General features: G+C 36.4%; 2 protein-coding genes across 2 annotated transcripts; both read right to left on the bottom strand.

The window, feature by feature from the left end:
- Positions 1-34927: 34927 nt before the first annotated feature.
- Positions 34928-35287, bottom strand: LOC149559708 (uncharacterized). The gene has a single exon (XM_089827466.1). The coding sequence runs from the start codon at positions 35285-35287 to the stop codon at positions 34928-34930; it is 360 nt and encodes a 119-aa protein (XP_089683592.1).
- Positions 35288-39419: 4132 nt separating this feature from the next.
- On the bottom strand, positions 39420-136736 carry LOC149559707 (uncharacterized). The gene is made up of 9 exons (XM_089824256.1): positions 134979-136736; positions 122785-122908; positions 122558-122636; positions 121548-121670; positions 79427-79504; positions 66632-66735; positions 40318-40405; positions 40126-40224; positions 39420-39939 (listed from the first exon to the last, which is right to left on the bottom strand). The coding sequence occupies exons 1-9, from the start codon at positions 136489-136491 to the stop codon at positions 39847-39849; spliced, it is 2301 nt and encodes a 766-aa protein (XP_089680382.1). The 5' UTR covers positions 136492-136736; the 3' UTR covers positions 39420-39846.
- Positions 136737-144179: the final 7443 nt, after the last annotated feature.

Raw genomic sequence — 144179 nt, 5'->3', positions numbered from 1 at the left:
ATTTTTCTATCACCAATGTTACCTCCCCAATCTACATCAGTGTAGGCTTTTAGTTCAAATTTTTCACTCCTCTTCTAGTACAAGCCAAAGTCATCAGTTCCTTTCAGGTATCTCAGTATTCTCTTTACTACCATTAAGTGATTTTCTCTTGGATTTGCAAAAAATCTTGCCACTATTCCAATGGCTAATACAATTTTTGGTCTACTATGTACGACATATTGCAACTTTCCAATCATTGACCTATACAATGTCTAATTCACTTCAGTAGACTCATCATTCTTGGATAGCTTATGTCCAGTTACCATTGGTTTGATGACTAGTTTTGAGTCTTCTAACCCAAATGTTTTGAGTACCTCCTTTATGTATTTGGATTGGGTCAAAAATATTCCATGCTTCAATTGATGTACTTGTAATCCAACAAAGAATTTTATTTCTCCAAACATTGACATCTAAAATTCATGCTTTATTTGATCAGCAAAATCTTTGCAAAGAATATCTTTTCCTCCAAATATTATATCATCAACAAAGATTTTTGATATCAAAATGCCTTTACCTTTTTCAGCTTTGATGTACAAGTTGTTGTTGTCATCTGTTTTCTCAAATCCTATCTTCACAAGATATTTGTGCAGTCTCTCATAGCATGCTCTAGGTTCTTGCTTCAATCCATAAATTGCTTTGTGTAGTTTGCAGACCATGTCCTTGTTCTTCTCATCAACAAATCCCTTTGGTTTTTCTATGTAGACTTCTTCTTCCAATGTACCATTTAGAAAAGCAAACTTAATGTCCATTTGGTACACTTTGAAACCTTTATATGCAACATATGCAAGTAATGTTCTTACTCCTTCCATTCTTGCAACAAGAGAAAATGTCTCTCCATAATCAAGTCCTTCTTCTTATGCATAGCCTTTGCAAACTAGTCTGGCTTTGTTTCTTTTTACCTCACCATTCTCATCAAAGTTTTCTTCTAAGCACCCATTTGGTACCAATCACATTCTTATCAGCTAGTCTAGGAAATCATGTTTTGTTCTTCTCAATCTGATCTATCTCTTCTTCCATGGCTTTATACTAGTCATCATCTTGTAGTGCATCTTTCACTATTTTAGGTTCAACCTTACTCAAAAAACATGATTCATTACTGAGCCTATTCCTTGTCATTGTTCTAGCATCCTTGTCACTTAATGATTTGATCTGTAGGGTGATGTCTTCTCACATACTTGGCTAATCTTAGTTTTGTCCTTCTTTCCATGTTTGATCCTTTAGCTTCAAAGTCATTTTTTTCTTCCTCATTTGGAATTTTATCATTCCTTTCATGTATACTATTTTTAAAATTAGAATGTGCATTTTCTACATTCTTTAGCTCAGCTTCTGAATGTAGCTTAGCACTCACTAGTTGAGATTTGGCAGATACAGAAATTTTTTGTTGATTCCCAACTTGATTTGTAGCATTGTCTTCAATATTCATTCCTTCATAGAAATATACAAATGATCTATAATCCTCAGATTTCTTGGACTCATCAACTTGAACTTTTGCATGCTCATCAAACTTTACATTTGCACTCTCCACAATCTTGTTAGTGGTAGTGTTCAAACACTTATATGCTTTACTTCTAGTAGAGTATCCAAGGAATATGTCTTCATCACTCTTTGCATCAAACTTACCTTTTCTAGTATCTTTGAGAATATAGAATTTACAACCAAATACTTTGAAATGTTTAACATTAGGTGAATGACCATACCACAATTCAAAAGGTGTTGTAGTTGTATTGTTCTTGACTTGAACTCTATTCAATGTGTAGACTATAGTACTTGCAGCTTCTCTCTAGTACTTTAGTGCAACATTTTTCTCCATCATCAAGGTTCTATCATAGTCAATCACTAACCTATTTCTTATTTCAACAATACCATTCTGTGGTGGAGTTCTTGGTGCTAATGTCTGTCTTTTGATACCTTTGTCATTGCAAAATATTTCAAATTATTTTGATGTGAACTCACCTCCTCTATCTGGCCTTAGGCACTTCAGGTTCTTTCTTGTTTCCTTCTCAACTCTAGCCAAATACCACTTAAACATTTGAAATGCATCAGATCTTTGCTTTAAAAACATAGCAATCATCATCTTGGAATAGTCATCCACAAATAGCATTATGTATATGTCTCCTAGGTAGCTTTGCACTTTTGTTGGACCACATAAGTCTATATGGACTAACTCTAGTACTTCATTGGAAGTGTATGTTTTACTTTTGAAACTAGATGTAGTCATCTTCCCTAGTTGACATTATTTGCACATTGTGTTTTCAAGTTTCTTCAACTTGGGCAACCCTCTAACTTTGTTCTTTTTTCTGATGCTAATTAGATTATCAAAATTAACATGACAAAGCACAAGACATGTTGCATCTTCCATATCTAGCTAAAATAGATTACTTCTAGTTTGTTCATCTTTTCCTATTAGCTTTCCATCAGTGTCATAGATCTTGGTAGTTTGGTTTCTAAATTCAACTTTGCAACCTACATTGTCTAACTATGATACACTCAACACGTTGTAGTTCAATCCTTCAACATAGTATACATTATCACGTAAAATTTTCTCTATGAGCTTAATAGAGCATTTTCCTTTGATTTGACATGGTGCACCATTACCAAATTTAACACTATTTCCATCATATTGAGTAAAGGTAATGAACTTACTTTTATCTCCTATCATGTGATATAAGCATCCATTGTCTATGATCCACTTGTCATTTTTGTTCACACAGGTAACCAATGTTGTTGCTTCATCTTCATCTTTGTCTGATTCATCTTTCATGGCTGCATAGACTACTTCATCATCATTTTTATCAGAATCTTCTTCAACAACATAGCATATTTTTCCTTTCTCCTTGTATTCTTTGCTATCATCTTCCCTTTTTTTCCTATACTTGTTTCCTTCTTTGTAGTTCTTCTTCTGTGGACATCTTGCAGCAATATGACCTACTTCATTACAATTGAAACATATTATAGGGAGCTTACCTTTGAATTTGCCTTTACCTCTATGGAATCTCCTTACCAGTAGTGCTTCTAATTGTTCCACATCATCCCCATTTGCGCTGCTATCATTGGATGCATGTTTTCCTTTTCTTCTCTTCTTGTTTGATGCTTCCTCCTGGGTGTTTTTTATTGTCATCTTAGCCTTACAAAGAAGATTCAAGGTTTTTAGGTCTGTACTTGTCAAAATTGGATAGCTCAAATGTAGTAAGTCTTCTCACTATTCCTTCAAAGGTTAGTGTGTTTCCTTGTACACACATTAGCTCTTGGATGGATGAAACTCTAATAGCATAGATAGGAAGTAGAGTTCTTAAGTATTTGTTGATGACAATTTCTTCTTCCAATTGACCAGCTAGACTTCTTATTGCAATTACCACTTCTTTCATTCTTGTGGCATATTGAGAAGCATTTTCACCTTCCTCCATTTTCATGTCATTAAATTTTCCTCTTAGTTTTTCTCTCTTTACGCTCTAGACATTCTGATCTCCTCCATAGATATTTGATAAGGCTTTCCACATTTTTAATGAAGTGTCACAATTTATGATGTCATCATATTCTGCATAATTGAGTGCAAAGGCAATCTCCAACATTGCTTGATTGTGCTCCTTTTTATTCAAATCATCTGTAGTAAGAGGTCCTTCTGGATTTACATGTTCTATTCCAATTGAGGTTTGTGCATAGTCACCTATCGATTCAGGGTGCAATTTCATTAGACTCTACCATGCAATAAAGTTCTCTTTGTTGAGGTTGGGAACTTCTCTCTTGGACATCTTGATCTTCCTACTTTTAGTACCTTGAAACTAAATCAACAAATGGCTATGATACCAATTGTTATAAATGCTTTAGAATAACTAGTTGGGGGGGGGGGGGGGGGGGGGGGGGGGGTGGGGAGGTGAATCAATTATTGAAGGTCCAAATGCCATTTTCAAACTTTTCACTAGGTATAGTGAGCCCATTCAACTATTCATTCATCCAAGCTTTTACTTTTCTAATCAGCAAGTTACTGTAAATCAACAGGCAACCATAACACCTAAGAAATCAACAAATGACACAAATATTTATGTGAAGACTCAATTTGGAAAAAACCACCAGTAACATGCTACTCAATTCTCACTCTTCTGAAGTGATGCCCTATAAAAGGTCTGCCCTGTTAAAGGTTTACAACACACTATTAAATGTGACCTTGTTAGAGGATTTAACCACCCTATTAGAAGTGGGCCTAGTTAGAGGACTTTAGAACATTCCCTTGGAATGCCACAATATTAAAGGATTTACAAATGGTTGTTAAGCCAACCTAAGTCCATAGGATTTTCTAGATCTCATACAATTTCTAGAGAGTATTAGAAAATCTTGACCTGACTACAACATAAAACTTATCTTGTAGATCTTAGATCACTTCTCAGCTCATACCCTTGCCTAGCCTTCAATCTTTGCAATTTATATAGCTTGCCCTCCTTTCAAGCTTAGTCTCCTTGAGTCTCCTTTCTCAATGTACCAGTGCAATCATCTCTTCATGACCACTTACAGAATTAGAGCCTATGTGCTCTTCCTTCTCTAGATGTCTTCTCCTTGACACCCTTTCAACCACTTCGTAGATTTTTCACTTCAGTAGCAATAGTATCAGTAGCTCTTTGCTTCTTGGTCTATGATTTCTTAAATAGAAGTCTTGGAGTTCTTTTCCTACTCGATTCTTCCATTCTTTAATTTCAATTTGCATGGATTAGGTAGGATTCATTGCATCTAACCCATATTCTATTTCCTCTAGAAACTTCTTGAATAATCCTTTAAAATTCACCCAAAAATAGTTTACATAGAATTCTATGCCACCAACTCATTATCGTTATCTTCCAACTCATTCACAAAATTCAATGTAACCACTATGTCGGCTTAGATTTGGCAAATCTTTGCCATTTGAAATAATGCAGTAGATCAGCACTATTGAAATACTGGTGCTTGGCACATACTGTGTTACTCGGCACCCATTGTATTTTTCTTGATGCTCGGCACCTGAAGATCACTTGGCACTAACTAAGAAATTTTTGATGCTCAACACCTAAAGGCCACTCGGCACATTCTAGAATTTCCTGTTACTCGGCTCCAACTAAAAAAATTTCAACTTCAACTAACTTGCTCGGTACCCACTAAAGATCTTAGTTTAAGCTTTGTAGTCAACCTTGTCACAACTTCTTTCTCCAAAGTTTATAAGTGTGACCAACCTTTGTATCTTTGAGTACATTATGAATACATCTTTTAACCAATTTCTTAACTAATCCTTGCACTTCATTACAACATAATAACTCAACCTTTCCCTTAGGTGCTCTTGTTACATCTTGTTGATCAAATCATCTCCATCAATCAACTAAGTGATAGTACCTAGATCTTATAAGAAAATTTCATTCCTACAAATAGTAGGTTTCACATCAATGAAAAAACAATGATTGAAAACATCAAACTTCTTTCTTTGCAACAATCTCCCTCTTTGATGTTCAACAACAATGAGCTTTTCAATCAAATTTTCAACACATCAAGCACATGAATGTAAGACCAAAACATCAAGCACATAAAAATTTGAAGGTTACTGCTACAACTATAAGAAGTATGGACATAGAACATATGAGTGCAGATCAAAGCCTAACTGGTCATCAAATAAGCAAGCTAAGGTAAATCATACATATAGACCCTACAATTGGGATGATAATACAATGTATAGTTGTCACTATTTTCAAGAGTATGGACATGTTGCTGAAAATAGCATTAGAACATATTTTAAAAGTGACTACAATAGATGGTTGAGTCAAACTACATGTTTTAGTTATTTGAAGATTGGTCACATTAGCAAAAATTGTCCAACAAGATTTAAAGCACCTAGCAGTGAATTCAATAAAGGAAAAGGAAAGGTTGATGTTGAAGAAGCCAAAGTGTAGATGAACAAGACATGGAACAAAAAGAAATATGGTAGCACATCAAGTTCAAATGGGATCACTTCATCCAATGGATCAGGTGATCACACCATCCCCAACTAGGCAATCAAGAGGTATGTGTCGGACTGATATTTAAAAGTTCAATTATACTTCAGTTCCAAGAATTTGGTTATGAAAATATTATATATGCATGAAGTAAGATGAAAATTAGTGGTTAGAACTTAGAAGAAATCTATAAGTTTTCATGTTACTGTTGAGCATGAAAAGTTTCATTCTTACTATCGAGTGAAAGCTTACTTGTTGATGAGCTATCAAAGGTGATGGTGTTGGCTGATCTTGTTCTGGTTGTCAAGCTTGGTAGGAATTACACAAAAACTAAGTGAGTAAAAATTTTTGTTGGAGCCAAGATTACAGTTGTGTAAGCACTGGGCATTTATTGAGAAGTTTCAAGGGCTATGGCCATTTTTTGATTCATTTGCAATCACTTGAGACTGAAAAGAGCACAAAGAGCATAAGGCCAATTGGATAAATTGATTCGAGCATTTTCATACTAAATTAAATTGCTACTCAACACTAGACATCATATTTTCTAAGGTATTTATCATGTGTCGAGCTAAACTATTTGAATTTATGCAAACCCTAGATAGTTGTTATGGTGTCTAGCTCTTATATTTTTGTGGTTGAGGAAGGAAAGGGAGTTTTAAATGGTTAATTGATTAGTAATGAGATTAAACAACCACATTTCCAAGTAATTCCTAACATTGCATATAAAGGAGACCTGTCTGGTGCGTTATCTATGATACCACCACAAGTTTTAATGATACAAGATGTAAGATATTGCTACACTTGTAAGGTTGGAAGTATAGGAGACATGGAAATTAGAGACTTGTATGGAAAATTGTGTGAAATGGAGTGCTAAAAGAGGGGGGGTGGGAATTGTAGAGAGAAAAGGGTTGACTCATGCCCTAGATTTTCCTAATGTATTCAAGATAGAGTGAATTAAGATAGTTCTCAATAGAATACATGACAACTCTATATGGATAGAAGATGACCCTATCAAGATAACAAAGAGAATTATTCAAAGGGTAACAGGGTATCCTACACTAGACAGAAAAAAAAGGCTATGAGGAGTGATGCAAAAGAGGCAATTGAAAAGAATACAAGGGCGGTGTGGAACAAGAGAGGGATGACCATAGATACAATCATTGATCCCTAATTGCATTTGCAGTCAAATTCATTACACATAAGTTATTTCAATCTAGCAGATTGAATAGTGTACCAAGTATAGATGTGGATTTAGACTAAAATATAGTAAAGAAAAACCATTTTTATGACCATGCTGAGTTACAACTACAGCAGTTATCAGAAAACTTGGGAGCCATAAGAAAGACAAAAAGTGCACAATGAAATTTTGGTTCAATACTTGTTTGTATATTTTTCTATGTGCAAAATACTTTTCCCTCATTTCAAAAAGTTGCTTGGAAGACTAACAGGTCTATTGCAATGCAGATTGGAGAATACATAGAGCAACTTGGAGATGATTTTGAGACAATAATGACAAGTTATTTCAAAGACTTTGAGATGTCAATGAAACAAAGATAGAGGATACTAGTATTAGTAACATTTCAATGATGTTTTTTTTCTAGTTGATGTTGATTTCACTTATGGTCAAGTTGATGTTCCAAGGGTGAGATGGCTCAGACCATTGCTTTATAAACTTAATATAGATGAGGCATTTGCAGCCATCACTTCTTTATTGGTAGAGGAAGTAGATAAGAATGCTACTGCATTTGGAAATTATGATGTAGCCATGTCTAAAATCACAATGGACTTGAAGACACCTTCTATGATGAGGAAAAAGAACAAGATTGTGAAAAAGCTCAAGGAACAATTTGGTATAGAGGTAGAAGGATATGAAGAAGAAGAGGATGATAAAGATGATGAAGAAGATACACCTACCCAAGCACAACTTGCTCTCACATAGGCTCAAGGTGAGGACCAAGGAGGAGAAGCAAAATTTAATGAAGATGTCGAGGGAGAAGAATCCAATGAAGCAACTATTGCTAAAAAAAAAAAAAAAAAAAAAAAAAAGAAGCCAGCAGCAAGAAAACCCAAGAAATTTATGTAACCTTTACAAAAAAAAGCCTACAATTCCTATCACTAGGGATAGCACAAGAGCTACTACAAAGAAGACTCGGGAAGCTAGGAAGCCTAAAGGAAAGAGAGCTAGTATGGCTACTAAGGAAAATGAATCTGAGCAAAGATAAAGGAAGAAATATATAGCTCCAGCTGAATCAAATGAGGAGAGGACTAAGTCAAATTACAACAACCAATTCAAAGTGGTAAGTCAAAGTTCATCTTCTAATTCGAACAACTTGTGTGATAATATCAAGAATAATATTGATTTATTAGGGTTCAAGCATGTTGAATTTCATAAACTTGAGAAGATGGAAATGATTAAAGTAGAAGAATTTGTGTATTCCATGATAGCAACTTTTAAGAAAATTCCAATTGATATTGCCAACTCTTTACCCAAAATTCTATCTGATAGAGTTGAGAAAAGGTGGCAATACTATCTCTCAACTAAAATAAATATCAAAGAGACTACTCTAACAAGAGTGATGCCAGACTTGGGCAAGTCTTCCATGACAAAGACCATTAATAAGTATAAAGGGATATTTTCTCCAAAATACAGAGCCTTTAAAATTTTATAGAATAATATTGAAGATGTTGTCGAAAAGACCACCTAGCTATGGAAAGTGATATATGGGGTAACAATAGATGAGTCAAATAAATAGAAACCTGTGGAAGTAGGTGAAGAAAAATTTGAACAAGAGAAAGTTGAGGTAACAAAAGATGAATCTATAAGGGAAAGAAATGAGGGAGGTACTATAAATGAAGTAGATATAGAGGCTACAACAAAGGAAGAGAAACAACAAGATCAGAATGTACTAGAGGTACATATGTCAAGTGCCAATCCACCTCATGTGGACAAAGAGGATCAATAAATAGAAATAGTAAAGATCAAGAATGTCTCTAACAACTCCACTCAAAACATCAATCCCTTAACAAAAGAGGATATGAAGAAGATATTGTTTGATTCGACCACCAAGGAAAAACTATGCAACCATCCTATATTGGTGATTGTGGATGAGATTGAGAAGGTAAAATTGGCATCTACAAGGGAGAAAACTCAAGAATTATCCTATGGCCCCCCTCAATCTATAGAAGTTAAATCTACCATACCTATGGTAGTGTATCAAAGGAAGGACACAATATCCTCACACGTTAGCACATTGGTGCAAAATGTTTCGGTGCATGCAGTTTCAACAGATGAGAAAGATGGGACACTAGTCCAAACATGTCAGGAAGCCATTATTGCACCTACAACACAAGCACAAGGTTATATAGAGATCATAGAAAATTATAAGGATAGGAATGATAATTTAGTCTTGACTATGAAATCAGAGGAAGTGGCCAGATATTGCTACTCCTATTCCTAGTCAAGCACTTCATTAGTCAAGTGTAGAAGCTACACCATTGCAATCATCAAGGCCTACTCCTAACACTTCTAAGGTTGATGAGGTCACATCTTATGGTGATATCAACTTAGTTGAGGTGATTGAATTTCCAAAGTTTGATCTTACATCAAGAAAGAAACACCAAGAACTTCTCAAAAAGGAGCATGCGTAAAAACAAGCACTCCATGACATCAAGGACATATTTCTTGATGCATTCATCCTACCTACACCTAGTGAAGCCAAGCCAATCATTGAGCAATTAGAAAATAATGTGGAGAAGATCAATGATGAAAACTTAGACACAAATGTCAAATTGTTAGAATGGTCTAAGAAGAAATTTATTGCCAAGGTCATTGAAAAGATGTCAAGTGTTATTTCACTTAGTTAGGTTGAGTTAGCAACCAAAATTGATGGTGTGAAAAAAGAGTTGGAGAACATTTTCTCACCAAGTTGTGTGATGTACCCCTATTCACACAAGAAGTGGAGAGACACATTGACCACCTGGAGGGAAATTTGAAGAAAATAGGTACCATCCTACAAAAATCTCTTGGTCAAAGATAGTCTCATTTTAGACAATTTTTGTTAGCACAAGGTTAGCTAGCAGCATTAAAAGCTCAAGGTGCTAACAGTCGGGCTACATTGATCAGCATCTAGTCCATGTTGACCCCTCACATGGAGGTGTTACATAAGGAACTCCCCTTTGCAGAAAAATTAATGAAGAAAGATTCTCATCTTCCTACTCATGAAGGCATAGTTAACCTTGCTGTCAAGATAGCTATTCAATTCAAATCTCTAGAGGTAGCATGTAACAACTAGGATGGAGCACTAAAGCTCATAATGGAGGTCCATAAATCATTCTTGGAAAGACACACTATCCATGTACCACCCATGACAGAAGTGTCAAAAAAAGGGAATATGAGATAAAAGGGAAGAATGTGTAAGTTTTGGGAGAGACCAAACAAAGGGGGAGTCAAACAAAGCCAGCATAGTAGTACAGAAAATATACTTAGTAGAAGTATTCAAATTCAAAAAAGAACAATCAACTCAAGGAGAGTTATAGAATTTTGAGGTATGACTAATAAGTCACAAGTTTTTCAAAATTTTGAAGTTTTGAGATTTTGTATGTAATTCGAGTACTGAATAGAGATTATATGAGTTATGCTCATAAGTTAAGGATATTCATGCATGACCAAGTGTTTTTTCACTCATGTCAAAGGGGGAGATTGTTAATCTCGTATTGGTTTTGACATATGAGTGATAATACACTTAATTCATTTACAATATAGAACTTAGTTCATGCCGAACAAGTACTATATGTCGAGCATAAGTTGTTAGATAGTATATGTCGACTAAAATATACAGTATGTGTCGAGTAACTAGTAAGTTTCGAGTCACTCAAGTGTTGAGCAGACAGTTGATGCAAAATAATTCAGATGCTGAGTGATCAATGGATTCTAAGTCATCCAAAGGCTAACTTACAATAGTAAAGATGTAGTGGATGTTGATCATCAAAGACTTCAAGTGCTGAGTAAAATAGTTTTGGACATAATTTTTTGTAATGGCACAAACCTCTATGTAAACTATTTTTAAGCTGACTTAAGGATTGGCTTTTTATTCTAAATAATAAAGACGAATCTATATTGAGGATCCCTATGCAATACATGCAACCAATTAGTGAAAGGGATGGATTATGTGAAAAAATGGGTGAATCACAATCATTGATTCATACCTAACCCTAAGTCACCTAGGTTTTCTCAAGGAAGGAAAACCCTAAACATTGTATATGTGGAGAGAGAAGTTTTCATGCAAAGACAAAGCATTCATGGTGGCTAAAAAATTTTGAATTGAGTTATACATTATAGAATTAGTTAAAGGAGAATAGAGGAAAGAAGTTAGAGGACAAAAATAACATATTTGATCAGAGAGGATCATTGATACATACAAAGAGGTGATCTATTATCTAGCAGCAAAATGCTAACCATGGGATCATTGTTGACACATTCCAATAGGTGAATCAATTAAATCTCTTAATAGAGTAGTCCTAATAGGTTGTTGTAAATCCTTTAACAGGGTGCTTACCTCATTGTAAGTTTAAGTCATTTAATCAAGCACACTTTTAGCAGGGTGTTGAAATCCTTTAATAAGGTAAGATCTAACAATATTGTAAGCCTTTAATAGGGAAAAACTTTCACAGGGTAGATCATAGTTTATGATCAAACATTGTAACCTTCATTAGATACAATTTACAACTACAGTAGTGAAGATTTGTGGGTGTCATCCCCACCCTATTTTTACCTTCTCATTGGATGGTTTCTAGGGAACCAAATATCTTGTTTCATATGTGTTGAATGTCATTTGCTTTCATGCTATAGATGAATATGTTTAGCTAGCTATTTTAGTTTGCATGAAAATTGTGATATGGATGTGTGGTGAATGATTTTATGGTTAATGTTTTGAAGGACTGATTCAGCGCCCCCCCCCCCCCCCTCAGATTTTACTTTTCCTATTTTATTTCCAATAACCTCAACTTTCTTGTTGATGCAAGCACAATCTCGCTACACTAAAACTAGGGGATCTAATTGCATAGTCATCTTGACCTCTATGTCTTTGATGCATAGGTTGGGTTCCCACATTTCAATCTGATATAGATCATATTCATGTCTTCATAGGTCATCCTAGTGATGGTTTTATGATCTTACGATGTCCCTAATAAGGCTTGATGATAAGAAAATACCAATAAACAAGACCTACACTTTCAACCTTTGCATCATGTAGCTTGCATTTTAGGGTTCATTCTTAGGAGTAGTCTTGCATTTTGAGTGTCAAGAGAACCTCCTTCCTCTTTTATGGACTTATAGTCAATTGTGTTCATCTTCACTTTCTTCTCAATCATATCTTTTCATTTTATTGATCTTTCACGTCGCCTCTTTTCTATCTTGTCATCACAAGGAGTTAATATTTTCATCACATCTATCTAACCTATTTTGACTTAATTTTCAAACTCCTCAAATTTGAGTGAAACTTGCACCCTTACCTAATTTTGACATTCTAGATCCATTTTCAGGATCAAAATCAAAATTTGAGTTCATCTTTCTTGTCAAATTGGCCTTTTAAAATTTTCTCTTCCTCCACATAGTTGATTGTTCTTTTGAGGCATTATCTCATCTTTTTGTATGTGTTTGACCTAATTTTATTGCTCTATCATTCTTGATCAACTTAATTAAATTGGGTCATGTTTTATCATTCTAGTGGTCATTTATATCCATCATTTAATCTATTATCGTGGACTTAATTCTTTATTGATTTCATCAAATCTATCTATTTGGGTTTTTGCATCTCCTCTATTATCATTTTGATTTCAATCCAGAGGGGGCAAACATATCTATTTCTTGATCCTTGTCCTTGTCTTGGGGTAGGATCTTTGCTCAGTTATCACTTTCACATCATCGTTCTTTGATGTAATGTGTTCCCAGATCGATCACACATTACTCAAAGATGAGAAAATGTAATCACCCAAAAATGGTCCAGTAAATTAAAAGACTCCTTTTTCTCTCTTAAATTCATTTTAATGCTAGATCATAAATCACTTTTCTTAATCAAGTCTATTTATTTGATTATAACCTATGGTTTGACCACTTTATCCTAAAATTATTATTTAATTAAAATAATTTTCTCCATTTTAAATAAATAAAAATCCCCACTTCCCACTTATCCTAAGTGTGCACACATATATCATTATTACTATTTTAAAAATAAAAGAAAAAGGCATTTATGTCTAAATATGAATGCACAATTTTCTTTCTGAGAGGAATCTTTTGTTTTTTTTTTTTAAATAACTTTAATTCTTCACCACACATTTCTTTCCCACTCAAAATTCATCTATTGATTGTGACTGGTGGAGATTCTTGTGTGCATGGATCACTCAAGATTCATTCTCCTCCCTTGATTATTCCTCTTTGGCCTCTTAATCTCAATCATCCATTTTTCTTTTAAAAGGAGGTTCTCTCCCTATTCTAATTTCATAAGAATAATAATATCAGTGAAGGAGTTGGAGCTATTATCATTTTGTCAGTTTGAAGCCTTGGTACTTTGGAGTCTCATTGCATTCTTGGAATACTTGGAGCTTGCCCTCATCTTGCATCTTGGATCTTTTTCATCATGACTAGGCTGTCATATATCCATCTTGCATTTGAATTCCCTAATTAGCTTTTTTCCTTCATTGCATTGCATTGCACTTTTACTTTCACCATAGCTAAGGTTTGCATCTCATTTAGCTTAGATCTTGCATTTCATTTAAATCTTCCATTCTATGGTGCACCTTTCAAAGGTTTCTTAATTGGGTTCATTTGAGAGGAATTATCATATTTTTATTTTCTTTCTTCATCCTTGCATGTCACAGATAGGAAGCTATAACCTACCTCTTGGGATGCTCTTCACCATGGGTATTCTCAAGTATAATGGTTTATAGAAGTGTGTCCACATTTTTCACACACACATTAAACATAGGGAATTTTACTCCATCGTCATCTTAACCATTATTTGATGCATAGGTTGGGTTCCCACATCCCTATCCAATATAGATCATATTCATATCATCATAGTTTAAATTTTTAGAAAGTAAAGTCCACCAAGATAAATGAGAGGGGAGGTGAATCAGTTATTAGATGAAGATAACTTTTATCAATCTTATTAAACCTTAATTATGTGGATAGTATAATTAGAAACCATAAGAAGATACACATAAACAATAACACTAGAAATGTTGACTAGGGAAACCATTGATCAGAGGGAAAACCTTGATGGGGATGATGACCATAAAATGATGTACTAATATAAAAGTTCATTATAAGAGGATGGTCACTATTAGGATCCAACTGAATACATTCAATACATATTAGTCCCTGTTATGAGAATTTGAATCCATGTTAGGATATTTCGACCTTATTAGGAGTTGTGCCAACCTTGCCAAGATTTGTAGAAGACAAATGGACCCACTGTACAAACAGCTTCAGGGGCAAGACCACCGAACTCATTGTCCAATTGGTCTTTGTATTATTCCTTGTAGAATAATAGAATGTAGAATAACTTTAACTCTTTCTATATCCTCTTGACTAGACTAAACCTCTTCTAATCTCAATACTAGATCATCAACTCCCATCACACTAATACCTTTGATCTCTTATTCACATTAACCAATATTTATGAATCCAACACAATTCAATTGCTTCTCACATTCATCTCAAGGAAAATAACCTTCCTTTATACCATATCATCAAAATAATTCTTTGATTTTGCCTCGAGGATTTCCCAAATAATTATAAGAGGACCTCATTAAGATAATACATTTCATTACAACTTTTCACAAATATAAAACATTGTCAACTCACAATAAATAAAACTTCTCACATGTGTGACCTCTAACCTTGCACACTCGCCATTTTCATCATTGGACTGCCTATGGTCACTGTCTAAATTTTCTCATCAAGATCATATCATTGTTAAGAGATACAATCCAAATATTAGAAACTACTTCTCAAGTTCTATGTCTTCACATTGTCCTATGTAATTCTTGAATAATTCTCAATGTCCTTTATTCTCTACATGCGCACTTGTCCACGATATTCATACACAACGTAGAATATGTCTTCTACTGTACTTGACCTCATAATTAATGCATAGTCCATAAAATCTCATTCTCTATTTGCTACTCTGTTAGTCTTTATAGAAACAATTACCATGTTGACATCAATGACAAGCACAGTCATGAATGAAACATGTCAATCTACTCAACTGCTCTAGCATTGCTTAGGATACTCACCCAAAGGAATACCATCAAAATTTATGCTAACAATATTCCCATTTGGGATTGATGGAAACATAGATGAAAAATATCTAATTCCATGAATACCAAATAAAACTATATTTCTACTACTCTCTTCTTTTCAAATCCTATTCTTTTCAATCAAATTTAAAACTCACAGGAACAAATCTCCATCTATGCTTTCTCATTCTTACATGGATGGCATCAATTGTTGACACTTCTCCCCCATTGATATACTTCAATGGCATCAATTTCCTTTAATATATCTCTCAACATACACTCTCACTCATTCATAGGATATTTTTTCATGTGATCTCTCCCCCATTGCCATCAATGGCAAAGGCATCATTATGTCAATCAACTTCTCAAATTATTCAACTAGTTCAAGTGTCCAAAGATAATATATCATACCAAATACCAAGAGTCCCTAATGACTCTTCTTAACCATAGAGACTTCCCCATATAGGAAGCATTAGCATTCAATCCAAATAACAATAGTGCTATGTACCACTAGGTTGATGCACTCTTTACATCATCTATTTAGAAGTAGGTAGGGGCATAACCCAAAGCATACCTTGAAAATACTCAAATTTATCCTTAGGAAAAGGCTTTGTAAAAATATTGGAATCTTCTCTTTTGTATTAACATACTCCAATCTAATTTACTTGTGTGCAACTTTCTCTCTCAAAAAATGATACTTAATCTATATATGCTTAGTCTTAGAATGTAACAGGGATTCTTAGACATACTTGTGTTATCACAATGTATGATAACACATTTTGAAAACTCTATTCCAATATCATTTAGCATATGCTTCTTCCACATTGATTTGATTACAATGTTTTTCTACTACTACATACTTTGCTTCTATTGCACTTTGTGAGATACAGTCTTGTTTCTTTCTTAATCAAGAAACCAGTCTTCCTCTGAGGAAAAATTCCCCACCACTTGTACCCTTTCTATCATCCATATTGCCTACCTAGTCTGCATTAGTATATGCACATATACTAAAGTCATTTGATCTATCGTACCACAACAAAAAATTAGGTGTACCCTTCAAATATCTAAAAATTCTTTTTGCTGTTGCATAGTGTGATTTCTTAGGGTCTTCTTGAAATCTTGCTACTATACCAATACTATTTTCTCTATCTATTCTACTGTGAGTCAGATTTGCAAACCTCTAATCATGGATATGTACTTATTTTTCTCAACTGTAGGTGTCTCCTCTTTGCTAGATAACTTGTGACCAGTTATCATGGGTGTACCAATAAGCTTACAACTTTCCAAGCCAAATATATTCAACAAATATTTTAAATACTTAACCTATTATAGGAAAACACCATCACTATTTTGCATAATCTGTAGACCTAAAAAATATTTCATCTCACCAATCATACTTATCTCAAATTCATTCTTCATTTCATCAACAAATTTTTCAATTGCTTCATCATTACCTCCAAAGATTATTTTATCCATGCCATGCCCAATCTTACAGGGCCAAAAGCACAACTAAAAAAAAAAAAGTTGACAACATTTAAATTATAAATTAGAGTTTTCAAACAACGTGATGATTAGTTTAGAAAGTTATACTAGAATTAGGTTAAGATCATCTTAAAGGTATAAATGATACAATTTAGTGTGCAAGTATCGAACTTACTAATTTCCACTTATAAGTACAACTTGGTAACGATAGGTTAATCATTTGTTCTTCCATGCTTGTCAGTTAGTGCTCGTATCCACAATTATACCTTATAGTTGGAATTGGGAAACATTATAGGTGACTTAAAATCTATAACTTATGGCAGGATATGTTTAGTTACATATTTAAACCTTATCAAGTCTATTAATAACATAGTTAATGTATATGTACGAACATGACATTCTTGGCCTATATACATTTTTCATTATACGATGTGAAACATTATGCCTATTCGCAAAATCTTCATTCATTACATCTCAATACAAAGAGCCTAAGTACAATTCCTAGATAGAAATGACTAGACACCACTAGTATTTAGACTTATTGCAAGTGTCATGGTAGACTTTATACTGTCTATTTCTAAGACTTCTCATGACCTTCACTCGACACTTCACAGAACACCTAACATATCTTCTAGTCTACCGACCAATAACAGTTCTGACTTAAATTAGTGAATCCTCCAATTAATTAACTAAACAATAAATCTATAACACATTTCCTATATAATTTTCTTAACTGCATAATACCTCTACACTTTATATACAATCTTAAATATGAGCACTTCCTAACGAACTTGTAATCCCTTAACCATATCTAATACTACCTCTCTACCTGAAGTCGATTACCAATAATCTTTTACTAACTTATGCAATTTGTATAATTCAACTTATAATATAATTTAAACTCCATTCCACAAATCTGCCTACTCAATTAGGTTCTTCTACTATTATAAACTATGATGAAACTAGTATTATCTTTCCCTAAGCACTACTTGACAACTCCATAACAATCTACCCTTATTTCCATTAATCATAACCTAGCATTTTAATTACAATTAATTCTTAATCAAAACTATCGCTTCCATTTATCACTAATCTTAACTGATAATAACTAGGCTCTTATAATATTCTTACCCTTCACTTATCCTCTATCACTTAACAACTTATTAATACCTCTAAACCCTATGTCCTCACCCTAACAATATCCACTAAACCCATTCCTAACACTCCAATAATTACTAGCCCTTGATTAACTAATAATCCTAATGCATAATATTTTTGTCAATTTACATCTTAAACTAGCTACTAACATTAACCAACCTACACGTTAACTAACTAACTAAAGTAATACTTACAAACATTAAATCTATCTCATTTAAAATTCCCCTAAGTCCCTTCTTAAACCATGCTCAAACTTTTAACCATTTTCTACTTACTTTTTAAACAACCTATTAACATCTACAATGCTAACATCCAACTAACTAATATCTACTAACCTATACTTAACTCCCTTAGCCCCCACCCCTTGGCATAAATTCAAATACATGTCTTTGACCTTTATTTTAAAATCCCCTTACCAAGCGCTCATAACCTTTTCATGACCTTTTAAAACACTTTTCTTACCTTTATGTACATGCCCCCCAAGATATGGCCCCCACTTTATCCCAACCGACCAATTCCCTTTCCTAAGGTGGGCGGCTTTTAAAGTGCAATGGAGGGAAAGTACTCCTAACTTATGTCAGGTTTGGCTAGTGCCAAAAGCACTCATGAGCTTGGAAGGGCATGGGGAGGGGAGATGGGAAGGTGGGACCCCTTCCCTCCCTCTTCCCCATACAAATTTTCTTTTTTTTTGCACAAGTAATGGTTGCCTAGACTTTATAGGTCAGCAAACTTCGTAATTCTTTTTTTTTTTGTTTATTATTTTATTGTTTTATGTCTCGATCAACTACCTGATCAACCCTTACTTGGGGATTGCCTCCTTAATCTTTCCTGACTACCTATTTAAAGTTATAGTGAATTGTACTTAAAGTGATTTTCTTGGAGTATTTTATTATGCTATGTCATTCTTGTTACCTAGATATTCTATTATTTATTTTTCATTTAGAAAATACCTTGGCATATTCCCTGATTATTATATTGGTTTGTATTGACTGGGTATTATTTCCACTTCCTCCATACAAATTCCAGTGAATAAAATGTGCACCTACAGCAAGTTTATACATTAAATCTTATATATTTTATGTCATCTATTTATTGTTCTATTTCTATAGTCCAAGGTATTCATAATATGTTATTGTAATCATAAATTAGGAGTTACTCATTATGTTATGTATAGTCTAGATTGATGAATTCATTCAACAGTTGGACATTAGACTCAATGCAAATATCTATACATTTCATGACAATATAATATATAATACTATCTAATTGTTCTTATCTAATACTTATGAAGTTTGAGACCATTTACTCGAGAACTAATAATGCATTCTTTTGAGAAGGATTAAGTTTGAATATGCATATACAACTATTACACAATAGAACTAAAATGATAATAAAGTTCAATGATGATAATCTTCCCACCATTATAGTTCATGATATCAAATCCTTTTCGCAAACCTACATAAACATGGAGGAGATCAAGAACTTTAGAATAAGAAATTGTATTTCCCAACACCATCACATACTTCTTACAATAACTTCCAAGATACACCAAAAGGTGGTGAATCACCATAACAGAATTACACGAATGGGTAGACCTTATACAACACACAGATGTTTCACAATCCCTCTATTGTCAATTGAATAAGAACAACACAATACTCTTACACAACACAAATAGAAACACATAACAAAATGGAGTTTGTATCTCCATCATCAACTCATTTGCAACAGTATTTTCTCCCCTTATGCAATGAAATCTTCATGACTTCCAAGTATCCAAGAGCATCAAATAACCTGTAATTTCAAAGAAAAATAAAGAACCATGGAGGCTCACCTCCCAACCTAGGCCTCAAGGAGGCCACCCACTGAGCTAGGGGAAACAAGGCTCAAATAGGATACATTCAATCAAGCATCATAAACAAGAACCAACATAAATATAATATTTTCACAACTCATTTACAACCCCAACCAAGGTTTGCACAATGATTCACCAATGGAATCATAAACATTGGGTGAAGATGGGCTCTCCAAAGAGGAGAATGTCATATCCTTATGCATTAACCATCTTGCAATTGCAATATACCCAACAAGGCTTCCAAGAAACACATGTCATCCAAGACTATCAATAATCACATGCCTCAACAAGGCTATCCATACATGCTCCTTTCACATATCCTCACTTATACCTCCCATAGAACAATAGAAAGGCATATGGCTTTCAATGAAGCTCATACTCCATGAAAACTATCCCCTCACCAAGAGAGGGATTTCTCAACTTCGATGTAAAGCCCAACTAACCCCTTCACCCCAAGACTTCTCTTCCCTCCCAAGGGTGAGTGAAGCCTTCACACCCAACTCAACATTCAATCCACCACAACAATTCAAGAAATAAAACCAAGGAAAATAGATTCAACAAACACACTCACATACACTAACATTTTCAACATGCACCATATGCAACACATAAATCCTACAAGAACACTCTTACAATTTCCATCCTTCAACTTTCAAGAGATGAGAGAAAACATGGCATGAAGCACTAACCTCCTTCCAAGTGAATGGTTATGAAAATGTTGTTGAAGAGCTTTCCTTCCTTGGCTTCCAAGTTTCCTCCTCCAACCCTAAGTGTCTCTACAATTAGAGAGTGGGTGAACAACCACTAATTTGGCACAAGATCCCTAAAAAAGAACTCCACTTCATTCCCACCTACCCCTCTTACACCCTTGTACCTTTCTACCAATAAGAACTTAGCCAAGTGGAGAGATGAGGAAAGAAGTCATGTGACACTTTGATTTTCGAATTAGCTTGAAAATGACTAGTTTAGAGGGTCTCCTAAGTCCCCTAGACTAACTTATGGTTATATTTAGAGCCCCAACCTATACTATTACCATGTGGGTGACTTATTTTCACAAAAATAACACTTGGGAATCACTTTTAGGCTCTCTAAAGTTCCTACCAAGTTTGAATTTTAATTCCAACAAGATGGTGATTCCTCCTAACACTCTCCAAGGTGGGTTAACTTAATTTCATAATGGGATTAAGTTTAGGTTAAGTGACTTCATGCCCAAAAACCCTCTATGACATGTCATTTACATATAGACAACACAAGTGTCAAATGACACACACATTAAAATACTTTACACATCACGATGACATGTCTCTAATTGATCATGATCTTTAAATTTATTACACTCATACACAAACATATTACAAAATAAACACAATACAACAAGGTTTTGAATCTTCCAAAGATTCACCTTGGCTTTGCCGTGTTTACATAGGTTTGAACCTTGTTTCTCCGAATAATTTTCATGGTTCAACTTTCCTGCATACTCAACTTAACATCAGTAGCCCAATTAAATAATATAGAAATACATGCAGATAAGTGTAGAATAATCCAATATCACTTAATTCGCATTAACATATTCAATTAACTCCATCTGATCATTTCCATAAAATATTCAAAACATTGCAATATCAAAATATGTGTATCAACATTTATCTTTCTTATCATAATGAATTACCATTCTAAACACTATCACAATACTTGTCTATCATAACCATGAAACACTAAAGTCATATCTTTAAATCATTTAAGAAATTAAATTGATCCTAGTATATGTCTTAAGTGGAAAGCACTAAAATGCAAACATGTAACTAGTATCCTTTCAATCAAGTTTAACATAACAACATTCCTAGCAATACCGTTTTATTACATTATGAGGGGTGTGTGTGCGTTCTAGGGTTAATTCCTCAAGCCATTGGAATATTTTTTTCAAAATTATGTCGTCATGATTTAAAACCAATCTACGAATGCAACCATTTATGTTTTGGTGTCATTATAATATACAATCGTTGTTATTTCTCACGAGAGTAAATGTTACTTCATCTTTCCTAACTGTCTTGTAGATCATAACTTGAATTCCTTGACCAAATTTCTAGCTAGAACATCTTGAGTCTCATTTTCATGTGATCTTATCTATTCAACCTAATGTTTTTGAATGGGTATTAAACTTATAATAATGAAAATCTGCATCAATCTCTAATAGGATCTCATAAATAATTATTAGTCATGAAAATGTCAATCATGACCTAATTTAACTCCTAATCACATTCATTCCTTATGATTTATAATAGGGCAAAAGTGTGGGCCTTACACTCCACAAATAACAAAATAATCAACAAGTCATCTTCAATTTCTTTCAAATATAAATTACTATTTGTAGTACCTTTAGCGAATCCCAATTTTCCAAATACTTGTCTAACCTCGCATATTAGGTTCTAGGTGCTTGCTTTAGTTCATACAAAATTTTCTTCAATTTGCATACCATGTCTCTTGTTGTCAAAGGAAATCCTTTAGGATGCTCAATTTAGACTTCTTCTTCAAGTTCTCCATTCAAAAATGTTGACTTCACATCCATCTAATACACTTTGAACTTCTTACTTGTTGTGTAAGCCAAGAACATTCTTGTCATCATTCAGATTAGCTTGCATCTTCATTGTATGCATATTTGATGATCATGGAGACTAGCGTTCTTACTTTTCCTCTTTGAATCTCTCATTTTATGGTGTACTTGCATGGGCACAAACTAGTTCGAACTAAGGGTCTCCATTACAAACCCTTGCACTCCATGAATAGAGAGCTATGAATCACCATTTGAGATCTCATTCTTGAAAAATCTTAGATATAATGACTCATAGAAATGTGTCAACATTTTAGCACACACCTCTAGTATTGAAGAAGGCCGTATTTCATTCCTAAAACATTTGGTCTAATTTTGTGTCTTATTATGCCTTAAGGAGGTGTTCTAGACTTTGAATTTGATCTAGTCTAGATAGTGTGTGATGCGGGAGCACCTCGACCCTAGCACATTATGATGAATTTTGTAATGTTGAAATGTTTGAGTCCTTTTTGGATTCATGGCACCATGTGAAGAAATGGTGAAATTGTACTAAAATGTATTAAAAATACTTGAAAGGTATTTAAAATCAAGAAAGATAGATTTGCACAGGGCAAATATAAGGTGGTTTCAATAACTACCTAGGATCTCTTTAAAAGAGAGAAATATGTAACCGAAAAGAGAAGGTAGAGAGATTACGAAGGAGAACTCACAAAGAGAGCACAAAAGAATAGTGAAGAGAATCGGCTCTCTGGCCTTTTAGCCAGAGAGCCATGCATGTGTTATGCATTTGTAATTAAGGTCTTTTGAAGTTAAATAAGATTGTGTTTTCTCAGACTTCTCTATTTTATTATTGTCTTCGCTTATGCTATTAATGGTTACGATTCTCTCTTTTGCTAATAGAAACTTTACAGCCCATTATAATGCATCGAATCAGACTATACTCTATCATCTAAGGATATTAGATGTGCTGTTGTTATCCATTTTCTTGTTATTGTAAAGAGAGGACTCGATGGCATCTACTATTAGCCGAGACTTCTACATGGATATCGTGGGAAAAGAAAAGGTTGCAACCATTAATGGTCAATAGACCTGATGATGGAGAGTCGGGCATAGTCATAGCACAAGGTGGAGGGTTTGAATCTTGTTGTGACAGAGATGAATGGCCGATGGGAAGTGGCCTCAGTCAGTAGAATCCTGTGCATGCTAGAAACCCGATAAAAAGGAAAGGTGGTCGCTTATATGCAGAAGACGGCATGGTAGAAAAGAAAGAATCTTGGTATGTTCATGGGTAAGCAATGCAGTCGCATGGGTGTCCAAAGAAACCTGATACAATGGGTGCTAGTTTGTAGAGTTTGTGGGTGTTAGATATGGAGAAAGAATGAAAGTGGGGAATTTGAGAGCATCAGTAGGCCTGTTACATCAGTGTGGGTATTGGGAATCACATTGTGGAGCCCTAGGTTGTATTGTTGGAGAGTGGCTTGGTGTACTCCTAAGTAACATATTTTTATATAATCAAGGGACTCTACTCCACCCCCTCTTTGTTATCTAACAGTTGCACTATCTATCTATCTATTGAACATTGAAAGGAACATCATTGAGATTCAGAGAAGTATAACTAATTATATCTTTGAAAGACTTGACGTGAGAAGACAAAGAGCATTAGAAGAATATCAAAGAATAAGGGAGACAACTTTACATGATCTATGTGATTTGATTACATATAATGAAATGCATAGATAATTGAATAAGGCCAAGGACAAGATTAGGTCTAAAATGAGAATCATTAAATTGATGGTAACAAAGTATAGAGAGGATCTCTCAGGTGTCAATGGACATTGACTACAAGGGTGTACTTGCACTTGCACCACAAGAAAAAGGAATTTTCATTAAAGAGCATATTATTGTACCTATTAAGAAAGGTAAAGATGCAACTAACAACGTTAATCAATTCTTTCAATGGCCAAAATTATCTATTACTAGAGTTATTATTGCTTTGTATGCATTCAACAAAGAGATAGATAAGAATGCCTTCATGGAAATTTCATTTCCAATGAAGAAAACAGAGAGGTAATGCTTAAAGCACGAGACATGGTTGGGGGAGAAGATGAAGAGCAGGCAAAGGAGAAAAAAAAAGGAAAAGACATTATGACTAAAGTAGAGATAAGGGGAGTGACTAATGAAGGTAAGCATTTAGTGATCACACTTGATGGTGCAAATAAGGATATTGAATAGTTGGAGCCCCATTTTCTAAAGGTTAATGTGTCTAGTAGTGATCCTACCAATTAGGGTAAGGTACTAGAGAGAAAAGAGAAAATGGAAATTCTATTAGAGACTCATATTGCTTCAAACAAGACATCATTGTTGGCAAGTGATCCGAGAAAAGCGATCGCTAATGTGGAGAAGAAAGATTTAAAAACTTTTGATGAAAGTCAAATGATGAATATCGCAATGATGGCCTTTGTCAAGGCTAAAGAAATATCTGAGAAAAAGATGGAGAAGGAAATAATGCTAAGTAGAGAAGTAGAGAGCATGAGAAAATTATTACCTATCCCTTACACCTTTTAGAGTAGGGAAGTTGTAAACAATTTGAAGAAATTTTTAGATGAGTTTGATATGCATTTTCGGTCACTAGAAAAAGAAGTTGGGACTAAGGAAAGAAGAGAATGCAAGGTAGAAAGATTTAGTAAGTTGTATGCTTTTATCACAAGCAATACCAAACCAGTTGATGAGCAAATTAGAGATGTTAAAGATTATATCTTTGAAGGTAGGAAGATACATATTCATTGTATGAGATCACAAAACTATGTAGAAGACATTGAAAAACTTAGTAATGAGGAAGAGGAGAGCTTGGATAAGCTAGCTAAAATGTTATGAAACCTTTGGCCAAGAAGTTATAGATCTTGATAATGAATTAAGAAAACTAATGAACAAGTGTACTATAGAATGATAATGTAGAGCTATGGAGTCTCCTCACTCCTAACCTTGAAATAATGCAGAAGGAAATATAATTACCAACACAGAAAATTTATGCAATTTAAATCCTACATGTCTTGAGACGGTAGAGATAGTTTTTTATGCATAATGTGAAAAAATACAAGCCCCAAGGACTCCGAAGAAGTCATGGGGTATAAGTTTCAAGCATTGAAAGTCAATTTTATAGATATTTTAAGGCTTGTGTAAAGTAGGTATGACTAGATGCAAAATTTTAACTCATTGTATATATACTTCAAAGTTTTAGCATCTTGCATTTTCCATTTTTGAAAGTGGGAGAGATAGAAGTGAAAAATGATGCTTAAGAAAATATACAAAGATGTGTACAAATTATAATGTAAGGGGAGTATTGATTTTCAATTTAGAATTGGATGCTCAATCATTTTTCACTAAGTCTTGTCCCTAATGCCAAAGAGGGCAATTGTTGGCAAGTGAGTGATACATGAGTGATTGGATTTTGTCATTGACAGCAACATAACTCAGTTGCATGACCGCTTGTGATGACAATCATTTTTTTATGGAATGAATGTGAAAAGTGTAGAAGTCCAAGAATGGAACACAATACACAATTGGACAATTTTGGTCGGCAGTGGCAACAAAAATATCAGATGAAGCCACAATTTTGAGAATACAATATATGCAATATATATGAGCTATTGATATGGTCGCTTGAGTTAATATGAAGTACAACATATCTTTTGGTGTAGCAAACTAGAACAAGTCCAGTGTGACAAAGTTCCATAATACTTTTAGTAATTAGATATTTTGACTTAGCAATTTGAATTGCCTAGTCAATCCAATTGCTTAGCAATAATGGGACAACATACAAAGACTTAACTCTTGGATAGAGTGGTTCATTTTTGTATTTTAGCAATAAATGGACACATTTTGTAAAGGGTTAGATAAGATGACTTGATTAATCACTTATAAGGATACAAAGGAAAGACTTATTGGCATGCAAGCATGTGTGCATATATTGTGATGATGTATTGATGTAATGTGTGAACCTTGACGCTAAATTACAAATGAGACCATATGTGAGTTACGGGTGGAATAATCAAGCATTTTTTTTTTGCAAAAAGAGGGGTAAAAATTTATTAAGACAGAAAGGAATACAACAAGGAGAGCTCAACAAGGAGCTCGATCTTGAGCAACAAGATCATCAAATTCTTGCACCATCTCAAAGGACAGTTGCCCCCTATCCCTAATATTCCAACCCGGATCATGACTAGAAGCCCATTTGGCTAAACAATTAGCAGGTCTATTCCATTCTCGCGGAATATACTTGAACCTAATGAACTGAAAAGAGGAAGATAAGAAAAGAATCTGCTTAACAACATTGGCCAGCTGCCAACTAACATCCTCAAGCTCTTGTGAAGAAAGCATGTTCACCACCACCTGGGAATCAGACTCACAAATAATCTTACTCCATCCCCACAAGCAACACTATTCCACAACATATAAAATAGCCTGAGCTTCCATGAGATTGTTAGTATAATCACCCTTATGAATTGAGAAGAAAAATTTAACATTCCCAGAACTACAACAAGCCACTCCGCCAATACCAGCTGGACCAGGATTCCCACGAGAAGAACCATCAGTGTTAATTTTCAGAACTCCACAGGGAGGAGAAGTCCAGTGCCCATCCCGGTTAACCCGACCCTTCCTCTAATGGTGAAGCTGCCTGGACATAGAAGGAAACCTATGAGCCGCAACCCCATCCTGCAGATGAAAATTGAGGCGATTACAGATAGCAAGATCAATCGGATTCATACCCCCATCAAGCTCACACTTCACAAGAATAGTTTCCTGGAGAGAATGTGATATTTTCCACCAAAGATGCAAAACACCAAGCCGAACATCTTGGAATATGCGACGATTCCTCTCCAACCAGATATGCCAAAGCATGAAAGATGGGCCAGCAATCCAAGCAGCATGGAGAGAAGAAGACTTGGAGGGAGCACTACCCAAGTGAGCCCAGAACTCAGGCAAAGAGGAAGCATGCCAACAAGAGCAACCCCAAGCGCTCCACCAAAGGTGCCATATCTTAGTAGAATAGGAGCAATGGAAGAATAGATGGGAGACAGACTCCTCTCCATTACCACACAAAACACAATAAGAGGGGCCCTGAAATCCACGTTTACAAAGATTATCCCAGGTAAGACAACGGTTGTGAGCCACTAGCCACATGAAAAAATTGCACTTGGACCAAGAAACTTTATTCCAGACTTGCTTCCACCAAGGGACCTCAGCATCCCCAAATAATTGGCTAGTTATCTCCTGATACCCAGCAGAGACATGATATTTACCAGACAAGGTACCGCCCCAAGCCAATACATATGGACCAAGCAAAGAGGAACACTCTCTAGATGCCAAAATTTGACAAAGCTCCTGACGATCCATGTCTGTACCTCCAGGAGGCCAATCAGAGGAATGCTTCCATCTATAACCAACAACAGGTCCCGATTGATAAGGAGTCTTGTAATGAGCCACTTTATCCCATCCAGCGGCATGAAAAGAGTCACAAAGAGGCTGAAAATGAGGGTATATGGATAAAATGGAAGGGAATCCATCCCAAGCATCAAACCAAAACAAAGCCTGAGAACCTCCTTTACATATCCAGAACAGACCCCTCTTCACCAACATCGCACCTGTCTTCAAATTATGCCAAACCATTGAGCCACGACCTTCAAGAGGAAGTGCAGAAACAGAGCAAGGATCAACACCATGAAAATATTTATGAGTGATAATACGAGCCCAAAGTTGATGCTGTCCAGAGCACCATCGCCAATAAAGTTTAGCAGCCAAAGCTTGTCTACTCAATAGAGCAGAACGAAGACCAAGACCACCCTCCTTTTTAGGCCTAGAAACAGTTGCCCAATTAACCAAGCTCCATTTAGTACTACGCAAATTACCACTCCAAAGGAATTGTTGAGAAAGAGCATCAAACTCCTTGAGAAAGTAAATAGGTGCAGCATGAACCGTGCTTCTATAAGTAGGAAGAGCTTGGATAACAGCTTGAAGAAGAGTAACCCGGGCAGCAGTAGAAAGCCATCTATGAGTCCAATGATTTACCTTATCCTAAAGCTTGGTAATCAAATTTTGCCAGAAGAGACGTGGCTGCCTGGAAACAGCAATAGGAATGCCAAGATAAGTCAAAGGAAGTGAACCTATCTGAAACCGTAGGATACCAACAATCCTATGTTGAATAGAATTAGGAGTGTTAAAAAAGTAAATGAAAGATTTGTGCTCATTAACTTTCTGGCCTGAAGCTGCCAAATAAACGTCCAAAGCATGTCGAAAGGCTTCAGCTTCCTTGATCCTAGCAAGACCGGCAAGAGCAGAATCATCAACAAATTGAAGATGGGAAAGAGAAGGTAAGCCATTACCCCACCGCCAGCCTTGAATAGAATTCTGGGACACCTGATGCTTAATGAATCTGCCCAAGCCTTCAGCCATGATGATGAATAGATATGGGGAGAGAGGGTCACCCTGGCGGAGGCCTCTAGAAGCACCAAATAGTTGTGAAGGCTGACCATTAATAAGAATAGAAAAAGAGGCAGAAGTAACGCAACTCATAATCCAACTCACCCAGTCAGAGCTAAATCCAAAAGAAAGAAGAATACTCCTTAGGAAGCTCCATTTAACTCTATCGTAGGCCTTAGCCATATCCAGCCTAACAAACATGGCTCTCTCCCTTGAAGTAGCCATAGAGTGAATAGCCTCAGTAGCAATAACCACCCCATCCAAAATTTGTCTTCCAGTAACAAAACCACCTTGTTCTTCTGAGATAATAATGGGAAGCCACCTTTTCAGTCTCTCAGCAATCAGCTTAGTAGTAACTTTGTAGACCACATTACATAAGGCAATTGGTCTAAAAAACTCCAATTGATTAGCACCCTCTCTCTTAGGAATAAAAGTCAAGAATGTAGAGTTCAAAGCTCGAAGCATCTGCTTGCTAGCATAGGATTCTTTAACCACCTCCAACAAATCATGATTAATGATGTCCCAAAATTCCTGAATGAATTCAACTGGAAAACCATCAGGACCAGGAGCCTTCCCCTTAGACATGCCAAAGACCACCGCCTCCAGCTCTTCCAAAGAGATAGGACGCATGAGATAATCATTCATTTCCTGAGTGATAAGGGAAGGAATACAGGACAAAATAATATTTTCTTCATTATCAGCAGGAGGAGAGTCCTCAGAGAAGAGGGTAGAGAAGTACGAAATAGCCTCCTGGAACAAAGCTGGCAAGGAATTCAGTTGGATACCTTGAGAATTAACCAAAGAAGAGATAGTGCTCTGGTTCCGGCGAGATTGCACTATTTTATGGAAAAAGGCAATGTTTCGATCACCTTCCTGGAGCCAATCAACTCGAGCCTTTTGCTTCCAAAAAATTTCCTCTCGAAGTTCCCATTCTTCTAGAGCTCTAGAAGCAAGGGATTCAGCCTGGCCAAGATCCTCCGAGAAACCTCAATCTCTAATCTCCCTTGTGATGACATCAAGATTTTCTTGAGCAAGCCTCTTCATAAAGTGAAGATTCCCAAAGCATTCCCTATTCCATATCTTGAGCTGTCTTTTAACATATTGAAGCCTTTTAGAAAATGAGAACATTGCAGTACCATATGCAAGGGCACCATCTTTCCACCAACAAAAAACAAAATCATGAAGAGAGGAGTCACGAAGCCACATCAACTGGAACTTAAAAGGAGGATGCTTCGGAACATAAGCCCCTATAGCGGAAAATTTGATTGGCCAATGATCTGAACCCCTCCAATCAAGGATTTCTGAAGAGATAGTAAGGGTGCCACTAAGCCAGAAGCAAGAAACAAGAAATCTATCCAGGCGTTCTGAGATAGCAGCAACACCAGTCCTGCGATTATTCCAGGTATAGAGGCCATTAGAAGGCTTAACATCAGAGAGATGCAAAAGAGATATGTGTTGCCGAAGAAGAGCAGAAGAAGGCCCCAATCTAGCCAAACCACCATGCTTCTCTTCCAGACTTAAAACTGAATTGAAGTCCCCTGCTAACACCCAAGGATGATAAGGATGACAATTTCTAACATATTGAATATGTTCCCAAAGTTCCTCCTTTCCCACAAGATCAATAGGTGCATACACATTAGTAACCATGATTACCTCTCCTGAGTCTAGAGCAGAAGCTACCATAGAGAGAGCTAAGCGAGAAGACATCCAGCCAAGAGGAGAAATTTTTTGAGGATCCCAAAATATAGCTAAACCACCAGCACTGCCTGTTGCCCCAACACACTGGCATTGGCCACGAGACCAAATACTAGAGGCATGTTGGACCATAGACTCCACAGAGAGCTTAGTCTCTTGGATACAAAAAACATCAGGACTATGATCAACCACCAAGTTATGAATAGCCTTTTGTCTAGGGATGCTATTCAACCCCCTTACATTCCATGAGAGAATAATCATCATTGGGTAGATTTGGGAAAATGAGAATCCAAAGGTTTCACTGAACCAGACTCAATCAATATATCTCCTGTGAGTTTAATCTTCTCTTGGTCTGTTTTGCGCCCACTCCTTAGAGGGGGAGAAGAAGAAGCCCGCTTAAAGGGTCGAGGCAGCAACCACAAGGGGAGAGGAGATCCCTTGCCCTTACCTGATGGTAGCACATCCTTAACCAAGTCAGCCAAAACAACATCATCATCTTCCAACACTGCAGGAGTCACTAGAGCCGCTGTCACAGGAGCTACAGGAACCTCACAATTCTGATATACTACAACTTGAGATGCCCCACAAGCATCATTAGGAACAGATCTCTCATCTGGGCAAGCTGGATCAGAAGAGATAGGAGGAGGAATACCCTCCTCTAGAACCATACTATCCAGCACCTCAAAACGGTTAAAACCTGAATTAGATAATCTTTCTTTCAAAGACCTCTTTTGACCACGTCCCTTAGCTCGAGGACGAACAGGGGTAAATCCATCCTTATCCTGCATTGGAGCCTTACCCTTACCTGTAGCATCTTGTGGATTCATCCCCTTGGTAGTATTAACCATTTGAGATTGTCCTTTCCCTGTAGTATCTGCCAAACCACCAGCATTTCCAGCTGTAGACCGATCCACTCCTTTGAAACTCGAGTTACGGGGGCACTGCCGCAGTAAATGACCATACTCATGATAAATCCGGCAACGGAAAGGGAGGGATTCATAATCTAACTGCTGCACCCAAGAAGAATCCCCCAGACAAATTTCCAAAGAATCTGGTAATGGGTTATTCAAATTAATTTCAACACAAATTCTAGCAAAAGAAATAACCTTTTTATCGAGGGTTTGATGTGCGATCGCAGCTGGCTTCCCCAACAAAGCAGCAATTTGTCGAAGGATGTCTTCACGCCAAAATTCCAAGGGAAGACGAGGCAAGCAAACCCAAACTGGCACTGTTGAAGGGAGATCCTCAGCAAAATTAAAACCTGAATGCCAAGGTTTGACAAATAACCCCACATTGTTGTAGAAATAAGGGCCTCCTTCAAAAACACGATCACGATCAGACATGCAAGAGAATACAACAAAAAAATAACTATTCCCTGCCAACATAATCTCCATATCGCCTTCCACCTGCCAAGAGCGGTGGATCCATGCCTCAAGAGCGGATAGGGAAATCCGGATTCCAAGAAATTTGCATATCAAAGCATGCTTGGTCCAATAATCAATGTCCTCCATTACAGTCATTGGAGGAATAACCAGAACAGGGCGATCATGGCTACGCGGAAGACAACCATTAACTTTTTTCAGCTTGGAGCTCTCCCCTGAATAAAACGATTCAGATCGCATTGCATGCATAGTTGGAGAAGAACCATCTGTTCTCACCAACGGAGAAGAAATCTCAGGCCCTGCCATGCAAACAATAAAACCCCCAATCCAAAATTGACTGCAGAAGATCTCCAAAAACACCGACGCAAATTATGTCCAGTAGCTAACAATCCAAACAGAACAGAAAAATAGTAAAGATCAAACACCAAGAACAGGCTAGGGGAAAAACCCTAGCCCAGCCGGCAGCCAACGCTTCTCAGAGACTCCATCCCGAAAAGAGTAAAAAGACTTTCATAAAGGGTTTGTGGTAAACCTAGTGTGACTCGAACCGGAGTTGATGCGTAGCACCGGGATCATTAGCCTAACACTACACCTCACGACTCGCCTTCACACCAACTCGGCTACTCACTCACCCTTATAAAGGGTTTGTGGTAAACCTAGTGTGACTCGAACCGGAGTTGATGTGGTGCTATGTAATAGTTCATTTTTTATGAAATACTATTATTGTATTTAGATATTGAGTCCAGATTGTAGCTATTACCTTCACTCTTGAGTATTGATCTCTCTTTTTGCTCTCAACTCCTAACAGGGTTGCAAACCTTTGACAAGGTCTTGTCTCTTAATAGTGATTCATGTACTAATGTCATATAACAACTCCTAACAAAATCAAATCATGTAACTGGGACACTTTCATATTAGTGCATAATCTTGGGTTACTTTGTGAACAAAACATGGTGTTATGAGTCAAATTATGGGGTTGTGAGTTATTCTTTGATGTATGCTTTACTTTTATGCATTGCACTTTATGGTTGCATATGATTAATTAGTAAATTGTTAAATTCTCTTAAAAGTGTTGCAACACTTATTCATCCCCCCTCTCAGTGTCACTTGATTCTAACATAGAACACTACTTAAACCCACAAATCTAATAATATATCAAATGTTGACTATAATATATTCAATAATATACCTACTGCAACAACAAAAAGAAAGTGAAATATTTATTTAAAGATAAAGGTCTTGAATATATGTAATAGTGTAAAATAGATTAGTTGAAAACCTAAATAAAACAAGTGTTCGCATGAACTTTCAAAATCCTTTTTAATCTTCACGGAGTGTAATTGAGAAACAAACAAAGATTGACTTAAATTTATTATCAATTATATAAGAGGCAAATAATATAATGTTGCCTATTTTTTATTTAATGTGGTGAAAGGCATATTAAATATTCACATTTGAGCAAAAATATAATCTATGAAACATGAAAATGTTGGTTTGCAGTGACTAGCAAGCACTGTACTCTTTCATAAGATGCAAGACCAAGGTAATATCCTAAAAATGGGGGTTAACTCGTCATGCATTTTGGGGTTGATTCATCAAGTATTTTTAGGATTGACTTGTTAATCCAACATAAGTCATCTAGTATTGACTTAGGGTTAGAGTTTTCAAAAAAGATTATATAGCTTCTTGCAACGGTAATGAGTTGAGGGAGATCACAAATCAAAAATCATAACATGTTGAAGTTAATAGCTAATAATATTGGACTCTTTTATTTGATGGATGTAGTCCAAGATTGGAGAAGTCTGTTAATTTGTGTTTTTTGTTCCATTTATGGGTGCTTCATTCCTTTGTGTTATGGTTATATTTGCATGTAACAGACATTTTATGTCTAGATAATCATAACAAAAATAATTTATTTACATTTTTTGTACTTGTAGAGTATAAAATCATTTGACTACTTAAATTTAAACTTGAGATTAAACATTATTATCATCAAACTTAGAATTATATTCTGTGATAACTAAAGTTAACATATTTTCTAGTAGTCAAAGCATGATTTTTGTTGTTATCAAAAGCATATTTAGAATCATCTTTAAAACATTTTAAAATAACACAATTTGTCAAGCATTCCTTGTGTCAATTAAATTTACTATTGCCATATATAAAAATAATTGCCAACTTGAACGTCACTTTGATGAGGAGATAACAATTATAAAGCCTATACTAGCTTCAAAATTGGATGGAAAGAAGAAACTGGAGAAGATTACAAGAAAAAAAACATCAAATATGAACAGCACCTTACAGGTTACATGTGTTCATCATGGCAAGCACATAGGGATGTTGCCTTACCAAACACATATTTCTTCAAACTGTAGCCCGTTCCTGCAAATGACCACAAAGAACATACTGTACATTCCTCCTACCCGCTCTTCACCACACTCAGGGCACTTCATATGGTGTTTATCCGAGCAAGAGGCATTAATACCCAAATTAACTTCTAGAGATTCTTGTGTGAGTCTGGCTTTCTAAAACAATAACTTCTACACACTCAAAAAAAAAAACAATGCTGCTACTATTTTATTCAGAAACCAATAGATATGATATGCATCCCTAATCAATTTGCAGTGTGAACAAAATAAAAACCAAGTAGCAAGAAAGCACTACTATATTATTTATTTCATCTGTTCAGGGTAGAGTACAAATAATCTTCACAATATCTCAACCTTCTTCCAATCAAAAAAAAAATCCTCTCCCAACGATCGACTTTGCAAAGAATATATAAACAATGATAAACACTTAAAACTGTTTTTGGCAACCACCAGTCTCGTAAATGTTTTTGTTTAATCCTTTAACAAAACATCAAATTCTGCCCTAAAATATTAAAATGTGCCCTAAACATCAATTATTTACTAAGTGATAGAAAACTATTAAAATATGCCCTAAAATATATAAGTACCCCCGATAAACAATAAAAAAATATTATTTCTATAGCTGCTCCTGCAGCATAATCCTGGGGGTAAATTTTGTCTCAAGTCCTCTTGGAGACCAACTATTGTAGATCCCCACCTTGCCTCAGAATTTCTGTTTCTGGCACCCAAGTAGCTTCAGAATCTGAAAGGCTCTTCCACTTGACCAAATGCTCTAAGTGCACTTTGTCTCTTGCCCTCATGGCCTCTCTGCTATTGATGATGCACTCCATCTGTGGCTTCTCTTTAAAAGGCAACTCTTGAATCCAGTCATTTGATTCATGTGTTGTTGCTTCTATACCAACTTCTTCATTTGAATCTTTATACAATGTGAAATCTGAGACATTAAATATAGGTGAGATAGCTACATCTGGAGGCAATGCCACTTTGCAAGCATTTTCTCCATACTTCTCTAAAATTTCACACGGTCCAATCTTCTTCATCATCAACTTTGTATGGCTGCCCCGAGGTAACCGATCTTTGTTCAAGTGTACTATAACCAAATTTCCAACTTGAAACTATACATTTCTTCTTTTCAAATCTACTTTAGCCTTCACCTTAAGGCTATTTTGCTGCAACATTTTCCTCACATGCTCATGCACTTCCATCATTGCTTCAGCAAAGTCTTCTGCATGTCCACTCCTTTTCTCCAAGCCATCCATATTTCTGAGTTCCAAAACTCCCCTTGGATGTCTCCCATAAACAACTTCAAAAGAACTCGTGCCTGTGCTACGATTCACTAAGTCATTGTATGCAAACTCTGCCTGAGGTTTGATGGCATCCCAACTACCTCCATGTTCCCGTATCAAACATCTCAAGAGGTTTCCCAAAGATCTATTAACCACCTCAGTTTGCCCATCCGTTTGAGGACGATAGGCTGAACTAAAAGATAAATTTGTGCCCAACTTCTTCCATAAGGTTCTCTAAAAGTGACCCACAAACTTGCTATCCCCGTCAAATACAATACTCAATGGCAAACCATGAATACGAACTATTTCTTTAAAGAATAGTCCTGCAATATAACTAGCATCATTAGTGGTTCTACATGAAATAAAGTGAGCCATTTTACTGAATCTATCAACCACCACAAATATGTTATCATAACCTATCTTTGTCTTTGGTAATCCCATTACAAAATCCATACTCAAAACACTCCCAATGTCTGTTTGGTATGGGTAAAGGCTGATAAAGTCTAGTGTTTGTTGATACTCCCTTTGCCCTTTGACATACAAGACAACCTTCCACAAACTTCGTAATGTCTGTTTGCATCTTGAGCCAATAATAAAATCTTTGTACCAATTCCAATATCTTGTTGAGTCCAAAATGACCACTAAGACCTCCACAATGTTTTTCTTTAATGACATTCTCTCGCATAGAACATTTGGTAATACATAGTTGGCTACCTTTAAACAACAATCCATCTTGTACAATGAATTCAGAAAAATTAGAATGAAAATTATCCTCCAACTTAGTGCAAACCTCATATGCTTCACTGAAATGTTCATCCTCCACATACATTTCCTTCAATGCATCTACACCCATGCTTTGGAGTTGTACTTCTTGCACTATTAGCACTCTCCTACTAAGTGCATCAGCCACCTTATTGGCTTGTCCCTTCTTATGCTTGATTGTGAAAATATAAACTTACAAACTCTCAACTCATTTCATGTGCCTATGATTGAATTTTTTTTGTCCATTCAAGAAACTAAGAGCATGGTTGTCAGTATACACAATAAACTCCTTAGGCAGCAAATAGTGCCTACATTTTTTAAATGCCTAGACCATGGCATACAATTCCAAATCATAAGAAGAATATAATGTGTTGAGAAAAATAGTGATAAATCCATTTCTCCCTTTGTGTGCAATGGAGAACAAACAACTCTTTGAAAGCAATGTAGCCAACAAACAACGTTTAGACAGCGATGCTTAGTTAACAGAATGGGAGAGATATAGGGTGAAGAATGACAGGCTATAAAAATAGTTAAGAGCTATAAAGAGAGTAGCTGAGAAATATATGTGTGAAGGTAAGGGGAAACGGAGGTCGAATTGTACGATAAGCATATAGATATTTCCTTAAGCTTCTAAAAACCACTGTACTTTTAATGAACCAATCCGTTTTTAAAATAGGATCTGAAATAGAACGTAGTAAATTCCATTTTAAATTGGTTTACTTAATTAAAATATGACCGTAGCTGAAAATTTAGAAGCACAGTCACACCGCCCACTAGACTCAGTCAAGTAACGAACTCCAAAGCAAGTGATTTGACACTGAATTAAAATAACCTACTAATATATCAAATGCTCGTACACTAATTTACTTGTTACTACAACTTAAGAAAACTAACGTAACCATTATTTACACATACTGCAGTAGTACTTCCAGTTTAAAGTAGGTCTGTTATACCCCGCATTTTTCTCAAATGTATAAAATAGGTTAATACACGTGCTATAGCCTAAACAAAAACTCAATGAAGTGCTCATGTGTACCCTCAAAAATATCTTTTCATATTCATCGTAAATGAATTGAAATTAAGATTGACACTGTTTGATCACTTAAGTGTCTACAAATTTTCTGGCAGTCAATACATGAAGATTTCTTCTATTCTTATCGAAAATTCATTTAGAACCAAATTATCTCAAAAAAGCACTTACAAACGAAGTAAGCGAAAGACACTTAAAACCAAAGTAAGCGTCCCTTGTATCATTAATTGCAACATTGAGATTGTGCACTGGGTCAGGTTGTTACCATTTTTTCGTGATTTTTAACGTATTGTCATGCTGCTTTTATGACTTGTATTCTTTCATGGTATACAATCATGTTGTCAATACCATTAATTCCTATGACGCCACCTTTAAATGTAGGTATAAAAGAAAACAGATGTATTTTCTTGGATTCTGCTCATAAGTGGCCCATTTGGTTGTCAGAATTAGATGGCAGAATTGTCCAAATTCAGAATTTGTACAATTTCTGGAATTTCAAATACGGCTAACGGTTTTCTAAATATAGTTGGGCCCGTTTAGTTCAGCTAGAATTCACAATGAGAAGATACATTTCTTGCATTTGATTGCATATTTCAGGAAAAACCAGTAGCATATTAGCTTCAAGAACAATTTACTCCAGAGCGTATTAGTGGTCTCATAAACCTTGAAACACTAGAAATATTCAAATATGCGACTGTCTACAATTACAAGTCCCAAGTTTTACAGATTTGGCTTTGTATTTTTAAGTAACTAAACCAAATCTGAAGCCAAATTTTAGCCTAGATAGCATCTAATGCAGAGTTGGAACCTTGTAGGTCTGGGGTGACTCTGCTGAATGAGACCAATCGGCTTGAGCAAGCATCCATACACAAGGATATCACAGGGCTCAACTATCACAAATAAGGTGTCGAATTTGATGTCACTATCCCTCCTAGTGGCGATGTCCAAATATCTACCCAAGCTCCTGAAAATGAAACTACCCAAGCAAGTGATATCCAAATCCCTACTCAGCAGAAATTTTACAGCCAATCAGATTTGGGGATAAGCATCTGAGCCATCATTGTCAGAGACAGTCGAAACCTGGCTTTAACAAGTTAATGGACCAACCATTCTCACATAAAAACCATCATTGACCAAATCCACTCTATGTTTAAAACCTCTGCCGGGATGCTGAATTAGAATAGTTACTTTGTAATCGTTTCTCGTCCTGTAATAAACTCAGAAACCTTTAAAACATACTCTCAAATGATGAAATAGTAAGCCAGACTTCAAAAATACTTAAATTTTATTCGATCTCCCAATGCTCATTTTTGTCGAATTGGAAATAGAATTGGGATCTGTCCAATTCCACCTATTGAGATGGAAAATTGAATTCCAGTATTTGGGGGTGAATAGGAATACCAAACCCAAATGCCAGTTCCTGTTTTGCACATCCAAACTGCGGATTAAAAATTTCAAGAATTAGGTAACACCAATTATTGTCCAATTCAAGCAACCAAAAAGGAATTTTGAAGAAGTTTCAAATTTGAGATTGTTACCCATTGCCTACTTGAGCTTCAATTCTTTGTTGCCTAACCATTGAAATTGATATGTTACAAATGGAACAGTGGACAATCCATTTCACCTTTGTGGGCAATCCGCCACAAACATTTCTTTGAAGTAGCACTGCAGCCAATAAGCAGAGTTTGTACGTCGATGCTTTTACCTAGAGCCTAGATTCAGCCTTCATCATTTCTTCTTCCAATCTGGCACCTCGCAACATCCAACTTACATATGGCAATACAAGATAAAAATAAAAAATACATCTTTCTGTCCAAATTGGATGCTTTTAATTGTGAAGAAGCAAAAATCTAAAAGATGAGATGATTCCAATTGTGCAACTGGTTTACAGTCAATAAGGCAATTTATCATTCAGAAACTGTGTCCATGCTATTTGCTTGTGTAGTGTCAGTCATAAAAGGAAGACAACACAGTTTAGTTTTTTGTGGCCAATAAAAAAAAATTAAATCAACATCATGTGTCTGGTGTTCTTTAAAAACAACCTTACGAACTAGATAACTATCATTCTTCAAAAGCAACATGATACACCAGATATACTATTCGAGCACAACTTAATTAATTTCCTCACTGTACAATAGTTTCAGACATGGTAAAATGATAGTTATGAACAGTACTCAAATAAAAAATGTTTCAATAGCAGCAGCAGCATCTATACTTTGAACTGTACACGAAATCAACTGGCTCAAAATTACAGGTTGCGAAGACTCCGCCATGCATGTTCTCTTCAAAGTCAAGCATTCTAATCTTTTGACATTGGAAACTACTTCTGTGATTATACACAAGCTAGGTCATCCATACTAATAACAATATTTTTTTTAATACAATTATTATTTAAGTGCCAAAATTTGTAATGAGCGAAGAGTTGTCAGATTTGCTTTCACCATGCATCTGAAATCGATTTGGAAAATTTAACTAAAATTTACAGCCAACAAAAAAAGTGGATTTCCTTGCTCTTCACTATCTAACCAATCCAATATCTTGACCGTGGAAGAGTTCGATCCAAAGCAGCTCCATGATCTGAAAGCTTATTGATGCGTGTTGACAACTCGCCAGCCTGAACAAAGCATTGCAAAACATTTAAACTTCTTCCATTGCAGCATATGCACATTTGAAACAAGCTCAGCGACCTCATTTCTAAAAAGGCAAATTCTACAGACAATAATTACAGCACAAATTTTGATTCTATTTCCATTTACATTTACATGTCCCATGCAATAAAACAGTTCAAAATTGTACAAACCTTCTCATCAATCCAAACAAGGGCGTTCAGCTGATTGTTCAAAATGCGTACCACAATATCTAGTGGACTAGCCCCATCAGTTGTGTCCATATCTCCACCCTACAAAAAAACATAACCATCCTTCTCAAATTTGTTTCCTTGAGAAAAATTCACTTGGGCTTGAAACAAGCACTCGAGATTAAGATGCTGCACCTGATTTGCATTTATAGTCTGAATTATGTCTTTAATGTGATCTCCCATCTGTTCTAATTCTCTTTCAACATATTCAGCCTGTTCATACCTGCCAGAGACAAAAAAATGTATTTAGCAACTTACGCTAATGGATATGCCCTGTAATTTCTGTACAAGAATCAAATAAACAGGAGAATATATAAGACACAAAGAAACTTAAGTCATCCTCTTCATATACTTACCACATTATCTTAATATCTCTCACTTATTAAAATTTGTCTCCATCTCTTCTAAAATTGACCAAATAAATCAATGCTATCAGGTTTCCATAATCCATGTCAGTATTTAAATATTGTATACAAGTTTCTGGGTTATTCTATATCAAATTTCTAATCATCAACTCTTGAGATCACACTACCAAATCCATTGTCAACATGAATGAGAATTCAAGGAGATGCAGATAATTGTTTGCAGACCTTGGTTATCAATTTTTTGAGGTGTGAAAGAATGGGAGAGAGTAAGGAATAAACACAAGGACCAAGAATAGCATGAAAATAAAAACCCAAAACTCAAATAAAATAAAAATAAACACCATACAATAGAAAAGACAAACTATTATGACCACCACCTAATGGAGAGCTAAGAACCAAAGACATAAGGAAATAAGCAATTATAATAAAAATATTATTATAAAACCAATAAGTTATTAAAGAACTATAATAAAGCCCATCTTTGAAAAAGAGTGTGTACAAGAAACACACACTGCATCATTCAATCAACAAAAATGGGGGTGAAGATCTTCACAGAAAAAAGAGATTTTTACCCTACGGATGGAGAATAGTGAGAATGGGGCCAAAAGGAACTACCAGAGTGAGGAGGGATGGGTTGCTGTAGGCAAACATCGCAATGGTAGCTCTAGGAAAGTTTATTCATCAACAGGTGCATGGACAGGTAGCAAACATTATCTGGTGTCTGGTTGCATTAACCCTCCTCTCAAAGCCAAAATTGATGATCAATTGAATGCAACAACGGAATTGCCAGGCAAAATAAAGGCTTTAAATCTGTGTATCAAGAAATCTAAGACAAAATTCTCTTTCAATGAAAGTGTCGAGGTTTGGGGGCAGAAAGGGAAAGAATTCCCGCAAACATCTACCTCATCACAAACATCTGAGCATCCAATCACAAACATTTTCTATGAAGAAAGGAAGGTCGCTCCATCAGAAATATAGGTGATTTTGAGCAATGCTTACACCAAGGGATTCTGGCATCACTAGAAAAAGCATGGGATTTTTGCCTTTTGGAGCAGTCCTCTATCTTCCATGGACATAACTATGAAGTGGATGTATGCAGGTCTTGAAGATCAGGTAAGTATCTCTAATTTAAATAATAACTTTCTCTACCTAGAATTTAAATATGTATCTCTCAAAAATTCTATGTTAAATGGACCACCAATTTTCTTCGAAGGGTTTTGTTTAAATTTCTTCCAATGGAAACCCAACTTTAACCCCAGAACGTTGGCAAAAGAGGTAGTTCTTAAATGGGTAGTTATCCAAAATTTTCCCATTGAATCATTACAAAGTAAGATTTGTTACAAATTGGTAATTTGATGGGAGGAGCGGTAGGGATAGAAACCAATTTCCTTACAGTTCTTCAGTCAAATTCCTAATTAAATCACAGATGGAATCTTCCAATATAAAAGCTGTTACGAACCACTCAGTCTACCACTTTCAACCAAGTTCATAAGGCACTCACTGGACAACATTAGAAATGGATCCCAATTTAAGCAAAGACTTGTCTCCAAAGGTGCAACAACTCGCAACAGAGGACAGGTCTTGGACATATCAAGATATAGAAGAAGGGGAGATTGTAGAAGAACAAACGACAAAGGAAAAATCTAAAGTGGTTTCTCTTATTGATATGATACCAACAGACCTTGTCCACACAAACACAGATCTTGAACTATCAAAGCTTAATAAGGATCAAATTATGAAAGACGCAAACATATCCATGGAACACCATGAAGGAACAGAAAATTTAAGAGATGTAATCCTTGAAAGACACAAACATATCCAAGGAACACCTAATGCGGGTTCAGATCATTTACCTGTCAGACTATAGATAGGGGAACCAAGGAAACCATCTAGGAACCCATTTAAGTGTGAAAAAATGTTGTTCTTAGAACCAGAATTTCTTAAATTGATGAACCAATGGTGGAATGAAGAAAAGTTCAAAGGGTCAAAGATGTTCCGTTTTGCAGGAAAAATGAAGACTCTGAAAGAAAAAATCTTGAGATGGATAAAGAGCACTTTAATAACATTTTGAATAGAAAATCAACATTGAGGAAGAACTCAGTAACCTCAACGAGGAATACCGTATAGAAAAAGATCTTTTAGCCAAGCAAGAAGACATTTTAGCAAAAGAGGAATTCATAATAGTACTTTACATACAAGAAAAGTAAATAGGATATTAAAAATTAAAAATGGGAATGGGGAAGTAATTGAAGAACTAGACAATATAGCTACGGAATTTGTGCAATATTATAGCAATATTCTATACAGCCCAGGAAAAGTTGTTGGCTGCAATTCGTAAGGTCATTACTGTAGATAATAACAAACTAATAAATAAGCCATTTACTATTGAAGAAATTAAAGAGGCTCTCTTTCAAATCAATCCAAACAAATATCCGGTTCCAGATGGCTTTCAAGCCTTCTTCTACTAGAAATGTTGGGATATACTGCACTATGACCTAACAAATTATGAAGAGCTAGGAAATTTCAGACCTATAGATTTACGTAATACAGCTTATAAAATTCTCTAAAGAGCTGTAGCCAATAGGATGAAGAGAAGACAAGTTTTGCTCCTAATCAATCAATATTCGATTGTTGCTAATCATAATCATTAAAGAACTAATTCATTCAGTTCAAAAGAACAAGGAATCATGTATGCTAATGAACCTAGACATTCAAAAAGCTTACAACAAGGTAGATTGGAGGTTTCTATGCAAATGTCTGGAAGCGTTCAGTTTCTCAAAGCAATGGATAATTTTGATATTTAAATGCATATAGACTCCAAAAATCTCTCTTCTTATGAATGGGATCCTCACAGGTTTCTTTAACATTATGAATGGGATCCTCACAGGTTTCTTTAACATATCACGGGGACTAAAAGACAAGGATATCCAATATCTCCCTTTATGTTCATAATAATGGCAGAAGCTATTGGGGGCGCAATTAATAAGGCACAAGTTGAATGTCAGATTCAAGGGATACAAGTTACAGCGCAAGTCTCGAACAGAACACAGCAACAATTCGCAAATGACACAATATTACCAGGAAAAAGCTCTGTGAAAGAAGCCCTAAATTTCAAACAAAATAACTCTTACATGAAGCTTCCAGTCAAATGGTGAATACTGACAAATCAGAAACCTTGTTCATATACACTGTTAATGTGTGTAGCTTATGTCAGATGACATTTTCATATAACAGATGTTATTAGAAATCTATATTCATTCTCCAATTAATTGTATGTAATATTTAAATTTAATGTCTATATTAATATATATACTCCTTACCTATCCAAATTGATTAAACTCATAACCCTGTTCGGCACGTTAAATCATGCATTGATCAAAGTATCCTTTCGCTTGTGCCTTTATTAAACTTCTTTTTTAGGTTGTCGGTCCTATACATCGTACAATCTGCTCAGGTCATCATGACATGTCAGTCTCATCGACATTCACGGGCATTCGATGAAATTTATCCCCTTATGTTGATCTGGAGAATAACATCGGTGGAATATCGTAGTTGACTCCCACTTGTGACATATTTATCATGGACTTCCCCGTCGTTGATTATTATTAAATGGTGATTCATTTATAAACCCTCATGAGTCAATTTTCATGCCTCTTAGGGTTAAAGGGGTTTGTGTAAAGTCACACCCCTAAACTTTATAATATATTTATAATAGGTAAGAACCTTCGTTGAAACATATATGAGACATCAAGTGCTACTACAAGGAGAATTTAAAGGCCTTAGGTTAAATATATATTAGGAAATTTTGAGAATTAAATTTATATAAATCTGATCGTAAAATATTAACGAACACCAAACTTGAGATTGAAATATGGATCTATGCTATCATGGGATATAAGCAACAATCCTTTCCATCTAAATAATTGGGTATTCCAATCAACAAAAGGATTAGAGGGGATAAATTATGGGATCAAATTTTAAAAAATCTTGATAAAAAAATAGAAAGTTGGAAAGGCAAATGGCTTACTAACGCAAGAAGATCCACAATAATCAAGGCGGTATTATCAGCAATACCTATATATCATATGTCTTGTTTTCCCCTATCCAATGAAATTAAAAGGAGTCTAGACAGTAAGATGAAAAAAATCTTTTGGCAAGGTGTGAAGGAAACTAAGAAACTTGCATTGATTAAATGGGATAATAATTGTAAACCCAAAGTGTTCGGTGGGTTAGGCATCAAAAACTTCGATTGGCAAAATAATGCTTTAGGAACCAAACTTGTTTGGCGGATGTGTCATGAACATGACAGGAAAAGGGAAAAGATTCTTCACCAAAAATATTTGAACTATTCTAATCCTATTTCTCTTTATCGAACTAAAAAACCATCCAAAGGACTAAAAAACCATCCACAGGGTTCTAGAGTATGGAACTTTATGATGGAATGTCACAACTTGATAAGTAATTATCTAACCTAGTATGTAGGTGAAGGAAAGGATGTGTTGTTTTGGGAAGATTCATGGGATGGGAATCCATCTTTAGACAGTTTAAATTTATCTCCTAATATTAAAGAGGTACTTTCAGCAAGTTGGAGCAAACATGTTAAAGATTACAAAGTTAGCACAGAGGACAAAGTAGTTGGAGGTCCGCAAAGATGATAGTCAGTCTCTAGCTAAGATGACTAAACCGTTAGAGATTATGTCTAACAACCTAGCAAAAATGTGGCATTTAATATAAGTGTTTATCTTAAGTTTACAAATAAGAGCTCGGAAATTAATAATAGAAGGGAATTCAAAGATACTATTGAACACATTAGGGAAAGGGAGTCCACCAAATTGGGAACTACATTCCAAGTTAGAATATGCTCTAATGTTAATGAATAAATTTGAAGAAACCCTATTAATGCATATCTAACAAGAAGCAAATAAAGAAGTAGACTACCTTGCGAACAAAGGAGCTAATGGGAATATATAACAGCAAACTAAATAACGAATTAACAAATTCTGGAGGGTAAACAAAGAACCTAAGTTTAAACACTAACCTCTTTAAAATTCTATTAATTCAGGTAAAAAACCACAACTATCAAGGGGCATTACAAGATAATAATGCCAGCCTAATACCAAGTGTGTACGGTTTGCAGCATCAACATGGGCATTTGATAGGAATATGATGAAACAGCAGTGCTGCAATGTGATTTTCCATTAAAAATTTTGATTTGGAAGACTCACATGTTGAAAGCAGGATTGTTTTCTGAAAAGTGATATTCATCAATGGTTTCAATATGCATAGCAGACAGTAGGGGTTAGTAGTTAATTAAAGAGGAACAAGAAACCAATATTTGATCTAAATTCCAGAACATTAATTGTTCATAACCAGCAAATAAGCATACGAGAAAATTCACAAAAAGGTGTATTTATTTCCTCCAATATCCAAAAGTACATATTTAAACCAAGGGGTTAACTCAAATAACCATCAAATGCGTTACTGTATTATACAACAGCAATACAATAACATGCAAATATCCAAATGATCCAATCTTACAAACAGCAAAAACAATCAGATTGGCAATATAGACAAAACCTGTAGGAAGGCTAGGTTTGCATCAAACCTTCAATGCTTCTTCAAGAGTTTGCGTCCTCGAAAAAATAACCAGCAACTATTTCCAGCTCCCAAATTAATATTTGTTTTTTAATATTATATTCTTCACATATTCCCATGTGGAGCATGTTGTACCTTTATCACCTTTCCCCATGCGATGCACATTCTTTCAAGCAATGTAGGATAAATCACCTTTTTGTCCTTTAGTCACTTAACTGAACATAGTACCTTTTTAAAATAAAGTGACAAGTTAAATGACTTAAAAGTCACTTAGCCAGTAAACCATATAATCGTCAAGCATTAAAATAATTGACCTGACGAACTTGGATAAGCACACGCAATAGCTTGTTGGAAAGCTCTCGGCAAGACGCTTCCAAACCAACACTAAGATATCAAGAATACTAAGCTCTGTTTACTTACTAAAAATAGTAAGCATTCGAACAACCTGCCAAAAATTGCTCTGATGGGTTTGAAACTGGAAATGTCTAGGTCAAATCTCGATTGGAACCCATAAAGAACCTTCTCGCCCCTGAAAACTAGGCGAAGTGAGCCGACAACACTGAATTATAATGTCCCAAAAAAAGGGAACATTAAAAGGCCTCCCTTCCCAAAGATTGCTTGCCCTCAAGCAATCCGCTCATGCCTGTCGAAATCAAATGCCAGGATCCCATACTCGCCTCGAGAATAAGGTTCTACAGCTTAACCGATGTATCCCGACATGCATCTTCTCAAACTCAAAACGGTGATACAATACAATAGGAATCAATGTGCCAAGTAATTGAATGCCAGGATCCCACGTCTCCCCATAAAGGGACACCAACTGCCATGTGTTGTTGCCCTGTGTGCCAATACACTCAGTCAAGATGAAAACCTCACTCCATGAGTGACCCTGTGAGTCTCTAGTGTCAAGTGAAGATGGGGACCCAAAAAATAACCATATCCACCCCAAGAAGATAGCAACCAAACTCTCCATTTAGCTCCCCAACCAAAGGTAATACCTATGGATGCTCCACCTGGATCCCAAGTAAGGACTCGTGCGCTGTCTGAGATACCACTGACCAATTCCTGTAATATCTTCACCACTGTATCATTGTACCACTCCTGTAATATCTATTCCAATGTCAATGATAGATCTGGTCAATCTGACTCCACCACCATATCACTCTGGTGGAAAAAGAGTAATCCTAATCTCTGGAACTCTGATATGTCAGAAAGCTGAAACACACATATCATAATCATGTGATTGTGAATGTGTAGCAACAGCACATAATACACCTGATGTAAGATACTATTAACACCTAGATCCCCGACTACCCAATCAACATGATCCTAGGTAAATGAAAGAGTGGTTGGTGAATCACCAACAACATGAGTGCTAACACTGTATTCAATATCCTGCTAAATAAAAAATGTGGACACCTCCTGAAGAACTTATGATAATGTGTGTTCTCCCCACTCTCCAGCAAATAACTCATTGACCCTTGAAAGCCAAATAGAATCAGCGAATATATTACCAACAAACATAGGCAAATAACTGATAACTGGAGTATACCAGCAAGAAAAATCCCCAATCAACAAGTAGGCCGTGGCCATCTCATAAGAGTTGGGTGATAAAACTCTAAGTAAGCTGAAAAATCCCTCAAAGCATGCTAAGGATAAATCTAAACTTCCTACTCCAACATAAGTACTCTCGCTCATGTCAAAGTCTTCATAAAAAGAAGTTTCACTATTACTTGAAACTTCTGAATTATCCTCACTTGTGGTATCACTAACCATGTGCTCATGTGAAAATGTATAGTTGCTGTCATAAAATTCAGAATTTTCAGACTCATCATCTTGCTGGTCCATAGAATTTTTCTCATCATGGAGTCTCAAACGGAAAACACGTGATTGAATTACATTGTTTGTCTTCACATCTACCGACGTTATGAATTTTTTCAATGATTTGCGTGATTTCTTGTGCCCTTGAACCACGGTTATCTTCTTCATAGGTGGCTGCCCCACTCGTTTGATTTTCAACGTTGTGGATGGAGTAATGTGTTGAGCTCAATTGAAGGTATAGCTCATCTAGCTCACTCTCCTTGTCTCTTCCAAATTTAATTGCTAGATCTCTATCCATTAATAGTTGCAAGTACTCATATTTCATCATTTTCAAAGTTTCAAAAATAGTATGTAAAAGAGTACTTGTGACACCACACACATTCCCCTGCCTTTCTTCTATAACAATCTTCCGCATGAGATCCTCAATCAAATTAAAAGAATCATCCATCCTCGTCAACACTTGGACAATCTGGTCCTCTTTGACCAAAAGCATAACCAATAAGTCAAGGAGTGATAATGGTTTTTGACCATCTCCTTCAAACACAAGTGGGTTGTTCTCCATAGAGTTTTTTGATTTTTCATCATCTAGGTGAACAACATTTTCAAATATATCCTCTAACTCAATGTGTGTTAGATCAGCTATCCTGCTTATGGTCCATTTGTTCCTCCTCAAAACTTGACATAATTTTCAGCCTAGTATCATCATAAAATTCATCCAGGATAATTTCCATGTCCCCAAATAAGATGCTGGTATTTTCTATCTCTACACAAGATGGGGAGTTGCCAACGTTGGTAGGTTAGTCAACTCTGCTATATGGGCCATCAACATGCTAATCAGAAGGACTAGTGTGAACAGCTCCATAAGATACTTTTGTCTTCCAATTTCTTGCTAGTATACTTGTGTCGTTATTAGTATTTTGCATATTATCATCCGAAGGTTGCTCTTCTTTTTCAGTATTACTATCAAGTTGATTAATGTCTTCCTTATGCAATTTTCTGTAATTGTCCTCTGCAAGGAGATCTCAAGCCAATTCATAGTATTTGTTTCTTATCATAACCGTCTTGTTTTGCAACTCTAGCTGAAAGTCCACATATTCCATGCAGGGTAATTCATTTTGAATCTGTGTAGGGAATTTGTTGTACTCATCATATATGATCATTATTTCAGTCCTCGTATCAGATTGGAAATTTTGGGTTAACTGTTATTGCGATTTAAAAATGTCTTTGTGAGTTAAATGATCAAGAGCAGCTGCAATTATTTGTCACAATCTATAATGTAGGCTATATGACTCTGACTGTGCATATGATGACATTAATTTATGATTCAATAATAATCAATTTTTGACTGTGCATATTATCATCCGAAGGTTGCTCTTCTTTTTCAGTATTACTATCAAGTTGATTAATGCCTTCCTTATGCAATTTTCTATAACTGTCCTTTGCAAGGAGATCTCGAGCCAATTCATAGTATTTGTTTCTTATCATAACCGTCTTGTTTTGCAGCTCTAGCTGAAAGTCCGCATATTCCATGAAGGGTAATTCTTTTTGAATCTGTGGAGGGAATTTGTTGTACTCATCATATATGATCATTATTTCAGTCCTCATATCAGATTGGAAATTTTGCGCTAACTGTTGTTGCGATTTAACAATGTCTTTGTGAGTTAAATGATTAGGAGTAGCTGCAATTATTTGTCACAATCTGTAATGTAGGCTATATGACTCTAACTGTGCATATCATGACATCAATTTATGATTCAATAATGCCAAGAATAAGAAGCAGATTTGTACAGGGTTGTCATTCTTGATTGATGCTGACTGAAGTTTTGTAAAAGGAAGTCCCAAACCCCCATCTACAGGTATGATATCATTTGATAAACCAATCTTCTCAAAATTGCAGTGGCTCTCAATGAATGGACTTTGACTGTGGTGACTTGAGGAAGTTATGGCTGGGAAGTCCTTGTTACGATAATCATAATCTCATGTCCAGCATAAGTAACAATAATTACGGTCTAAACTCCTTTGGTTGTATACAAAAGATGTCACTTAGCATTTCAAGCACCTAAAAACCTGCCCAAAAACTCCTACACATCTGCACATAATATTCTAATGCCAGTACACATGCTGTCACGAAAATGGTTCAGCTATCAGTTCAGCCCCCCCTTACTATATTCTGCAACTGATACCACTGTATTACTCTATACTGAAATTAAATAACAATGGGTCACCAAACTGATAGGAATTCTGTCGAACACTTGCAATGTAACAAGGATATGATATGGCTTACTGTTTCATGTATTAATACCATTAAAATATTTGCCTTGCAGTCAATGACAGTTCAAACACTATCCAATTCACCATTCGGAAATAGAGAGCTAATTTTTAACGCCACAGTAATAACTCCTAACAGCCCCGAACCAATGGCAGATATCTAGAGTTTTGAGTGCATAGATTATATTTAACAAATACACACAACAAGAACAAGGACGTATGTGCAAAAACATTCACAGGCCCGAGTTTCTGGAGTACCTTGGAGCCCCTAAACCCTTGATTTTTAAGTGCAGATTCAAATCCAAACAGTAAATTAGTATTTGATCTAAATTCCAGAATATTATTCATTCGTAACCAACAGATAAGCATACGAGAAATTCCAGAAAAAAGTGTATTTATTTCCTCTAACATCCAAAAGTACATATTTAAACCAGGAGTTAACTCAGATACTCATCAAATGCGTTACTGTATTATACAACAGCAATACAATAACATGCAAATATCCAAATGATCCAATCTAACAAACAGTAAAAACAGTCAAATTGGCAATATAGACAAAACCTATAGGAAGGCTACATCCAACCTTCAATGCTTCTTCAAGGGTTTGTGTCCTCAAAGAAATAACCAGCAACTGTTTCCAACTCCCAAATTAATATTTGTTTTTAAATATTATATTCTTCATATATTCCCATGTGAAGCTTGTTGTACCTTTATCACCTCTCCCCATGCGATGCACGTTCTTTCAAGCAATGTGGGATAAATCACATTTCTGTCCTTTAGTCACTTAAGTGAACATAGTACCTTTTTAAAATAAAGTGACAAGCTAAATGACTTTAAAGTTACTTAGCCAGTAAACCATATAATCGTTAGGCATTAAAATAATTGACCAAACGAACTTGGATAAGCACGTGCAATAGCTCGGTGGAAAGCTCTCGGCAAGACACTTCCAAACCAACATTGAGATATCAAGAATACTGAGCTCTGTTTACTTACTAAAAATAGTAAGCATCTGGACAACCTGCCAAAAACTTCTCTGATGGGTCTAAAACTGGAAATGTCTAAGTCAATTCTTGATTGGAACCCATAAAGAACCTTCTCGCCCTCAAAACCTAGTCAAAGTGAACCGACAACAATGAATTATAATGTCCCAGAAAAAGGGAACATTACACATTCATCTTGGCCAAGAAAGCTATATATGTGCACGAATTGGCAGACGTCTTAAAAGGGGTACCCACAAGAAAGCAAGAAATTCCTCAAAAGTCAATGTATTACCTAATTTATATGTGTGAAAGCTCTTAGTTGGGAAGTTCTTCTTGGTGAAGCTCTTGGTGTGAACACTCTTCTTGTGGAAATTCTTATTTGGGAGTTCTCTTATGTTGAAGAATTTGTAAACTTCTTCTTGAAGAAGTCATATCTATGATATCATCTTGTGGATGTTGTAAGGATTTTCAAGTATAATAAAATTGAAAATGATGACATATTGAAACGGTTCTAAATGAGTAACGCATGATGCTGAGGGGAAGGGAAAGACATAAACCGGTGGAAAATTCAAGCAGTTATCAGTCGCTACGGTTACCAGTCGTGGGAAGTGTGACTAGTTGATGAGACCTGGAGCTGCTGCAAGCATGGAGTACTGGAGGCATTCGGAGTAGGTGTTGGACGTGAAGCTGTTTTGGTCGATGCATAGAGAGCTTAGGACGAGCTGATCATCCAGTTGAAGATAGTACAACGACACTTGGCTCAGGGTACCCAAAAGTTGGAAGCAGAGAAAGCAGCAACAAGTGGCTATCAAGGTCAGCTTGACTAAGGAGATAGTATTGTGTTAGTAGAGGCTACAGATGCATTGTGGGTTGGAAACCAGTTTGGTGCAAGGACAGAATGAATGTGAAAGTGGTGTGACAGAAGCAAATCTATCTTGTTGTAGTTAGTCAGTTAATGTATTTTGTTGTTAATTTGTCTCGGATATTTTGTAATTGTCGTCTAGAGACGACTTTGATGTAAACTTAATTACCAAAGTAAAACAATAGCCAATTGAGGGTATGCTCTCGGTATTTGAATTTTGGAAATAGGGTAGGGGAATGCCCCTACAACTTTAGCTTCTATATTTAAGTGAAAATAGTGCCGGACAAGACTAGAGGTTTTATTCTCCATTCTTTCCTACCAATGCCTGTTTGAATAGAGACTTTAAGTAATTAATTTTTAAACTTAATATAATTACTCATGGTCTTGGCCTTCTACCAATCAAAGAAAAAGTATAAAATATAAACATAATGACTCATTAGCTATGTTGCCAGATTCCTCTCTGGCGGCCCAAAAATCAATCGTAGAACTGTAAGTTCTACCCAATTTCTTTCAGAAGAACCCAAGCAGACACCTGTCATTTTGATAGCAAATTTAGAATTTCGAAGTAGGACCTGAGCCAAGTTTGGCCAAATAATGTTTCTCTTTTTTAATCTTTCTAAAAGTTTTGTTCTCAATTTTAGTCAGATTGACCCTCCAACATTATATAGATCACTAAAAAGGACAAAATGGTTAAAACACGTCATTTGTGCATTCAAAACTCCCAACACACAAAGACAATACCTACAAAAAGGGAAGGCCAAGCATTGGGATGTTGAACCAGGGCATGTGGAGTTGGATGATTCAATTTGCCTTCATTGATGCACTTGTAGTTGATGTTGACAATCACTAACTACCTAGTGATAGTGAGGCTGCTCTTGAGGGTGAGATTGCTAATACCGATGTCAATAGCACTTTCGTGCTTCTAATTTGCCACAGCAGGAGGAGGATAAGTTTCATGACTTTTGATGATATTTAATCACTTATGGCTGATTGTTAATGTTGAGTTTACTAGTACTCTTTGTGATTCTAATTTGCCACAGGAGAAGGAAGATGATATGTTTGATGACTTTTGACGATATTTAATCATTGATGGTTGATTGTAAATGTTGAGATTTTGAACTAAATCATTGATATGGTGCTGTATTTTGGCATTTTGATATGTCATTTGGACTCAAACATTAATACATATGATGGTATATGGCCTTATTTGCTGCTGCACATGCACACACATATATTGAAAAAACATATGTTTAGTATAAACAAACCCGAATGCACAACAACAAAAATTGAGTGAATCTTGTACCCTAACCAAGACTAGCAAGACTGGCAACTTAGCTCATTAGGAATAGAAATCTGATTATTACCTGTAAACCAGAAAAATCAGAAATTACAATATAAGCAAGAATAAACAACAAGGTTGTACCAAGACAGGAGTACTTGGTACACTCAAAAGATCGGTACAGCTACTGATACAGCTATCTCCAAAAATAGGAGGCAGGGGTACTTGGAGATACCAAATTTTTTTGTTATATTCCGGTAATTTATAGAAAATCTCCAAATAGGTGTGTAGTTGTAAAACTAAAGTCTCGATACGAGTATAGACAATGTAATAAAGGAAATTGAAGGCAATAAACAAAACCAACAACTTGAATCTTTTAATACTGCAAATCATTTTGCTATTCTATGCATTATATATATGATAATGTAAGTATAAATCATATTTATGAAAATGTGAATAGAGATTATACATATAGAAGAATATGAGCATAGACATGCACGAATGAAGAAAGAAAATGTCATAAAAAAATTTCCCCACTCTCGAGAATCTTATAGAATTCAGCCCCATTGTGTAGACCACGGAGTCTACGTTAACAAATAAAAAGAACAAGAATATGAAAAAATACAAATATCGTTTGAGTTCTGCATCTAAATGCAAATAGCTAATGGGAAATTACTTCTAGTCTTGTCTACTCAAGTTGACTCATACCCTGTGTTGGCCCCTGTTTTCCCTTCTATGGTGCATTTTGTTTACCGTATGGGGTAAATAGTTTGATGCATATAGACAATAGACAAGAACATGTAACACACTAGTACTTCTTTTATTATTCGCATATATGCTAAAGAGATTACATAGTGCTTCCAATCATGATAACAACAATGATCCAAAGTCCATTCTCGACGGTGTACATATACTATTCCGAAGGGATGACTCAACTGTCACGCATCCTTTCAGATGCTAGTCTACCCATAGGCTATTTTGTAACTTTATCAACTACACCATCCCCCCAAAAAAAAGTAAAGTTGTCCCTGGACAACCATGTAACAAAACTCAAAAATTGAAAATTGCACAACTAATCAATACACAGATACTAGGCAGGGGGATGGGTCCCTGGCATGGTAGGTGTCTGTGCTCTCAGTTCACTCAGCTCAGCTCGTAGCTTGTAGACTTGCTCCTTTCGAACTTTCAATTCGTCTTCTACTTCCATCTGAAGCTCCAGAGCTGACTGCATCATCCCAGCAATCTCTCCCTATTCCTTTTCTTTCTCATCTACTAGCTTCTCTTTCTCTGCTGCCAATTGTTGTAATTGACTCTATTTTTCTAGCAAGGTTGCCCTCTCGGATTCTCAGGCCGCCCTTTCCGTGGTTAACCTGGCAACTAACTCCTCCCGAGCCCTCTCAACTGCTGCCTAATTTGCCTAACTCCTCTAAAGGGTGTAATATGCCTTCGTCTAGCTCTCCAAGCCCGAACTACTCTTGGTGGCCCAATCCTAACGCATTTGTGTAGTTTCCACGCTTGGCCAACCTCTATCCTCAAAGCAAACTATAAAGGCAGCTAGGCATCCTGATCTTATAAAAGATACCACTCCCTCCAGCTCCTTCACCACTGAGTCTAAAGCTTGCGCCTCCACAAATGCCACCACCTATCGAGCCCAAGTCGCTAGAGCGGCTATATCAACAAAGAATGTTTCCAATGCTTCTGACGCCACTAGGTGTTCCTGCTATACCCCCATAGCCCTTTCTACTACTTCTGTCATATGCTCAACCGCACTATGTGACGGTCCCACATCCTGTACTAGCTTCGTTACCTATGCTTGCAGAGTGTTTTCCTCCGGAATTTCATCCCATGTAGGTGTCTACATGTAGGCCATCCGAGGTACTGGAGTACAGTGGAACTGCGTACTTAAGTAGGTATTGAACCTCTAAGTTCTACTCTCCCTATCTTGCTCAGGTGATGCTAAGAGTGTTGAATCCACTGTAACTACTGCATCTGAACCCACTACATCCAAGTGCACACCAAGTGTATTCTGGCTCTCTGTTATCTCTAATAGTGGTAGTTTGGGTACCTCCATGCTAGTCTCCTCTCTCTCCTCCGGTACACTCTCTGCTGCAAGTGCCACGGTTTCTGCTACCGATTGTGCTTCGGCAAGAGTTGGCATATTTTCTCAGCTAACGGGTTTTGCCACCCATGCAAATCCCACAACAAACCCAACTGCTGGTCCGACCAGTCGGACTGGGGGAGGTCTTACCCCGTGCTGCCAGGGTGCAGCTACTGTAACCGCCTGTTGTGCTACAGTCATCACTATCGACTGTCGTGTCTATCCAAGCCCTGGTATATGTGTCATTTGCACACCTACTGGGACTAGGCAGGAAGTGGCGGACAGTGTAGGGCACGGAAATAACAAGGGGGTGGTTGTGATAATCTCAACCTCTTCATCATCGTCTTCCCTTTCCTCCTCTCCTATGCCATTCTCTTCACAAAATGTCTCTTGCCGTCCGCTGTCTGTATCACCACCTATATCTAGCCAGGGTCTCTTTTGCCCTGCACTGCCCTTTTGTCCACTAGTTGTGTCTAAGTGTTTCCACTGCATGATAGGAGGTTCCCTGGGGGCTAACGATCCAAGTCTCGCCTCCAACCTATCTTCTAGAATCATCTGCGCTATAGCATTGAGAAAGAGGCCTATGGCATAATGCGGCATATAAAATGTCTTATGTTGGAGTGTCATAAATTCATGCATGCCTTCAGCCAACACAGATGCCCAATCATTCACCTTCCCATTCATTATATCGTTCATCATGGATACTTGTGGAAAGGAGATATCAAATGCCCTACTTAATCCAGTAAGTTTGCTCTTGACTAAATCCATCAAGCATCGCTACATTCCCTTCTGGATGTTTGTTTTCTTCAGCCCCCTACCTTTTGATGTTTCAGCCAATACTTCCTGTTTTGCTTCAGCCATATCTCCGCATACAAGCCTGATCAAAAACATTTTTACCTCTTTGGTAATCTTCTTGGGTTCTACTTTTTTTCCTAGCGGCCCTGGTATGCCAAACACACGTCTGAAATCTGCTGCTTTGAATGAGACTACCAAGGATCGTCCCAAGTATGGGAATGAGCTTTTTCGAGAGGCCCTGCCATAAGTCTCAATCATGGTGTGCAGTAAACCCTCGTAGTCCCAGATGCAAAAGACAAGCATCTGAATCGCCCATTCCACTTGTGCCCTTCTAATGCTGGCTTTTATTGGATGACTGCCAAGAGTTTCCTACCACCACTTCCTACATTCCATACTGCTCAATCCTTCGAATGCTATATTATGTGGGGTGATTTCAGCAATTGCAAGTGCATGTGCCTGGGCGTTGCGCTTTTTCTTGCTGCTGCTACTGATGCCTTCACTCTGATTACCTGTGGGCGACATTTTCTTACCAACTGTAGATTCTTCTATTTCTTTCTTCCACTTTCTTTTGCCTATAGACTCCATTTATTCTTCTGCTTAATTAGGTCAATTATCCCTCTGTACGCACAATTTTGTCTCCTTCCCTGGCATTCGTACAAATCCGTATGGCTCTTCTTCAAGCTTCTATAAACATACAATGTCTTCGCTGTTTGCATAGTAGCTTTATTTCATAAGGTGTTTAACCTCCTGATCAACATCTCAGCCTCTCAGCAATGTGCCTGTGTAATGCCTTATGTGTTCGTACGGTGGCAGTATTTCATCCCCTAATTCTTGCGTGACCGCGCGGTGTTTGGAGCAGAATAAAATTGCATAAATCCTCTCTAATTGTGACCATACGACGTTTTCTGATGCCTACCCAATCTATTATGGTGTCCGTATAGCACCTTCAGAATGTATTATGTTTTCCGTACAGTGATGGGGTGCCAAGAATGCATCGTCCAGAATGTGCTTGGGGAGGGGTTATACAGCACTCATAGAATGTCTTGGTGAAAGTCTGTACAAGGTCCTATGCTGCTCTGAGAAACCGTACGGCGAAAAGATTGGTCAAGATTCTGTATGGTGTTTGCAAGCTACCATAGTATGATTATCGTATGGTGGGGAAAGACCGTACTCTAGGATACCATACGATGCCATTTATTTACACTTTTCTCTTATTTTTGCTCACCATACAGCACTAGGAAAACCTTATGGTGTTTTTTATTAATACTTTTCTTCTTCTTCTTTTCAACTTTTTTTTCTTTTTTCTCAACTTTTTTTTCTTTTTTTTGCATTTTTTTTCAATTTTTTTAACATTTTGTTGAATTTTACTGCTCCTCGATATTCGTCAATGACGAAACAATTCACGCATGATATATTTTTAACTTGGAACCATTCACCGTTTCTAGAATTTCCTGCCCATCCAATGTCCATAGCTTTATTGCTCCGTTATCACCTACTTCCTGGATTTGGTATGGCCTAACCCATTTGACTTTAAACTTCCCCAATGTAATTTTGTTCCATCCGCCATACTTCAACACTAGCTGTCTTGGTTGGAACTTGTTTAGTTTTAGGTGCTTATCATGCCACGCTTTGCACCTATTTTGCGTCACCCCTGTGGCCCATTGTGCCAGTAGCCACTTCTCGAGTTTGTTCAGATTATGCAACCTTTCCCACGTCGCCTAACATATTCTCCAGTGCAATCCTTAGACTCAGTATCATAAATTATGTTGGTACCACTGCCTCTTGTCCAAACATCAATTGGAACGGTGTGTGTTCCGTTATCACCTTGTATGCCATGAGATATGCCAAAAGGGCAGACAGCAGTTTTTCCTCCCAATCTTCGCCTTCAACCACACAAGACTTGTAAATGGTTGCTACCAAGATCTTGTTCGTAGCCTCGGCCTACTCATTTGTTCTTGGGTAGTATGAGCTTGATACAGAGTGATATCTTTTGAATTTCGTAGTTAACAATTTAATGACGTGATTGACAAAATGTCCTCCACAATCACTTGTTATCTGAAGTGGAATCTCATACCGAGTAATTATTTGTTCATATATGAATTTTGTTGTACTAATTGCTGAGTTATCTGGTAGGGCCCGTGCTTCTACCCACTTCGTTAAGTACTTCGTGGCTACGACTATGTATCGACATCAATGCATTCAGCTTACTTTTAGGGGTCCCACGAAATCCAATCCCCATCGTTCGAATAATTCTTGTGCATGTGAGAGGTTAAACAGCATGAAGTCTCTCTTTAGTGGCTTTCCCGCCCTTTGGCAAGTGTCACGCCCAACAACCCATTCCCGTGCGTCATTGTACATTGTTGGCCACCACAGTCCTGCCAGCAATATTTTTCTCACCGTGCTATCAGGTCCCATATGTCCTCCTGCTAGACCCTCATGTGCTTTCTTCAACACTCGATATTTCCTCCTCTGACACACACCATCACAGGATGTGATCAAGCCCCATTTTGTACAATAATCCATTAATCAATTGAAATGTACGGCTCCTTATTACTAATTTCCGCCTTTCATTTTGTGGCATCTCCTCCGGTGACTGTCCCGTGGAAAGGTACTCCCCAATACTCGTGTACCATTTTGGCAGTACTACAATTTGAAATAACTGTGCATCAAGAAAATCATCATTCACTCTATTCGCTGGTTCACCTGTTTTAATTCGCGACAGATGGTCTGCGCTGGCATGATTCTTCCCGGGCCGTACAATGATCTGGAAGGTGAATTCTTGCAACAAAAGTAGCCACCTACTGATTCTTCCTTGATTGATAGGTTTATTTACCAGATACAACAGAGCCTAATGGTCTATATAAAACACAAACGGTGTCGCCAGCAAGTAATGTCGGAACTTCTGTACTACATAGACCATTTCTAAGGCTTCCCGTTTTGTTGTACTGTAATTTTCTTCTACTTTTGACAGTAGTTGACTGGCAAAATACACCGGGTCATCTAACCCATGATTACTTATCTGCGCCAAAGTTGCTCCTATTGCATAATTGGATGCATCGACATGAACATGAAATTCCTTGTTCCAATCTGGGTACGCCAATATAGGTGTTGTGGCCAATCGTACCTTCAACCCTTCAAATGACTCATCCTGTTCTTTCTCCCATTTGAACAGTCCCCCTTCACATGTCAATTTGTCCAGCAGGTACGATACTTTGGCAAAGTTCATGATGAATCTTCTATAATATCCTATGTGTCCCAGGAATGACTTCACCTCCGTTACATTTGTAGATGGTTGCATTTTCATTATTACTGACTTTGTGTAGATCTATTTTCAATCCCTCCGACTATATGTCCCAGTAATTTTCCCTGCAGAACCACAAATCTGCATTTCTTTGGATTTAAGGCGAGCCCGCCCTTCGACATCTTTCCATGCATTCGCCCAACGCCACCAGATATTTGTCTTCGATGCTGAATACAACCCAGTCATCCAGGAATGCTTTGAAATTTCTAACAGTCATTTTGTCGAATATGTGCAATATGATTCTTTGGAATGTAGCCGACACATTGCACAAGTCGAATGGCATTCAATTGTATGCATATACCCCGCCTTCTACCACAAATGTCGTTTTAAGTTTGTCCTCTTCTGCTATGCAAATTTGATTATATCCTGAGAACCCGTCCATAAATGAATAAATCTTATGTCCAGCTACCTCCTCCAATATACTGTCTGTGAATGGTATCGAGAAGGGGTCCTTGATTGTTACTGCATTGAGACATCTAAAGTCGACACATATCCTGATTTGGGTGGTATTCTTCTTCAAGGATATTACTATGGGTGACAACCATTCACTTGTTTGAACCTTAAAAATAATACCGGCCTCCAGCATTCAATTAATTTCTTCTGTAACCCGTGCCACGTAATTTTTATTCATCCTGTAAGATCGCTTTCGTACAAGCACTGCACCTTCGACCAGCGAAATGCAGTGAACACAGCTCCGACAGTACTCCTTTCAAATCCTTGTATGTCCAAGCAAATACATCTTTGTATTCTAGAAATATTTTAAATGATGTTGCTTTTGGCACTAGATTCCAGTTATCCCCCCCCAGTATGTTTTTTGGTTCAGCCTCATCTCCTAAATTCATGGTTTGTACTGTGGCTTCGTCATATTTTATCGGCTTTCCCTCACCGAATACATGTGTAGGTGTTTCATCCAGCGGTGTGTCCCCTTCTTTTATTTCCTTGAACTCTTTTGGAAATCCGTCTTCATTGTGCCCTTCCTCTATCATTAGTATGTTGCAGCTCTGGAATAACTCATAATCCTCCATTTGCCAGTGAAACAATCCGTTCACCGAATCCAAATCATCGTCAGTCGATCCACCTTCCAACCTCAGGACTCCTTCCTCATCCAATTTCGTTCGCTACTTTCCTTCGTCCTCTTCTTCGAAATCAAATGATAAGAGTTTCTTCGCCCACCATTTGTGTGTGCAAATCAATAATGAATTTTCATCCTTTGCTTTCCATTGATAGTGTATTCTTCTTCCAGTCATGCTTAGCCTTTGCTTGTACGAGCCATTCTCAGCCCAGAATGACATCATATCCTCTCCTCTTCAGCGGGATGACGACGAAATCGAGTAGGAACAATTGTGTTCCAATACTCACTGGTTGTGCCATCAAGACCCCGAAAGGTTTCATGCCATGTTGGTCTGTCATTAGTAATTGGAATGTAGGTGGCCACAACATCGATTGTCTCAACTTCTTCCAAGTATCTTATGGTAGGACGTTTACCCCTGAACCTTCGTCCACAATTGTGTCTGAAAGGACCGTTCCTAATATACCCATCTCTACAACTGTTGGATGTCGTCCGGATGTGAGGGCGAGCAACATTAGATCTGTTGCGCTTGCTCCACTTTCCTTCTCCCTTCCATGTTCTCTTGGTAGTTTAGCAGTTGGAGCGATGTTTGTGAGTGTCGATTGAAGTTGAGGCATTGTGAAGAGCAAATCGTTTATTTTGAATGGTACTTCAATTTGTAATATCTGCCTTATGATGTTTTGTCCTGCGCAGTTCCTCCTTGAGGTACCAGTCATGTCCTTCAATTGTGATTTCTCTGCCTGCGTTGCTTTCTCAATTTTCGCCCGCGCTTCTTCCAATCTCTTATTTTCTTCCGTCAGGTCAGGGTACAGTTTTGCTTGCTTACGGATGATTGCCAAAACTTCTTCTTCATCCATGCCGATGCTGATCAAATTCACTCCTGATTTTGGGCACTTGGCATCTTCATGATCTCCAGGACCGCACCATCTGCATAACAACTTTGGTGCATTTGTTGATGTACAGTTCCGTGCAAAGTGGCCCCACAAATTGCATGCTCGACATTGAACCATCGAGCGACCATTTGCATTGTACTAAATTCGGCTGCACCTCCCATTATTATTGTTGGTATTGTTGTCTTGCCCTCTTATATTATGTATCCACCCGAAGTGGCACCGTCATTGCTAGTGTTTCCACTCCCTCCCGACGTGGAAGTCTCCTGTGTCAAGAGCACTTGTTGATGTCTCCCATAATCTGACAGATATCACAGAATTGGTTTTTCGGACAGGACCCCTTTGTGTGACCTGTCTTGCATTCTATGCACCATAGCTTGTTTCCCTTTGTCTCTTTCTGTATATTCTTAAATTCCTTCATCATTCTAATCATATCCTTCTAGAGAGGTCGGACCTTCTTACAGTCCTTTTCGTCACCACTACTATCTTCTTCCGAAGACGAGTCATCTGAGTCAAATGAGATGCTATTCTTCTTTTTCGATTTTTATTCTCTCTATGTTCATCGCCCGATTGTATGCTTCGATGTAGGATGATGGCGACACAATCTTCATTTTCTTCCTTAACTTCGGGCATATTCCTTCAATGAACCATCTCTTTTCCAGCCCATCTGTCGGCTTACTTTCCATTTTATTTATTAATTCTTTTAGTTTTCTGACATATGCATAGACTGTTTTACTTTTCCCCTTGCTTTGTGGTGGAGAATTATGTTACAATCTCACTGTCATCTCGCAGCAATTGAAACTTGGTGATAAACTCATTTTTAACTGCTGCCCAAGAAGTTAATTTTGGATCATTGTACAATTGATAGGCTAAAGTTGGGAGATAGTAAGTGTTGATTTCATGATAGGACCTTTGGAGAGGCAGAAATAAGCTAAACCACCCTAGGATTGAAATTGGGAGATATAAATGTAGTCCATCCTAAGGTAATGAAGAGGCAAAAATAAGTTGGAGATTGATAAGTGTAGAGATAGGATTTGAAGAGGCAGAAATAAACTAAATTTCATCAATAAAAAGAAGTTTGGAGATTGATAAGTGTAGTCCATATCATTTAGAACGAAGAGGCAGAACTAAGTGTTTAGGATGGTAGATGTTAGTGCAAGCAAGAACCCAAAGAGAACAAATACAAAAAATGACAAAGAAGACATGATGCCTAAGACCACCTTCTTCTCGAAAGTAAGGCGAATAAGTGATACCAATATTGGCACAATAAACATGGTACAATTGAAGGATATATTGAAGGAAGGATAATCCCCCATAGCAAAGAAGATCTACAAGAGTGGAATTGTATACGCAGTAGCTTCCCCTCCTACCTTGCCTTGTCCAGAATTGGTAATGGAGTGTGCTTCCCAGTTTGATATTGTGACCAAGTCCATCATTTTTGATGAAAGAAAGAGTGTTGGCTAACATCAGCGGACAAGTGATCAAAGAAGTATTCAATATTCCCCAGCATAAAGGCATGACAGTGGTAATGATGGATCAGGCGACCAAATTCTTTCAAGATAATCAAGAGGCCTACTTCATTCATCTAAAGCAGGATTGGTTACACTAAGGCAAGAAAGGAGTTACCAAGTCGTCAAAGCTCACCAAGTCAGATTTCAAATCAGAATATGGCGACCTTAATGTGCTTCTCAACCGGATCATAGGTGTGGTTCAAGGTATGCAATTCGAGAACTGGATGTACTATTTTATTGATAAAATTAAAAATAGAAAGAGAAAATTTGATTTGACTAGAATTATAAGTGAAAATTTAGAGTTGCAACTTAGGATAGTGCAAAATCAAAAGCAGTTCTACATGGGATCCTATCTTTTCTATCTGATTGGGACACTATATGAAAATCTTGGACTTAAGGCCTTAGGAGTGATTGGCAATGGGTCGAGGCAATGTTTGGTGCATGAGTGTTATCCACAGCTTCTTTTGCACAATGCCAAAGATTATAAGATGTTTTATGACACCTTTGTCATGAAGACAATAAGCATACTACAAGGGACATCTGCTAGGAGGCTCTCATGGGAAGCGGAAGCAAAAGTTAAGAAGTATGGGAGTTGGTTCGTCCAATTTTCGCAATTTACATATACGAAGTAGCGGAAGTACAGTTTGTCCCAAGAGACTTCCAAGGTACACACCCAACAAGATAGTTTTGATGGAGTTGGCTAGGCAGCTTGAGCATTATGACAAGATGATGAAATTAAAGGCGAGACGGGGATTACCTTCTCATTTGAAATAGGCAATGATACTTGCCCCAATCCTGTCGCCTTTGCAACTGCAGAGGAGTTAGAGTGGTATCATCTAGGATGATATAAAGCAAGACAAGGATTCGATCCTACTGGGTCTTATCAAGGCATCTCATGAAAACACATTCAAACATATTCCTACTATAGAAGATTTTTGGGCCAATGCACAAGATGACTTTCATGTGAGGAAGCTAGCTTTCTCAAGATTATCAGTGGACATGATGAGGGCAATCAGATGGAGAGGTCTTGATATTCCCGATCAACTCGAAGATGATGAAAATGTGCGAAGAGAAGATTATGATACAGTGGATGGAACAAAGTTGGGTCTAGTGGATTGGGATGATCATAAGAATCCTTTCTTAGAGGCAGTTATAAGGACAGTTGATCTACACACTGAGTCATGGTACAATGAGAAGTTAAGGCAATTACAAAGTTGAAAGGTGCGCCTTACTTATGAGAAGATGAAGCCGGAGAAACAGGGTCTAGCAAGGTCAGTCGGACAAAAAGGTGGGGACAATAACTTCTCTTATAAATGTTGTGACTTGCATGGTGATTAGAGACACTTGGTGTTATTGCATGGTTTCTACTTCAAACAGTTAAACTTAAATACCATGGAAGTTGTTAAAGTAGATTTTATTTCAAGAAAGTTGTTAAGCAAGAGTAAGAATAGATGGATAGTTGTATGGTGATATTAGTGGATGTTTGATAGGGATCCATAAACTAGGCCACTAGCATCCTAGTGGTTTGTTAGGAAGCTTTGCGTGGTAATCTAGTCTTTTTACCCTTGAATCATTGCATCTATGGAGGTAGCACCGTTGGTAAGCCTTCATCAGATTTGATTCCCGTCCATTTGCTAATCTTTCCATTCATAGGAGTAGAAGTAAAGAATCAAGTAGTTTGGTAGTTGGAGTTCATTCAAGTAGAAAGTTTAAAAAGAAGCATCATTGGCAAACATACCCTCCATCATCACTATCAACATCATTTGGCGCTAGTATACATTGCAAAGCTAGATTTCATCACCATCACAATAAAAGTTTGACATCCCTAAAAGAACAATGTAAGCCCAACTACGTGATTAACCAGCAAATCACATTAATATAACTGAGTTAGTATCCACAGGTGTAAGGAACATTGGAGTTTTTCTAATGTTCTTCATAAGTATTTACTTTTCAAGAGAGGGTTGAGTGTTTGATATTCCATATCAAGTATTCAATTCCTATATGTTATGTAGTGGTACAAAACTAACATCAACAGAAGGCTACTAAACGGGATCTCCTACATCTTTGTGAACAAGTCCCGAGTCCAGGAATGTACTCACAACCTACCTCTTGAAGTCTTATTTTCTTTTGGAGTCCGATAGTCATCTGGAAGATGAGTTCTTTTGTAGGGGGAATAAATGTAGTACATAATAAATTAATGCTATAGTTAGAGCTAGTTAAGCTTTGTTGAGAAAGGGTAGCTAAGAAGCGAGGGGATGCATCTATTGCTTTTTTCAACCAACCGACCATTATATAACAACTTTGGAATATGGATGATGTACACATGTTTTTAATAATCAATAAAATAATAACATTTCGTCGCCATTTTCATATTCTAGTACTAGTAACGAATCTTATGTTGGTACAACTCAATTTATATTAATATTGCTCTATGTAACCTATGTCAATAATCATTCTACATATATGATGCTTCACCATGTGAGGTTTGTGGGTCATTAAGGGCAAGTTTGCCACATACACAACTTGGTCCTTTGCCTAGGACTCTTATTGCAGCTCCTTCTTAAAGGATCATTGAGGACACCACAGCTATACCATCCACTTTTACGAGAGCAGCAAACTTTCAAAAGCTTGCATTGCAGAATAGGTTTATGATTTACAGTTTATAATGAGGCTGAAACTAGAAGCTTATACGTATTGAAACTTCAAACTCATTTTGTAGCCTGCAAGTGTATTGAACTTCAATATTGATCAATGTATTAAGGAAATGAATAATATGGTTTTTAAATTCAGTAACATCTGTTTTTACAGCATATTTTTAAAACAATTGAGGTTTTTAGAATTTGATAGAATTGTTGAATTATTGCAAAGATGTTTTTCCCAATTTTGAAAAAACTTTCAGTCTACCAGGTAGTTGCCGAATCAGGATCTTAAAACTATTGTTTGAACTGATACAGCATTTTCCTATAGGAATATAATTCACCTTTGCAACACATTAAAATTTGGACTTATTTTTATACATGGACAAAGTTATCTCCAATCCTCATGTGTTGATTTCCTGAAGACCACTGCAAATGTAATAGCACTGCCATTTTGATATGGTATGTGTTACAAATGCAACATCCTCTTAGATTTATAAATAGAGAATAGGCCCTGAATAGACATGTCCCTTAATGGGACATGCATATTCATTAATCAGATAATTAATATAATAACAAATTTAATCTCTCACACACACACACACATATATATTATATTATTTTTTCTCATATATCAATAACATTATATCTAAATATAAAAAACACACATATATATATATATATATATATATATATCTAAATTATATCTCATATATAATAGGTTTATCCAACTGAAGCTATCAAACATCAACATCATGTATGTCTTACTAAATTGTGGGAGGCAGAAATAACCCCAGTTTCAGCTGTCATTGGAAACAGAGCAATTTTTTTTTGGCAATCTAGAAGAATTTTTGCAAACATCTTTCTTCAAAAGTTTACTCTTTGAAAATGGAAAACAACTACCAGCAATTGAAAGTTACGATTTTTGATAATCATATGGCAAAATCTATAGAGTTGGTAGAACCCCTTATTTACTGACATGTTATCTCTTACTGATGCTGCTTGATCTTCAATTATTCTAGGCCTTTCTTCCTTGTATATCCTCTCAGCCTCTTCCTCCATGCTCTGCAGGGCCTTTTCCACCTAAAAGACCATTTTTACAATAAATATATAGTAATTAAGAAGAAAAAAAGGAACACAACAATAAAGCGCTTGCTCAAGAAGAAGCATTAACATAGAACAAAAACCCCCAAAGAGGATGATAACCACAATCTGAAGGCATATTCAAGAACACTGCATCAAGCTTAATGCCTGGAATTGATTTTATTTCCAAAATAAGCAGTATTACAATCCTCGTTATGGAAATAAGCACTCTTATGAGAATAGAATAAGGATCATAGAAAATATATAATCACATATTATAAAATTTCCTTGTAAATGGAATTTACAAAATGACAATAACACTAAACAATAACTTATAAACATTTAAAATTTATCCAAACCAGTTTCAATCCAAACATAAGGTGAGAAGAGATTTAAAAGGACACACAACAACAAGAAATAAGAACACACACAACAGTAAGAACAAAAATAACTCAACGCCGAGGTATCCAACATACAGAAATTGTGGAACACAAATAAAAAGAATAAGCTAGGTCTACCAACTTTTTGGATGGAAAAAGGAGCTACATAGCCAAATCACTTAATCGGATAACTTTTTTGACGCAGTAAGGATATGTATGAGTGTCATTTGTTTTCCACAATCCATTAGTAAAAATTGGTCGTACTTCTGGAATTTGATTGTGTTGTAAGTTTTTTGCATCAACGTTTCGGATCACACATAGTGATCCATCATCAGGATGAAGAGCAAGAGAAAAGTAATAATAAGCAGCAGACTGGAGAAAACACAAAGATATAACAAGAGGAAGGAGAGGATATAACATACATAACAAGGATATGTATGTTAAACAACCACAATACAAAAATCACTTTTCAAGCTCCTCCTTGTTAGAGCTCATTGCAAACACATCTTTCTCGTTGCAAACACATATTTCTCGTTAGCAAAGGTGCTACAGACTATGAGATGCTATGACCATTAAGAGGCAAAACCCAAATTAGAAAGCCACGTCAACTACAAAATGTCAAGAGGAGTGAGTGCATAATATCATCAGTTGCACTCAGATATGAAGCCTATTCCATTTTTAAGCACATTATTTAAGGAAATTTAAAATCTTAGATTATTCTTATTAACTGCATTCCATTCATTTCAAAATTTAGTTATGCATTTCATTTTATTTATTAAAGCACCAATGAAATATCATTGAACATCTAAAATTGGAAAGAAAAACATAAATATCTTAAAAGCATAATACATGCATTTGCATAAGAAACAAATAATATTTTGAGAAAAAAAAAAACTAATCAAAACCCGCGACCAAGCTTGCGATTTTTTTCAGCAAAAAACTTCAAAGATGAGCTACAAAATTTATTTAGCATAATTACCTCCAAAAAATTATTTTTAAAAATCGAAAAACAAATTTCTAGAGAAATATCTGGATCAGAAGGGCTCAATTTTGAGAACTGCTAAAATTCATCGCAACATACAAGAACTGCTAAAATTCATAGAATGCAGTTAGGTATTTTGAGAAAAAAGCTGCCATGTCCCCATTTTGGAGGCAATTTGATTTAATTAATTTAATTAATTAAGTTGTCCAAAATAATGAATATTTTATGAGGATGACTAATTAATTATTTTAATTAAATAAATAAGTGATATTAAGTTAATTATTTATAAAGTTATCAAATAAATAAATATTAAAAGGTAACTTTATATTTAATTAATTTAATAAAGTGACTTGAATTATAAAATATTTTATAAAGTCACTTAATAGATAAAATAAAATAATGTTCTAGAAGCTTCTGGAGAAAGTGGAAGAAAAAGAATAAATAGGCACCCCGAGCTTCATTCTAATCATCCAGATTTGTTGTTGTTGATGTTGATGTTTGTTGATGTGCATTGTGGAGCCTAGGATTTCTGCAATAGTCACAACCGGCCATTGAGAACGAAAACTCTCAATTGGTACGCAATTTTGAGGGTGTGAAATATCGCTTGAATTATTGCAGCTGGAAGGAAGATACTTCAGTCTTCTAATTGTGCTACATTGAGAAAAAATATTTGTGGCCATTGAGAACGAAAACTCTCAATTGGTACGCGATTTTGAGGGTGTCAAATATCACTTGAATTATTGCAGCTGGGAGGAAGATACTTCAATCTTCTATTTGTGCTACATTGAGAAAAAATATTTGAGTACAAAAAGCAGGCCGAAAAAGCAGTTCGAAAAAGCAGGCCGAAAAAGCAGTTCGAAAAAGTAGGCCGAAAAAGCAGTTCAAAAAAAGCAGGCCAAAAAAAGCAGAACTGAAAAAGCAGGCCGAAAAAGCAGGTCCAGAAAAACAATCCAAAAAAAAAAGCAAATTCGAAAAAACAAAGAAAATTATTACAGCCATCTACAATCAGGGGCGGCAACTAGAGAGGCACGACTTGGGCACTTGAGGAGGTTATTTTCTGTTCAGTGGTATTGCAATACATCTATTCTCTAAGGCAACTTCATATGCCAGGTCTGATGTGTATTTTCATAGTTGCCTTTCACTATAGAGTGCTGTTGTAATTGTCATTTCGTATCAAACCTATCATTCATTAATAGATATATCATTCATTTTTACATTCCTCACAATGGTATCAGCAATCCATGGCTTTAGTTGTATTTAATCATGCATGTGATTAGCGTACTGCTGTAGGGAAGTACTGAAGTTAGATATTTAGTATTGCATTACTTTTCATTGGCAGCTGTAGGTGCATATTACTTTATCAGCAATCATCATATTTTGATATCTTTGTAAATGCCAAGAGTCTTGGCTAACTTAGTATGAATATTGTATTGGATACTCATCCTCAATCAAGGAGATATAATTGCTGGTCATTAATAGTTGTCTTTGAGCGTTAATATATCATTTCTTATCAGCCAATTAGCTTGCATACCAACTATTTGTTAAAATACCAGTTGGCTGTAGGTGATCTTTTTCATTATTAGAACTCATATATGCATTCACTATTGCCAAAATTAGTTGCATATTTATGTTAGGTCCTTGTTTAGACAAATTTGGAGTCTTTTGTAAGCATTCTCTTTGAGGCAAATCCAAACAAAAATCATTGCAGCAATCTGAAAAGTTATATTAGTCAGATGACCCTTGCTTGCAAAGTGTTTGACAAAATGTCAAACAACTGAAGTATAAAGATTTTTGGTGTTTGAAGAAGTTATAACCTGTTGGGGTTATTACAGTGGTATCAGAGCTATTGACCTGCCATCCTGTTGGGTAGATTGGACATTGAATCAGTTAGTTAATCATGTTTACTTCAAGTACCCAGAAGCAGTGGGACAAGGATATGAAGAAGCTTAAACAAAATTTGAAAAGGTTGGATGAAAGTCAAAAAAGGATGAATGAATTGATGGTTTCCATGTTTAAGAGGACTACGTCACAGAACAAAGAAAAAGAGGAACAAGAGGTCTCTACAAGTGAGGTATCTAGAAACCTCTACAAAGAGTTTGCAGCAATTGGTGACCAGCATATAGCCGAATCTAGAGAGGACAAAAATCAGACTAGCTTGGAGGAAGATGTTGGGCACACAATACTTCAGGAGGTAGTGAGAATGGATATTACGCAGATTGATAGTAACGATCAACTTGATACTCAAGTTGAGACAATTGTATACAAGTCGTCAGAGGGTGATGTCACAGGTACTCGAGATGGTTTAGTTCCAACAGGCAGTGACTACAACATAGTGGGTTCAGATGATGATTATGAGGATGTTGTTGTGCATGATGGTGAGATACCTGGCAGAGATGAGCATACATTGAGCATTCATAACTTTGCTGAGAGAGAGTACTAGGCACAGTTAGATGCTTCGTCAAATGAGGTTGAGACTGGTAGTACTTCACAGGATTTGTCCAGCCAGCTCAAGGTGAGCGAAGATAGTATTGTGACTTCATTATCTCATCATGACAGAATGCGGGATATGATAGAGGATCACATCCAAACGATTCAGTTACAGGGTCGACATAAGGGAGTTCAGGCAAAGTATTCTTGTGTTGACTTACAGGTGATTAGGGAAGGAATGGGAACGATGAAGTTGAGATATTTACATCTTCTATCAAATCGTGACCATCTTCTTAGCCTTGTCGGAGACTATTCAAATGCCTTGAGGAGGAAGGAGGAGGAAGTTGACAGGCTTTCTCGCGAGCTTGAGGACATTTGAGCTTCTTGGATGAATACTCCATTGGCATTACAGGACTGGGAGAGACATGGGAATGAGCATGGCATGGAGCTGAGCTTAGTTTCATCTTGCAATCCTGATACTCAGTTTTCTGCAGCAGGCGGATCATATGTGGTCGTTGATAATGTTGTGAGTTCATCTTGCATTCACATTCAGGATACAGGGAAAATGTCAGACAAGTATGTGGACTTAGTTGGTATTAGTCATATTACTCAGGTGAGGAGTTTGCTTGAGTTACCAGCTGATTCTAGTTTACGGATATGGATTCGAGATTGTTATATTGGCGTTTGGGATTCAGTCAACTGGAGATCTTTATCACTTTTTGGTAGCAGTGATTGTTTGGGTGCTATCATGGATTTGATTAGCAAATTGCACGGTGTTGTCTTTTCTTGTGCCAGCAGCTTGTCCGATGTTGGTATTAGTTTTTATACACCGGTGTTGGGCTTTGTTCATATATCCAATCGACCATTCTTGCTGGAATGTGTTGATGATCTTTCATATTTGGCAATGTGTGCAAATGAGTCCCAGGATCATATTGGCCTTGATGACATCCAGGAGGATGCAGTGGGTAGTTTTGAAGACTTAGCTTCCTTGGCAGTTTCTTTTGGTACAGAGGAGTTGGACAGCAGTGCTACAGTTTTTGATACTCCGTATGTTGATATGAGCTTTGGAGTTGATTCGCAGGATATGGATGGTAATACTCTAGAGACAAGTAACTTTGAGGATACTCCTTTAGACAGTGCGTCATAGGAGGTTGGTAGGAGACAATCTAGCCAGTGCCATCATGTGTCTAGTCAGTTGAGAGTTAGTGAGCAAGACATTGCTATCGCTTGCCAACATTTCGATGCTGCTCGTCAGTTGTAAGCAGTTTATGGATGGGGTTCTCCTACTAGTGATGAGCAGGGAGGCAGTTATTTTTCCTTGACAGAAATCCACTCTTTATGGGAGGCTATTCGGATTCTGAGACAGAATTATATGCAGTTGGTAGCCGACAGAGATTATCTAATGGAGTGGGGGAGTACAGCATACGATGCATTATTGGCCAAGGAAGATGAGGTGAGCGAGCTTACTCAGCAGCTCGAGGTGACTTCTGAAATTCTTGAGAGTACACAGTTGGCTTTCAAGAAGTCACAGTTTCATTTGGCTAAGGTGACCATGGAGTTAGAGCAACTACAGTCTTTACCTGATTCTGTACAGTCACAAGCTGTGGTGTCTGGTGATCCAAGGATGTACATGGTCGAGATTGTCAAAGACAATGGAGATGGGGATGCATCCATCCTTGATACTAACATTGGCATATCGGGTTCGTTCCCACTAGAGTCAGGTTCAGTTGAGTTGGGTGCTGCAGCAGATTGTTGTGGTATGCCTAACATGGTGGTGGCCTCTAGTACTAATGGCACGGAGACTAGAGATGTTGTATCAAAGATCATGTGTGATGTTGGTGAGCCGGCAATTGGCATGGTTCTTGCTAGTAATACTACTCCCTTGCCGATGTCTTCCGAGGTAGTAGTCAGTTCCAACTTGGTTAGTGATCGATTGCAGTTAGTTACATCTGGATTGCATTCTGAACCACTGTCTGAGATTGGCGCATTCTATCGACATTACACTGTGAGGTATGCTCATCAATTTACCTTTGATGACCATGTTGATGAGATGATGATACAGAGACGTACTTTGGCTCCTAGTGCTTGTCATCAGTTATGGGACAGTTTGATGCCTCGGGATGAGAGTTGTGATGGGCATGACATGGCGATAGGTTCTGCGGTTGACAGCTTGATAATACATGACTTAGAGCAAGAGTTTGGGAGTGATGCTTCAGTAGTTGTTGTTATTGATTTTGCTCCTTTGGCTATGACATCTCCTGACTTAGCTGGTGATCAGTCACAGTGGGTTGTATCACTTGTTCATGGTGAGCTGTTGACTGAGGTTGTTTCTTTTTATCAGCATTATACTGCAAGGCATATGCATCAGTTAGCATTTGATCCTTGTGCTGAGGAGTTGATGGCAAACAAATTTGGTTTGGGTTCCATTTCTTGCTGTTTATCTTGTGATGTCTTTTCACCATCAGCGGTGCATGAGAATTATGGCTATGAGACAGTGGCCAGTGTTCTGCAGAGTTGTGTTGACTGCAAGAGTTGTTCAGTGTGTGGATTCTCCATACTTGGTACAGTTTCATTCGGGAGCGTTCACCATTGTTGTAGAGTTGGATTGTACATTCTGTATAGGCCAGTGGGATGCGTTGATGGTATTTACTGTGTTGGTAGTTTGATTTGTCCACTTTACTTGGGTTTTGATTTTCTAAGAGTTTGTGTCTCGTGGGTTTCTGACTATGGCAGTTGTGAATTTGGAGTTTGGTTGAGCTGTAATTGTCAGTTTGATTATGGATTCCTCTTGGTTATACTGCAGAGGATATTACAGGAGCCTATGTTAATTGACAGTAGTATAGTTCATGACGACATTTCGGATCCAAGCGGATTGATTGGTTTATTGTTCAGCCATTGCTTGGGGACAAGCAATTTCAGGAAGGGCGGACTGTCATGTCCCCATTTTGGAGACAATTTGATTTAATTAATTTAATTAATTAAGTTGTCCAAAATAATGAATATTTTATGAGGATGACTAATTAATTATTTTAATTAAATAAATAAGTGATATTAAGTTAATTATTTATAAAGTTATCAAATAAATAAATATTAAAAGGTAACTTTATATTTAATTAATTTAATAAAGTGACTTGAATTATAAAATATTTTATGAAGTCACTTAATAGATAAAATAAAATAATGTTCTAGAAGCTTCTGGAGAAAGTGGAGGAAAAAAAATAAATAGGCACCTCGGGCTTCATTCTAATCATCCAAATTTGTTGTTGTTGATGTTGATGTTTGTTGATGTGCATTGTGAAGCCTAGGGTTTCTGCAATAGTCACAACTGGCCATTGAGAACGAAAACTCTCAATTGGTACGCAATTTTGAGAGTGTGAAATATCACTTGAATTATTGCAACTGGAAGGAAGATACTTCAGCCTTCTAATTGTGCTACATTGAGAAAAAATCATGGTTACCGAGAGACCCGTCTCCCCCCTAAAAGTCGCGTCTCCGGAGACCTCAAAAAAGGTTGGAGACTTCATGACGAAGTCTCCCCGTCTCCTAATCCAAAAAGTGAAGTCTCCCCGAAGTCTCCTGGTAAAATATAAATGTAAAATATAATATTAAATAATTTTATATATTTTAGCCCTCATTTTAATGTTTTTAATACAAAAATTAAGAACACTGACAATTTAAATGATTAAATCATTTAAAATATTTTATTTAATAAATTAATAACTTTAAAAACATTAGAAACAATTTTAAAAAATTATTTTTATTCAACAATTTAAATGATTAAATCATTTAAACTATTTTTGGAGAGTATGATAGCTGAAGACCTTGAGATGGATGATCACAACCTTGTGGAGTAGATGATAGTACCATCGACAAACTAATACTAGATATATTTCTGTTTTTTGTTTATTGTACAAAGTGTTCATTTTTGTTTGCATATCAGCAATTCAGAATCAAACTATACTTTTTTGAATTTAAAATTTGAATATGTAATGATAATCTCAACGATTATCAATCTGATATGATGGTGATCATATGCAATATTCGAAAAACAAATATGTCTATGAGATACAATATTGTGATCACGTGAGTTTTGAAATCTTTGACTCTATGAGTCTATTTTAATTTTTAATGTGACATTGCTATTACTATTTACTTTAGTCTTACAGTGTTACTATTTTCAAATTTTGTATTTACTTTTAGTATTAGAATCTTTAAACTATTAAAAAAAATTTTAAAAAAAAAATTTGTCGTCTCCAAGTACCCCCGTCTCCTATTTGAAAAATTGCCGTACCAGTACCGGAGACCTCAAAGTCTCCCCGTCTCCCGGTGACCTTGGAAAAAATATTTGTGGCCATTGAGAACGAAAACTCTCAATTGGTACGCGATTTTGAGAGTGTGAAATATCACTTGAATTATTGCAGCTGGGAGGAAGATACTTCGGTCTTCTATTTGTGCTACATTGAGAAAAAACATTTGAGTACAAAAAGCAGGCCGAAAAAATAGAACTTAAAAAGCAAGCCGAAAAAGCAAGTCCGAAAAAGCAATCCGAAAAAGAAAATTCGAAAAAGCAAAGAAAATTATTACAGCCATCTACAATCAGGGGCGGCAGCTAGAGAGGCACAACTTGGGCACTTGAGGAGGTTATTTTTTGTTCAGTGGTATTGCAATACATCTATTCTCTAAGGCAACTTCATATGCCAGGTCTGATGTGTATTTTCATAGTTGCCTTTAACTATAGAGTGCTGTTGTAATTGTCATTTCGTATCAGACCTATCATTCACTAATAGATATATCGTTCATTTTTACATTCCTCACAATGGTATCAGCAATCCATGGCTTTAGTTGTATTTAATCATGCATGCGATTAGCGTACTGCTGTAGGGAAGTACTGAAGTTAAATATTTAGTATTGCATTACTTTTCATTGGCAGCTGTAGGTGCATATGAACTTTATCAGCAATCATCATATTTTGATATCTTTGTAAATGCCAAAAGTCTTGGCTAACTTAGTATGAATATTGTATTGGATACTCATCCTCAATCAAGGAGATACAATTGCTGGTCATTAATAGTTGTCTTTGAGCATTAATATATCATTTCTTATCAGCCAGTTAGTTTGCATACCAACTGTTTGTTAAAATACCAGTAAGCTGTAGGTGATCTTTTTCATGATTAGAACTCATATATGTTAGGTCCTTGTTTAGACAAATTTGGAGTCTTTTGTACGCATTCTCTTTGAGGCAAATCCAAACAAAAATCATTGCAGCAATCTGAAAAGTTATATTAGTCAGATGACCCTTGCTTGCAAAGTGTTTGACGAAATGTCAAACAACTGAAGTATAAAGATTTTTGGTGTTTGAAGAAGTTATAACCTAATGGGGTTATTACAAAAGCAGATCGAAACCCTCGACCAAGCTTGCAATTTTTGATAAAAATCTTCAAAGATGGGCTACCAAATTTCATTTAGCATAAATACCTCCAAAAAAATAATTTTAAAAATCGAAAAACAAATTTCTGGAGAAAAATCTGGATCAGAAGAGCTCAATTTTTAAAAAAAATTAAAAATCGCCAAATTTAATGAAATCCCATAAGGCCGCTCTGATTCCATGTTATGCTAAATCAATGTTGTATTCTACAGAGGAATGGAACTTCCTCATTCACAAAGATGTTGTTTCCAAAAGAAACAAACATTAACAAAAGACAAAATAGGATTATGTTTGTCTGGTTTTAATCAGTTTTTCATCTCAAGATTTGTGTTTGATTTTTCAATTTTTCTCCTAAAAAATTGTGGCTTCTTGGTCATTAACCTTTTGCAGATCCAAGGAGATTCTCAGAAGCAATAGAATGTCTTGAAGAATGTATGACCGCAAGACATGTAGTCTTTTACAGGGTAGTTAGATGATGACCAGCCTTCTGCAAGGTACTATTTGGATAATACAATGTTTCTTTAATGATCAGGTTGTCATCTTTAGTTTGTTTAGGAAAGTTTCCTCTTCTGTTTTTTGTTAATGTTCATTCCTTTTAGAAACATCTTTGTAAATCTATATAAGGAACTTCCATTCCACGGTTTAATACAACACCACCAATTTACTATATCTCTTGTGAGAAAACAAAATTAAATAGTGTCTCGTCTGGATAAAAGAGGTGTATGATGAATGCATCAACCATATCACAATCCTACGCATCAAATAATTTTTCAATGGGGTATGGGCTGCCAATGTAGACTGTAAATCCCCTTCCTTTTCTGAGCTTAAATTTTCAGTTCTGCTTCAAATCCATTTCATCAGTAGTTGTTGTGTAAGGTCTGTTCTATAATATCTGAGTACCTGATCCACAAACACAATAAAAATTGCAAGTACTTTGCATATAAATTCTATCAAACACTGTGTGACAATACAAATCAAGCATATTACTTGAAATTTTGAAAAGGCAAAACACAAACACTCGCATCAAAGCAGACACTACCGAATATCAGACTTTTACATCAGCATTATAGCCAACATTTGGCATGAAATCTATTTTCTGAACCTTGTCTTTAAGGTGTCATTTTAAGGAACATGTTTCCTCTGAACCTGGTCTTTATTGTGGCATAAGCACGAGTAAAACATCCAATGACTAGTGTGAATCAAAGCGCCCTCAGTGATCTCCAGAAGGAACACACCACGAATAGCATAGGACACTGAACTGGATATATTGAAATAAGGAACAAAATTTGGGAACATTACAGTGTCTTGCAAGAAGATCCCAAATCTTCGATTGTCACAGCGATTCTATCTCTTTGGGCAATTGCAATTTGGCGAATAAAACCTACATATGGGGTCAAATAGGTCACCAAGATATTAAATAAATTGGGTGCAAATCCCAGGCTAATCGTCCATTAGTTTACACATAATTGATCCAAAATCCTGGTCCAATCACCAGCGTAATCTACATTTAGGACACAGTTATTTTAAAATATTCACCAACCTTTACCTAATGTCTTCTTATTGGACAATGTTATTTCGCCCTTAGAATAAAACAATATTCTAATTTCTTCCCTGGAGATTCACTTTGCTTAGAGCAGCCTGCCGGTAAAGTTTCAATGCAAGATAAAGTTTGGTTTTGAAGATATTGAAGATTTTCATAGTAGAAGGCTAAAAAAGATTGAACTCATTTTCAAAGGCTTTAAAGGCTCCAAAAGGAATCAAACCTCATCTGACCGGTGTTTTGCCATGTAGGCACTGTAGAGCCCTTCCTGTCATTTCTGAAATGGGGTTATAATAGTCAATTGATTAAAAGGGTAAAGAGTTATGCTCTCTGGAAGTTGCGCTGATTAGGATGAAAAAAAAAATTCCATCAAAAATGCATTTGAGTTCTAAGTGTTGTTTGGGGTGGGCCTTATTCCAATGCAATAAAATATAAATAAAAAATCTTAGGGATGGTTGGCCTCAAAATTTAGGGTTGGAGTTTCTAGAACCTTCTTAGGCAGTTAAAATTTCCATATATAATGAAGGCCCATAGGGTTATCAAGGCAATTCTGAGTATGTATATGGTGGCTCTCGCTTTCAAAATATTGTAATGAAAATGCCCATGTGGCTTTCCATTATATTTTCTGAATATTGTAATTTCATTTCATTGGAGATAATAGGTGTAAGTTACTTGTTCTTGCAATTGTTTGTTTATTAAATTTGTTGTTATTTCTTTAGTTTGCCATGTCTGTTGTTGATAACGGGAGTACTCTTCATCAAATTTGTAGAAAGTCTCATTGCTTGACATATACCAAGACCAGATTTATGCTTTGTTGTCAGCTATCTATCCATGTTTTTGCAAATGTCGAAGCAACATCATTCGGTGGCATTCAAGCATGTTTTGTGATATATTTGAGGCATTCTTCAGCATGGTCTGGAATAAAAGTAGAATAATGAATTCTTCGTGCCAGCATGTGCTGACTCAAACTACGCTGGATTTCTAGATGATCAGAAATCAACATCAGGTTATATTTTTCATCTTGGAACTGGCCCTATTTTGTGGATGAGTAAGAAGCCACATGTGACTTCTCTTTCATCCAACAATGCTGAATAATGTGCTTCACAAGGAGATTTGGTTATGTCACATCTTAGCAGATATGAATATTTCAGAAGATCACCCACAGATGTTGTTTTGCAACAATCAAAGCATATTGAAACTTGCTAAGAATCCTGTTTTTCATGAGTGTACCAAACACATCGTGGTTGATTGTCATTACATTCCAGAACAAGTGATCCAGCACCACATTCAGGTCCAGTTTTGTCCCTCTGCTTCACAGGTTGCTGATGTATTCACTAAGCCTCTTCGCAAGGTGAAGTTTGAGTTCTTTTGGGAATTCATTTGTAGGCCTAATGTAATAAGGTGGGGAATGTTAGGAGTAATACACTAGTTGGTGTTCTGTTATAGGATGGTTACCAGTTATGTAGCCAACATTACAGTTTATCAGCTCCTGTTTATACATTGGCATTGCATGTTCTCCTCACTGCAATACAAAGAACTCTTTCCTCTCTTTCCTGTTCTCATAATTTGTTGTGAGTTCATAAAGGTCTTGGAAAGCTCCTTTCAGAACTTTTTTGGCTTTGAAAAGAGAGTTTAGTTCCCAACCATCAGTCAATAGTATTAAGAGGATTGATTTGTAGACATGCAAAAGACAAACTAATTACTAAAATATCAAAGTTGTGCATATTAAGACCATTATTATCATGTTCTTAAGATTCTGATTATGGATACTTTAAAGCAAGTTATACAATTGCATGTATGTGATCAAAAGTTCAATTATATTGGCAGCATTTGCATAGAAGATATTTGCCTGATATCACTTATCATGAACATATGGCTTTTAAGATATACTAAAACTGACATATATTATAAGAATCTAAGAGTTTTGGACAATAAACCTCTTGCTGATGCGTCTCGATCAGCTCCAATTGTCTTTCTAAGCTATGCTGAGACTCTACCACTTTTGCAGCCTCACTCTGCATAATCACGAACAGATAATTAAATACCACAACTCATAATTGAGTTTCCATGAGTATTGCGAGTGTGCAGATATGAATCAGGAGAAACCGTGTGTTGCATAGCCATAAGCTATAAATCATTAATCACAACACTGCATTAACCTAAATGACAAAAGAAATCCTCTATTTGGCATTATGCATATGGAGTACTCACCTAACCTCAAGTTCAAAAAACCAAGACCAAAAATGAAAAAGGAAAACAAGGCAAACATCAAAAATGAAGCTTTTGATCTAAAATTGACTTAAAACAAAAAAAAAATAGCTTAAATAAATTCCTGAGCTAATAGTAATTTCCTGATGAAAAACTTCATCCTTGCCTAATAATATCCTTTCCTGTTCTGCAAACAATGAAAAATACTGGTATTTACATATTTATATCTACAATTAATTCTAATTTAGAACCCTGTAATAGAAGGCAATGCCACCACATAACAAATAAAATCAAGTGCATATATTCAGTAGAAAATATGTAAATTTAGAAAGTACTATATGCAGAAAAAACTCTGATATAATTTTCCGAGATTATGAAACATTCATGCATTCAATGAGGGAAATAGAGTGTGAATCCACTAAATCATACACCTTTTTTTCACAATGTTTTGTAATTGACCAGATGAGATTTAGGAAATTCTATATAAAAGTCTTCTAAGAAATATATTAAAAAATTCTTTTGCAATCTACCTATCAAAATTACAAGATAAAAAGCCAAGCTAATGAAAAGCATCAAAAATAAAACTGTTACAATATCATTTATTCCAGAGAGGAAACAGACTATGGCATGGATCACAAAGCTTCCACAAGAAACTCGGAAAATGTGGAAGTCATGACCTCAATTTCGCAATCTAAAATATGTTGAAACTGAAGGCCTGTGTTAAGCAAAAGCTCAGTTACAAAGAAATTGAAATGGTTTTGGAGATGCTGATTTCCCAATCCCAAAAACAAACGATGGAATTTGTATGCATTCAAAAATGACCCATTTTGGATGCATTAAATTGCAAGCTGTCCAACAATAACAGACTATTTATCAGCTGAAACACAGACAACCAGAAATCGTCTCACACACTTATGTACTCACCTTTTGCTTTTGCAACTTCCTTTTTGCACTACTTTTTCTAATGGCCTTTATCTTTAACATGTCAATTTCCCACCAAAACTTTATTGCCCATACATCTCAACCAAGTTTCTATGATGGGGAGGGCAAGCAACAAGGAGTTGTTTCAAGGGAAACTGGAACAAGGGGAAGCATTTTTGGGACGATTAGGAACAAGGTTAAACATTTCAGGGACACATGTTGAGGCTATTTTAGGGGATGGCAAAGTATAGCTATATAAAGACAAGGCTAAAATTTTAAAATTTGGAAAAATTCAAAATATTTATAGCAATACACCTGCAATGAGGTTCACTTGAGAGTCCAGCAGGTTAAAAATGTCCAAATTTATTTGCTTTCATACTTCATTATCAATGTGCATATAAAATATTAATTTAAAAACATAACAAGAAGCCCAAAGTAATCATGTTTCAGGTACAAAATGACTAACAAAGGAAGCTTGGCCCTAGCTGGCATTTGCCAACGTGGCATCAACAAAAATACATTTCAAAAGCATTTTCTTCTCCTTTTCTTCAATCTCTTCAAATTCCTATAGATGAGCTCTCTAGGGGCATATCTTTGTTTGTTCTTGTGAACTGTAGCTTTGAATACAGTTTCTACCTTAGAAAAAGCATCTTAACTATGAGTTGCTGCTGCATCAAATGGAACCCAAATCAATCCTTCTTGTGCCTCCTCATCATAAATCTAGGCGGCATCTTAGACATTGACACCCCATAATAGTGCTTCCAAGGAATACTACATCATTCCCTTTATTCAACATTTGTTTGTCTCTAGAATACGTTCATTAACCATTTAGTAGTTTATTTTAGTTATAAGGAAAATGACATAATCTCCATTGATTGAGATTCGTCTTCATCAATTCCTGATAAAAATAAATTGCTCAAGTTAAATGCTAAGAAGTTAGGCACAACCCTCCACACAACCTTCGCATCAAACAATGTGTCACCGTTGAGTGAGGAGGAGAGAACAGGAGAGCAAGAGAGATTGTGCAATCCAGACTCGTAGCCGGTCATGACTCCAACTTCATTCTCCATTGAGTAGAGGCATTCATCATGATGGTCATTCTAAGCAAGTTATGATACTTGCAAAAAATTTCTATGTTGTTTTCTATAGTTGCAAAGGAGATATGTGGGGGAGGCACAGATTCACTTAAGTGACTCCTACTTTTCAGTGATGGGTCCCTTAAGATTTTTCCTTATCCTCAGACTATTTAATTCTATAAAGGCAAATAGAATCTTCTATTTAATGCGGTGCGCTAATCTTCAAATAAATCGACTGAAATCTAGGCTTTCTTGGCTGTTTGAGCTCTTGGGTTGCCGAGTCTTTATAAGGCAGCGATTTTAAGTTTGCTGGTATCTTTTTTATATCCTTGATTTTTATACTTCTGCAGCAAGGTTCGCAGATATGCCAGGACGAAACTCTTGGTAGCCAAGACCTTTGACGCCCACCCAACTTATGCCTTTGAAGAATGGAAGACCACAGGCACTGGAATAGACGCACAGTTGTGTGGATTATTGTTCTAAGAGAAACCACAGGTCTGATATAATACCCAAGTCATAAGGGGAAGGTATTGCAGGTGTAGCAGGAGTCTTCATCATTTATTCATCTGTTAGGTAGCCGTTTGGGTTATGTTCAACTCAGATTTCTGACACATTGTAAGAGGCATACAAACTGTAATAGTTGCTGTATTTCCTTATCATTGCTCTCTTCTCACAATATTATTCAGTTCTTTCATAGTCCTTTTCTATCTGCTTTTAGTAAGAACTTTGAATAAATGAGTTAATTGCAGTATGGCTCAACCGATCAGACTACAAATTAAATTTACATTAGCATGAAATTGTTTGTTTCTGAGTTTGAATATAATAGGAAGGATATTTGCTTTTGCTGATTTTGAAAATAACTCACATTTTCAAACACATTTTACCAGTATGGGAATTGCACATAATTATCATGGTTACCCAAGTTTCTGGGAGGGGGTCAGCAGAGGACAGGGAGGTGTGTTTCGCGGACAGAAATATTTTCTAGCAATTTTGGTGATGGTTACAGGATGAATAAATAAAAATAGGGAAAATTAATTATGTATGGAAATGTAAAAGATTTGAACCAAACACAGACCATTAATATATTCATATGAAAATATGGATAAAACATGTACTTATACATTACAGAAGCTTAAAATATAATAAGCAGGGGAACTTTTATCCCAAATTCATAGTAACACAGAGATGCGTCCCCCCCTCTTTTTGCCCCCCGTCTCGAAGACTTGGACGCGCTGAGGACTCCGTCCCCAGTGACGCCACCAGATTCCGCCACCTCCGCCAATGATGGGAGACGTCCTGATGTTGACTATTTGCTAATTTGACTATTTATGTTCAATGTTTGATGTTCCAATTGCATCCAATGTTCAACTATTTACTCTTTTACATCCTTACTATTACAATACATCTTTTCACAACTAGCATTTAAAATACCATATGTATACCAAATTCTGCCACCTCTGCCGAGGATGGGGGATGTCCCAATGTTGACTATTTGTTGATTTGACTATTTATGTTCAATGTTTGATGTTCCAATTCCATCCAATGTTCATGTATTTACTCTTTTACATCCTTATATCTTCTACTGCAATACATCTTTTCATAACTAGCATTTAAAGTACCATATGTATATATATATACACCCCCTCCTATCCACCACCACTTTCCCCAAATTAAGGCCCCTCTGTCCCCCCGTCCCAGAAACTTGTCCCCCCGTTTCGTCGTCTCTGTCATGTCCCCTCTTTCGTGCTAGTTCTTTTAGCGCCTAGTTAATCTATCTCCACATCCGGATAGATTAACGGCATTTCCAAAAAGGATGCGTGCTAGTCATATGGGAAGATTTGTCTTAAGTTCGTCATTTAATGTATTAAAGTACTTTAATAAAGTTACTCTATATTTTATTAAGACATTCACTTTATAAAGTAACTAGAAGACGAAATTGACATTTTATCCCACATCTCTTATTCCAGCACTTTTTCCTCACTTTAAGGTTAAAAAAAAGAGGCTCAGTCTTGGGAAAAGAACAATGAATATTGGATATTAATCAAAATCCTGAATGGTTGCTTTAATGTGACTGTGCATCTTCTTAAGGACAAAATCCCTTGGGAAGTCAGAAGCTGGACGTAGCCCCAATCTTCTTGGTAAGATTTTACAGATTTATGACAGGAAAAATTAATTTATTCCTATACAACATTCTGCACGTGAGCTAAACAGTTCCTAAGATGGAAGACAATTCCGGCAGATAAGTAAGAGCCAAGACCACATGAAAGGAAGGAGAAAGTATAAGGTATGCAACGTAACCAACCAAGTCTCTTTTGCACTTACGGAGTGTGACATAGCTACAAGTATGGTCGGTTAAGAGTGTTAGCCATTCAAACATCTACGGCAGCTTCACCAGAAATCATGGGTTGCAGAGAGGCACGAATTTATGCACTGGATAGATACAGATTAGACTCTCCTCAAGCCAACTGTTGTAACCACGGGCAGATAACACCAGACATTCAATTAACAGGTTCCCAGAGTTAGCACGCGATTAATGTATTCCACAGAGGAAGGCCATTATCATCTAACGACCTCGGGATATCTGAAATTCTGAGCATTCGAAGATCAAGACTGCACGTCTACATCACTTTACCTGCCAATATTGAATACATTGAAGGACTGGGCACTGACAGGAAGAACTGAAGGTCATTGGGAGTGGTCTTAGATAACCAGTTGTCTGTGTTTCATTGCCAGGTTCCTCTTAACATTTGTTGTGTTGTAAATTTGTTGGTATTTGGGAGTCATTATATCATATGTGGAAATACTTTCAGAACTCACTTGTTCCAGATTTAAGATAGACGCGTAGTGTGTGGGGTCTGAAGTTTAGTGTGCATTTGAAATTGTTAGTTCAGAATTTCCTTCATGTTGCAAGCTCGTTTGGCTATCTCTCTGCATTTCTTCTATTGTTGAACTTCTGACAACAGTAATAAAGTTTAAATTCCGGGTTTATGCCAACTGTTTGATAAAATGCCTTGAGTCCCAGTCTGAATTTGTTGATCTGAACTAGCAAAGATTATTACAGTCCCCCCGTCCCCCAGGGTGGTGTAACTATGGCCAAATTTGAGTTATTTTGAAAGCCAAAGTCAAATTGCCTCTAGATTTCAAAGTCAAAGTTCCCTAGGCATCCCCTATTCCTGCGATGTTTCCAAGATGGGCTGCCTCTGTGGATAAGATAGATAATTACAACAAATCAAAGTTCTAAGCTTCCAAATTGCCAACAAGTCTATAGCTTTCACTAAAGCAGCCATCACTAAATTAAATCCCTTTCAGAATCTCCAATTCTAGGAAGATTCTAAATATTAAATATTCAATGATAAATTAAATATAAACTTTTTGGGAGTAATTTTTGTGCATTTAAGGTTTATATGCTATATTTGTTAGTAAGAAACAAAAGGTGTAGTTACCCCCAATCAAGGCAAAATGCATATCAATGGAACTTGATACCTTCAACATTATTTTGATTAAGGGGGGAAATAGTAATTCTGTTAGAGAAAATAGAGATAAAAATGTATTAAAAAATGAGAAATTTCAAGGTTAAGACTTCAACACACAAGTCAAGCTACAACTGATCCTTACTAAAAAAGAATCTATGGGATATATAAAGTGGAACAACATATAAGCCAACTGAATCTCAAAAATGTTTTCAAAGAGTAGAAGTGCAACAACATTGTGCGTTTAAGATTTATATGCTATATTTGTTAGCAAGAAACAAAAAGAGCAGTGACCCCCAATCAAGGCAAAGTGCATATCAATGGAACTCGATACCTTCAACATTATTTTGACTCACCTTGGATTCTCAAATGCATACCTACACCACATTAGCATCGACTGACCTTGGATTCTCAAATGAATACCTACACCACATTGATGTCCCAAAAGCTTTGAAGCAAGTTTAGGATGATCTCGAAATTTTGTTTGGGTCACAAGCATCAAGTGCAAAGATGACTTTAATGCAAAAACCATATGTGCTAAATATGATGGAAGATGACAATATCATTCAACACGCTAGTAAGTTTTTTTATTAATGTGTCAATTACTTATGATAAAAGTTAATCTAGATGATGACGTAAACACCATTTTGTTGAATAGCAAGCCTTCTAGCTATGATAACATTGTATTCGAACTGAACAAAATAGATGACACCCTAGAAGGCATAATCTCTACATTAAATGGAACAAAAAAAAATCGTAACATTCTATTCGAATTGAACAAACTAGATGACACGCTAGAAGGCAAAAATTTAATCGCTCAATTGAGGTCCGGATCACACCATCTGAGATGCGAAACTGGCTTATGCAGGGTCCCTAAAGAAGAATGGGAGGAAAGAATTTACACCAAAGGGAGGTGGAAATGGAATGGCATTATGTAAAAGTTTGCACCGCATATGAGGATATCCGCAATCAATACAAGGACACACTACGAGTGAATAGCATAAAAGAACTTTTCGAGGAATCAAGAATTCACAAGATGGCCATCTTGCCAACACAAATCCACAACAAAAGGGACAGCCTTGAGAAATCTCAACAATCTGATTAGTGAATCTTGGTGGGTCCCATAGACTGCTGGTCTCGTGGACGTCATTAAAACTCATTCATTCATTCAGAAATCTAATTCTCCAAGGATAGAACTTTGAGTTAATAGAACTTTGAGCAAATGCAGACGATTTCCTCAACTACAAGCTTGATATTGAGGCATAGGTTGCAAACAATTATCTCAAAGCAACTATTTACAACCCTCCACATGAGAACAATAAGGAATAGATCTTTTAAACAAAATCAGGATGTTGTAGCTATGATTAGATGTGTGTCCTCAATCACAATGTTAGTTGTCTTTTATTGAATGTGTTTGTCCGAAATCACATTTGCTGAATGGTAGAAATTAGATTTTTCTAGGCCCAATGATAATTGTGGCAAAGAGAAATGTCTAGCTCTATTCAAAATTAATGACAACTATAAGCATTTTTTCCTAATCCGTATTTGTTATGTGAACTTAAGTAGAAATGATTGTCACTGTCCATAGATAAAATCCACTAAGACCAATCACGCTAAAGAAGCATAGTCAGACAAGTTCTCTTATTGTTTTATAACAAATAGATATGTATGACCCTACTGTACCTTGTGTTTTTGACACATTGTTGAATGTGTTTAAGCATTGTTTGTACATCTATCTGTTAGCATGAATGTTGATGATATTCCTATGGGGGAGTATGTTAGCATTGTTGGAGACATGATTCAGTGCTTATGTGTTACATTCATAATAGTGGTCATCATTGATGTCAACATATTCCTTGTTTTGTGAAGATTACCAGAGTTGAAAAGGAAGATTCGTTTGTCACAGTCAATGGTCAACGCAGAAAGAAATATGAAGATATGACAGAGTTATGCAATGTTTTCTGGAGGTAGCTTTCAGAGAGAGTTTCTCAAAAGCAAGTATTGGTAAATTGAGTATATCTTTTAGCAAAGATGGAATTTGGTTAAGTGAGCTAAGAGGATGGTCAGAGACAGGTTCAGGATGCCATGCTTCAAATGGTGAAAACAAATGTTCAATCTATGAGGTTTGGCAAAGATTGTTTAGTGTATGATTCCCAAGAGGTTGACTATTGAAAAGATCCTTATTGGACGAATTTTAATGTAATGTAATGTAATGTGTAATGTATTAATGATGTCCTATATCATCATTGTAAATTGAGAAAGCCTCAAGGCCAACTCAATACTTGTTTTAAGACTCTTACAAAGTAATTGTTAAAATACTTGCTTGTTATTAAGAGAGACCAAGAGGTCATTATAGACAAAAGAATGGAACGATGTTTTCTTCGGAAATGATCGTAAGATAACATAAGATAATATAATAATATTAATGTCCCACAAAAAACCACAAGGTTTTATGGGACTGAGCATACAAACAAAAGAGTCGGCCAAAGCAGGAGTACCAAACAGTGACTAAGAAGAAACAAAACAAGACACGAAACCAAAAAAACCAAGGTAAGGACTAAGGAACCTTCCTTGGTACAAAGAAATCAGTCCCAGAAGGATATAACCGTGGACAATTCAGAGTCATAGATCGTCACCGAGAACCACTGGAGGAGTGTCGCTTCTTGGAAAGACTAGTACAATGTCTGACCGATCTAGAGGGAGTGATGTTGGATGGCCTTTTCACACCCTGTGCTAGAGACAAAGGGGAGAAAAAGGCAGTGATGAGTTGGTCTAAGGTATGGCCCTGAGGTGTAACTAACTTCAGGGTATGCTCACAAAGCTAGGTGTCCTCCCGAAGGTAAAATGCAAGACACCGCTGGTCAACATAGCTAAAGAACACTAAAAGAGAGACAATCTCTAAATAAACAGTAAAATCTCCCTCTGATCTCATAGTAGATAGGACACCAGAATATGAAGTGGATCTCAGTCTCAACCTCAGCCAATGTACACAATCTACAAATTCGATCTTCCCTATCTATATGGTGATTGGTCTAGACCCAAAGACGATGAGAGCCAACTCTAAAGGAGCCCAAAGAGAATCGCAGGGCGTCACACCAATGCCGATAAAGATAAGCAGGACGTACAATAATATCATTTTGAATCTCAAGAAAATGCTTTGCATAAAGGGCCATCTTAGGATGTAGTCCACCAGAAGGATTACACCATGTAGTGATAATGTACTGTCTATACATACTCGTTCAACTCCTGACGTGAGGGGAAGAGGTGAGCAGGAGCATCCAGTGAGGACTGATATAGAGGAAGACTATCAATGTCAATCCCAATCGAACCCAACAGAGAGGTGGCCTGGCATACCAACAGCGAGATCTAGTGCTAGTGTCAAATCTCATAATCTGAACAGTAGAACAATAAGCTAGATGAGAGTATCTATGTCGGTCAACATCATAAGCCTCAAAGCCGATGGAGAAACCAAATCAAGTAAAAAATGGCCCCAAGTTTGAAAGGATGAGCTCCAAACTCGGTTAGGATAATGTTGTGGGGGGTAAATCTGTGACACCTAATGATGCGTCGTAAAAGCAACGTCTACACACGCTCAATAGAGGCCCAATCAAAACCAAGAAGAAAAGGCTTCCAAGCCACCGACCCGTAGAGAACAGCCGGTCTAACCAAGGAGTCCAAGAGGGACAGCTTGGACGAAATATCCTGAAAATGATGTCTAAAACATTATCTTTCAAGAATTGCCAAAGAACCCATACCCTTACTAATTCTGGACTGAATAGTCAGTCTCAAACTGAAGCAAGGTCTCGAAAACTTTACCTCGCGATACATGTAAGAAGAAGTGATCTCAATCTCCTGCCCCTGAAAAAAGAAATGAAGATGAGAGATCTTTAAGCAGTTAAAGATCATAACACGAGTATTAGCTAGATTGACCACAAGCTGACACTGATCACAAAAAGAAGCTAAACCATCAATAAGTCTCTGTAAAATGTCAGGAGAAGAAGCCAAGAGAACAACATCATCTACAAAAAGAATGGAGATCAAAACCTGATACAAATAGCATCTGTCACCAGGATGCGAGAAGTTCACATGGAAATCATCAAGCTCATCAATATACAATCCGAACAAAGTAGGAGAAAGAGGGCAACCCTACTTCACCCCAATGGTGCTCTGAATTGGAATAGAAAAGCCTTCCGACGTCTTCAGCCTACTAGTCACCTTCTCATATAGTCTCATAATAGCAGTCAACAACATGTCAGAGATGCCAATCTCGCTAAGTCTCTAAAATAAGGCCATCCTAAGAACAGAATCAAAAACCTTGCGGAAATCCACAAAATAGTAGTAGACTTTCTCAAAGCGGTGCCTAGCCTCCTCAATAATAACCCTCAACATGAAGATGTGATCCATAGTCTGATAGTCTACACAAAAACTGATCTACCCTTTAGCCCTATATGCTCTCATGTCAAGCTCTCTAAATAGAATGGTGTTCAAAATAGTGGCATAAAGTTTGGCAAAAATATGCCCGATCATGATAGTTCTATAGTTACTTGGGTCCAAGGCAGGCCCAAACTTGTGAATAGGATAAATCACATGGCGCGACAAGGACTATATTAAAGAGTGTAGGAAGATAGGATCCAAGGACTGAAGCACCAAGTTTGAAAAGTTCTGCTTGGAAACCATCCTCGTCTGCAGCTCTAATGCATCTCATGGATCTAATGGCCTCAAAGATACTGGATGGAGTAAATAGATGGCACTAAGGAGGTGGAATGGAATGAAGGGGTGGCTGATCCGAAATATCATAAAGTGAAATGGTGTGGGAGGTCAAAGAGTGGAAGTCAAGGATGGAGTGCGGGGAGGACACCTAGGGAAGAGGGTACGCTAGAAGATCTGGGGATTCAGAATAAGCGTGGAGAGATCAGAGCCGAAAAAGAAGGATAAACCATTCAGGATCAACAAACAAGAAAGACTCACTAAGCTGGAGGAGGTGACGATCATAACACGAGAGTGGTCCAAAGGCATCATCTGAGGTACACTGAAGTCCCATACTGGTCAGATCTATCTCAGAAGTGCAGATCGAATCAAAGCCACAGTCATGTATAAGATTCTGGAGATTCCTGGTTTGTGCATTGAAGTCTCCAAGAATAATGATATAACCCAAGGTAACAAACTGTGAGATGCTCTCCTGAAGATCACCAAAAGGATCCTCGTCCTCAGCATCATTTATGGCATACAGAGAAGAGGTCGGTGGAAAATAGCATTCTGCAAGAAAGATGTCCCTCACGACCAATACGGACCCACATGAATCTGGCAAAGGCATCAGAGTGAACCACTGATGTGAACCTGAAAATGTCATCTCTAATCAAACAAGCAACACCTTTGAACCCACTGACCCGACCAAAAGTATGGCTAAAAAAGCTAAACAAGCTACAACTAACTAAAGCTAACTAAATATTAGAAACACTCTAATATTTACAATAGATTACAAATAGATTACCATTAACTGATAATAGAGGATTATTTATTATCGTAATACCCTCCCTTAATGGTTAATCTATCTACAACACCAAGTTGTCCTCTTAATTTGACAAACTTATCAGGACCAAGAGGCTTGGTGAGAATGTCTACAGTCTCATTTGTGATAGAAAGATACTGCAAATTTGTTATCATGTCTTCAGCCAGCGATCGTATGTAGTGACAGTGAACATCCACATTCTTGGTTCATTCACGGAAGATTGAATTTTACGCTAAGTTAATAACACCTTCGTCACCAACAAACAGAGTAGTCAATCTTCCTAGTGCATATCCCCAAGCATTCAGCGAAGCCAAACAGCTTCACATCCTGCCTTAACAATCTCATTGTATTCAGCCTCCATAGAGGAGAGAGAAATTGCCTGCTGCTTCTTATTGGTCCATATGACTACACTAGATCCCAAACTAAACAAATATCCAAAAGTTGACTTTTTATAGTCAACAAAGCCTCCCCAATGTGAATCTGTGAACCCACTGAGTCTAAGATTAGAACTTCGAGAGTACAAAAGTCCATAATCTGAAGTTCCCTTCACATAACAAAGCACGCGCTTTGCTGCCATCCAATGATCAGCCTTAGGAGCTGTCATAAAGTGGGAGATGTAGTTCACTGCGAAGCCGATGTCAAGCCTAGTAGCAAAGAGGTAGATGACACTGCCTACTAGTTGCCTATATGTAGTATTATCAACAGAAGGAGAATCAGACTTGGCTAATAACTTGAGACCTATCCATAGGGGTAGATGCAAGCTTGTAATCCTACATACGAAATTTGTCTAACAAGGCCCTGGCATATTTGGACTAAGAGATGAATATACTAGAAGACTGTTGCCAAACCTCAACACCTAAGCAATAATGCATGAACCCTATGTCTCTCATATCAAAAGACTGGAATAAATTCTATTTGATTCCCTGAATCAAAGATGTCAAACTGCCAATGATGATCAAATCATCCACATAAATAACCAGAAGGATGATATCACTGTCAGTAGTCTTGATGTTAAAATTTGAGTCTGAAGAACTCGTCTTGAAGCCTTGATCACTAAGATACTTATCAATTTTTATGTACCATGCCGGAGGGGCCTAGTTCAAGCCATTGAGAGCTTTTAACGATCTCAGAACCTAATGGTCTTTACCAACAACATTGAAACTAGGAGGCTGCGTCATGTAGACCTCTTCATGGAGATCATTCAAGAAAGCACTCTTGACATCTATCTGATAGACCTTCCAGCTAAACAGCACTGCCATGGCTGGGACTAATCTAATGGTGCTCATCTTTGCAGTAGGAGCAAAGGTTTCCTCATAATCAATGCTCTGACGCTGAGAAAAGCCTTTTGCAACTAAACGAGCTTTGTACTTATCCAAAGTACCATTCGATTTGTATTTGATTTTGTAAACCCATTTGCAACCAATGGGTTTCTTCCCTGGTGGAGGATCAGAAAGGACCTAGGCGTTATTCTTTAGCAGGCTCTAGTGTTCAGATATCATGGCCTGTTCCCACTCTGGAATTTCTTTAGCCTCGAAATATGTTTGAGGTTCAAACATACTGTGAATGTTGATCATGAGAGCAACGTAAACAAACTTTATAGGTTTGCTCTTTTTTCGAGCAGTTCTCCCATCAATGAGCTCATCATCACAAAGATCAACAAGAGTCCTAGCCCACCACTTAGGCTGAAGAGGAGAAAAACCAACATTAGTATCAAGAGATACGTGTTTATCAAGTTCCTCATCAAAAGCGTCTGGGTCAAACTCAGGTGAAGCATCAACAAATCCAAGTGATCCTGTAGGAGAAGTTGGAGGTGTCTGTACAGGGATCAGTGGTATAACTGGAGCTGCAGGACCTACTGGAGCCCTCCCATTTTAGACACAATTTGGCAAATCCATGCTTGAAAAACGTAATTTGCAAACTGGTCTTCTGAAAACGCTAGCCAAAAAACAAGGTAGTGAACAGACGAATTCCTCACAAACATGAAAACCCTATAAGTGTTGAAAAGAAAATCAAAGAAATTATTTCGAAAAATTTGAACAAATAATTTCAAAAGAAATTATAAATTTGTCGAAAAAAATTTAAGTATTGGCTGTGATACCATATCACAAAGTAATTGGTAAAATACTTGTTTGTTATTAACAGAGACCGAGAGGTCATTATATACAAAAGAATGGAACAATGTTTCCTTAACAAATGATCGTAAAGAATAGAAGCATTTTATTCTAGCTGAAAGAAAGCTAAAAAAGCGACTACCTAAAGCTATCTAAATATTAGAAACATTCTAATATTTACACTAGATTACAAATAGATTACCATTAACTAATAATAGACAATTCTCTATTATTGTAATAAGGAAATGGTATAAATGAAAGGTTATTTCCATGTGATAAATTATCATATGCAGTCATATACATTGTGATGTTCGATTATACGAACTTAGATGTGAATTTGTATTTGATCAGAGAGGATGTACTGTGAGCTTCAAAAAAATTGTATTGGCAAAGAAGTTCCTGCTTAGTCAACCCAGTGGTTGGTATGCAACATTGGATAAACATTTGACAAATTTGGGATTTATGAAAGGTAATATTGTTAGTAATTTGTATCCAAGAAAGAATGAAGATGCTTTACTAATAGTTGTAGTATTTGTGGATGACATTATTTTTGGAGGTAATGATGAAGCAAGACATTTTCAAAAGAAATGAACAAAGAATTTGAGATGAGTATGACTTGAGAGATGAAATAAGTCTTGGGATAGCAGATTGTGCAAAATAAAGATGGAATTTTCATATCACAAGCTAAGTATCTTAGAGATTTGTTGAAGAGATTTGAATTGCAGAACCGTAAACCCGTTGGAACACCTATTACAACTAGATGTAAGTTATGTAGCAAAGATGCATCCCCTAGTGCAAAACAAACAAAGTACAAATCTAAGATAGGTGGATTGCAGTATTTGACTCATATTTGACTCGGTTTTCACGACCAATCAACATAGCCTTTGGCCTTCATTTGGCACTAGGCAGGAATGATTGAATTAAGCATTTCAGTGATTTAGAATGATAAATTATTCAGCAGATTGGATCACGAAGTTGCTCGATTGAATTTTAAAAGGCTAGTTGAACAAGTTTGAGAAAAAAAATTCGTCAAACCACTTTGTTACCCGGCTTGCCTCATCAAACTTTTACCTTTTCAATGGAGATATTGTTATTGACTAAATTATTTTGGGTGAATCAGTAATGCTAACATGTGGTGTTTTTAATGAGGCCATTGCTTGTTGTGGATTCCTCTGTGTAATGCCAGAAGGTTTTGTTGTCCTTTTTCACTTTGGTAATTGGGAATTCTGATTGAAGTTAGCATTTTTAATTGATCGCATGATACTCAATGAATTGCATGGAGGTGGTGAAAGTTTATATGGCATAAAATTTCAATTTTATACCAAATGGAATATAGTTCAACTAAGAAGAAATGGGTAAGATCACAAAACTATAAAAGGCCAAAGCGGCTTTCATAATGAAAGCAAACTATAGAATGTACTAACTATAGTTGGGCATGTTTCAATTGGCAATAACGTGGGTTCATAGAGTAGACTTGCAATGATTATTCGTGACTTTGGAAAAAGAGCACCCACATTTCATACAAAACACAACACTTTCCTAAAGTGATTTCTTCATAGGCATGATACAAATATAAGAAAGAGGCATCGTTCTATTGCGTCTGCAGTGGACGATAGGCACCAGCTCATTCCAATGGAGGTCTTCTTCGCATACGATTATTTGACATTTTCCTTGCTCAATGTTGATGAGACTGAATTGTTGAGCATGAAACGGTGATTGGAGACTCTGTCTTGGTGTTGGAAGTCAAATTATGTTGCACTTGACTTCAAGATCAAATGTGTTGAAAGACACAAATCAAAGATGAACATGGATGAATCGTTTGCTAGCCTAGGGCCTGCGTTTGATGAACAAGACACTCAGAGGCAACGAGTGAAGATATTCTCATTTCCAATGATGGAACAGACATGGGTGTTGTATTTAGAGACCATTTCTTGGGTGAATGGCACATGGTGGGATTTTGAGATGTCAATGCAAATTTACTCACAAGGTGATTTCCTTATTTGTTGATTATGTCTCTCGCAAAGGAAGGTGATGGCAGATGTATATTTCTTAGTAAGAAAGCGCCTCTCTTGAAAATTCATGACTAAGCTTGCAGAGCTGGACTATGGAAAGTGGACATTGCTAGATCAACGGATTGGTTGGAGAACCCGTCTTTCTCAGATTTGCATTTGGATTTTAATGTGGCTTCTTAGCTGAACCTTGCACAAAAGATTGGGTGAGGGTTACGAGTGAATAAAATCGTTGTTTGTAGAAAAGCCAAATCCATTTTAATATGGCTTCTTAGCTGAACCTTGCACAAAAGATTGGATGAAGGTTACAAGTGAATAGAATCGTTGTTTGTAGAAAAGCCAAATCCATTGCAAGTGCCACCATTTGTCTTTGTGCGTCGACTACATGCTATTGTATGCAAAGCTTGCAAGACAGGGAAAATCGTTTAGTCCCACATTGTGTGAGCAAAGAACCTTTTTAGTATTTTAAGTGTCGATGCCAATACATAAGATGTCAAAGAGAAAACTCTTTGATATGAAGACGGACTTTCTTGTGGGGCCCGGGCTGCCATTTATGTGTGCAAAGAGGTAAATTTTGAGCTACCAACCTGACGATGGTGTTGATTGTGAAATGACATGTCAACCCGATCAACAAATTGAAGTGCAACACAGCACCAAGATCGAGGCGATAGACTAGATAGAGATTGGCAGGTGTCAATGGTTGTGTTTTCGAGTGAGGTGTTAGGAAGAATGCGAAAACACAATAGAGCGCCACATAGCGGAGAGGTCTTGTAGGTGCTCACTAGGTGGAGATGCATACAGGGCGACACATGGCCCAATATCATGTTATCGTGAGATAGGTGTCAAACCTCACAAAAACGTGAGGAGCTGACACATGGCGTATTAGGTCCAATAGGTGCATTGAATAAGATGATGATATGGCGACCAAGTGGTGATGAGGTGTCCTAATCGACGAATAGAAACACGGCATGTGGCAGTCGGCCCTAGAGGATGGTGATGTCAGCGACTACCAAGTTGCAAATTGTTGTGATTTCACAACAATTGGTGTCCGACTCACGATAATGTGAGATGATGACACATGGCCAAGGTTTCTAGCCGGACATTGTAGTGAAAGGGTGGTGACGAGGATCTGAGAGCAAATTAGGTAGTGCCATGCAGCAATGACATCGCAAGGTCCCAGGACACAGTTGTAAAATGGCAATGATGCAGACGTATAGGCCAATCAAGCAGTGCCACGTGTCACTAGGAGAGTTTCACTGCTTGATCGAGTTGAGAAAGTGGAGGGAAAGGCCATTTCAATTTGAAATATTAAATGTTTCTCTCCAAACGTGCATTCGAAAGAGATAATTAAATATTAATGAATTAAATCCCAATGAGCGCTCAAATAGGTTAACAGAATAAAATTATGCTTGATGAAAAAAAACCACAAGGAGAGAAAAGGTGAGTGCAACCCACGAAATTAAATCCCCATAAGCGCTCAAACATGTTGGAAGAATAAAATAATGTTTCAAAAAAAAATATCAAAATGAGAGAAAAGGCAAGCGGGACCCACGGGTATGATGCAAACAAAGAAAAATTGAGGATTTTCTGTTACACCCTGCATTTTTTTAAAGGGAGATGAAATTTTCTTTTAGATAGTTTTGATCCAGATATCATATGAAATATTTCTAAAATGAGATGGGCCTGCACATTTTTTATACTGCATGTTTTTCAGGGGGGTATATACTGCAAATCTTGACCAAATATATCAGTATTATATACCGTTGAAAAGCTCAGGAGTTGAACTTTTCTATTTTACTGGTAAAACAAGTGCAGGTCTGAATGTGTGAGATGAGACGTTCCCTTACAAGAAATGCTTCTTTTCAGCAATTTTTTACCTGCTTTTTTTCAAAACTAACAATTTGAGTTTTTAAACTTCATGAAGAAGTTTCATCCATTTTAAAATTAATATTGTACTTTATGATTTTCATCATATTAATTATTATAGAAAACACAATAATTAATAAAATCCAATTGTTCCAAAATATTTCGAAAAAGCCATTTATCCAATTCAAACATTTTTCACACCTTTTTTCAAATATTTAACCAAAGGTCAATTTGCTTTTTTCAAATTTCCAAAAGATTACTTATTAAATATTGAATTTAATATTCAATCGTTCGATTTTCCATTTCCACATCTCTTGGATAATTTTTTGAATGACACCTATTCCTTCCATGAGTCAAAGTATAAGTGTGCCTTCATATTTTAGATCATCATTTTTCACTCTTCCAAACTCCTTCATTTCTTGGACTTCAGATTATTTTTATAATGAAAAAAAAAAACTTTGGAGCACGTGGAAATCAAAGGAGCCTTGTACTTTCCCCCTTGTCATGGATTTCATTCAATTTTATATTCCTTTACCTCGTAAAAAGGTGCATTGAGCGTGTATTGAGGCTCTTCGTGGATTATTACTTTTAGTCCTTGACTGGGGCTATTTCGTTGTTGGGTGTGTTTCCTCTTTTCCAAGTTCCTTGACTAGCATGATATAGCACTAGGGTGTGATTTTGATTTGGTGAAGGATATTTTGGTTTTAGAATTTTTCCCTGACTGACTTCATCTCGTACTCCACCTTGTTTTTATTTGCATGGTGAATTATATGATTTTTGGAATTTCCTTGACTATCTTTGGCCTACAGTGGAGTGTGATTGGTTCTTCATAGTAGACTCAATTTATTTAAGTTTTCCATACCAGAGTTGCACTCTCTCTCATATTTTCCATTCATTTGCACAAACTCCACCTTGAGGAGATTCAGGTTCACAACTTGCTTCTCGATGCAATGGTCTGTCTCTTTCATCGTTGTTGGAAATGTGCCCGAGCATATCGTGTTTCAATGAAAACAAGTTTTTTGCATCTTTTCTTTTGTTTACATGCAGTCATTAAGAACCCCCAGATGTGGAAATGGTTTGACAAAGGGCACAAGACTTCTTGGACTGCCTTCTCTCTGGAATATTTCCTTCAGCATTTTGTTTTAGTGATCTACGCTTGCATATGTCCATGCTGCAGCTTCTTGTACAACATTCATTCATTCACTTCCATATACACTAGGCACAATTCTTCTACCCTTGTGGACAATTGTATTGTTATTTCCTTTCCAAATGTTCCCTAATTGTGCCAAATCTGCAGTTGACCATGCTTTCGAGGGGTATCAATGGAGATTTTTTTTAAATGTTTTTAAACATTCCAATCAAACACAATTGGTTGAGGAAAAGAAAAATCACACAATCCTCTCCAATTTGAGCTATCACACATTACGTGGGCGTCCATTAAAGCATACATAAGGTAGATTTGCAGCAGATATAATAGCTTGAACCACATTCAAGAAACTAATCAGTTCATGATCTTTTTATAAGCATATGGGAGCTATGACTGACATATGGTCACACGCAAGTAGAACTTGGAGTTCCACAAGAGATAATAAACAAATATTTTGAAGGCACTAAATAAAACATGATGACCATACACCATACCAAACATGTATCATTGAACGAGCTTTAGAACATTAGAGTCAGCAACTACCAACATCCTTCTGGCACATCAAAATGTGGAATCATAAACAATGCGCTTAAAATGTTCCACTTAACGCATCAAGGGAAGCATTCCTTCAACGAACATAGCCTGGGAGGTTTCAATTACAACCAACATATGCAAGATTGAAATCACAACCTTTAAAATTGCCCTCTATTCGTGTGCGTGCATTGGTGAAACACTTTGAATGTAGTGATCCAAACCCAAGGAATAATAGAATGAACTGATCAAACTCAATACAAAATGGTGAGCAGAGACAATAATCCTAACCCAACGTTTTTACTTTCCCACAATATGGCAATGGCAACATGTACAATATGAATATTCGGATAGATGATTCAAAAATCACAAAATACTCCAAAATGCATTAAACCATGTATTCTATTCCTCTGTGTTTTTATCCAATAGTCGTCTTGTGATGGCAAATATTTGGAAGTATCATACAATCATATTAAAGTTTGAATAAATAGAAATATCTTCTGATGTAAACAAGATGCAACATAAGATAAATGAGGGAACTTGATGTTGACATGATTGGGCTGGTTGTCTATGCGACCATAGTTGTGTTGTGCACATGCCAAATAGATCTTGATTAAAATAGATGATCAGACTACTGAAGCAGCTTGCAAGCATACGCTCTAGCTGATATGAGCCCTTGAAGACCCATTGCCACAACCACCAATGCTCCCACGACCTACTACTAGAATCTATCACGCCGCGACTTCTGGTATGTTACATGCACCGTATGAGAGTCCCAACGTGTCAGAACACCTTGCTGCCACATGCTTGGTACAGTCAACTCTCTCTCCAAGGTGAGGAAGATGGATACCCAACACCTCTGAACTCTACATCGCTATCCGGCACTAATGCGTCTAATGCTCACACTGGCATTGTAACCTTCACAGCTATGTTGTTAACTGCTGAGACTTATTCTAGGAGTGTATCCAATAGCAACAATGTATCGCAATGCAACTACACACTTGAATATCAGCGAACTCTTTGTTGACATCAATTTTTGTACCACTACATAACATATTAGCAATTGACTATCTGATACGGAGTATCAAACACACAATTCCTCTCTTGAAAAGTTCATACTTATGCGGACATAAGCAAGAACTCCAATGTTCCTTACACCTGTGGATACTAACTCAATATATCGATGTGATTCGTTGGTAATCACATAGGCGTCCTTACACTATTTGCTTGGGACGATTCGGAATTTGGTGGACTGATGGTGATGGTGATTCAGTGTGAATGCCAGATGATATTGATGGAGAAGGTGATGGTGATGGAGGGTGAATGTTCTTATGACTTATGCCTTTCTAACTTTCCTCTTCAAAATTCCAACTCCTAAACTACTTACTATTCTACTCCTACTCCTATGAATGGAAAAATTTAGCAAATGGACGAGGATCAAATCTAATGAAAGTTTACCAACAGCTATACCTCCATAGATGCAATGATTCAAAGGAAAGTGAACTAGTTTACCACACAAAGCTTCCCAACAAGCTGCTAGGATGCTAGTGGTCTAGTTATTGATCCCTATCAAACATCTACTAATACTAGCATGCAACTATCCATCTACTCTTAATCTTACTTAGCAACTTGAAATGAAATCTACTTTAACAACTTCACAATAAAATCTAGCTCTAACTATTGGAAGTAGAAACCATGCAACAACAGCAAAGCTCTTAATCACCACCCAAGTCACAATAATGAAAAAGAAAAGCGATTTTTTGCCATTATCTTTGCAACAATTTTCTTCGACCATTACAAATGAGAGCAAATGGCCTTATATAGAGGCCAAAATTTACAACTAACAATAGAGATAAAGAGGCAAAACCGACGATCCAAATTGGATCCTAGAAACCCTACTTAAGATTACCACCCCATCGGTCAATGAGAAGATGCCACCTCGTCAATGGATCAATGAAAAAAAAGTGAGAAGGCACCAAAATGGTTTCCAATCAGAATTAGACACTTGTCCTATCCAAGAAGGAAGAGAAATTGCCACTTGGGCTTACATCAAATGATCTTCTAATATAAATCTCCCGTTTACTTTCATTCTTTTAGCTAAGGCAATGAACTTAGCTAGCTTTTCGTTGACTTCCTCCATGGAAGGGCAAGGTGTATGCTTTATCTTGAGCTCAACCAATTTCATCATGCTGCCTATTGCTTGTAGTATCTTCTCATGGTCTTTCTCATACTCTTTTGCGTATCCAATAAAGGCATTGGGGGAGGAAAGGGTGCCCAAATGTTTATTCTTGATAGCAACCTTTCCTAACTCATCCAATCTTGATCCAAGCCTTGTCTCATTGATGTACTCTTCTATGATATCCTCAAAATCAAGTGCCATCCCAACGTTGCTCATCATGGTTGAAATGGAAGTGTCAACGCCTAGGCTGTGTTGTGCAACAACATTCTGTATCTCCTCGAGAGTTCTCAATCTAGTAGTCAAAGCAATTAACCAAGAGTTTACTGTACTCAATCCTCCTTCATCAACCAACTTGGCCCTTTCCAAATATTTCTCTGGTAGCCCAATGAACGCCTGTAGCCTAGGAATAGCTAAATCTTTGACTGGAAGGAAATCCTTCCACTCCTCTTCTAATATTCTAAATTTGTTTCTAACAGTCACTAATGACCGGAATGTCGAGATAAAGTAAGGCAAGAAATTTCACTTATCTTGGATTGTATCATGGATCCAATCCTTGACTTTATGCAGCCGAGCCGATATCTCTTTTAGGTTGCTCCCGTTGTCTTGAGGAAGGGTTGCTTAGTGCAACTATTGGATAGGCTGGCAATCTCTCCAATAATTGTTCTCGGCTTCCAACTTTATGTTCCTTTCATTTGTCTCCCTCAACCTTTCTCTGATTGAAACTATACCCCTCTGGATCTCCTCACATTCCATGTCATTTGTGTTTCTTCCCAAGTTGTGCTCTACTATTTCATATTCTTGAGCTACAATCTCATCCAATGCCTTGTCAATTGTTGGTATAGCACTTTGAACCTTTCGGTGACCATCATTGTCGCTCCTGATTACCTTTGCCACTGTTTTTGCCATTTGTTTCTGGTTCTCGCTATCACCCTTTTGTATTAATCCTTGGATGTCCTCAACTGTTCAGGCAGTTACTACCTCGCCTCTTGGCATAAGCATTTGCCTTAACCATAGTGGTGCGGTGCATCTCCACAAATCTGGATTTGGTTTAACTAACAAAGCATCACCAACGGCCTCAGGCGCCTGACTTATTTCTTCAATATCAATCAGCCCATCTTCTTCCTCACTAGTAACTGCCATGTCATCTCCACATTGGTTTTCTGAGAGAAGAGAATACTCAGTGCTATATTGTAACCACTTGATTCTGAATCGGAGCTCACCTCTACCACGGCCCTTTGTTTACTTGTGTCATCTTCTTGACCTCTAGCCTCAATTATACTTTCCCTTGATGGCACTGCATGTTGTCTCTTTGCTAGATGTTTCGGATGTTCTTTTCTTTTCTCAACCTCCAAAGCTCTCTTCTTGCTTCTAACTATTTCTTGTTGCCGACTACTTCCTTCTATCCGACTGATTCTGTTGGACCCTCTTTTGGTTTCATCTTCTCATAAGGTGTATCCTTTCTCTTTGTAGCTTCCTTAATCTTTCATTGTACCACGACTCAGTGTGTAAATCAATTGTCCTCGTCACTACCTCTAAGCAAGGATCCCGATGATCATCCCAATCTACTGGAATCAACTTTGTTCCCTTTACTGTAACATAATCTTCTCTCAGCACATCTCCATAATCTTCCAGTTGATCGGGAATATTGAGGCCTCTCCATCTGATATCTCTCATCATCTTCATTGGCAATCTTGAGAAAGCTAGCTTTCTCACATGAAAGTCATCCTTGGCATTGGCCCAAAAGTCTTCTATAGTGGGAACATGTTTAAATGCATTTCCGTGAGATACCTTGATAAGACCATTAGGATCAAAACTTTGCCTTGCTCTATCCTATTCTAGATGATACCATTCCAATTCCTTCTCCGCAACTACAAAGGCGACACGACTGGGGCAACTATCATTGCCAATTCCGAATGAGAAGGTAATCCCTGTCTTACCCTCGAGTCTCATTATTCTATCATAATGCTCAAGTTGCCTAACCAATTCCATCAAAACTGCCTTGTCGAGTGGGTATCTTGAAACCCTCTTGGGACAAATTGTGCTTCCTACTACTCTAATGTATGTGAATTGCGGAAATTGGAAGAACCAACTCCCATATTTCTTAATCTTTGTTTTTGCTTCCGATGAGAGCCTCCTAGCAAGTGTCCCTTGTAACACCCTTATTATCTTCATGGCAAAGGCGTCACAAAACATTTTATAATCTTTGTTGTTGTGCAAATGAAGCTGTAGATACCATTCATACACCAAATATTGTCCGGCCCATTGCCAATTTCGCCTAAGGCCTTAAATCCAGGATTTTTATACAATCTAGCAATCAGATAAAACAGATAGGACCCCATGTAGAATTGCTTTTGATTTTGTACGGTTGCAACTCTAGATTCTCGCTTATGATCCTAGCCCAATCAAATCTTCTTTTTCCTTTTTCAATTTCATCAATAAAGAAGTAAATCCAATTTTCGAATTGCATACCTTGAGCTAGGCCCATGATCTAGCTAAGAAGCACAATGAGATCGCCATATTTTGATTTGAAGTCTGCCATTGTGAGCCTCAATGATTTGGTGACTCCCTTCTTTCCTTCGTGTAGCCAATCTTGTTTTAGATGCATGAAATAAACCTCCTGATTATCTTGAAATGACTTGGCCGCCTGGTCCATTATTACTACTGTCATACTTTTGTACTGAGGGATGTTAAATGCTTCTTCGATCACCTGTCCGCCGATGTTGGCCAACGCTCTCTTCCCATTGTCAAAAATGATGGATTTACTAACCAAATCAAACCTAGATGCACATTCCATAATCAATTTTGGACAAGGTAGGTAAAAAGGAAAGCCGATGCATGTACAATTTCACTTTTGTAAATCATCTTTGCCATGGGGGATTGTCCTTCCTTTAGTCTGTCCTTTACTTGTATCATGTTCACTATACCATATTGGTATCGGTAATTCACCTTATTTTTTAGAGGGTAGTTTTGGGCATCATATCCTCTTTGTCTTTCTTAGTATTTGTTCCCTTAAGATTCTTACTTGCACTAGCGTCTACCATCCTAAACACTTTGTTAGAAATGGAAAAAGAAATCTGTAAATAAGCAATACCAGGAAAGAATCTAAGTGAGTAAATGCATGAAAAGATATTACCATAAAATAGGAGAGAGAAAGCTTCAAGCTCCAACACCATGAGACAAGATATTTGGAAAGGGGAAAGCAAAGAAAACCCCTTGTGACATTATGAATGAGGCATGAAAAGCCTAAGAAGAAAGAGAGAGAGAGAGAGAGAGAGAGAGCAATGGCTCATACAATATTTGAGAAGAGGAAGAAACCTCATTGTTAACGAGAGAAGAGGGTCATCTCTTAAATAGAGATGAGAGAGAGGAGTTAGAATGTAACTCCCATGTCTATGAATGCCACCATTCATAAGTGTGTGAGGCCAAGTGTGAGGTTCCTCTTAAGGAGGAATAATCTAAAATTAGAAATTACAATAAATATTTGTCCTCACATATTCCACTAGATGACAAAATAAGATGTAGTGGAAAAAGGACAAAAAGAAATATATTAGGATACCTTGGCTTATATCCTAATATATTACAACAATAAAGAAAGGAGTTCTAACCTTGGTTTATAAACACACCAAGGAAAGATTACAACTTCTAACACACTTATTTATGCTCCTTTGTTCTAAGTGATATGGACTATCCTTATCGATCTCCAACCTTCTTTCTATCGATGAATTTTAACTTATTTCTGCCTCGCAAAATCATATCACTACACTTATCATTCTCCAATCTTCAACCTAGGGTGGGACTAACACTTATCTCTACCTCTTCGTTGCCTTGAGATGGACTACACTTATATCTACCAACTTCATTCCTAGGGTGGTCTAGCTTATTTCTGCCTAGCCAAATGTCCTATCATGGATTCTACACTTATCTCTCCAATCTTTAACCTATAGATGGAATGATGAAGTGGTGGTTGATGAATGCAAGAAGAACCAAGAGAAACAAAACTAGACAAGAACAGGGAGTGAAATCTGCTTAAGGACCACCTTTTAGCTTTAGAATGAATTGAATTCACCTTTACCAATAGTCGGGTCTTCTTTAAAGTTTGGATCAGACCTAAGAATTTCATGCCCTTTGTAAATGATGATGCCCTAGCTGAAGAAACCAAAATTTTGTCCTCTTGAAATTGCCCATGCATGTGCCAAAAATCAGGTCCTTAAGGGATCATGTACTTCTTCACCAACAAAAATTGTCCAAATCTGATGCAAAATCGTAGCTCCTCAAGAAAATAGGACCTAGGAAGAAATCGCCAAGAAAAGTGCAGATTTGCCTTTAAAAATCGCCAAACATGGAAAATTCTACCCTAGAAACAATTCATTAAGGCCCTGAAATCTGCTCCTTCAAAAATTGCTAAGTCTAATAATGTTCTCCCTTTGCAAAGAAAATCACCAAAATGGAAGAAGGCTGCCTCAAAATGGCCAAGGAAAGGAAGAGACCTGCTTGTGGAATGAGAAATGAGGGAAGGGGGAAGCCTTCTTATACCCAACTCTACACATTCCTCCTAGCTGGCCGAGTAGCCCTGGGAGAGAAAGAAAATTTAATTAGTGCACAATTTTGGCCCAGATTTAAATGCCAAGCTAAAAATTAATTTTGCCATAGTGGATTTTGCATTTTTAATTGTCGAATTGCTAGAATAAAATTAATAAAGCCTTGGAGATGCCAAACATTTTCATTCAATGACGTTTTGGTAATTAAAATATCATTTAAAATCGGATTTGGCAAGCCAAATCAATTTTTTTCAATTTTACTTTACCAATTTCTTTAAAAAATTTAAAATCTTCAAGGCAAATTTAACCGTTTTAATGCCACTTTTTGCAATTTAATCCAAAATCGATTTTGCAATGCAATTTTAATTTTTAACAAAAATAAATCATTTCTCTAGAATCTGAAATCGATTTTCCTAATTCAATTTCACCATTACAAAATCAATTTTTTCACCAAAAAAAAAACAAAAAAAATTGGCACAAATAAATCTAAAAAAAATTATTTGAAAATGCTAAAGATTACAAAACCACATCACATTTTCAAAATTAAACTGTCTAAGTCCAAAACTTTGTAAATTTATCCTGCTAATTATAGTCCAAATTATTGAGAAAATGTTGTCTTTAAAATTTAATCGGCCTACGGATAAAATTACAAGCTCCGGAAAATCAAGCTAAAACCGGGTGAAAAACAAATCTAACCTCCTCCCTCCTGGACCAAAGGCGTTCAAGGCGAAAAATTTTCTAAAATCGGAAATTTTAGACAACTTCAAAAAATTATTGCCAAGGTGATCGAGAAAAAAGGGGGTCCCCAAAATTTTGGGGCGATGATGTGAGGACCTCACAACACTCTTCAATAAGATGCTGCTAGGGCTACGTCCAACTTCTCAAAATTGCCTCAAGGGTCTCATCCTCAAGAACAACCAGTCACATTTAAGCAACCAATGTCATTTTTGAACAATCTTATATTTCATGGTGCCAGTCCCAAGAAAGCCTATTACTTTTATAACCTCGATATGAGGAAGAGCGCAAACAACTAAGCAATGTGGGATCAAGTACCTTTTTCATCTTTTCGTCACTTAAGTTACTTTTGTTATAAAATGACTTTAAGTCATAAAGTAAATTTATAAATACACTTTATAAAATAAAGTGACTTAACTATAGAAAAGCTCCCCAACTTTAATATTTTCCCAAATGAAACCAAAAAGTCCCTATGACTGGCTGGCATCCTCATAATTAAAGCCATTAGCCTATCTGAATGGAAAGATAAACCAACAAGGCACTAGAAAGGCCTAGCTCGAAGAAGGGGACATTACAATCCTCCCTTCTCGGGACTGCTTGCCCTCACGCAATATCAACATTGAATGCTGCAAGACTGATTCACCCTCCCAGGTGGCGTCCTCATATAGCAAATCCTTCCAGCTAACCAAATACTCCGTGATGGATCTGTTAGGCAACTTCCTCTCTCTGATCTCAATCACCTCAATTGGAACCAAAACCAGAACCAGTTTCCCCTCTACATCAAGCAAGGGCAATCCAACTGAAGGCACTATATGCTGACCAATCACCTTCTTGAGGCACGACACGTTAATTACATTATCGATTCTACTGTCACCTGGCAATTCCAGGTCATAGGCAAACTCACCAACTATCCTAGCAATGCGATAGGGACCGTAAAATCTAGGCTTAAGCTTTTTGGATCCGCTCTTCTTCAAGGAGCCCCACCTGTAAGGTTGGAGGCGAAAACCCATGTCCCCTATCTCAAAACTCCGCTTTGTCCAATGGCGATCAACATACATTTTTTGTTGATTCTAAACCTGTAGGATTTCTCCCTAAGAGATCTGAGGACGTCCTATTGATCCTGTATCCAATCTCCCACTAGTGGTGCCCTGCTATCCTGTAAGGCCAAATCTATGAATGATAGGGGCTCACTGTAATGTCCCCTATTTCTGGGACATTATAATTCAGTGTTGCCGGCTCTCTTCACCTAGGTTTTGGGGGGCGAGAAGGTTCTTTACGAGGTTTCGTTCGAGATTTGACATAGACATTTCTAGTTTCAAACCCATCAGAGTAGTTCTGGGCAAGTTGTCCGGATGCTTACTATTTTTAGTAATCAAAGCTCATTATTCTTGATATCACAGTGTTGGTTTGGAAGCGTCTCGCCGAGAGCTTTCCAACAAGCTATTGCATGTGCTTATCCGAGTTCGTTTAGTCAGTTATTTTAATGTCTGACGATTATATGGCTTACTGGCTAAGTGACTTTTAAAATTCACTTAACTTGTCACTTTATTTTTAAAAAAGGTACCATGTTCACTTAAGTGACTAAAGGACAAAAAAGGTGCTTTATCCCACATTGTTTAAAAGAGTGTGCATCACATTGGAAAAAGTGATAAAGATACAAGAAGCTCCACATGGGAAGGCATGAAAATTATAATATTCAAAACAAATATTTCTCTGGGAGCTGGAAACAGTTGCTGGTTATTTCTTCAAGGACGCAAACCCTTGAAGAAGCATTTGAAGGTTGGACACACAAATCTAGCCTTCTCACAAGTTTTATCTACATTTGTCAATCTGACTGTTTTTATTGTTTATAGGATTGGATCATTTGGATATTTGCATGTTATTGCATTGCTGTTGTATAATACAGTAAAACATTTGGTGGTTATCTAAGTTAGCTCCTGTTTTATATATGCACTTGCTGAATATTGGAGAATAAAACAAAGTTTTCTGAGTTTTCTTGTATGTAAATCTGTCAATTAGAAATCGATTTAAGTTCTGGAATTTATATTGAATATTGGTTTGCTGTTCAGATTTAAATCTGCAAGTTATATCACGTTTTTTAAGTAAAATATCCGAAATGGGATATTACAGTGGTATCTGAGCTAAAGGTCTTGCCATCCTGTGGGGTTCATTAGCAGTCTGGAGAGATTTCTGCAATTTTAGAAGCACAGTGAAGTCTAAGGAGTAGAATATTAGTATTCCATCAGCTCTCTCATTCAAATAAAATTGGTTGACAGTTTTGTTGCATTATACCTCTGGTCATCGGTGGGCAGAATAGTGCATTTATTTCAATCAATATCCTTCATGTTAGCCGTAAGGTATCTTTGGGAAGTTAGATCTCATTAGCAAGTAGATGCCGCAAGACCAGGATCACTATAGACGCAACAAGGAGAAGTTGACTTATCAGACGTGGCCATATAATCCCTATCTGCACATACGTATTGCGATATATGAGGTAGAAGCTTGGTTGCAGGAGGACGGCAATAGTGTTGGACTATGGTCACATGAGGCCGCCAATATTACTGCTGCAGTAGTCAGTCAAAGGCAGTGTGGTTGTAAGTGCGAACGCATGAGAAAGGGTTATTTTAGTTCACGTGAGATCATTTCAAATCGCAGGAGGCGCTCCACACATCAAGTAAGTCACCACAACTTGGTCTCAGATGGAGCCATTAACATCTGCTCCCACCGGTATTCTGTACATTCACATCAGTATTGAAACGCCAGCAGAAAGGAATAGACGTGCACCCAAATAAATATTCACGTATATTTGCAGCTTCAAGAGTGAGAACCATTATATATATCTGGCTGAGGATCATAGAGCAAAATATTTCATCATTCCTTTCACAGTTGATAGGAATGTGTATGGTTGTGGTGAATGGGCAATTTTGGTGTTGCCGCCACAATATTGCATGAGGAGATGAGAGCTTTGTTTACAGCAGTTGTTTCTTCACAGGGATATTGAAATGTTATAGGAGCCGTTCTTGGTAACAAGTTGTTGATGAAGGATTTAAACTACATGTACTTCACTTCTCATATCGAAGGCAGGATAAACGAGGAATTGGTATTCGTAGGACATACATAGTTTGCAATTATTTTACAAAGTGAGTTAAACTCTGACTCTGTCAGAGTAATCCGGAGTGATCTTACCAGTTGCACAGGTAGCACATACAAAACACGACACACATATTTCTGGACTACAAGCATCATGTGAGACTAGCTACTCATGCGATAATTGAAGAATTTTATTTTTTTGACAGTTGGGCTTGAGTTCTATCTGCTTGGTGGTGATCCAAAAGTGCTTGCTAAGTATATGGTTGAAGGTAAAGGGTTTTTCCATCTGAACCCTTGGAAATTGCTATATAGGGGATGCAATTAAAGGCTGTAACATACTCCTTTTTACCAGCATGCTTAGAGCCTTGCCCCAGTTCTTAAGTCTCGTGCTAAAGCAATTCTTGCAAACCCTCCAGTCTTCGGGCATGTACATGTTATAGAGCTACTAGAAGTTCTTCTGACAAATGCAGTCAATCCAGTATCAGACAAATACATTGGCGTTCTGTAGATGGTCTTCCAAATAGGTATTGAATTTCTTTATCACTTGAAACCAACAACATACAAATCTACTCAACAGAGGAGTTGTTCCCCATCTTCATGGAGAGAAGAAGTTACAGAATCATATGAAATTTGCAGATTGAACATACAGTAGTCTTCAGCCATTCCAAAAAAAAAAAGTGCAGACTTGGCTTGGTTCTTTGTCACTTTGGAGTTTCCAAAAACAGGAAAAAGGCTCTAGACAACATAAAGGAATTTCCAGAATCACTGTGTTGAGCCAAAATAATATTCAGGCATAAATTGAGCGTCGTCAGTTTTAAATTGGAGCTACCTAACAACAATCAAGGGCCTGCTTCGAATTGCATCAATACTCACGGGTTCAGACTTCACCTGCAGTAGACGTCTTAACTTCACTTCCAATAGACGTCTTAACTTCACTTCCAACAAGGTCATCACAGTTGTTGGACTCCCTGCAGTGACAGGATAGACCAGGCCACCTGCCTACACCCGTCCACCAGGTCGACTCATTCAAAAAGACTGACTCCGGTACAGTTTGGGATTACAGGGGCTTCACAATACAAACATCACAAAACGTACACCAAGTGTTTGACCAAATTCCTATGGCAAACATTTAAGCTTCCTGTTCAAGTTAGACAGAACTGTGAAGTTTATTACAATAGTTTGACGAAATACCTTCAACGTTCAGAGTTATCTCAATGCAAGTTACCCACAGGTGACAGTTCAATAGTTATTTCATACAAGCAGCAGTACAACACAGATCTTGATCAGTTTTTCAATATAGGTATAGAAAGACGGGAATTTTTTTGAAGACACAAATCATGGCTACAGCAGACCTTCAAAAAAATAAGAGTTCAAGGTACACTCGTGATGGGCAAGTCAAAGATCCTTATGAATGTAAAACTGAAGTAAGAAGATTGTATGGTGATTATAACAAATTTCCGTCAAAGCTTCAAAAAGAATTTTCTTTCATTGATTATGTGGACCTTTAGCTAGAGCTGCAAAACAAGACGAATATGATAAGAAACAAATACTATGAATTGGTTCGAAATCTCCTTGCAAAGGACCGTTATAGAAATTTGCATAGAGATGATATCAATCAAATTGATAGTAGTACTAATAACAGCACAAGTACACTAATGGGTAATTGGGAGACAAAAGTATCTTATGGAGTTGTTTACACTAGTTCTTTTGATGAGCATATTGATGGCCCAAATAGAAGAGTTGAACCGCCAACGTTGGCAACTCCCCATCTTATTTAGACAGGGAAAACATCAGCATCTTATTTGGGGACATGGAAATTAACTTGGATGAATTTTATAATGATACTAGGCTGGAAATTATGTCAAGATTTGAGGAGAAGCAAATGGACCACAATGTTGGCAGGATAGATGATCTAGCATACGTTTAGTTAGAAGATATAACTGAAAATGTCGTTCCCCTAAGTGATAAAAAATCAGAAAATTCTATAGAGAACAGCCCACTTGTGTTTGAAGGAGATGGTCAAAAACCATTATCACTCCTTGACTTATTGGATATGCTTTTGGTTAAAGAGGACAAGATTGTCTACGTGTTGACGAGGATGGATGATTCTTCCAATTTGATTGAGGATCCCATACGGAAAGTTGTGATAGAAGAGAGGCATGGGAATGTATGTGGTGTCACAAGTCCTCTTTTACATACTATTTTTGAGACTTTAAAAATGATAAAATATGAGTACTTGCAACTATTAATGGATAGAGATCTAGCAATAAAATTTGGAAGGGAAAAAGGAGAGTGAGGTAGATGAACTATGCTTTTAATTAAGCTTAACACATTATTCGATCCACAAAGCTGAAATTCAAACAAGTGAGGCAGCCACTTATGAAGAAGATAATCGGGGTTCAAGGGCACAAGAAATAACACAAATCATTGAAGGAATTCATAAAGTGGATAGATGTGAAAGCAAACAATGTGATTCAATCACATGTTCCCCGTTTGAGACTTTCTATGGTGAGAAAAGTTCTATGAATCAGCAAGTTGATGAGTCTGAAAATTCTGATTTTTATGACAGTAGTTGTACATCTTCACATGAGCACATGGTTAGAGATACAAGAAGTGAGGATAATTCAGATATTTCAATTAATGGTGAACCATCCTCTTGCGAAGACTTAGACATAAGCGAGAGTACTTATGGTGGGGTAGGAAGTTCAAATTTATCCTTTGCATGCACTGAGAAATTTTTCAGTTTACCCAGAGATTTATCACCTAGCTCTTACTAGATGGCCACGGCCTACTTGTTAATTGGTGATTTTTCTTGTTGGTATATTTCAACTATCTGTGATTTGCTTGTGTCTACATCTTCACATGAGCACATGGTTAGAGATACAACAAGTGAGGATAATTCGAAAATTTCAATTAATGGTGAACCATCTTCTTACGAAGACTAATACATAAGCGAGAGTACTTATGGTGGGGTAGGAAGTTCAAATTTATCCTTCACATGTGCTGAGGAATTTTTCAACTTACCCAGAGATTTATCACCTAGCTCTTACGAGATGGCCATGGCCTACTTGTTGATTGGTGATTTTAATTGTTGGTATATTTCCACTATCTGTGATTTGCCTGTGTATGTTGGTAATATATTCACTGATCTTATTTGGCCTTCCAAGGTCAATGAGTTATTTGCAGGTGAGTGGGGAGATCACACATTACCCTACATTCCACATGAGGTGTCTACATTTTTTATTTAGCAGGGTATTAAAGACAGTGTTAGCACTCATGATGTTGGTGATTCACCAACCACTCTTTCATTTACCCAAGATCATGTGGATTGGGTAGTTGGGGATCCAGGTGTTAATAGTATCTTACATCTGGTAGATTATATTGTGTTGCTACATAGTCACATGATTATGATCTATGTGTTTCCGCTTTCTGACATATCAGAGTTCCAAAGATTAGGATTACTCCTTTTCCACCAAAGTGATATGGTGGTGGAGTTGGATTGGCCGAATCTATCATTGACATCGGAACAAATATTACAGGAGTGGTACAATGATACAGTGGTACAGATATTACAGGAACTGATTAGTGGTATCTTAGACAGCGCATGAGTCCTCACTTGGGATCTGGGTGGAGCATCCCTAGATATTGGCTTTTATTGGGGAGCTAGATGGAGAGTTTGGATATTATCTTCTTGGGGTGGCAATGGGTATATTTTTGGGCTTCCATCTTCACTTAACAGTAGAGACTTACAGGGTCACTCATGGAGTGAGGCTTTCATCCTGACCGAGGGTATTGGCACACAAGGCAGCAGCACATGGCAGTTGGTGTCCCTTTATGGTGAGACTTGGGATCCTGGCATTCAGTTATTTGGCACATTGATTCCTATTGTACTATTTCACCATTCTGAGTTTGGGAAGATGCATGCCGGGTTACATCGATTGAGGAGTAGAACCTCATTCTCGAGGCGAGTATGGGATCCTAGCATTTGATTTCTGCAGGTATGAGTGGATTGCTTGAGGGCAAGCAATAGGAAAGCTTTGTAATGTCCCATTTTTCTGAGAAATTATAATTCAGTGTTGCCGGTTCACTTCACCTGGGTTTCGAGGGGTGAGAAGGCTCTTTACGGGGTTCTATTCGAGATTTGACCTTGACATTTCCAATTTCAAACCCATCAGAGCAATTTTGGGCAAGTCATCTGGATGCTTACTATTTCTAGTAAGTAACCAAAGCTCATTATTCTTGATATCCCAGTGTTGGTTTGGAAGCATCTTGCCGAGAGCTTTCCAACGCTCTATTGCACGTGCTTAGCCGAGTTCATTTGGTCAGTTATTTTAATGCTTGACGATTATATGGTAAACTCGCTAAGTGACTTTTAAAGTTCATTTAACTTGTCACTTTATTTTTTAAAAAGGTACTATGTTCACTTAAGTGACTAAAGGACAAAAAAGGTGCTTTATCCCAAATCGCTTAAAAGAGTGTGCATCACATTGGAAGAAGTAATAGAAGTACAACAAGCTCCACATGGGAAGGCATGAAGATTATAATATTCAAAACAAATATTTATCTAGGAGCTGGAAACAGTTGCTGGTTATTTCTTCGAGGACGCAAACCCTTGAAGAAACATTTGAAGGTTGGACACAAACCTAGCCTTCTCACAAGTTTTATTTACATTTGTCAATCTGACTGTTTTTACTGTTTATAGGATTGGATCATTTGGATATTTGCATGTTATTGTATTGCTGTTGTATAATACAATAACACATTTGGTGGTTATCTAAGTTAACTCCTGGTTTATATATGCACTTTTTAAATATTGGAGAAATAAAACAAAGTTTTCTAAGTTTTCTTGTATGTAAATATGCCGATTAGAAATCGATTTAAGTTCTGGAATTTATATTGAATATTGGTTTACTATTCGGATTTAAATCTGCAAGTTATATCACTTTTTTTTTTTGCAAAATATCCAGAAAGGGAAATTACACTCACTACCATAGAGAGCTTGAAATAGTGTCATCCAAATGGACATGTGATAGGAGTTGTAGCAGTACCCCCTAAATACAACCATTTAACCCAGGCTCTTTGTTGCCCCGCTACATAGTTCAAGAGATAACCCTCCACCCATTAATTTACTATCTCGGTCTGTCCATCCATCCAAGGGTGGTAACTCGTGTTAGGTGTCAACTCGGTCCCTACCAATCTGAATAATTCCTACCAAAAGGTGCTGAGAAATTTGCTATCCCTATCGCTCATAATGGTCCGAGGTAAGCCATGTAGATGAAAAACCTCTCGAAAAAACAACTCGGCTACCTAAGAGGCCGACCAATCTACAGCTATAGCATAGAAATGAGAAAACTTAGTCAATCGGTCCACAACGACAACAATGGAATCTTTGCCCTAAACCCTCGACAACTCTGCAATAAAGTCCATAAAGATACCCTCTCATTTTTTGCACTGGGATAGGAAGAGGCTATAATAATCCGGCAAGAAATTCATGTTCTGACTTGTTCTGCTAACAAGTCTGGCACTCTTTGACATGCTAAAGGACATCGTCCTTGAGGCCCTTCCATGAAAATCTCTCTTTAACCTGTCTATAGGTTTTGAAAAACCCTGGTTGTCCAACTGATGATGCATCATGAATGGTATTCATAATTTTGACCTTAAGCTTAGACTCGAGCACGAGGTAGATCCTATCCTTATAAAAAATCATATCATCAATTACCTTGTACCTGTAGTCCTGGAGTTGCCCATCCATGATCTGACCAGCTTGAGTATTCTTAACCAATAACAGGGACTTCTAATCTGCTTATATCTCTAAAATGGGGCAACACTACTATTGGAGGCCTCCTGGAAAGTGCACCAACGACTGTATTGTTCTTACCCTTGACATACTCAATGTCAAAATCGTAGACCTAAATCTTGATGACCCACTTTGGTTGTCTTTCATTCAGATTCTTTTGTTCTAAGAAATATGGCAATTTGTTGTGGTTTGTCTTAACTATGAATTTGGCACCTACCAAGTACTGTTGAATCTTGGTTAAGGCATGCATAATGGCTAGCATCTCCTTGTCATAGGTGGAGTACAACCTCTCATTGTCCTTGAGCTTCCTACTCTCATATGCTATCGGATGCGTGCCCTGCATCAAAACTGCGCCAATTCTGTTTCCTGAAACATCGCACTTTAAGACAAAGGGGCGAAAGAAGACAAGAAGTGTCAGAACCAAACATGTGCTCATCACCTTCTTGAGCCTATCAAAGACTACTGCATCATCTGTCTACCTGAATGCCCCTTTCCGTGTGAGATCAGTAAGGGGAACTGCTGTTGTCTGAGAGAAGCCTCTAACGAACCTCCCATAATAAGAACAAAGACCGAGGAAGCCCCTCAAATCTAATACATTCCTCGAAGGCGGCCAATCTAAGATTGCTTGGCTCTTTTCCTGGTGCACCTTAACTCCATCTGCCCCAATCACGTGTCCAAGGTCTCAGTCAATCCAAACTCACACTTTGATTCCTTCACAAACAATGAATAACCCCCCATGATGCTAAGTACGTCATCTAAGAGCTACAAATGCTCCTCTCAAGTCCTGCTAAAAACTAGGACATGATTAAAGAATACCAACACACTCTTGCACAACTACTTTTTAAAGATATGGTTCATGCATGGCTAAAATGTGGTAGGCGCATTAGGCCAAATGGCATTACCAAAAACTCATAGTGGCATCTGAAAGCTATTTTATACACGTCCTCCTCACGAACACATTTGATGGTATCCAAATCGAAGATCTATCTTCGAGAAATAGACTGTCCCATGTAGCTCATCTAATAACTCATCAATGTGGGGAATAAGATACCTATTCTTAATGGTCCTCTTGTTGAGCGCACAGTAATCAATACACATGCGAAGAGTACCATCTTTCTCCACCAAAACTACTAAAGAGGCAAAAGGGCTAGAGTTGGCTCTAATATGTCCCATGTCTAAGAATTCCTTAATCGTCCTTTCTATTTCCTCTTCGTAGTGCCTAGGATGACGATAAAGAGTAGTAATGACGAGCTTGGCACCCTCCTCTAGCTCGATGATATGCTCGAACTCTCTATCTAGGGGAATGTCTGGGGGCATGTCCTCAAAAACCCTCTTGTGCTTATCAGAAGCACAAGTTGAATGTCACAGTGAAACTATTGTCCTGAGCCTAATGCAGCCTTAGAGGAGATGAAACAATGTGTCGCCCATTCATTGTCATCATGCCTCATAATTGCCTCCATCCTATGAGCTGAAATCACTCTGGGTTCACCCTCTAGTATGGCCTTAAGAATCACCTGCCGACCCTCTTGCAAGAATTCCAGTTGCATCTTACCATGATTAACTGTATACCTGCCAATAGTCTATAACCACTGCCTTCCCAACATGGCATCTAACCCATCTAGATCAACAACATAAAAAGCTGCCTCTAGAAGGTAGTCATCAAAGTGAATCAAAAGCCCTGGCACTTTCCTTGTGCACCTTAATCTATCACCCCCTGCTACCTTAACTTCAAACTCTGGTATATCATCAACCTCTAACCTTCTCTTCAATACCCAGCGTGTGCTTATGAAATTAAGGTATGCATTATGTGATGCGCCTGTATCCAAGAGGCACACAATATGCTGCCCTCTAACTACGCCCTTCAAACGAAAGTAATGACCAATGAGAATTCCTTCTTCCTCTCTTTAAGGGGTTGCTCCTCACTTCCTCATCACTGCCATCAACATCGTTGCCTCCCTACTGCTCATCTTCTTCCAAAAATACCTCGACATAATGTATTTTATCCTTGCCAAGGCACCTTTGATCCGGTGTCCAAAGCTCCCTACAAGTGAAGCATAGCTTCTTCCTCCTCAACTCATTCTATGTCTCAAAGTCCAACCTTGGAGGGGCAGTCTTATTCTCATTCTTGTTCCTCTAGACCGAAGTGGACCCCTTATAAGGTTTCTTAGGTGGTTGTAGTATAAAAGAAGGTGAGTCCAGATCATGTGCGACCTTAATAGCATCATCCAAGGTGTCTAGCTTAAGGATGTCTGGCTTAAGGACCTTGACCAAACCCCTAAATATGTCCTATAAGCCCTCTATGAATAGACCTTACGCTTTTTCATTCATATTCGGAACAATAACAGAGATTTGCTGAAACTCATCAATGAAGTCATCTAAAGATCCACCCTCTAGTAGACCTCAATGTCTTTCCTATCAAAACAAGTAATCAGCTTAGAGCTGAAAATCTCATAAGATGTAATGAGACCATGATCTTGGGTGACCAACCCATGATGCCACCAATCATATGTTGCTGCCTCTAAGTCCATTGTGGCAAATTTTATAGCTTTTGTTTCAAACATGGGTTTAAGTGTCAGGTAGGTGTCTAACTTGTGAATCCAAGCTCTAGCAGACGTTTTACTATTGCCATCAAAAATGGGGAGGGATAGCCTGTTGATGGTGGGCTTCAAGTCCCTATTTTGTACCCTAGGCCTCCTGTCCTATTCTGTCCTCTCTGACACCCTTTTTTTATTCATGTATTGAATAAAGGTCAAATTTTGTTTTGTCGGTTCAAGGAACAAATCCAACTCATCGTACATAGCCATAACATTCTCTGGGAGTAAGCATGTTTTTGCAAGTTGGGCTACCTCTTCCTTGGCATTATTCGCAGCAAAGATGGGCATCAAGGTTCTGTCAATGATACATGTGGGGGCGGCCCTAGCAGCCTGGGGTGATCCTACCACACTACCACCTCCACTGTAATGACTCGAAGCTCTCATGGGTATCGGGGCTAGCTGCTGCATAGTACCTGTAAGCTGTTGAAATGCGTTAGCGATATTATTCTATACATCTCTTATCGCACACAAGGTTTCCCTCACTTCTCATTCCTTCTCATCAGTCTCTCAAGCCATTTGAGTGACATGTACCTATCCAACCTGTTCAACATGTATGCTTGGCTCAAGGGTTAGCTCCTCATCATCTATATGAGTGTCCTAAATTTTAATCTAGTTTGATGAACCTATTTGTCCAGGTCGGATATGTCTAAAATTATAGGGCTTCCTATACATACCTAGTCAAACATTTTTCTATTTTATCCAGCCTGAAATTCCAGCAGTTACCCACAAGGTTGGCAAGTCTTGTGGCTCTGATACCACTGTAGTGATCCAAGCCCTTGGAAGAATAGAATGAACTGATCAAACTCAATACAAAATGGTGAGCAAAGACAATAATCCTAACCCAACGTTTTTACTTTCCCACGATATGTCAATGGCAACATGTACAATATGAATATTCGGACAAATAATTCAAAAATCACATAATACTCCAAAGTGCATTAAACCATGTATTCTATTCCTTCGTGTTTTCATCCAATAGTGGGCTTGTGATGGCAAATATTTGAAAGTATCATACAATTATATTAAAGCCTGAATCAATAGAAATATCTTCTGATGTAAACAAGATGCAAGATAAGATAAACGAGGGAACCTAATGTTGACGTGATTGGGTTGGTTGTCTATGTGACCATTGCTATGTTGTGCATGTGCCAACGAGTTCTTGATTAATGTAGATGATCAGACTAATAAAGTAGCTTGCAGGCATACGCTCCAGCTAATATGAGCCCTTGAAGACCCGTTGCCACAACCACCAATGCTCCCGCAACCTAGGACTAGAGTCTATCACACCACGACTTCTGGTATGTTACCTGCATCGTGTGAGAGTCCCAACATGACAGTAGAACACCCTTCTCCCATGAGCTTGGTACAGTCAACTCTCTCCACAATGAGGAAGATGGATACCCGACACCTCTGAACTCTACGTCATTGTCTAGCACTGATGCTCACGCTGATACTATAACCTTCACGGCTATGTTGTTAACTGCTGAGACTTATTCTAGGAGTATATCCAATAGCAACGATTTATTACAATGCAACTCCACGCCTAAATATCAGTGAAGTCTTCAATGAGATGTCGGGGCTATGTCCAACTTCTCAAAACTACCTCAAGGGGTCTTGTCCTCAAGAGAACTAGTCACATTTAAGCAACCAATGTCATTTTTGAACAATCTTATATTTCATGGTGCCAATCCCATTAAAGCCTATTGCTTTATAACCTCGATATGAGGGAGAGTGCAAACAACTAAGCAATGTGGGATCAAGTCTCTTTTTCATCTTTTAGTCACTTAAGTTACTTCTATTATAAAATGACTTTAAGTCCTAAAGTAACTTTATAAATCCACTTTATAAAATCAAGTGACTTAACTATAGAAAAACTCCCCAACTTTAATGTTTTCCCAAACGAAACCAAAAAGTTCATGTAACTAGATGGCATCCTCAAAATTAAAGTTGTTAGCCTATCCAAATGGAAAGATAGACCAACAAGGTGCTGGAAAGGCCTAGCATGAAGAAGGGGACTTTATATTGAAATCCTTCGAAGAAAATGCTACATGCTTTTTTACCAAATCAAAATATGACACTATAGACATGATGTGAATTGACAAACAGATTGTTTAAGCAACAATGTCATTCCATAATACAACGATTGCATATTCCTTCGCCACCACTTGCCTTGACCTAGGAACTATTTAGGGCCTCCTAGTTTGTACAGTCATAACGCTTGGGGCATAAATAAGACTAGGTACTAGAATTCCCTTATCTTGAATAATTTCATCATTTCCACCCTACACCCTTCTCTAAGTAGAAATAGAATTGCCTGGCAATTCTTTTGCAATTTACAATACTAGTGTTTTCAAGTTGCTCTCCAGGATTACCTTTACTGAGTTCATCATTAACTCGCAACATCAAAATAGGGGCAAAAGACCTGTAATTTTACTGACTTTCCCTACAAAAAGTAACTTCAAAACTCAAAATCAAGATACGTTTTTTAATTGGAAAAACAGGAAACAAAACTTGACTTGTAACCTTAGTCAAAAATCACCAATTCTCAACCAGAACAATAGGACACTGCCACTAGAGCCACCTTGAAAGCCAAAACCAGAAGCGCCAAGCAGACAAAAAATAGGGATCCCATCTTTGATGGGCAAAAGTGTGATTAGGTCACAAAATGACTCTTGTTTGCTTAGATTTAGTGGCTTTGTTTATGGATGGATGAAGAAAAATGGAATGAATAGATTGTATTGCAGATGTTCAACTCTGTTTTAAAATCCATAATTTTAAAGTGTTCTTGAGGGACCGTTTACTCTGTTTAGTTCATTTTTTTTCAGTCAATGGGTCTTGTTTCTATAATTTGGAATCGTTTTCATACTTGTGTGAAAACAAGCATCCATGGTATTGTTTTATATATCTGAAATATTCATTAGTATTAGTTTTTATATGAATGTTTCATACTGATGAAGTTTATTAAAGCCTTTCCTTGCTCTCTGGTCAAAGGCAAACCACATCAATTTATTTCAAAATAATAAAAAATTCATTGCACATCCGTATAAGAGAGTTGTACCTTTCCAAATGAAGATCAAGCTATTTCATAACTTGCTCAACTGTTGTTGATAAGGAGGTTTCTAGAGCTTGAGTCAAATTAGTTAGGAAGCCAATCCATTTACCAACAATGATGATGATTACATCCTTACACATGGTGCATTTGGTGCAAATGATCACGAAATTGCAGCAGCTGAAGATGATAATCCTTTTGATGATTGACAAACCATTAACTGTTATGATAATTGATTTTCATTGGAATCGTAAATATAGACATATATGATATGGCTTATATGATTATTTGAGAACTATCAATTGGCATTTAATATTTATCTTTGGCATTTGGAATTGATCAATGATGAAGTAACATACCATCAAATGATTTAATTCTGTATATTTCTTTGTTTTTTTGTATAAATAAATTTATAAAATATTTATATATTTTACTTTTTTTGTATAAATATAATTTTATAAAATATTTATATATTTTATTAAATAAAAATAAGCACACACACATTTCTAAAATATAAATAGCATACCCTACCACATACAAAACCCCACTAAAAAATCACACATCCACATAATGGGTTCTCCTATCCACATACCATGTTCTCTTACCCACATCCACGTCCGGATTCAAACCAGTATGTTAGCTAATTGACAATATAATGATTATGACACTATAATCATCTGTAGAACCTTCTTGATACTGTAAATTGATCTAGCAGAAGATTTATGCATCTGCTATTTAGCAATATTTGCTTACAGCAAACTCTTGATTTTGTATTTCCTTTCCATCATATATTGCCATAAATCATTCTGAAGTGTCACTAAAATTCAATAGCAGTTATGTCACTTTTATCCTCTCCTTACAATAATAAGAAACTTTTATGCTTATTTTTATTTTGTGTAGATGCTAGAAATTAGACAAGGCTTGCACGCTAATGTGAGTTTCTGATAAAAACTTCTCCAAACACTATGTTTCACAAAATGTATTAGTTTTCTCACTTTTAAATGAAATGCCTTACATAATGATGATGATGGTGTGCATGATGGTGCAGGTCTAAGTTAAGGGTTCTCCTTCTAATAGTACTGGAGAAATTGAAATAACAATAAAACTATCCCCTTTTTCATATATTTAATAAGTAAACATATGCACATGTTTAAAAATATAAAGCCCACTTTCTTTCCAAGCTGCGTTGATTTTGAGTAACACAAAGCCAAACAATATGCTCGCATACCTCGAGCTTTATAAGAATATTTCGATTTCGTAAGATCCTCCGGTCCCATTCTGCAATTGCTTCAGCTTGCTTTCTAAATTTTGTAGTTTGCTCATGTAATTCAGAGTTCCAGTCTTTGATAATCTGGAAATAGTATAAAGTCAGAACAACTTAGCTTGCTTCAAGAATAGTCTTGCAGTTAATGTCTACATAACAATTTACCAAAAGAAGTTAATAGATGTGAATGTATCAAAAACAAATTTTGAAGTCATAATAATTTGGCTCAGTTTAAAAATAGCATAATAGACTCGTAGTTAATTTCAAATTAAAGAAAATGACAATAGAAAATGTGAATATTTCAGAAAAAAATATGTTCTTAGTGCATTTATAAAATCAATACTAATATCATACATATTATAAAGAGCTCAGAGTCACCACAATTTGCAACTAGAGAACGTAAATTCTTATACATATGAAAACGTGTTCCAGTAAGACGCAAAATGCACACATTCTGATCAATACAATCACTGCTGAGACATAGTACTAATAATCTAAAAATGGTATGATGTTATAATAATTTGGCTCAGTTTAAAAACAGCACCATAGACTTATAGTTAATTTCAAATTATGTAACAATTTTACAGAAAAACAATAGAAAATGTGAATATTTCAGAAACAGATAGTTCTGTATTTACTAAAATCAGGACTAATATCATACATATTACAAGGAACTCAACATCACCAAATTTTGCAACTAGAGAATGTAAATAATTATACATATGAAAAGGTGTTCCAGGAAGACACAAAATGCACACATTCTGATCAATACAATCGCTGCTAAGATATAGTAATCTTTGATCAGAAATTATCTATTCTCTTTAAAAAAATGAAGAAACTAACAACATATTAGAAAAAATTGACCAAGGATATAACAAATATTAACTTGTATTATCACTCCTGTAAGCTACAAATAGTGTATGAAAAAGAGTGCACTAAGCCCTATTGGAAGATAATGAATAAAGTAATTTCACCTCCTCTATTGTTTTCCCTGTTATTTCAGATGGCATTTGAGGCGTCCGAACAGATGGAGTTATCGTTGTTGTTGTACTTCTGTATATAGCAATTTGCAATTTTATACTAGTTATTAAAATAATCTATTTCCAAGGCAATATGTCCATAAAAAATAAAGAGATGCTTCATTTTAAACAAATATTCACTGAAGCGCTTTATAAAATATGCATTAAAGATTAGTATGTACCCACTAATTGTGCCAGCAGCATTAGCAGATGATGCTTGAGCTGAACTGGATGAAGTAGATATGGTAAAACTGACTGGCGCTGCGCTTGATGCTGATGATGTTAATGCTGAAGAAGATGTAGCACCTAAAAAGATACATATTAAGAATAAACACCAAAAAAAAGCTATGAACATTTGGAAGATAGATGCTCTCAACAAACTCCATGAATGCAAAATGTAAAAGTTTGTGCATTCCAGACCTCTCAAAAATATTGATATTTAACAGAAAGATTAATGTATTCCTTGAAATCGTGATAATAGGACCTGAAGACTGTAATCTAGAATGTTTGAAATGTGGCAAACTATCTCAGCTCCTAAACTGGATGCAAACATTTTAACAAAATTTGCCTGCTGAGAAAAAAATGTAATGAAATGTCCCCTTTTTGCCTAACACACCAATAAATAAATATTAATGCTACTCTATTATCTATTCTCTCCATTGGCTAAAGCATTAAGTTAATAAATGGAGTTAAATGTTATGGAGGTGGAATATTAAATGTGAGTCAGATATTATTGTTTGCCTAAGTTGTTACATAAAAGAAACTAGATAAGGAAATTGATAGCTTTTTGGCTGGGGATTCTTATAAAAGATTCGATTGAGGTTTAGAGTCTCATTCTATTCTTGATAATTTCTCAATTGTTGCTGGTTTGACAGTAGCAGCCATATTTGAGTACAGAAATCCTAGGATATTCATAGGTTGGACGGAAACCCAACACTACTTGAGAGGTGGTCTCACTTTATGTTCATCATTGAGGAAATTTTTATTGTTATAAACAGGTTTTGGAGGAACATTCATGCATGTTCTAGCATTGTAATAGCAGTACATTTGATGTAACAGTAATGCATGTTTTACATCAGATTCATTATCAATATATTGGGTTTGTAATCGATTATTTGCTTGGAAATCTATATTGTTTCCTGTGTTTGTAATCGCTTATTGGAAATCTATATGGTTTCCTTGCATGTTTAGTTTGCCTGTTTGCATGTTGTTATTTTGCAATGAAATGAAGCAAAACGTGTCAAGATTCAAATACCCAAATCAGATTTGAGAAAGTATTCGAGTTTGGGATATTTTAGCAATGTCGGAGCATAGTGACCCTACCAGCCTACGAGGGCTTCATTGTGCTCTGACACCACTGAAATATTCCAAACTCGAAAATTCTCCCAAATCTGATTTGGGTATTCAAATCTTGGCATGTTTTGCTTTGTTCCATTGCAACAAGTTCTATACTTGGGATCAAAGTATTGATGGAGCTATATTGTGTACTTGGCACACATAGTTGTGGTGTAGATTTTGTCAAGAATGGACCCAACGTGTATATCATGGGACTATGTTGCGAGCTAGGTCCTCAAAGTTGCGGTGTAAGATCTTGCCATAGGGCAGATTCAAGGTGTAAGCTTGGGGTTGTGCAATGATGACCCCACTCACAGTTGTGGTGTAGGAAAGGCATGGAGCCAGTCTAAGGTGTAATTGTAAAGGGTAAGTGTTAGAGTGCATCAAGGGTAAGGTGGTTGGCCTCCCTCAACAAGGATGACGCAAAGCATCGCATGGATATTAGGAGCAAAGAAGAGTAGCTCCTTCTTGTGACATAGTGGTGTACTTTTGTGGTGGGTGCAAGCTCAAGGTCCCTATCTCAAGAAAGGGGAGTAGTTGAGCCAATTTTGGAAGTGACTCCAATGGATTTGTCTAGGACCTGAAAGTTGGGGAAGCAAAGTACCTAGTATCTTGGCAGAAGGCAAATGGATTATCCAAGTCGGAGAGTTGGAGCTTACGGTGGGCTATGTGGGTGAATTTTGCAAAGCCGGCTACTTATGCATGGTGGATTGAAGGGGTGTTGAACTTGGTACTCATCTAGGTTACCCAAAAAATTGGATTTTCATTGGGATAAGGTATCTCAACGGCCATACGCTGTTCTAGTGGAGAGTTCAAGGTAAACCAAGCCATAAGGCAAATTCAAAAGGGTGACTTAAGAGGTGAGTAGTGGGGCATGACTCAAAGAGGCGAGTTGTGATGGATGACTTGAAGAGGCGAGTTGTGGAGAATGACTAAAATGGTGTAACAAGGAGAAATTGAAGAGCTAGGGCCAAAGGCACATTTAACTATCCAATCACCTTGCTGAGTAACACAACGAAACAAAACAACACAAAGAACAACACTAAGGAGAGAAGGAACTTTGAAATGCTTTATTAATTCATCAAATCATCTGCAATACTTGTCTAACATGCTCAAGATGTTATTCCTTAGTCTTACTTTATATCAAAATATCATCCAAATAAACAATCACAAACTTACCAAATATCTCTTGCGAACTTCATTCATCAACCTCATGAGTACTAGGTGCATTTGTCAAACCAAAAGGCATAACCAACCATTCATACAAACCATCTTTTTTCTTGAAAGCAGTCTTCCATTCATCACCTTCTCCGATGCGGATCTAATGATAACCACTCTTCAAATCAATCTTGCTAAAATTTTTTGCTCTAGTCAAATAATACATTATATCATCCATCCTCAGCATAGAAAACCTATATTTCACTGTGATCTCCTTAATAGCTCTAGAATCAGTACACATTCTCCATTCTCCATTCTTTTTTGGTGCTAATCCAATAGGTACAGGACACGGACTCAAACTTTCTCTGATCAAGCCTTTCTACAACAACTCTTGCACTTATCTATTAAGTTCTTGATTTTTTGTAGGTGTCAATCTATATGGTGCTTTGTTCACTTACCAGCAGCTTATGTTCATACTTAATTCATGAAACATGATAGTGTTTAGGGTGTCTCAACCTTTGCAATTGCAACTTTGTAGCCAACTCCTCTGATGTTGAATTTACTAAACTTCCACTGCCAATAATCACTTTGCAACATTTTCTAGCCATCTTACCTTTGGTCTTGAAAAGACTTCTCCTCAGGATAGGTTCCTCATCAATTCCCTTATTACACAAAGTTCTCTTTACCATTAAACGAAGACAAGAAAATTGAAGGTGGTCTTGCCCTGCTTATTCAGAGAGAAACTAAGGGTATGAAAATATTTAAATGTTGGGCATGTAATGAGTAAGATCACTATTCTTCTAAATGTCCTAAGAGAGAAAGAAAGTATAAGAAGAAACCTTATAAGCCAAGGAAATGTCTATTAGCTAATGATAAGTAATTAGATGCTTGTGTGGAAAGATTTTTGAGCAAAATGACGATGAAAGTGATGAAATAGGATTTGTTGCTATTAAGGAAGAAAGTCCTGAAAAAGAAGTTAGGGAAGAAAGACCATTAGTATCACAAGTTGAAAAAAAAGAAATCTGATTTGATTATTGATAGTGGTTGTTCACGTCATATGACTAGAGATATGAACAAATTCTTTGAATTCAATAGCTATAAATGTGGAATAGTTAGAGTTGGAAACAATGCAACCTATCATATTAAGGGAAAATGATCTATTACTCTTGATGGAAACACTAATATTGATGACGTTTACTTTGTTGATGATTTGAAACATAATCTTTTGAGTGTTGGACAGCTAGTCGACAAGGGTTATCAATTACAATCCACAGAGAAGACATGCATTATCAAAGATAAAGACGGTAAGTTAATCGGTACTGGTACAAGGACAAGAGGTAATGTTTTTCAGTTAAATCCTACTAGGATGACGTGCTTAGTTCCTAAAGTTGATGACAGTTGGTTGTGGCATAAAAGGTTTTTTCATATAAACTTTGATAACATTATGAAGATCAATACTACACTTGTTGTTGTGGCATAAAAGGTTTTTTCATATAAACTTTGATAACATTATGAAGATCAATAGTACACCTGCTGTTAGAGATTTGCCTAAAAATGTGAAACCTACAAACGTGGTATGCAATGAATGTGTTATGGCAAAGCAGAAGAAAAGTTAATTTCCAAGCAAGAAGTTTACTACATTTGCGAAGTTGGAGATTGTACACACAAATTTGAGTGGTCCTACAAAGGCAAGAGCTTTCTATGGTGAAAGGTATTTCATGATTCTTGTTGATGATTTCACTAGAATGATGTGGGTAACATTTCTTAGAGAAAAATCTGAAGCATTTGAGAAGCTTAAGAGATTCAGGAACAGAGTTGAAAATGAATATGGATTAAAGATTAAATATTTGAGATCTCATAGAGGAGGAGAGTTTACTTCAAATGAGTTATAACAGTTTTTGTGAAGTAAATGGCATTAAGAGACAGCTTTCAGCCCCTAAGACACCTAAGGAAAATGGTATAGCAAAAAAGAGAACCATATCTATAACAGAGGCAGCAAGAGCTATCATGTTTGAGAATAATGTGGCAAAGATATTTTGGAGAGAAGTAACAAATACAACAGTTCATTAATCAGACAAGGTACTGATAAGACCCCTATGAACTTTGGTTTGGACATGCACCATCAGTTAAGTATTTCAAAATCTTTGGAAGTAACTGTTACATTAAAAGGAATGGTGACATTAGAAAGTTTGACTCAAGAAATGATGAAAGTATGTTTCTTGGCAATTCATTGAAAAGCAAGGCTTATAGATGTTTCAATCAGAGAACTAAAACTATTGTTGAGAGCGCTGATGTTGGAGTGGATGAAAAGTTCAGAATTCAGGAAGGAATGCTTGATTATAATTCTATCATTACAACCTCTCACTAATGAAACATATGCAGTAAATGAAACATCCACAGCATACAACACAAGAACACCAAGATTTTTATCATAGAAACCCTTGGTTAGAGGGCAAAAGCACAATGGGAATTAGCACCCACAATGTCTCACTACTGCAACAATATCCTAACCTTCGGACCTGTTAGGATCATGCTTACCCTTTTAGGTGTAACCATGTTGAGCGATTTAGACCTCAAACCTGTTATGATTTGCCTTGAGTAGAGACTCAAATGATTATCTAATTGTAGCACTCATTGCTTGACAGGTCCATTGGTGTACTTCTAAATGCACTGCTCTAGAATGCTTCTACAACACTGTGACACCTCTTACGCCTAACTTCACAAATCACATTCATGCATAGCCACTCTCCACGATACAATCTGCATCTCCTTTTATAGACCTTTTCCCATGTCGGTGAAAACCCTCAAACATGTTACTAAAGTCGGGCCTTTAAATCAACTAAAACATGTGAGCGAGTGTGTCAATTCATCACTTCAAATTCCTTCATGTCGGCCCCGAACAATTCAACAAAAAATTAATTCATCCCTCAACTTTTGCTCCACCAATTTATCAATTTAATCAAGCTTACTCTGTCGGAACCCTTTCCTAGCCAATACCACTGGTTCTCTTCCTCAGATCTCTCCCTGTACTACAAACTAACTAATGTGATTCCAGACATAGGTTGATATGTTACTATCAATGCTTCCATATGAGCCACATTACATGGATCCCCTAAAATCTTCACCGGTGATCATCTGTTTCACATAAGGCTGTCCTATCACCAGTACACTGAACACTTAGTAGCTACATTGATATGGATGATCCATCACTTCGAGTGTGCTTTGTTGCCAGCAATGACAACACCACTTCAACACTTAATGCTTTCTAACTCAGCCATCTTCATCATTATGCCAACACAAACAATTGGCAGCATTTTCATTTATCAATCAATGTATGCCAAGAGTTTGCTAGATAAATTTGAGACGGTAGACTGCAAGTCTTCATCGATACCTATAGAGAAAGGGATTAAACTATCAGCCAAATTAGATTCAACAGAGGTGAATGAGTCAGCTTTTAGGTAACTAGTGGGTAGCCTGATCTATCTTACAACCGCCAGACCTGATCTAAGTTATGTCATGATCTACCTATCGTGTTTCATGATAGCTAAACATAACATTACAGTTGCAGCTAAGCAAGTATTGAGATATGTGAAACGGTAGACTTTGGCCTTCTGTGAATTTGTACTGTAAAAGCAAAAAGCCTCAGCAGATTAGTTTCCCAAACTCAAATTGTGAAGGTTTTGTTGATGACAGGAAATCTACTTCTGTGTATGTCTTCAGTCTTAAATTTTAATACAAGTGCAGTCACATGGCTAGTAAGAAGCAATTTGCAGTGACTCTTTCCTCAACCAAAGCATACTATCAGGTAATTGTGAAGGCAACATAAGGTAGTATGGCTATGACATATGCTTGATGACATACAAATGTCTCAAGCACAACCTTCACCCCTATTTTGTGACAATTAGGGCCACTAGAGCTTGTCAAAAATCCAGGCTTCCAAGAGCAAACCAATCACGTAGAGCTAATTTGTCAACTGATTAAACAACTTGTTAAAGATGGGATTGTGATATTAAAACATATTCCAACAGTAGATCAAACTGCAAATGTTCTCACCCAGTTTTTGAGCTTGAACAAATTGTAAACTTTGGGGGCAACTTGGTGTAGTTAATAGACTGACCATTAAGGAAAGGGATTAATATAGTCAAAGTTAATTATCCAATGGTGATTTAATGTACCTTTAGTTAAGGTTAGATTGTTTCTATTTCAGTTCTCAATTAACAAATTGTTTCCTTCGAAAATATTGTGTTTTTAATTTCCTTATATAGAGCTTTCAATCTCCAATGTTCAAAACATCAAATTGACATTCATTGTCAAGTCCAAGTGATTAGGGTTTTAAATATATTTTTCCCTCGTGCTAATAATATAAAATATCAATATAATTAATCTATATCAATATTTTCAAATGTTGCATATTTCATTTTTACCCATTTCAGCACTTAACATCTATTGAAGGTGTACCATATGCATTGTCTTTAATATGGACATCTCCATCTCCAACCCTTGTTTGGAAACGGCATTCTAGTCCCTGTATCTATCTCCTATTATTTAAGATTGGATTTTGTTAATGTTTGGTAGCTTCAATCGAATAAACCTTGAGACAATACTATTGTAGATATATATGCATGCACATATATTTATCATATGTGAGATATAATATATGTATGTATGTATGTATGTATGTATGTATGAATGTATATTTCATTTTCTTTTTTAATATGAGATATAAATTTATATATATCTAAGTACTATTATGTGATAAAATTTAATATAATAATAATTCATGGAAATTTTATATATATATATAATTAAAACTTATTAGTATATATTTAATGAATAGGCATGTCCCTTATTGGATTATTCTCAATATATAAATATAAGGGATTGTTGCCTTTGGAAAACACATGCCGAAGAACAGGCAGAATCATTACATTTGCAGTGATCCTTTAAATTTAACATGGTATCAGAGCAGGCTCAAAATAAATAGAAAAGGAAGCAGGCTGTAAATAAATAGAAAAGGAAGCAGTGATTTCTATGTTTAATTGGAAAAATAAGACAACCAAATAGTAACCCTGAAGCCACCATCTTATGCATGATACATTTGAGGTGAAATGACCAATCATGACAAAACTTAGATTAATGGAGACATTGAATTTCTTATTAAATTACCTTTATATGGTGGATAGAAGGTGACAGAACATGAAAAGAATGTTATTTTGTTATCATGAAGCAGAATTGTATTAATAATTCCCTCTACAACAGTTTGTGCATACATGAGAAGAGTTAGCCATTGTGTCAGATTTGGTAGCACCAAGCATCTTTTAGTAAACGTGACTCTACATGTTTCACCAATAACACTTCACCAACTAGGGGATTTGTTAAAAGGAGTTGGATAATTTCAAAAAGATGAGATTGCAGATGGGAAACTGAATTTCATGCCACAATCGTCACTAGTACCATCTTTGCCAGCGTGAATTGGTTCAGAGTCTTGAAATAAGGGATGTATATCTGTCAAATACATGATGCCATTTGACAGAATGATGTCGTGATTGCAGATCATGCACCAAAATGGATTTGATGAATTTGTTTTTTTAGAGGCTATCATATCTTTTTTTATATGAATTTGTTGATACGTGTTCCCAAGGGATTCAAAATAATTTAGGAGCCTTTGATAATGTCTTTTAACCTGTTTTAAGTATCTCAATATAGAAGCCACAGGACTATGAATGGTTGTCTGCTAAAGCATAATGAATTCTATGAGATGTTGTAGTTGCCCATAACAGGGTGAACAAGTTATGCAGAATGTAAAAAAATTCACAATGTACAAATACAATGGGATACAAAATACCAAGGAGGCCTACAAGAAAGAAGGGAAGAATACTCCCTAGGCCATCTGTCATGTAAGCTAAGGATCTAGCAGAGGAAAGTTGGCAGTCTACGTCATCCCAAAAAGAAATCATGCACAACCAAACATAGTTGAGTTAATTTTAAAAGAAAACGTACATGGAATTAATAATGAGTTGGGACATCAATTCCCTTAAGGTGGCAACCAAATTGTAATTTGAGAATGCCCACATGGATTAGGCGCTGGAGGTGATAGAAACTAAAGTATAGGAGGTAAGTATAATTGTCTATTCTATTACGAATATAAGTGAATATCGAAATTTGTCACTCTATATTATTATATGTAATATTAATAAGGTAATAATATGCTGAAAGTATAGATTAAAATATGTATATAGAAGATGGAATATATGCATTTATGTTCAATGTATATATTTAAATTAGATATTTACCATATTTGAATTATGCAATGTTACCCGGGAACACGTCCCTAGTATATTTTCAGCCGTCCCCGTCCTTGAAATGTCTCAGAGATCTGGGGACACCTAGGGGACTTTGACTCTTAACTTTTAGAACAAATTAGACTGATTCTCAAAGTAACACAAATTTGGCATATAATTTCTCTTGATTCATATATTTTAAGGTTCTATTATGTATAAGTACATGCTTCACCCATGTTTTCATATAAATATTTTAAGTTTCTCTATATATTTTAATTTTTCCTATTGTTATATAGTCGTTCCCATTTGTCGTCCCCTTCTGTCCCCAAAATCGGCAAAAAAAATTGCCGTCCCAAAAACCCGTCCCGCTATCCCCTACTGTCCCCGTCCCAAAAACTCAGGGGAACATAGGAATTATGGGGATCATTCTCAAAGTAAAATGAGAGGGAATGACGTTAGTTTAAAATTATCTACATTTTATTGGAAAGATCTTATATTGACTATTATTTTAGTCTCTCTTATTTATATTTTCAATACGTACAATAAGAGCTATTGCCTTGATCTTCTCCTCTGAGAATGTCCTTAAAGAAAAAGAGAGATTGATATCAGATTCAGAAGGAATCTGACACTTCTTCAAAGGCAACTTTGGATGAGGAGCTCGGACAATTAATATTCAGAGGGAGTTTGAAAGTCCACATGTGTGACTGTATGGTTTTAATGGGCCTAACCCCTATGTATATCATGAGAAAGTGATGACTTCCAAATGATTATCACTTGTATTTGTAGAAGTTATTAGAAGTTGGCAATCTTACAATAACTTAAATCATGATATACATTTTATGTAAATGTTGAAACAGATCATGATGAATATATCTTGTAAATCAATAACTATGTGTTAGATGTTGTTCACTTCACGATTTATGAGTTGCTTGTATAGATATACTGAGTACTTGGTGAATATCATGTGTTGATATTCTGAAAGGTCAGTACTCAAGGTATTTGGCAAATATCATGTGTTAATGTTCTGAAAGGCCAATACTCATGATATCAAATGTGATATCAAATGGTGCAGACCTTCTGATCAAAGTTATCATTAAAATTTGTCATTTCTAATATTACCAATGGTGTAATATCTATCATGTGTAAAGTGTTGATGTTTGGTGGCTTCAGTTGAATAAACCTTGAGACAATATTGTTGTAGATAGATCTACAACATATATATTTATTATATGTAAGATATAATTTATATCTCTCTCTCTCTCTATATATATATATGAAATATATTATATATATCTAAGTATTATTATGTGAGAGCTTTTAATATAATAATGATTCATGAAAATTATATATATATGCAAAACTATAATTCAAATGTATTATAATATATTTAACAAATAAACATGTTATTCTCAATATATATATATATATTAAGGGGTTGCTGCCTTTGGAAAACGCATATTGAACAACAGGCAGTGCCATTACATTTGCAGCAATCCTTTAAATTTCACAGTTTTGAAAAGAAAGAAATATATAAAATTATTTTGCACACTAGGTCAGTGGAAAGAAAACATAGTTATCAATTGGTTTTCCCCTGTTTTGATGAGGTTTTATTTTAAAAAGTAGTTTCTTGTACTTTTGTTTCTTCTTCCATTTATAAGTAAATTTTGAAATGCTTACTAATGATACCATATTGAGGTCTTGCACTTTATATATTTTATTCATAGATTTTTCACAAACTATCCCCAAGTCTATTAGATCATCTTCCATAAACATCAAGTAGCAAAATTGCTAGCCACTATTCCTACAAACTGATACTCAAACTCTTTTGTTCACTTCATATTATTTAGTATTATGCAAATTCAAGCCTAATGAATATAGCAAGCCAAACCCACGAGAATGTCAACACATTCTTGGCAATGAAAAAGTCCATACTTAGATGTAGGGTTGTCCTAATTTGCGAAAGATTGAAGGTACGCCAACACGTGCAAATTTGGCAATATTGTGTTAATCAGCATGCAGATCCAAGCACTCTAATACAAGACAGACAATTGGTAGGAATTAGCCATAGAATTCTCCCTAAAAGTTCATTATTGGAAACGCCAAAAGTTTTGTCAAGAACAAACCCAGGTAGAAGTCTCATGTTAGTTACCTGAACTTTCACATTCAAAATAAAAAGGGCAATGCAATTTATTTGATGAAGCGTTGGCTTTCCAGAATGGAGTTAGAGGCAACTCAAACAGATTGGAACGGTTGATATTTACTTTCACCAGATATTATAGGACTGTGACTCATTTTGTGACCATGCAACTTTTCATAATATAGAAGCAGCATAGACCAGATGCATATCCATTTGAAATGAACTTCCGTGAATGAAGCATAGACATTCCTAGAAGCGTGTTAAATGAACAAAATTAATTCTAAGTCAAAAGCTTCATCGTTTAATTGTAGTGGTATGTATATGTTTTAACATTTCATCAGAAGACAATACTTGTCATCATCAACAGCTTGAGTTTGAGCATATGGCATGGTTATCATCTTTAAGATTTGGTGCATGTTGCCTTGGAAACAACTCCTATCTAACATACAGTTCTTCTAAGTTTTAGAGCTTCCAATATGTTTCCCTAAGCCCATACAGTGTATGTCATGGTTATTACCTACAGTCAGTTTCTTCTTGAATCTAATTCAAGACATCCATGCACAGGCCTGTAGAATGCAATCCACTAAAGCTTCAAGCACATCACAGCATGTGCCACAATTACTGCCTTTCGCAGATCTTCTCTTGAACTTCAATACATACATACAAAAATATCCAGAATATAATTTTCTAAAATTTGCAACCTAGCGAAATATTCCCGCAAGCTATTATAGGATGTCATAGTTATCATTGCAAGTCGGAGTTCCTTACAGTTTTATAGCTTTTCCTTATAGTTTTCGAGCGTTCAATATATTTTCCTGAGCTAACACAATGAATGTCATGGTTATTACCTTCAATCAGCTTTCCCTTAAATCTAATTGAACAAGTTCGTCAAAGGACCTGTTGAAAGCAATCCAATAAAGCTTCGTGCCGAGCAATATTTCTCTGAACATTATGTGGCAGATATTCCCTTGAACCTAGTCCAATGCATACATGCAAAAGGTCTACATAATATAATTTTCTAAAATTTCCAGCCTAGGAAAATATTCTCGCCCAATAACATTAGGTTTGTATAGGTTTTTTGAATTTTATCGTTAATTGGTGACACAAAATAGTGAACTTTTCTGATAAACGCTCAGAAACAGGGTATTCAACAAACCCTCACTTTCCCTAAATCCTACATGGTAGGGAATTTGTAGGGACAAAATGATATTTGAGCTCTGTTATTATTAACAGGTGTAATTGAGATGTAATGATATCAGGTTCATTCACGAACGACGGGTTCTAAAAGTCTTAAAAAAATGTGATATAATGCAAATGATAAGCTGCCCATAACCCTGCTCAATATTTTAAAGGCAAATCAAAGACCATTTAAATGCAGCTTGTCACCTCTGCCAACATTTCAAAAACTAATAAACCTTCAGCGTTAGCCAAATCATAAATCGGCAACTTTAAGAGAGATACTTACCAAATATCGAAATTGCAGATGTTGTTTTCGATGCCTCTGACGATGATAAGGCAAAACCGGGAAAGGCGGCGGAATTGGTAGTGGAGGTTGGCCCTGACGAAGATGACGTCCCAAATAACGAAACGGCTGAAGTGGCAGAAGCAGTGGTCTGTCCTGATGCACTCGCTTCGCTAAATAAAGATTTCGTAGTTGTAGTGGCAGCGGTGGTTGAAGGAGTGGAAGCAATACTGCCAAACCCAAATGACGGTTGAGATGCAGATGAAGGCTGGGCCGATGGGGTTCCAAATGAAAGTGAAGTGCCGGGAGTGGCAAAAGCCGGAGTGGAATTCCCCGCCGGAGTACTGACAGACATGGCCGGTGTAGAAAATGCCGTGGCGGGAGTACTGAAAGACATAGCTGGTGTAGAAGATTGTGCCGGGGTTCCAAAAGATAATGCTGAGGAGCCTCCCAAAGTTGCAGCAGGCGTTGAAGCTGAAGAAGATGTCGTGGTTGCAAAAGAGAATGTCGAAGGCGTGCCAAACAAATTGGAACTTGTAGCCTTCACGGCAGAACTTTCTTTCCCTGCCGCTGCCCCGGGGAAAGAAAACCCCGATGATGATGAGCTCGTCACACCAAAGAGTGATGATGGTGCAGTAGCAGAAGAGGATGCTGCTGGGGCACCGAAAAGAGACGATGCTGTTGGGGCGCCAAAAACAGAAGACGGTGCGGCAGAGGAGGACGCCGGTGACGCACCGAATAGGTTAGATGATACTGCTGTTGAAGAAGTCCCAAAAAGATTCGTAGGCGCAGCTGCTGAAGAAGCCCCAAACAGATTTGTAGGTGCAGCTGCTGAAGGAGCCCCAAAAAGATTTGCAGGCGCAGCTGCTGAAGGAGCCCCAAAAAGATTTGCCGGTGCAGCTGCTGAAGAAGGCCCGAAAAGATTTGCTGGCGCAGCTGCTGAAGAAGACCCTGCAGAACCGAAGAGAGATGCAGGTGCTGCAGCATTACTAGCTGCTGCGCCCCCAAACAGAGATGTAGGTGCCGCGGCAGAAGTAGCGCCGAAAAGTGATGCAGGTGCAGCAGCCGAAGAGGAGGCTGACACACCAGCAAAAGGAGACGTAGGCGCAGATCCCGTGGCACCGAAAAGAGATGAAGAAGCAGAGCCAGTGGCACCGAAGAGAGATGTGGGCGCAGAGCCGATGGCACCGAAGATAGATGTAGGTGCTGAAGCCCCAGTGGCGCCGAATTGAGGTGTTGGTGCTGCAGAAGCGCCGAAGAGAGTTGAAGGCGCTGAGGCCGCACTGGCTCCGAAGAGGGATGCAGGTGCCGCAGCCGAGGAGGCTGCCGTAGTACCAAAACCAAAGGAGGGCGTAGGCGTGGGTTGTTTAAAAGCCGAGGCACCACCAAAGCCAAAGGCAGGAAGTGCTGTTGAAACCGAAGACGAGGCTGAGGATGAAAATGCAGTTGCTCCAAACAAGGAAGGCGTTGAAGAACTCCCCGCTCCTGTTCCGAATCCAAATCCTGTGCCCGCCATGGCTGAATCAAAAGCAATGCCGTTCAAAAGTTAAAAATTGGAACCTAAATCCAAGGGTTTTCAGAAATTAACTCTGTTGTTGTTCCTGTAAACCTCTTGTCTGGATGCGTGCAAATGGAGGGAAACACGGTCGGGGTTATGTTTAAACCTTTTCCACAGGGAATTAGAGGAACCAGTATGGATTTGGCAGACTATGTTTTCCATACTATAGTTTTTTCAGGATAACGGTTACTTACTGTGCTTGTACTTACTGTGCTTAACTAGCAAGCTAAAATGGAACCCCCGTGAGAATGATTTTCAGAACAATAATATTTGTGTTTTTTATTAATTATTTTTGTTTTTTTTTTTTTTTTTAAATTATTTGTGTTTTTAATTAATTATTTTTGTTTTTTGAATTATTTAAGAATAATAATAAAAGATTGTAATTATGTCTATTAGATTTTCACAATTTATATCAGTGTATATAAGTCTATCCATTGTGTTTTTTATTAATTATTTTTGTTTTTTTTTTATTGAGTGTCCTAGTGGCATGTTCTATTTTAGAATTATTTAAAAATAATAATAAAAGATTGTAATTATGTCTATCAAATTTTCACAATTTATATCATGTATATAACTCTATCCATTGTGTAAATATTTTTTTTAAGCACCAAGGTTCCCAATCTATATCTTTTTAACTTGACCCCTTCAAAATTGAAAACCATAAATCCATAGTATATGCACAATAATCATATATATATACTTCCTATACTATCACTATTATTTTCTTATAGATATTTGTTGTTATTTAGAAAAAAAAAGTCCATAACACTGAAAGAGTTCAAATAATATATTATTTTAATAGAAAGCTATCTTAACTTTAGAAAAAATAAAATTACTCAAAATATGCTTAGTTCTCATTATAGTTCATTAAAACTATTACAAAGTATGATTTTTAGAATGTCACTAAAAGGATGTGGAATTTAGTTTGGAAATCAAAGATGATGATTTTGATGTTATTATAAGATTTATTTTTCTTGAATTTAAGAATAAAGTTTTTATTGTAATATATATTTAAAATACTTGTGTGTTGTCACTAGAACCTCACTCTACTTTCATTATTTTATTATTTTTTAGTATTATTTATTTGTATTCTATTTATTTCTTTTAGTTTTATTTCTTATAGCCAACCTAGCGAGGCATGAAGCATAGGTGCTACCAACCAGCGAAGGCCACCACGTAGACAATTTAAGAATCTAATATGGTCCCACTCATGGATGGTCCCACTCATGCCTGAAACCTCTTCGGCTTAGAGCCACAACTAAGGGGTTTTCTTTCCTACTTTTGACAAGTTTCCTGAAACCTCTTCGGCTTAGAGCCGCAACTGAGGAACTTTATTTCCTACTTTTGACAAGTTTCCTTCATTTGTTTCAATTCATATAAGTATTTACTGGAAAAACATATTTTAAAATTTATAACATATGCAAACCAATAAAAACTAATTTAAATAATTTTTAAAAATTAAAAATTAAAAATCAAAATTTTAAAATATCTATAATAGGAATATTTTTTGAAAATAAAATATAATGAAAAAGTATCAATTTCTAAAGATTTGTATAAAAATTTAAGTTGATTTTTAAATATGAAAAGGAAACTTCATTTTTTTAAATATATATTATGAGAATATATATATACATAGAAATTTAAGTTGATTTTTAAATATGAAAAGGAAACTTTATTTTTTTAAATATATATTATAAGATTATAAAATAATATATAGAAATTTAAGTTGATTTTTAAATATGAAAAGGAAACTTTATTTTTTTTAATATATATTATAAGATTATAAAATATATATATATAATTAACATGGAATGTTTTTATATTTTTTTATGGACGGTTCAAACTTGTGAGGTATGAGGCCTGCAAGCTACCAACTAGTGAAGGCCACCACAAAACAAATTTAGGAATTCGATACGGGCCCACATGTGTGTGAAACCTTTTTGGTTTAAAACTAAGGACTAAGGGGCATCCATGCCATCAAAATCACCCAGGGCATGATCCTGGCCTCATCCCTTATGGTGTCAGAGCCTTGCACTTAGCAAGACTTGATCCCTGGTAGGCTCTTTGTGAGCAATTCAACTTCAAGAATAGACCAAGGGCCTATTAACAACATGGAATGTTTGAACAAAGAAAATAACATAAAATCTTAAGTTGATTTTTAAAATTTATAATAGAAATTTATTCACAATTAGAAAATTTATTATATTTTTTAGGAATTATAATCAAAAGATTTGTTTTATAATTAAATATAAAATGTGGTTATTACAAAATTTTAATTAGAATTAAATTTAGAATTTAGAATCAAATTATTTTGTATAGTAAGAAAGTGTGGTTATTAGAAACTTGAATTTTGTATTAAAAAATAAATAAATCAATAAATAATAGTCAATCTTGAGTCTTTTTATGAGATATTTTGTTAAACAATTGATGTCCACAAAATAGTAAATATTTTTTTAATTTCATAATTTATATTCTTTCTATTATATTTTTTTTTTTTCTTCCTTTTTTCCTACTTTGACAAATTTTCTTGATTTTTTTCAATTCTTATTCCTATTTATTAGAAAATAAGTTTTTTAGAATCTTTTATCATTGGCCTTTCTCTATTAATACTCTTTGTTTGTTGTTTTTTTTACAATAATAGAAAGATTTTGGTGTGATAAATAATGGTTTGAGGCATGTTCGCAACTAGTTTGTGAGAATGATAGTTAAGGTGAGATTTTATTTGAGCTTCTAAAATTTTAATTTTGAAGCCTATTTTTTTTTAATTCATTTAGTATAACATAGTTTTCTTGATCTGATTTAGGCATAAGAAATTGTATTATTTAAGAATAGGCATTATTGAAGGTTTGATCTTAACTAATAGTGGAAGAAGAAGCATGTCGTGATTGAAAAGAAGAGCAAAAAATCAAGTTGCAATGAGCATAGTGTGATATCATTGGATGTGGCACAAATTATATATTTAAGGACGATTTGTATCTTTCATAGATAGGTTGTGTATTTTTATCAAACCTTTGTTTGGTCAGGAACAATGGATTTAATTGAGACCTTTAAAATTTTATGTATTATGTTTTGAAAGATTAATATGGGAAGAATGGTTTCCAATGCATTATGATATTATTGAATGGATCAAATTGTTTTATGTCATTTTGAGCTTTTTCATGTTATGACATTTACAAAATTTGGCTATGGTTTACCAATTAGTGCATGCACTAATGATTAAATGGTTTACCAATTATTACATGAACCAATGATTGTTTAATCATGCCATACATTTTTGCAAATAAGAAAATTGAGTTGCATTTAAGATGTTGAATTTCAAAACACTATCCTTAAGTTGGAATTTTTTTTAGGTGTATAAATTGAACATTTTTTCTTTGAAATTTGTGTTTTTTAAAGGGGATCATCTACACATGATAAGTTTATAGGGTTTTAGAGATTGGGATTTTTGTTATAAATAATACTCATTGCATGAAGTTTTCATTTATATGGAATATTTGTGATTTTTTATTAAGTATTAGGCTTATGATTGTTTATTCTCTAACATGGGGAAATATTGAGACATGTAGTCACATGGTGAAGCCATAAGTGTACATTTGTATTTCATAAAATTGAGTAGATAGTTGTAGGGATTAATGAATGAATAAGCTATTTTTTAATAATTTAAATTACCTGCATCCTAGAGTTCTAGAGCTAGGGATTTTACTTATCATTCTTACTTATTTCAATGATTGGAGCAATTAGAAGAACGGAATTGAAATAGTCGCATGAATATTTTAGATTATTTGCATTAATAATATGGAACCTTTAATCAAACTCATTATTTTTAGTACATGATTGCATATTAATGAATGATTTAGAAAGAAATGTTTTGTAATATTTTATCAAGTATTAAATTGTCTTTATTTATTATGACCATTTGTTCTCTAAAATAGGAGGTTAAGATAATTTTGCAATTTTAATCATAATCGATATTTTTTATAGTTTATTGGAAATTAACAATAAGTTTGGCATGTGTCGAGTAAATGTATATTTTACCTATCTAGGATACCATTATTTGATGTAAACTTTTGTTTATGTATTTGAAATTATTGACATTTGATTTCCACAATCCATTGAAATTACCAAGTTCTATTTTAAATCGGAAATAAAATTGCCTATTATGATTTAATGCTCATGAGTTATAAGAAATGCAATATCTTTACATATTTATTTCCATGTGATATGTATATAGTGTCTTTATTGCTTCATAATACTATGGGTGTCTTACCTCACTTGACTTCTTGTGTGATATTTTGTCTTCTATTTCTTAATATTCCAATAAGATGGATATTGGAGTGTGATTTGAAAAGATAAATTAGATAAACATATTTGAATACAAAACATTTATTGTTAATTTATAATTTCAATATTGCTATGTACATTGTTAAAGCTTTCAATGTTATATTCATTAGCATGAATTGTGGAAACTTAGTTTCTTAATCACTGAAGGCAATATTGTTTTGAGAAACAGATCTTTTAAGAAAGTGGCTATTTACATTTTTTTTAAAATTATATTTACTCTCAGCTTATAGTTGCATGCACAAAAGTATGCAACTGCTAGTTTTAATTTTTGTCATACGGATCTAATCATATTGGTTTTATGTTATTGTTTTCTAATTCATTAAATTGATTGCCTTCTTATTTGTTCCAGAAACTTTTAGTTATCACAAACATTTTTAAAGGGTTGTTAAAATTAGTAGAATGTATGCTCTTTTAAAACTCCTAGAAATAATTAGTTATATAGTTGCACAAAAGGATTGGAATGAGTGTATAACTTCATGTTCATTTGAACATACTAGATTAAAGTGTGTTTTTAATTATTACTCCTTGCATGTTGTTGCTTAACGGGGGGTCTTTGACTTTTAAGACTACCAAACTAATCAATTTTACTTCCTTTCTACATAACAAATTATGAAATATAAGTTAATTTAATAGTTAATGAAGGAATGGGAAGTTGAAGATGAATATTTGTAATGAACTATTAAAAGTGTCTTGGAAGAAGTTTCTTAATAATACTATGAATTGTTCTAGAAGATCTCCAAGTTGCACTTTTAGATCATTTAGTTGACTATTTAGCAAATCACACTTTAATTAAAACTCATTCATTATTTTTAAATTGGTATACATGGTGAAGGATGGGGCTTTGAAACTAAGAGAGAGTACTTTCTTGACATATTTGCAACTCCCCCTCTGAAACACCTCAAATTTCTCATTGCCTTTATAATACCATGTGGGTAGTCTTTCCTATTGTGTTTGGCATTGACTCTATGTCATGTGTTATTTTACATGCGTAAACTTTGTTTATCTATTTTTTTGATTAGGTGTCTGCAAGCATTCTATTGGGCTTCTTGACTAGTTGTATAGAGGATGTAACTATCAATAAAAGTACTTATGAATAGTGACTTCAAAATTGATGAAGGGGTGAAGTCATGATTTGAGGGAATTATTCAGAAGGAAAATCATTTAAGCTCTAAGACCTTCAAAAACATTGTGTTGAAAGAAGAACAAGACACATCACTTGAAGAAGTAGCATTTGATTAGAGAGCTAGAGGGAATGGTATATGGACCAAAGGAGCCAAAGATGGAGTCCAAGGATTCCAATCCAAAGGGTAATGAAAATCTCTCCTAACAAGATAACAGTGAATGCCCTTGATAAAAAATAAACTATGTTAAAGATTTAACTATTTCTTTTTGTATGCCTTAATGGTAATAACTTACCTACTAAAAGAATCTTCAATGAGTGGATTATTATTGTTTGGGGAAAAGATGGGAATTTATGGTTGACTTTGTAAGATGAATGAAAAGGGGTTACTTGTTATTTTTGTTGAAAATTATTATATGAAAACAAAAGTCTTGGATAAAAAATTCTAAAATATTGGAAAATCCTTATTCAAAGTTATTTCTTGGTCTCCAAAAGCTTCCCAAAATAAAATCATACTTTTCTCTAAACCTAGATGGATATGTAATAAGAATCTTCGTATGGAATGGTGAGCCTTTATTCATTGCCTAATTTAACCACTAGGAAATGTTGAAATCAAATGTGTTGTGTACATTGTATAATATATCTTATAAAGTATTATTTTTATTATTATGTAATGTTGCACCTAAGAGCACGTAGATGGGCATGTAACACTTCAAGATACCCATTAAATATTCTTTATGAGTTGTATTATAACATTGTGATATTATTTGATGTAATTATTTAATATTGGGGAAAAATAAATTAAATGTCCAATATCAAATGTAGGGTCAATGGGTTAGGTAGCACATGGTTTATGTAATACAACTTGGTGGTTTTGTGGGAGCTTGCTACTATATAAGCAACTAAAAGGGTAGTTGTTGAGGTAAGAGACAAGAGACAGGTTAGCCATTGGAGCATTTGTGAAGGTTGAAAACATGGTATGGGATGTGTGGATTCATGCTTGTTCACATGGATTGATTAGTTGTGGCTATGGCTTTGAAGACTTCCATGGTTGTATTGCAGTGGTATTTTTACTAAAAAATACATGGTGAGGGATGTTTTTTGGAGGTTGGGTCCTCCCTTAATGGGGGTTTCTGAGGATATATCTTGTGTCACATTCTTATGGGTATGTTATCTATTATTTTTCGTGTGAATTTTAAGTATTTATTTGTTTCAAGAAATGGTAATATTTATTTGGTTGCAAGTTTCTTTACAAGTGGTATCAGAGCTATAATTTTGTTATTGTAACCTTAAATTGAATCCATGGGAATGCATGCAATTATAAAACAGGTAAGATATATATGGGTTTCATAGGTTGTTTATTGCAAATCTAGGAGTTTTGGGTTTGCTATTATGATGGCTTGTTGGCAGATTTTAGGCATGTGAAATTGTTGGTCAAATGGTTTTTTTTAATGTTTCATTTAAATCAGAGTTTTAGGGGGGAGCTTGCATAAATGACCTCTTGGGAAAAAAAAAACCTCACCATTGAATCTAGGTTGACGTTTTCCATAAATTTTGACATATGATATGCCCTAGCTTGTTGAAAGAAAATACAAAAGATCTTTAGTTTTTGGTTGTGAGAGTCATCAAATTTAATCTCATCAAAATATTTATGTCACCAAAAATATTTTTTGCTTTGAAAGTGGTAAAAAGGTTGTCTTCGTAAAATGGTCATAACTTTCATTCAAGATATCAGATTTCAGACTTCTTACAGTCGTTGGAAAGTTAATTTAAAGAGTTATAATTTGATATAGGTTTGATTACGTGATTTTGAAATTTTCCAAAATTTAAGAGCCCAAAAGTTAGATGTTGTTTATTTTGAGCTTAGTAGGGCATAACTTGGGCATACAGAATTGGATTTTAGACTTCAAATGGTCAACAAAAGGCTCTTAGAGAGCTCTAGACATTGATTTAGATTTAGTATGAGTTTGGCATATTTATTTGGTGATACATTGATCTCAACAATTTATGATATATAATGACTATGGTAACATTGTGAGTTTATGAATAATTTACGATATAGAATGATTATGGTAACATTGTGAGTTTATGACATTGTATGTCTTGGAGATTTGAGATTCATTGTCATTGTATACTCAGATTATATTTCATTCTGGTTTCATTATGATATGGTTATCGGTGTTTG

This window comes from Cupressus sempervirens, chromosome 4 (genome assembly GCF_028749045.1).
Source record: "Cupressus sempervirens isolate cs-2001-9-10 chromosome 4, ASM2874904v1, whole genome shotgun sequence".
In the NCBI taxonomy this organism is placed as follows: domain Eukaryota; kingdom Viridiplantae; phylum Streptophyta; class Pinopsida; order Cupressales; family Cupressaceae; genus Cupressus; species Cupressus sempervirens.
The sequence above is the reverse complement of the archived record's forward strand: the minus strand, read 5'-3'. Positions and strand labels throughout refer to the sequence as shown.

What these genes read in the sequence shown, in the direction of transcription:
- LOC149559707 (XM_089824256.1), bottom strand. Translation starts at nt 136,491, where the DNA reads ATGGCGGGCACAGGATTTGGATTCGGAACAGGAGCGGGGAGTTCTTCA. An exon ending in ATCTGCAATTTCGATATTTG is followed by an intron (nt 122,909 to 134,978) that starts GTAAGTATCTCT and finishes GTATCTTTTTAG; the next exon opens with GTGCTACATCTTCTTCAGCA. An exon ending in AGACTATAAATGCAAATCAG is followed by an intron (nt 40,225 to 40,317) that starts GTGCAGCATCTT and finishes GTTTTTTTGTAG; the next exon opens with GGTGGAGATATGGACACAAC.
- LOC149559708 (XM_089827466.1), bottom strand. Translation starts at nt 35,287, where the DNA reads ATGAAGAAGATTGGACCGTGTGAAATTTTAGAGAAGTATGGAGAAAAT.